Genomic DNA, 142,487 nt, shown 5'->3' on the forward strand with positions numbered 1-142,487 from the left:
ACACAACAGTCTCACTGCTGGGAACTCCAGAAATGGTTCCGAGAGACACTTCCCCTCCGATTACCACCCAGGAGATCCCAGCCGAGCTACACTCCCCTCTGCGGTCCCAGCTGTATACTAGGTCCCAGCAACTGCATCGGGTTCTGGCCAGGGTTCGGTTTCTGTCATCGGTGGCGGGGACTTCATGCTGGAAGGAGGAAGGATGAGAGGCCCAGGAGCCAGCAGTGCCGGGTCCATCTCCAGGGCCCCTCTGGGGAGGGAGCACCGCCCCGCAAGGTCGCTTCGCCGCCGCCTTCGGGAGGGAGGACCACGGGGCCTAGAGTTCCCCCTGACACATATGGTCTGTGGATTTAGGTGTCAAAAACCGGAGAATTAGAAATGGTAATTTTCCGTCATTATGGCTGAAATGCGATCTGTCACAACAACTGGAACATGTCTCCGGCTAGCGAAAATAATGTTCGTGATTAGGAATCATTACACACGTCAAGCCGAGTCCATTAAGTTGTAGGGAGAAATTAGCCTTGACGGGCGGAATCAAACTACAAATATACAGGCCTCGCCTTCAGGAGTCCGAGCCTCAGCCCCAGGGAAGAGGCCAGCCAGAGCCCAGTGTTTTCTTAATACAGAACTGCCCAGAGAATTAAAGCCTCCTTCCTTACCGACCCCCTCCCCCCCCTTCCACCTCCTTTCTCCACGCAGAGCCCCCACCCTAGGAGTGGGAGCAAGGCAGGGAGGTGTCCCAGGCAGTAGCCGGAAGCTTTGAAGTCCTGCAGGCCCAGGGGCGAGATCCCTGCTCAACACTTGCAAGCTGTGTGACCCTGCCCTAGTCACTTGACCCTTCTGAACTCTGCTCCCTCGTCTGCAAAGGAGAGATAATCCCCTCCACTTCACGGGGTTCTCCTGAGGGTTCAATGAGACCCAATGTGACCACATCTAGGGCAGAACACGAGAGGCTTCTGGGCACCTGTGAGACCCCCTTGTCTTTCCTGGAGTGCCCATTTCTGCTCTGGGGACTCCGGTGATGGGCCCGAAGTGTGTGTCTGGGGGACAGGGGGAGGTAGAAAATGGGGTTGAGAGGCTACTGCCAATAAAGCCCTGGGAAAGGAAGTCAGAATCTCTGAGAATCAAGGAAGGGTGAACTCAGAGCAATCATGTGCCTTGGCTAGATCTTGTACCCCCATCAAAATAGACCTTGTACCCCCATTAAAATAGACCTGTACCCCCATCAAAATAGACCTGTACCCCCATCAAAATAGACCTTGTACCCCCATCAAAATAGACCTGTACCCCCATCAAAATAGACCTGTACCCCCATCAAAATAGACCTTCTATTCCCCTATCAAAATAGACCTGTACCCCCATCAAAATAGACCTGTACCCCCATCAAAATAGACCTTGTGCCCCCATCAAAATAGACCTGTACCCCCCCTCAAAATAGACCTGTACCCCCATCAAAATAGACCTTCTATCCCCCCATCAAAATAGACCTGTACCCCCCATCAAAATAGACCTGTACCCCCATCAAAATAGACCTGTACCCCCCTCAAAATAGACCTGTACCCCCATCAAAATAGACCTTCTATCCCCCCATCAAAATAGACCTGTACCCCCATCAAAATAGACCTTGTACCCCCTCCAGCGAAAGGTATGAAAGGGGGCCCTGAGCTCCTCCATCCTGCCTCCCGGGGACCTGGGCCAGCCACCAGCTCAGGAGATCCTGGAACCACAGTTAGTCACCAGGGATAGGCAAATAGTAAGTGAGATCTGGATGTAAAAGTCAGTTCCCCTGAAGATGAAAAGGCAGTTTGCTTTCTCTTGGTGCCTCCCCAATAGGGCATTTTGGGGGGGGGGGGGAATTCTGTCCCTCTTGCAGATGGGATGAATTCATAGGCTGAGAGTCGAGAGGACTGGATCCTGTTCAGCCTCGTACCCTTAGGGCCTCCTAAGAGCTTGCTGGGCGCCCGGCACCCAAGGGCTCCACCTACACCATCTTCTCTTATCCCCATTCTTCCACTGGAGAGACTGAGGGCTAGAGGTGATCGAACTCACCCCAAATCCACGGAGCTGAGAAGAACCTTAAGAGAGACCCGCGCCTTGCCCTGCCTCCAAAGCCTCCACGGCGCGCTGCCATGTCGACCTGCATGGCCACGACCACGGCCGCGCCCCAGCGACCCTCCCGTACCTGGTTCTCTCTCCTCCTCCGCTAGGAGGGTGCGGATTCCGCCTCTCGGAGAGGCTGTGAACTGAAGGGAGCTGAGGAAGCTGAAACGTGGAGCTGGGCGCGCGGCCGAGCTTCCTCGCCGCGGGCCTCGTTCCTCTGCTCCGCGCACGGGCCCTCCCCGCGGGGCGCGGCGGCGGGGAGCCGGGCGGAGAGGCGCGGAGCCGGCCGCAGCCAGGCAGTCTAGTCCGAACCCCAGCTCCGCCAGGAATAGCCGCGGCCCCGGGTCGATCCCCAAAGCAGGAAGGATACTAGTAATTGAGCTGCCGGGAGGAATGAATGAAATAATTCACGGAAAGCACTGAGGGAAACAGATTAAACGCTAAATTAGGAGCTGGTTTACCAGCATGGTGATTGGCCCGCGCAGGCTGGGAGGGCTGCGTGGAGGGGGAACGAGAAGCTGCCCCGGGCCCCCTCCGGAAACTTCTCCGCGTCGCCATCAGCTCCCGGCGCTAGTGGGTGACGACCAGGGCTCCTGGGTCCTGGGGCTGCGCCCCCGAGACGCTGGCGCGGGCCGCCCGGAGACGGAGGGGTCGTTTGAAAGGGCGGAGAGGCCCGCACTCAGGGCCCTGGGCCTGGTCTCGGCCCCCGCGCACCTGCGGCATAGGGAGGGCTCGGAAAGGGACCGAAAGGAAGGGACCGAACGACACAAAGGCCGCCGGGAACAGACGTGATGGAATCAGAGAAGGAGCGACGCGGCCCCAGCTACCAGCGCACCTGGAGGCTCTTACAGACATTCCGCACCCCAGCGACTTTCTGTGACTCTCCTCACGAATAAGGCCCGAACCCCACCCCGCCGCTCCGCAGCCTGCTTTGTTTTCCTCCGGGCGCGTTCTTCCCGATCTTCCTGAGACCGCAGAGTCCGCCAGGGCGGGGCCTTTCTCCGCGCACCCCTGCCGCACAGGTAGCCGTCTACCCAAGATCGCCAAGGGATCGGACAAACAAATGAATGGATCAGGAAAGAAAGCAGAAAAGGGCAGATCAGATAGCGGTTCTACAACAACAACAATAATAACAAAATTTCTCTTAAAAACAAACAAACAAACAAAAAAACTTCTAGGCTTTTAATGAGCATCCAGTTCTCTTGAGGGCTTCCCCTGGTGCACCTGAGAGTCTGGGTCCCCAGTCCACAGCGCACACTGGGGCTGTCCTCTCGGGGCGTCCTGGAGTTGCATCCTCCTCCAGGCTGGACAGGAAGGACCACCGCCCTCCTACGAACAGGGGGACCAGCAGGAGAGGCCCTGTCTCCCCTCCCGCAGCATCCTGCGAACGATTGTAACCCTAGTGAACGGCAGGCACCTTAGGAAAGAATTATTCAAAATCAGTTCTTCTGCAGGTTCTTGTGCGCAAAAGGAATCCACTAGAAAGCAAAGCTCTCGCATATTTCTCTTCTAAACCTTGACAGTCTATATATTGGATTTGTTTTTTTAAACCCCACCTGCCGTTGCAAAGGATCCACAGAACCTGTCACCTCAACAATTTCCAGTGGGGGTTGACTGTTTTCACTATTGTTGTTTTTACAGTTGCTCAACTTTTCCTGTTCACCCCTTACCATCTTTATAGGTTTAAAAAATATATATATATGGTAGAATATTTGTGTATAACTTTGCAAAACGTACCTTCAGTTAGGCTGTGAGCACTGCTGCACAGGAAGCAGGAGGTTTTTGGAAGATCCCATCTTTGTTAAAGGGATAATTACGTATATTTTCAGCACAGCAGTTCCAGCGAAGTCTTCCTGAATGGCCTGGTTTCACACCCCTGCTCTGTTCCCACAGGCTCTTTCAGGATAAAGCTCTTAACGCCTTCCCACCTGGAGAATCAGAAAGACCTCACCTGGGTCCAGCTTTCACAGCTGAGCACCCCAAGGGACACCAGCTTCTGCTCCTGTGGGCTCTCACAGAACCGAGATCTTTGCCAGGAGATTCAACGGCAGCGACCTGAAGAATCCATCCTTGAAACAGGAAACGCCGCACAGTAGGAATCTTTCCTCTTCAAATAGTCGAGTGCTTACTACGTGCCAGTCACGAAACTGAGAACCCAGAGAATTAAGGCGGTGCGGGAAAGCGGCTGACCCGACTAGACTAGCGGCGTTGACTTGAGCTTGCGATCCCAACCCCCACCCTGGCACTCGGGCGGGATCGGAGGGAGGCTCAACCCCAGGCTTTGGGGGAGGCCGCTCTGCGAGGGCAGCGGAAGCACAGGCCTCCTAAGCGCAGTCCCTCCACCGGACCACCTGCCAATACCCCTCCAAGGGCATCCCCACCCTGCCTGCCTGGGTCTCTGAGCTCTGCGGCCACCTGTCCTTCACAGTCTGTCCAGTTTCGAGACTGGACCGTTCAACACCCCCCTACACACACATACATACATACATAAATACATACACACATACATACATACATACATGAACCCAAGACAAAACGTTTGCTCAGAGTCTCGAGCTGGTCAAGTATTATGTGTGTTATAATACTACGATCAAGTATGAGATGGTGCGATGTTTTGTCGAGTTGGCTCGCAGCTAAAGCGCCTTCCACGGCAGGCGCCAGAAAGAAGCCTAAAGCTGAGAACTTGACCCAGGCCCTCCCGGCTCTGCGCTGGGGCTCTTGCCTAAGGGCGCGCGGCCTGGAGAATGAGAACTGCCGCTGGCCCTTCTGCCCTCCGCTGGCTCTGCGCCCAACTGTGGCCAAGAACTCAGAGTCCAGGCTGAGAGTAGGAAAGAAGGTGTGGAGGGGACAGGCAAGGACAGAGATGAAGGATCCTGAGTCCTTCTAATAGTATTGGATGTCGAAAAGTCACAGGCTGGCGCTCGGCACTCGGACCGTTCCTGGGGGCACGCGCTCCGGTCTGGGCCCTGCCTTCCCGGGGCCAGACAGTTCCAGAGTACGGCAAAGCCCAGTGTTACCTATCGTTGTGCCCATTGATAAGGCTCCTGATGGTGGGACTGGCTCTAGAGGGACTTTTAATCAACACTCAGGGGCTGTCAACTCAGAGAAGGCCTGAGACCTGTAGGTGGAGACCTAAAGGACAGGGGGTACTTAGCCAGGCGAGGTCTTCTGGTTAGCTGGTTTCACTAAGTCTCCTTGTCTTTCTCTGTAGCGTGTGTCTCTAGCTTACTTTCCCACAGTCCGCAGGAGCCAAGGACACACCGCTGGACTTCCTTCTTAAAGAGAAGGAGGGCCGGAGTCCTGGGCCTCCTCGGGGAGCAGAAATCCCAGAAGTTAGGGATTTCTGGAAGTCACCAGGGTCCAGGGCCAGCGCTGTCCCAGCTCGGATGCCCGCCCACGCCTGAGGAATGCCAGCGACACCTGCGCAGGAAGGAATGCCAATTCCATTGTCACTCTTTGCAAAAACACAAGCAAAGACATTGTAGAGCAGGACAAACCCTCACACCTGCGATTTATTTTTGTTTTTGTTTTTGTTTTTGTTTTTTTGCCACTTTGGACACAATTTGGAGGCCATATCTAAGGTCGCTCGAGTTCCTCAGCGACCTCTGACCCCCATCCAGCCCTGTGTCCTCCGCTGGCCGCAGCCTCGCGGACCACGCAGGAAGGCATGAACCGGAGGGGACGCCCCGTGGGCGCTGCCCGGCCACCCTGCCCCTCCAGCAACTCCCCTCCCCCCCCACACACACCTGCGGAGAGTAGCAATAATCCTGCTCGTGTGAGCTGGAAGGTGTGTAAAAACCCCCGCCTGCACAGCTCGGAGGTGCACCGAGGGAGGCCTCAGCGGCGCACAAGGGGAGCCATTCAAAAATGTTAATAAGCTTATTAAAATAAGCGTCTTTACTAGCTCTTGTTTTACAGCCTGCTGCCCACCCTCGCTTTGCTTTCTGGTGGACCACGTGAGAGAGAGCACTTATGGCATTAGTTATTTTTCTCTTCTTCATAACACATTTTCCATTCAAAAGACAAGGGACTCTCTGAAACTCAGTGCGTCCACAGAGATGATTAGCTTCAAATCTCCTCCGTCCCAAGTCGGGGAGAAGTCCTCGCGGGGTGGGGGGAAAGGCTGGACTTTCTAAAACAGGCTGACCCCCCAGGAAAGACAGCAGACAGCTGGGAGGTCACCTTGGGGAAGCGTGTGGGCAACACCTTGAAGGACCCAAATTCTTTTTTTTTAATAAAGCAACCCCCCCCCCCAAGAAAACCCTGTTCACAAAGGGCATGGCTCATTATTTAAAGCAGAAAGGCTTTTTCCTGCCCCGCCATACCAAGCCAGAGGCGATGCCTGTGGACTCCAAATATTACCCAGCAGTTAAGAGCTTCCTCGCGGGTTTGTTTTTCTTAAACAGGGATACAGAGAAGAGAAGTTAATTACCTAAGATTTCAACAAGGCAGTGGCAGAGCTGACTCCCGCCTGTGGACTTCAGTCCCAAGGCAGAATCGCTCCCTGCATCTACGAGGCCATTGAACCTGACCTGACCACTTCCCACCCTGGGGGGTTCCAGCAGGAGAGACACTCTCTCATCCCCCCCTCCCCCAACCCCAGGTGCCGGCCCTGGTCTGAGGGAGCGGTAGGGAGGTAGGGAGTCGCAGGGAGGAGCCCTGTTCAGTCCGAAGGCCTGAGTGTGGCCAGGGGAGGAGGCTGGGCTGGGGGCAGAAAGGACTCTCTGAGGAGCTCCCAGGCCTGCACAGCCCCTGCGCTGGATGCTAACGCCAGAAGCTCAAAGTGCGACCACAGAAACAACGGGGTGAGGCAGGCACCCGCTGGAGACCGGGAAGCCAGTGCTGGGACCACACACTCTTCACGAGCCTGCCCGAAGGCTCCAAACAGGGACCGTGGGCGGGGCACCGAGGGAGAAGGCCGGCGTGCTTGCAGGAGAGAGAGTGGGTGAGAGCGCGGGCCTCAGGCTGGGGGAGCGCATCTCTCCTGCACACTCACGAGGGCACGGAGGAAACATTTGAGCCCAGGCGCCAGCCCACCTCAGAGGAGGCTCCAGGGAAGTGATGCCCACGCTCTGGCATATTGAGTATTCCCTTTGAACCGGACACCCCAACAGGAGGTGCATTCACTGGCTTGGTGGATTTTGGTTCAATTCTGGATCTGCCAGAAGCCAAGCTCATGTATTTCCTTGCCCACCCGAGAGCAAAAAGCTGCAATATATAATAGTGCCCCAGGCGGGTATGGGGCTCCAGAGCCGTTTGTCCAGTCCCCACATTCACAAATTGCCCCCAAAATGGACTTCTGTCGTTTTCTTCACAGGAGGCACAGCCTCACATACAGCCTACGAGTTCGAAGGAAGTTCACCGTTCACCATACACTGGATCCCCACCAGACCACCCCTGCTTGTAGAGCCCTGGGAATTAATCTTCTTTTATAAGTGCTTTAATGATTTGAACAACCCAATTTCTGTTGAATAACTTCTATGTATAACTACAGAAAAAAAAACACCTTAATTTATTACATGATGTAACCATTTACAATATAACACTTTTTTTTTTTTTTGCAACCCTGTTTTGGCATTTCTTCATTTTTAAAAACATATTTATCAGGAAAATCAAAAACGGTCTGAGGCCCAGCGTCTCTACACCCAAGGACCCTTCTCTGAGCACACACCACAGGGCACTTGGGGACCTCCGCAGAAGCACGAGTTCAGGGGAGACTGTTGGATGTCAGCTGACTCAGCACCGCCCAGAAGTTAACAATAACATTAATAATAATAATAATAATAGCAACAATAAAGCAAGTCCGTACGGACTGGACAGTGCTCACTGGTTTTAAAAGCACACCCACACTTTGTGACCCAGCCACCCCGGAGCCAGACCTGGGGAGGCCAGCTCTGACAGGCATTCTGCCTTGTCACCTCAGACCCTGGGCTTCCGAGCTCTGGATGACCCTGACTCAAGCCTCTTCGTTGCCTGTGGCCTTCGGGGCAAGTCCTGTCGCCTCTTTGAGATTCGGTCTCCCCATTTCTGAAAGGGAGTCCACCCGCAAAGCGGCCTTCTCGGACTGGTTGGTGTGGGACACAGGCAGGAAACATCTTTTTTCCCTCCATGGGTAACTTCGCACGGGACTGGGGTTATTGTTGTTGCTATTGTCGTTCCGGACTGTTTGGCTGCTCCGCTGGCCCTCCCTCAGATTAGGAACTTCTGTGGCTGCTTCTTTGGCGGCTCAGGGCGCGGCCTTGCCCCGTGGCCCGGCCTCTGCAGCAGCCACGCGCCACCAGCGGTGCGACAACCCGCCCTGACCCGCCTGCAGCGCTTCCCTACCTACAAAGAAAGCGCTTGCAGGTATTCGCTGCGTCCTGCAGTCGCCAGACAGCGCGGCGTGGTGACCAGGCGGTACTGTGAGCAGAGAGGGCGGTGACCTGCGAGGCTGAAGCCCTGCGGGCCGCCTTCCCCTCCTCGGCCCTGGCCCGGGAGCTCCCCCACCGGTGTGCGGGGTTTCGGGGAAACGTCTGGGCCTCCCCGGCTCAGCTCTGTCGGCGACGCCCTTCCTCCAGGCAGGAGTCGTTCTGTGAACTCCGTGGACCGGCGGGCGGCCGGGTTCTCCCTTTTCCTGGTGAACTCCAAAGGGCCGCGGGTGCAGCGCCGGCCTGGCGGGACCAAACTCCGCCGGTGGAGGAGCGCGAGTCCCGTGAGCCCGGCCCCCCGGGCGTCTGCAGGCCTGTGGGGATGTCCTGCCTCGGTGGGACGTTGGCGTGGCGCTGCCATTCCTGCGCCCCCGACGCCACCTCTCCGCAGCCTCCCGGGCTTGGGGCCCCGGCCCCCACAACCCTGCCTGTCAGAGTCCTGGGAAGGGCGCATCTGAGCCCTCCGACTCTCTCAAATAAAGTCAGATTCGCTGTCACCTTTTCCACCTTTGCCAGGGGACCTGGAAGCCGTTTGTTTTTGGAACGGAACCCATCCCGTACTCCTCCTTCTTGACCAAGCTTTTCTGAGATACGTGTGGGGGTCTGAGAGGCTCCAAACCCTTCCCTGGCTGGGAGTGAGACTCCGTGTGGGATCACCAAGGCTAAGACCCAGGGTTCCTGGGGTGGGAAGAGAAGGTTGAGTCTCACACACACACACACACACACACACACACACACACACACACACACACGCACACACGCCCCGGAGACGGGCAGCCAATGGGCCCGTTTTCAGGGCGAGTCACAGCGTGTTCGCTGCATTTCCCAGTCATGACCCCTGCCTTAGTTTACCCATCTCAGGGCGGAAGGTCCTCGGTGATCCCCAAGGCCAGCTGAGACTCGCTAAGGGCGGGAAGGCACTGAGAAGGACGAAGCGTTCAGAAGCCCACCAGCCGCTCGGGGGACCAGGCCCGGAGGAGGAGGCGAGCGCTCAGCTAGCCCGGGACGCAGGGGTCCCCTCGGGCAGCAAGCCAGGCGGGAGGGGAGCAGGGCCGACTGTTCCTTTTAGAAAGGGGGCGGACGTGCGTGCAGAAGGGAAGGAAATGAGAGCAGTTACATGGCCAATGTCCGACAGAAGCCGCGGCGCGGCGCGGGGCCCAGTAAAGATGCGGGTCTGGGTCGCGAAATGCAGCGGGAAGTCTCGGGGGCCCGGCTGGACCTCGGGGCGCCCTCTGGTTCCCGGGCCCGGGGTGCTCGCGCCAACGCCAGACACGAAGCGGTTCGGGGCGAAGCTGCAACCATCCCAGTCAGGACGAGTTCGTTTGAGTCATTTTCCCCGGGTGTCTCCAGCCAGGCCAGCAGACTTAGCCCAGGCAGGGAGCCCGAGTCCCCGCGAGCAGGGGAGGGGTGCCCCGGCCTACTCAGAAGGAGCTCCGCAGCTGTCAGGACTCAAACCCTCAAGGATGGAGCACGAAACGACCCTCTGAGGGCGCAGCTACAACCAAAGGACATTCTCAGCAGAGGAAAAAAAATCCCCCCCCCCCCCCAATCAGTAGCTGCTACCTCTGGAGAGATTCTAACATTATTGGAAATGTTCTTTCTACCTACCAAAAAAAAAAAAATGCATTCATGAGTAGGAAATTAAAGTAGAATTCTTAAACATGCCAAAAAGAAACAACGATGGCAGGATCTGTTTGGAGGGTAGCTGGGTTTGGGGACGAGGACGTGCGCTTCCCCGGGCTTCTGCCTTTCCGCTCCCGAAGCGGGAGTGTTTCAGGACGGCTGTGGAGACTACCCGCTCCGCCGAGGGCCCGGGGGCCGAGGGCCCGGGGGCCGAGGACTTGGGGTTACCCGAACAGGAGTGTTTCAGGACAGCTGTGGAGACTACCCGCTCCGCCGAGGGCCCGGGGGCCGAGGACTTGGGGTTACCAAGACCCGGGGCCACGGCTGGGTGAGGTCGCCCGTGGAAGAGGGCGGGTCAGCCCTTCCGGTCCTGGTTAAATTGAAAGTAGCGGGTCGGGCTCGGGCATTCTGGAGGCCGGGCCGCGCCCCAGGGCCCGTGGGGCCTGCAGTGTGGAGTCAGCCCTTCCTTGCTGGTCTGTGGCAGCGTGAGCAGAGGGCAGCGCTGGACATTTTGTTCTGACGGATCCACGTGGTTCTGGGGACTCTTGGAAGGCGGACAGAGCGTGTCCATCTGTAGAATGGGGTAACAGCTAACCCTCTCCCTGCCCATCTTCTGCCTGCACCCTGGCCTGTGCGGATCACAGGGCGCGGGCCCTGGAGGAGGGGAAGCACCATCTGCAGCGGGCAGAGGTCAAAGCTCAGGTGACCCTCCCAGGGAGGCAGCTTATTGTCACCTCGTTTGAACCAAATCGTGGCAGAATCTCAGCGAGAGTTTTTGCTGGCCTGTTCTCTGAAACAACATAAAACCATAATCCCTTAGAGAAACACTCGGAAAATGGAGAACAGAGCATGTGGGCAGGTGGGGGGATTAGCAGGTTAAATGAGGGATGGGAATTGACTTCGGGTTCAGCTATGGACTCTTCTGGACTCCGAAACCAATGCCCACGCGAAAAGTGCGGATTCTAGGGACCCATTCCTGACTCAGTGGGATTCAGCTTTGGTTCCTGCAAAGTCCGGGAAATCGAAATTCCCTGAGCTGCCAAGGTCTAGACCAGAGTAGGCAGCAGCGCCGCTCCGGGAGGGGACCCAGGACCGAAAAGAAGCCGGGAAATTGAACCCCAGAGATTCCATGTTACTGGTTTCCCCAAAGCCGGGTAGAGAGAGGCTCAGAGAAAACAAGGCGTCCAGTAAGTAGGGCATGGTAAACTAAAAGTTTATAAATTAAAGGAAAAAAATACAGCAAATAGAGCTTCCAAAATTCACAAATCTTTTAAAGTTAATAGTCTAGTTGAGTGCACAGTGCCTTTACGGAGGCAAAAAGCGGCGAGGTTGACATGAGGTTGACAGGAGCACCTGTCTTAGGAGGCGGGGACAGGGATGGGAGAGTCCTGGGTCAGGACGCAGGAGTGGCAGAGACTGGGCAGGAGAGACAAAGAGACCGGCGCCGAACTGCGGAGGACACCACGGAAAGGCTGGTCAGGGATATTCACATTGAATACAAAAATAACCGTCATTTAAGTACAAACAACTGAAAAAGTGCTACAAATTTTAACCTCCTTTTTAAAAAATAAAAAGAAATGAAAAATTTCTGCGAAGGATTGCCAGGTTTGCTCTCACCATGTCCGGGGCCTCGCGGGAGCGTCCCAGGTTCTGAAGGCCCTGGACCTCAGAGGAAAGCTGGGGGCTGTCCTGTGGTCAGAGACTTCCTTCCTGACATTCAGCACCTGGCCAGGTGGGCGCCCTCACCCCAACTCTGACCCCGGGGAGGGGTGGGACGGAGGGCCAGAAATCCAAACCCTGCGCGGTTCAAACCAAGCCCTGGTCTGGGGGCTCCAGGGCTGGCCGGGTGCCACACCCCTTTGTTATGTAGATACACATAGATCGGTAGCATGGATACCATGAACTGGTGTGGCCCAGCGCACCAAGCTCCTGGCGGGCCTGAAATTCAGGGCATTCAGGCTTCGTGGTCTCCAGGAGTTCGCTCCACTCCAGGGAAATGCCATCCCCAGGCAGATTCAATCCAAATCCAAGGCTTTCGTGATAATAAATAATGTCTAAGGGCTTCCAGGCACGTGGGGGAGGAGTCCAGGGCCCCTGGGCCACAGGGTGCCTCTGTTCACACTGGGAAAAGGCGCCCCCTCCGGGCAGACTCCGTCCCGTCACCAAGGCGCGCGTCCCGGATGCCGGAGCCAGGGCTGGATTTCGTCCTCCACCTGCCCCCTCCGCTGGGCACCTCCGGACAAACACAACCTGCACAGCCGTCGGCGGCCCGCTGGCGCTGGGGAGCCAGGACCCTTCGCGGCCTCGCCCGCGCTGGCTCACTGGGTGCCTGCCGCGGCCGCGCACGTGGACAGCGCCCAGCTGGGGAGGCAGTAGTACGGGTAATAGTAGGAGGGCTGCAGCGGCAGCAGCGACGGCGGCCGCAGCACCTCGCCCGGCAGGTACTGTCTCTGGTCGTCGCGCACCAGCACCTTCACCGCAACCTTCTTGGCGGCGGGCGCGGAGGCCAGCAGGTCGGCGGCCATCTGCCGGCGCTTGGTCTTGTAGCGACGGTTCTGGAACCAGATCTTCACCTGCGTCTCCGTGAGCTTCAGTGACGCGGCCAGGTCCGCGCGCTCGGGCCCGGACAGGTAGCGTTGGTGGTTGAAGCGGCGCTCCAGCTCAAAGACCTGCGCGTGGGAGAAGGCGGCCCGCGAGCGCTTCTTGCGTGGCTTGGGGACCACGGGTTCCTCTTCCTCTTCCGCGCCGCCCGCCGGCCCAATGCCGCCGCCGCCGCCGCCGCGCGCTCCACTGCCCAGCGCCGGCACGCGTGCGCCCTCGGGACCAACGCCCTCGTCCTCCGCCCTCGGGCTGCGGTCGCCTGCGGACCCCAGAGGAAACAGAAACAAGAGACTGTCAGCGTCGCAGAGGAGGGAGGTCAGGCCTCAATTGCGGGGGTGGGGCTGGGGAACGGAAATGTCCTTCGAGCTCCCCCCTAGAAGCCCGGTTCCTGGAGACAAGCCTCGAGCTCCCCCCTAGAAGCCCGGTTCCTGGAGACAAGCCTCGGAGCCCCGTCCCACTCATTTCCCGCATCTAGGCCCCTCGGGTGCGGCCCACGAACTCAGCTGCGGTATCAACACAGCGAGGCTCAGACCCAGCCCTCTGCTCTATCTGGGTCCCAGGCTCCCGCCAGTAACGTGGGGCACCGAGCCTGAAATTATCCTTGAAAGCCTTCTTGGCTCTCAGAGATGAGCTCTGAGCCCTCGGGTTCTAGATTGCGTTCTAGTCTCCTTCTTTGGGTTCACCTGCCTCCCCACACACACACGCTCACACATCCACGTACTCATTGCACATTTGCATCGACTGAGCGTAAAGGAAAGGTTGAGGGGGACCGATCTCCCAGACAGGTATTTGGAGTCTTCCACTGCTTAAAACCACCCAGAATTGCTGTGAGGGCTGTGGCAATGAGCTGCCCCTAGGCCTTGAATGGACTTCTCTCTCTCTCTCTCTCTCTCTCTCTCTCTCGCTCTCTCTCTCTCAGCAAGGAAATTAGACAGGGGCTGGAGCTTAGGGGTGACAAGAGCAAGGTACCCCTGCCTCGAGTCCTTCAATCTAAATCTAGCGCTAGCTCCTCGGCTCCTTCCGCGCTCTCGCCCCGGCATCCTAGCAGAGAGGTCCAGCGCGCTGGCCTCTGGCAGACACCATTTGCTTGGGGTTCCGGTGAGGCCTACAGCAGCGTCCACCCGACCGAGGCAGGCACGGGGGTCCTTCTGACCAAATGACTTGCCAGCCTTTGGCTGAGAAGGCCCCTCTCCCTGCTGTGTCTGGGATGACCTAAATCAGCCCCTTGGCCCTCAGCTGGCTGCTAGGTTTGCTTCCAGCTCGGGAGTCCTCAGCCCAGAACTGCTTTCCAGGCCCTGGGGTCTGGGAACGGTAAACAAGCTCTCCTTCCAAAGCCCGGGCTCAGCAGATCTTTGGCTCCGGCCCACCGGGAGGTGTCCCTCACTACCTGTCCTGGAGCTGTGGGGCCCAGGCCGAGGACCTCCAGCCAGGAGCCCAGGACACTGGCTACCCCGGGTCCCTGGGCCCCTCACTCTTCCCCCTTCACTGATTTAGGTGGTTTGGAGACAGACACGGTCTAAGGCATTGGCGATGGACTCAAATCCAGGGTGCAGTGGTTCCCTCCCAGCCCCATCCGCAGGACGTCTCAGGCCTCGCCCCAGGACCCGGGGCTCTGAGGAGTCTGAGGACTCTTTTGGGCTCAGTAACCGTCGGTCAGAGTAGCCCGTGCCAGAGCGCAGAGCTTCGGGTCTGGGTCAGCCCGTGGTCCCCAGGGCGCAGGGTGCTCATGGCAGGCCTACCCTATTCGATGAAGCTGACGTCCTTACCCAGCCCCTCAGCCCGATCCCCTTCCCAGGGAAGCCTCAGCGAACCTGAGACGCTGGCGGACATCTCGCTGTCGCTCCGGCCTGCGGCTTCCTCTTCCAGGTCCTTGGCGGCGGGCAGCTCGCAGACCGGCTGGACGAGGCCCAGGGTCCCTCCCGCACGACTGGCCCGACCGGCCCTCGGCGGGTCGGCGCAGCGCCTCCCGCCCTCGTTCTCCTCGCTCAACGCGGAGTCCGAGTCCCAGGCGCCCGGGCTCTCCGCTGTCCGTCCCGGAGCCGTTCTGGTCCCCGCAGGCGACGCCAGCAGCGAGTCCTCGGCGCCCCCCAGCGCGCCCGCGTCCGTCTCCCCAAAGAGCCGCCAGCAGCACACAGCGGGCGCCCCGGCCACTGCCACTGGCGTGCCCACGGATACCGGGCGCCCCTCGGACACGGGCAGCCCGCCGCGCTCCTCTTTCTTGTTGAGGATCGCCTGGATGGAGAAGGGCGTCAAGGTGCTGGCGCCGCGCACAGCCATCTGCGCCGCGGGCCGGAGGGGCCGGGCGGCTCCGAGCTGGACGGAGCGCGCGGGCCGGCGCAGCGCGAGTGAGCCCCGCGCGCGAGGCCCCTGCAGCCCCCGCCCCGCTCGGGCCCGGGAGCGGCGCCGACCTTCACCCTCACTTCCGAGGCTCCTCCCGCCCGGAGACCCCCGCCCTCCCGCTCCAGCGCCAGATGCGCTCCGCTCGCAGCTCGGCTGAATTATCTCATCGCCTGGCGCCCCGAGGGGCGGGCCGGGGTCGGCCCCTCGGAGGGCGTTGGGGGAGGACCCGCGGGGGCCCCTGCGCGGCTGCAGTCCTCTCCGCGGCGCCGCCGGAGCGCACGGGCGCAGCCACTTTCCCTTCGCTGCTCCGTCTCTTCCCCGCCGGCTGCAGTTCTCTCCCGGCGCGCCCTCCGCCTTCCCCGCTGGGCCCGCTCTCCCGGAGCCCGCCCCCGGCGGCGGCGGCGGCGGCGGCGCTGGCGGCCGCTGGGTTCCGCGAGGCGCGGGGCACCTTCGTCCCCCCTGCCCCGGGTCTCTCTGTTTCTTCTCTCTGCCCTTCCCCGGGCTCCGCCGCACGCCCCTCCCGCTCGGGTGTCATTCCTCAGCGCTGAGTGACAGCTGCAGGCCACGCCCCTTCCCGGGGCCGGCCCGGGCGCTCCGGGCCGCCCATTGGCTGGCTCCGGCGGGGCGACGTTCGCTCGAACAGACAAAACCGGGCACGTTGCGCAGAGCAAGTCAGGGTCTGACTTAACCCCTTTCCTCCCAAGCCCGCTCCTCGAAGCATCCTCCAGCAGCCAGGAGGCCCAGACACACTGCCCGGGAAACCGCGGTTCTTACCTTTGTCGACGTGTCCACCTAGTCCCGCGCTTTTGTAGAACATTATGTTTAGTTGAGTCAAAGTCTGGGGAGAAATCCAAGATAACACAGTTCCATACATCGCACGCGCAGTTTCTGTTCTCTAGAAAGGTTCATAGATACGAAGAACAAAATGTGGGGTTTTTTTGTTTTGTTTTGTTTTGTTTTGTTTGATTTTCGTCCCCTAGAGACTCAGGGCTCTTCATTGCTAATTCTTTTCTCTAAAATCAGTTAATTAAAATGACTCTGTTATTATTCTTTCCTCACTTATTTGATTGGATTTCTGTAAAGGAATTGAAAAGGAAAAAAAAACCGGTACGGTTAGCACTAAAGTCAAACGAGAAATTATAAGGCATCTTTAGGAGAGTTTCTGGAAGTCGCTTGATTATTCCCTGGACTGTCAGTACTGGATTTGACTAGAGTTAGTTAAATTTTACACCAGGAAGGGGAAAAAAAGAAAAAAACCTTTCAATTTTTTTAAAAAATATTCTGTTCCTTGTGAGTTGTATAAGATTAGAGCATATGTGTTTGCTTAAAAGAATTTCTAGGAATTACCATATAATGATCTTGAGCCGACATGAAATGCTCTTTAAAGAAATAGTAAGTAACGCATTGTTTCTTGTGAAAGAAGGAACCAAACTAAGAAACACAAATATTGTGGGTATATCAAAACATTTTTTACTTATGTTGTTTATTTTTTTAAATAAAAAAAATTGCTCCAGTGACATACTTTACTGTCTACGATAAGTTTTACGAGAGGTTTAACTTAACACCAAATACACAAGTTGAATCATTAAATAAGTTTTAAGAACTGTGATTTTAATTTAGTAAATTGCGAGGAGTGATGTTTTTGGTGTCACTAAATAAATACCATGTCCCCTGGTTGCTTTCTTTTTGACGGTACTTGTTCGCACCGCAGGGTGGAATACACCTCCTCTTCCTCGTTCTTCAGGCTCGGTGGGGGCGGGGGTGGGGGGGTGGGGAGGCGGTGGCAGCATCTCTATACATTCCAGCATTTCAACCACATGATGCTTTCTGCATCCCAAATACATTACAGTGCAGGTCCTGTAGCGTATTTGAGGGGTAAAAAAACCCCTCACACTTAAAGAGGTCATTACCCTTTATATCTCTTTACCATGTCATCAGCTGCGTCAGTTTTTCAGAGAAAGGTGTTTAAATTTGGTGTCAGTATCTGGCCTTTGGAAGGAACCGGACGCTCTTCAGGCCGGGAAGGGAACAGAACAGAACTCTTTTAGAAAGTTTCACAAGTAGCCTGTCCTTTCCTTCCTCTCGCTGACTTTTATTTATTCTCTAAATCGCCCCTCCCCCCCCCCATCACCTTAAGCTAGTTGTTGTTACTCTCGGGGGTCAAGTCAAGGAGATTGACCCAGGTCGCCTAGAAGGTGACAGATGGGCAGGTGTGAACTGCGTGTCTCAGCTGTCCCTTTGTGGGGTTAGGACTTGGTGTGGACAAGTAATAGTGTGAGTCCGGACACACAGATACGCAGACATGTTAGAGGGTTGAATAACTAAACATTAGAGTCAGTTTAGGACAAAGACTGACTTAGTTGCCCCTCCATTTTTTAAAGAACCCCCAAAGAAAGTAGGATATGCCCCTCGACACAGACTCGGGCAAAGGTTTTTCAAAGCATGGAAAGACGTGCTCGGTGGTTGGTTTGCGCGGAGCGTACAGAGCAGCGGCGTTCCGAGTCCCCAGGAGGCGCCCAGCCTGGGAGGCTCGTGTCGTCTCGGGCAACTGCGGCGGCCAGGCGATCTCAGGTCTGCTGCACGGCTGCGGGCAGGGCCAGGGGCTGGGTGTTGGCGAAGCGTAAACACAAGGGTCTGGGAGCCGCTCCTGTGCAGGGGTTGGGTGGGGATGAAAAAGGTGTGGGGGACGGAGAGCGAGGGTGGCCGGGTGCGGAGATCTCCCCGGGCACGCGCAGAGTCAAGGCCCGCGAGTGGGGGCGTGGGGGTGTGGCGAGGACTCAGCGGGTCAGTGCGTAACGCAGGGTCGGCGATCGACGGGGACAGGGACGCGGGCCCGCGGGGACACGGATTCCAGCCCACTGAGGGCGATGTGCTCCGGCGTGACCGCGAGCTCCCGGAACCCGCGATGGCGGGACCGCACCTGGAGTTCGGTTGGCGCTGCGCTTCTGCCTGGGCCGGCCGCGGGAATCGGAGGAGCCCGGAGCCCGGAGCCCGGGCCACCCGCCAGTCTGCTAGAGGGCGGCCGGCTCGCTCCCCGCGGTGCCTTCCTCGCCCGGCCCTCGCCCTGCCCTTTCCTAGTCTCCCCCCCACACACCCCTTTCCTTCCTCCTGCGCAGTCTGGCTCCTGCGCGCCGCTCACGCGCCCCCCAAGCGCTGCTGGGCGGTGAGGCTTCCTCCCGCCGCGGAAGGAGCGTGGGACTGGGGTGGGAAAGCGCAGGAGGCGGAGAGGGGGAAACCCCGGCTTTCCGGCGCGCGCCGCACGTTGTCACTTGGCTAGACCCCGCCGTCTTCCACCTGTGCCCTCGCGGGTCCTGGGTCTCCCGAAGAGGAGTTGCCATCTGTGCTTAGGGTGGCCCTAGGGCGCGCGCCAGGGGCTGCTTTGAAATGGGAGGCCATGCAAGACTTGTCTCAGACGCTGATGACATTGACTGAAGATACTTGGGCCTTTTCTGACCCCTAGTTTCCGGTCCTTTAAAAACGAGGGCTCGTACCTGGTGCCTTTCGAGGCCGCTGCTGAACTGTGCGAGGTGGTGGGCGGGGAGGAGGCGCGGGCCTAGGCTCTCGGGAGCCAGGTGTAGGCAGACGCCGCACGGGGACTGAACATCTGTGCCCATGGGCAGGCTCCCGAGGGCGCCCCAAGCATCCTTAGCACCAGGCGACTTGCCACTCGCCCGCCAGCAGACACCAACTGCTGAACTCCTAAGTCACCCGTCTCCAGACGTCAGGGTGTTTTCACGCACGTGGCCCAGGTATACAGGACGGCCCAGAGAAGTGTTTCCATGGGCCAAGGCAGTTTTATATTTGAACACACGCTGCTCACCAGCAATGTTCCAGGAGCCGCAGCCTATTGTTCTATTTAATATACACAACCTTGAGGGTGTGGTGAATAGGAAACATTATTATCCTCACTTTACAGATGAGGAGACCGAGAATCATAGAATTTAAACGACTTGGCCATAAGTAAGGGGCAAAATCAGATTCAAATCTGACTTTGTCTAATGCCAGTCCTGTTGGGCTTTCTATTCTAACCGTTTTTACATTAATCTTCACGTTTATTCTCATTAAATGTTTCTCATCGTCTTCCTGACCCATTTCAATGGATTCATTCATCAGAAAAGGAGCCCAGAAATTCAGGAAGTCAAAGAAGGAATTCAGGCAGGCAAATATTATACAACGATTTTTCTGTTTTGTGCATTTGAAAATAAAGGACGCCGAGGCCTACGGATCTGAACCTAAGGCTTGTTATATAGAAAGAAAGAAACACTATTATTACTATAATCAATAAACTAAATCGTGCGTAGAGGGAGACAGCCAGATGATGGAAGTTGGTTGGGTTTAGAAATATGAAGACCAAGTACTTCGCTTGAGGCGCTACGATGCAGCGATATGACCTCACGGAAGACACTTTCTCTTAGGAGCTCTGTTTTTCGTACCTGTAAAATAAAAATTTAAAAAGCCAGGGTTTAAGATCACTTCTCAGGTTTATAAAGTAAGCTGCGGTCTCGCGAACTCGCCCGGGTACAGTGGAGGACGAGCGCCACCTAGCGGGCACCCCTGCGGGGTCTGTGGCGACCGATGGACTGAAGCACCAGAAAGAAAAGTTGGTTTCACCAAACAGAATGTTCCTGCTGTTGGTTTTATGCCTCCACTGTCTGACGTCATCAGTGACCTAACAGCGGAGGTGTTCCTTTGAAAGGACTCCTGCGGACACAGTCCGGATTCCCACTGAAGACTCACCTCACGGAAGGGCAGGGGGAAAGACGGGGCGGGGCAGGGACAGGTAGGGACCAGTCCCGGAGTGCAGGTGGTTGCGGTGCCCGAGCCCAGAGCGCTCCTGGCCTGACACATCCCCGACTGCTCCCTGCGGGCCTCGAGGCCACCTCCTGTGAGCACTCGACCAGGCTCTCCGCCGCGGGCTGGTTTAGGGCACGTGCACTCTGGATGCCTCCCTGGTCTCCTGGCAGCTGTGTCCGTTCTTCAGAAACTAACTTCTTCATAACTGGGGTATTTCACCCTAACCACCAGAAAGTTCAGGCCTCACAAACAAGCCTGTCACGTCCTTCGGGGATTATCTTCTTTGGGAGGTCTATTACACAGTGGGTGAATGATGGTGCTATTTGTGTGTGTGTGTGTGTGTGTGTGTGTGTGTGTGTGTGTGTGTGTGTGATTTGTGGGGTGAAGGTTGAGTTTGAGATGCTGGTAAAATTCAAAGGAAGTCTTCTGAATGTATTATCTTTCGGAGTCTCCGTAGCTATCCTGAGGGTTCTCAAGGTGTTACGCCAGGTTCTCTCTGCAGAATTTCCCAACTAGTTTCCCTTTCTTGAGTCTCTTCCTTTCATTCATTTAATATTCAACTCATTTTTCCTGAGTACCGATTGTGTCTCGGGTGCTATTCTAGGCTCTGGGGTTCAGGGCTCCCTAAGGCGCCACCTTCCGTGGGCTGAATACCACCCAGTGGCTGAATACCATCACGAAACACACGCTTGCTTACAGCAATGGACAAAACGTGAGATGGTGTAAGTGCTCCGACAGTCACCGAAGCAGCGCGGTGTGGCAGAGGCGATTTGGGGCTCCTTGCGATGCAGTGAGATTCGAAGTAGAAAGAATATAGAGGAAGAGATTTTCAGACGGGGGAACAACTAGTGCAAAGGGCACATGGTGGGTGGGGGAACTATTATAATGTGCTCAAGGGCCCAACAGGACGCCCTGGGACTGGAACCTGGTGGCGGAGGCACAGAGTGGCAAGAATTGGGGTCTGAAAGGCAACCAGCGACCAGACTGCCGGGCTTTGTAAGCCACGGTAAGGAGCGTGGGCTTTGTTCTAAGTCTGATGAGAAGTCGTGGGAAGATTTTAAGCAAAGAGTTAACTCGATATGATTTACATCTGGAATAGATGACTCGGGCTGTTGGCAAAAGAAGACTCATGGAAACCTGTTGGAAGCTCCGCAGTCCAAGCCAGAGAAGACAGCGGCTTCCACTAGGTGGCGCTGGGGGTGGAGGGAACGGCCAGACGCAACACTGATTTTGGTAGAATTTATCACTTGTTTTTTAAAATTGTGGTAAAATATATATTATATGACATTTACCCCTTTAATCATTTTGTGTGCCACTCAGTGGCACTGGGTACATTCTCATTGTTGTGCAACCATCACCATCATCCTCATCAATCTCCAGAACTTGTTTTTTGTGTTTTGTTTTTTTTTGCAAAACTTAAACTCATGAACCTGTACCCATAAAATGTTAGTAGTGTTTGCTGGAGTGTGGGCCTGAGAATTAGGGGTGTTGGCAGAGAAGAGGGGTGGTCACAGACCTGGGCACAGAGTCAAGAGCTCACAGGGGCTGAGGTTGCCAGCGGCACCCAGGGCCAAGGTGACGGTGATGGGTGGAGGCTTCGGTCACTGGAGGTGCTCATCCGCCTTCTCCCCAATTCCTAACACAGCTGAGGTGTTCCTCGGCTACAGTCTACGATGTTCCTGCGAACGTCTTCCCGCCCCAAAGCCCTCGGCCCTGGTTTCTCCTACCTACTCTCCATCTGTTCTGCTCCTTATTGTGGAGAGCCCGCCAACCCACACGTCCTGGCAAAGGCCATGGAAACAAGAAAATGCTGTTCTCTTGTCTGGCCTGTGGTGCTGAAGTGGATAAAGCGTTGACCTGGAACGCTGAGGTCACAGGTCTGAAGCCCTGGGCATGCCCAGTCAAGGCACATATGAGAATCAACTACTACAAGTTGTTGCTTCCTGTTCCTTCCTCTCCCCACCTTCGATCTCTCTTTCTCTCTCTCTCTCTCTCTCTCTCTCTCTCTCTCAAATCAATCAAAAAAAAAAAAAAAAAAAAAAAGAAAGAAAAAAGGTGCTGTTTTCTGTAACCAGCCTCAGCTCATGTATTCCTTTAAGTTTTGAGTCCTTCTAGGACTCTCTCACCCTACCTGGTGTGACCTTACCCCCCCCACCCCCACCCCGGAATCCAGGAAACCCCGGGGGTTTTATCTGCCAATGTGCAGAACTTGAGCTCTTTGTCCTTTGTTAAGCTGACTAACCTGGGCAAGCTGCCACCTGGTGGTGATAAAGACGTATAATCCGGAAGTGTGGCTTCCTTGCAGCAGCGTTTCCTAAATCACAGCCATTCCAGACCCCTCCGCTGTCTGCCACGCCTGTGTGTCCACCCAAATCACTAGTCACGTAATACCATTGTGTAAATGATTATTGTTTGAACTCAAAAAACCATGTTTTTCAAAAGAACCTATGTAAAAACTACATAAAAATAATGGAAGTGCATTTACTTATAAGTATATAAACAAACAGGACGCATCTTACTACATGCAATCTTAAAAATATATACAATGCTGATAAAACAATGTTTGTGAACTAACTAGCTATAGCGGATACTGAGGCCCGGGCCTGAGGTTGGCTCTCTGTTATAAGGACAGAAAGACAAGGCTAGAGAGATACTATGGCATGCTGCACCAACCTGGGGCTCTCTGGCACCATCAAGAAGACCAGAAAGGGGCTGACCCGGCAGAAATTTGCATGCAAGTTCACCAAGACATATGACAGATGTGCATAGCTTCACCTTCTAGTGGCTAAAAACCTGGAACCTACCCAAATGTTCATTAAGAGTAGAGTGGAGCCCTGGCCGGTTGGCTTAGCGGTAGAGCATCAGCCCAGTGTGTGGAAGTCCCAAGTTCGATTCCCGGCCAGGGCACACAGGAGAAGCACCTATTTGCTTCTTCTCTCTTCCCCCTCTCCTTCCTCTCTGTCTCTCTCTTCCCCTCCCTCAGCCAAGGCTCCATTGGAGCAAAGTTAGCCAGAGCCTCAGGGACTAGAATGGCTCTGGTTGCAACAGAGCAAGGGCCCCAGATGGGCAGAGCATTGCCCCCTAGTGGGCTTGCTGGGAGGATCCTGGTTGGGCTGTTTCTCTGACTCCCTGCTTCTCACTTCAGAAAAATACAAGAAACATAAATAAAAAAAAAGAGTAGACTGGATAAATCAGTCTACTGATCTGTTCAGAGACCAGGATGCTATACAGCAATGAGGATGAACAATCCATAGCTACAGGCAGCCATCTGGACGAATCTCATAAACAACGTTCTACACGACTCACCGTGTGTCTCCAGCACCGAGAGTGAGCCCGGCACATGGTATGCTCTTACCAAATATTTATTGAATGGATAGCCTCATTTGACCCTCACACAATCCTCTGAGATCAGTGGGACAGGCGCCGGAGTTTCTGTTCACAGATGAGGAACCTGAGACGTGGAGATCCCAAGCAATTTATGCCAGACCACGCGGAGGAGCACGAGCGCAGCGTTAGGACGCCTGCTAACGCAGCTCGCTCCGTAAACCACGTGAGCTCACCATCGCCCTCAGGCGCCCAGCTAATCCCAACGCCCTTCAGCACAAACGACATAGTTCAGTCTCTTTTGTTGTTGTTAAATCATTTTCCAAGGCCTGACTTGGAGATGTTTGTTTCCATTATGGGATATTTTGGAGCCCATTTTGCAAGAGAAAGGGCCAGAAGGCTGTGCTCTCAGAGAAAGGGTCTTAAGGAGGCGCGGGGGGGGGGGGGGGGGCGGGGGGGGCGGGGGGGGGGCGGGGGGGGGGCGGGGGGGAGCTTCCTGGAGAGATTTATGTCCAGGCAGTACAGAAAACTGTCATTCTGTCTGAGTAAGTGTGGCTCGAAACAGGAAGGGGAGAACAGGATATCGTGGTAGCTCACGGGCTTAATGGAATGTCAAGTGAACAGATGGGACCAAGCTGTCCTGGGATCTGTCAAAGGAAGACGCTTTGAGGAGTGTTTGTGAGGAGTGTTTGGAGAAACCTCTGCACCAGGGCAGGTGAGCCGGGGCTGCGGCATGTGCTTCCCTGTCGATTCACGGAGAAAGAGAGAGGCGCCTTCTGCCCACGGCATGCGGCATGCTTCTCAGTCAATCTCTATCCAGCTCAGAAGGACATCGGGACCTGCGGGTGGAGGGTGGACACAGGTACTGAAACACGGATTTCACGCAAGGGTTAGATTCACTTTTTTAATTTTAAGGATCCAACATGACCAGTTACATCCTTTTAAACTCCAAAAATATTTCCTGGGGGAAAAAATCCTTTTTGAAGGACCAGAGAACCCCAAAGTGACAGAGGTTAAGTTAACAGTGGTGTTTGAGGGTAAACAGACCCAGGAGCCGAAAACAGGAAACGGCAAGTTCTTGTTGAAAGAGTTCCTTTTGGTTGGAAAAAAAAGAAGAATGTGAGTTTGACTGCTTCAAGTGAGAGTTGCTGAATACTAATAATACATTGGTTTCCACGAATAAAAACAACTCTGAGCTTTGATGATAAACTCCTTTTGAAAAGATGACATTAAAAAAAAAGCGTGGACCAGATTCTGCACGTGGTCCTAGAGAACGCATGTTTTAGATGCCAACGGAGAGGTTGATCCTTCAGGAGACGTAAACTGAGGGAATGAAGATGCGATTTCTGCAGAAGACTTGAAAAATGTCTGTGGCGTTTCCGTTTTGGAAAGCATGGCCCCCTGAGCATTTGTCAAAGCCCTGCTGCTGTGGGCTGCACCACACCCCGAATTGTGTACTCAGGGTGCCCTGCTGAGCTGGTAAGGGAACATGGAAAATCCATAATCACTGTTGTTCGTGTCGGAAATTTCAGTTGTACAGGAAAGTGGGATGGAGGGAGGGAGGGAGGGGTAAGTGGGTGGGTGGGTGGATGGATAGATGGATGGATGGAGGGATGGAAGGATGGGTAGATGGGTGGATTGATGGGTGGATGGATGAAGAAATAGAGGGATAGAGGGAGGGAGGGAGGGAGGGAGAGAGGGATGGAGGGATGGAGGGAAGGAGAGAGGGATGGATGGAGTGATGGAGGGATGGAGGGATGGATGGATGGGTGGATGAAGAGATGGAGGGATAGAGGGAGGTAGGGAGGGAAGGAGGGATAGATGGAGGGATAAATGGATGGGTGGATGAAGGGATGGAGGGAGGGAGGGAGGGAAGGAGGGAGGGGTGGAGGGATGAAGGGATGGAGGGAGGGAGAGAGGGATGGATGGATGGATGAAGGGATAGAGGTATAGAGGGAGGGAGGGAGGAATGGAGTGATGGATGGAGGGAGGGATGAATAGATGGATGGATGGATGGATGAAGGGATAGAGGTATAGAGGGAGGGAGGGAGGAATGGAGGGAGGGAGGGAGGGATGGATGGAGGGATGGAGGGAGGGATGGAGGAATGGAGGGAGGGAGGGAAGGAGAGAGGGATGGATGGAGTGATGGAGTGATGGAGGGATGGATGGATGGGTGGATGAAGAGATGGAGGGATAGAGGGAGGTAGGGAGGGAAGGAGGGATAGATGGAGGGATGGATGGATGGGTGGATGAAGGGATGGAGGGAGGGAGGTAGGGAAGGAGGGAGGGGTGGAGGGATGAAGGGATGGAGGGAGGGAGAGAGGGATGGATGGATGGATGGATGAAGGGATAGAGGTATAGAGGGAGGGAGGGAGGGAGGGAGGAATGGAGGGAGGGAGGGAGGGATGGATGGAGGGATGGATGGGTGGGTGGATGAATGGGTGGATTGATGAGTGGATGGATGAACGGATAGAGGGATGGGGGGAAGGACGAAAGGATGGATGGGTGGATTGATGGGTGGATTGATGGGTGGGTGGATGGATGGATAGAGGGAGGGAGAGATGTGGGTGGGCCGACGTGTGTGTCCTGCTGGTTATTTAAGCTGTGGTCCCTTTCCCCTATCCAGCCATCACCATTCTGCTCTGCGGTGCCGACTGGGAACTTGCACACGCAGTTTCTCCTTAGCCAGCTGGCTCTCCACCTTCCATCAGGCAGGGGCCCCGAAAGGAGACCGGAAGGCTCGAGGTCCGGAAGGGGCTTGTTTCCTCATCTTTGGTCCCCGTTCCTTTCGTTAGCACCCCCCAGCCATGTCTCCTCCTCCCGGCAGGGATGGGTGATTGCAGATGCCATCGGGTCCAGATTCCCCACTTTCCCACAACAAGCCTCAGTGTCTCCATTGGGGGGTGTCACCCAATGGGCAGCACCCTTCCTGAGGTCTGTGTCCCAGCTGGGCCTGGCTTCCTCTCCCATCGCCTCCTAACCTCAGTCTTAACGGCTTTGTTCCCCAAGCCCAGGGTGGTGACAGCCGCTTCCTGATGTTACTCCATGTCATACTGTGTTGCTTTGTTGCTTTCTTGGTCCTTCGGTAGGTGTGGAAACCCATTCCCAGGGTAAGATTATTTGTTAAAAACAACTGACGTGGCCTGACCTGTGGTGGTGCAGTGGATAAAGCGTCGACCTGGAAATGCTGAGGTCGCCGGTTCGAAACCCTGGGCTTGCCTGGTCAAGGCACATATGGGAGTTGATGCTTCCAGCTCCTCCCCCCTTCTCTCTCTCTGTCTCTCCTCTCTCTCTCTCTCTGTCTCTTCCTCTCCTCTCTAAAATGAATAAATAAAAAAATAGAAAAAAGTTAAAAAACAAACAAAAAAACAACTGACGTGGCCCTGGCCGGTTGGCTCAGTGGTAGAGCGTTGGCCTGGCGTGCAGAAGTCCCGGGTTCGATTCCTAGCCAGGGCACACAGGAGAAGCACCCATCTGCTTCTCCACCCCTCCCCCTCTCCTTCCTCTCTGTCTCTCTCTTCCCCTCCCGCAGCCGAGGCTCCACTGGAGCAAAGATGGCCCGGGCACTGAGGATGGCTCTATGGCCTCTGCCCCAGGCATTAGAATGGCTCTGGTCGCAACAGGGCAACGCCCCAGATAAGCAGAGCATCGCCCCCTGGTGGACATGCCGGGTGGATCCTGGTCGGGCGCATGTGGGAGTCTATCTGACTGCCTCCCCGATTCTAACTTCAGAAAAATACAACCCCCCCAAAAAAAAAACCCAAAACAACTGACGTGGTCTCTAACGGCTGACCACACCACAACTAAAACAAGGTCTACTCTAGAGTGAACGGCTGTGTTGCGTCAGGAAGAAGATGGCTGGCATCGGGCCTTCAGTCCACAGGGAGGGACGCTGCTGGCAGAGGAAGAAAGTGTCCTGGTGGTAGCGATTCTTGTTGGCGTCTAAGGTTTGGCCTTCAGACAGACAGACAGACAGCCAGGCAGAGGGGGAGTTGGTGCTTAAGGAAAGCCTTTAGCAGGAAGTGCCTGGTCTCCCTGGGACTGCTTGTCACGACGACAAACAAGCAAAGGAAACCCTGGGAATCTTTGATTTGTGGGGCCGGGCTCCCCGGGAAAGGTCGCACAAGCATTGTAACACCCGAGTAGCGATGTCCCATCACTGTAATGGCCTCCATCTGTGTGCAAAACGGCAGGAGTTCTTTAGACTTTGTGCCTCTGCCCGGTCCCGTGTGTCCCGATGAGAAAGACCCAGGGAGGTAGGCCGGCTGTCCCGGAATGCTCTGCTGCCCTTGTGCCCGGTGACTGCTTACCCCCCTGACACATGAGCAGAGCTTGAGGCTGGGTGTGACCTCTCGTGCCTGTGAGTCTTCGTTATGGCAGAGGCCACCTGACACAGCGCTAGAGGCCCTTCATCCAAGTACGGGAGCAGACAGCCCGAAGAAGATGTGGGCGAGAGGTCGTAAGGGACTCGAAAGTAAGGGAAGTACAGGGCATTTCCAGGAGTGGTTAGAGGAGGTCCCACGGCTGCCCATCCTGCCTGGAGCCGTCTGACTGAAGAAACTTTTCAGCCACAGCCTCCTGGCCTTGCCTCCTCCTTTAAACTCGAGTGGTGCCTGGGAGAGTGTCTCCTAGATTCCCTGCATCCTTGGCTTGCTCCGGTCAGGCGCTAACATAGCTTTTGCTTTCTTCTCTATGCTGTAAACACGGGAGGCAAAACAACAGGGCCTTTAGGAGAATATCTATATGATCTTTAGCCAAGACACAAGAACTCACTACAGAATGAAATTTATATTCAATTACATTAACATGAAAAACTGTTCACCAAAAAGTACCATGAACTGAAAAGATAAACTACACATTGTGTAAATGTGTGGACATGTGTGTTGGCAGGGGGTCGTGATGTTCACAGCACATATACGCAATGGACTACTACTATGCTGAATATATAAAGATATATGATTATATCTTTATAGAAGGATATATAGAGAACTCCTAGCCTTATCGGTGGTGGCACAGTGGATAAAGTGTCAACCCAGAATGCTGAGGTCCCAAGTTCGAAACCCTGAGGTCGCCAGCTTGAGCGCAGGCTCACCAGTCTTCAGCATGTGTGCACCAGCTTGAGGGTGGGGGTGCTGGCCTGGCACAAGCCCCCAAGCAAGGCAGGTGTGAGAAAGCCATCAATGAACAACTAGAGGGAAGCAACTGTGAGTAGATGCTTCTCTCTCTCACCTCTCTCTCTCCCTTCCTGTCTCTCTCTTTAAAAAAAGAAAAATAAACTGAGAAAAAAAAAAAAAAAAGGTTGGTTTGATAAATAATTGAGAAACTGACCTGGAGTTAAAAAAAGAACAAAAGAACTCCTATAAGTCAGGAAGAAAAGCACCTTGAACAAAGAGGACAGAAGACAAGAGCCTGGCATTTCACAGAAGAGTCAACAAGGGCGGAGATAAACATATGGAAAGATGATCTGGCTCCTTTCAACTAATGCAAATAAAGACCACGGTCAGTGAGACGTCTCCCACCTACCAGACAGGCAAACCTGATGTACTGTGTTACTCAATGTCATGGAAGAACAGGACACTGCTGGGAGGAATACTATGTGTGCTAACAGTATCTGGAAACAAGTTGGCATTACCCGGCAGAGCTGGAAACATGCTTATCTTAGGAACTGGCAGTTGTACCCTGGAGCTGAAAGCTGGTATGTCTTGGTGTGGGGGGTGGAGGGTGGGGCTGTATTAAAGCCCGAGCCTTCAAAGTGGCTGAGTGGCCTGGTCCTCTGGCTCACCGCCTAACAATCTCCTTAGGTAGCAACCAGCCCTGTCTTCCACTTACCTTAATGTGCCGACAAATATCCTTTTCTATATGTGCAATAATATTAGTAAGTTTGGAAAAGTCTGCCCCCAGAATATTTATGGAATATTCATAGAAGTATTGTTTAACCTGGAAACAACTTCAAGGCCAGGAACAGGCAAATAAATAGCTTAGTATATGGTGATATAGTCTTTAAATGGAATATTATACAGCCGCGGCCAGATAGCTCAGTTGGTTAGAGCATGTCTCAAAGCACAGAGGTTGCCGGTTCGATCCCCCATCAGGGTACATACAGGAATAGATCGATGTTCCTGTCTCTGTCTCTCAAAAGCAATTAATAAAAAAATTTAAACAGAATACAGCAGTGAAAATAAGTGAGAACTTCAAAACACAGCATAGGAGCCCTGACAGCTCAGTTGATTAGAGCACTGTCTCGATGTGCCAGGGTTGCAGGTTCGATCCCCGGTCAGGGCACATACAGGAATCCATCAATGTTTGCATCATCAATAAGTGAAACAACAAATCGATGTTTTTTTCTCTCTCTTTTTCCTCCTCTCTCTAAAATCAATTAAAAAAACTTAAAAACCCAAAACAGAATGTACAAGAAAAAAGCAAGTCAAATGATTTTTAAAATAGGATTCTATTTATATCAAGAACAGAAACATTGAAAACTTAAAATACTGTTTAAGGATGCATTATTTACATATGCAGTAAAATGATAAACCTTTAATTAGAAAGGTGGTAACCTTGGAGGCATGCTGGAAGCTTCCAAGGCATTGTGGGTAAATGGGATTTAAAAAAATAATTCTTTACATCATAATCATGTACGTACATTATATGTTATATACATATGTACATATAATAGCTATTTTTGATTATAAGAAATAGTCTATAAAGTTCTATTTTTTCAAAGTGTATTAAAAGGTAGATATGTGCAACCTCATTTTTGCAAAAAAAGAAATCTATCTACATATTTCATGAGTTCAAAGGCACACTTCCCCTATACACATTTTAACATCTCTGAAATTAGGAAGCATTCTATTGTAAAATTGCTCCTGACCCACAGCAGGCATGCTAGAGTCATTGTCATGCATGAAGTTCTTCATAACCATCCACATTCTTGTCACTTCACTGGGTTATATGCACCATGTAAAATCTCTTTTAAAAAGATTGCATTATGAGTTGATAGCCAAACAGCTACTGTGTACTCAGAAAGTCACAGAAACCTGGCAGAAGAAATAGATTTTGTATAGGTGAGGGTGAGGCAAATATTCAGTGTTGGAGGGAAACCCGTGATATTATTTCTTCTTCTTTTTCTTTTTAACTTAGACATTAAATTTAACGGGGTGACATTGGTCTACAAGAACACAGAGGGTTCAGGTAAACATCTCTATAGCATTGAACTGTTCATTGTGTTGTGTGCCCATCACCCAAAGTCAAATCATTTTCCGTCACCTTGTATTTGGCCCTGTTCACTCACCTCCCCACGGCCCTCTCTTATCTTTTCTTGAGAGTGACACCAAGTGCTTTCTGAGACCTAAAACAGGATGATATTCACAAGTGGGTGGTGCTGCTGTGTTTTGTTCCTGAGACACGTGCGAAGGATTATCTAATCCGGGGGCTTTCAACCTTTTCACACTTGGGTACCAGCGAAAATAGAATCATTTCAGGGACTGCTAAGACAGAAATCACCCTAAGCCTATAAGCAAATTCGACTAAGATCACTGGGTCTATTATCTTCATCTACCCTCAGGGCGGTTAACTCCTTTGCAGGCTGGTACAAAATTTCTGGTGGACCCAACTGCGGACCAGCAGTTGGAAACTACAGATTTAATCCCTTCCCAGTCGCCCAGCTAAAGGTGGGAGGAATTGAGGAAAGATATTCCAAAGCAACAACAAGCAGGTATGATGGAAGGTATTCATTTGTCAGTTTTATTTTTTCTTTCTTAGTAGTAGATCAAGAAATGATGATGCATTTTTATAGCCAATAGCATCTTAGATTTGATGAAATGTAGTATGACTTTTGTGTATATATGAAAATAGAAGGAAGTCCAAAGAAACAACATATATTATCAAGGAGATAATATATCTGACTTGTGGGATTACAAGTGATATCCCCCCACCCCAACCCTATCGTTCGCTGTTACCTTCGACTTTCCACAATTGAGACATTACTTGTAAGACAAAAATATGATTACTTAGAAAACATTGAGATTTTATAGCATTTGTTTAAAAAAAAATCAAGCTTCCTGCTAAGAGAATGTGGAAGGAAACTCACAGGTATAGCCACAGGTTACACGGCTCCCACTGCCGACATCAGCAAGGCCAAGTACAGAAAACCCTCCGAGAAGCATGGGACCGTGGTCAGGCCTAGAAGGGCTAACACGGAAGTTGTTCAGTGAGCCGTATAACCACCCTGAGCTTCCGGTCCCCAAGTATAGAACGGGGAGTCTGACGCACCTTCACGGGGCTGTCAGGCAACTGCGCGGAGGGTTTTCAGTTTTGTGCAACATTCATTTCCAAGGCTGTTAATTTGTGAAGTTCCTGTGTGTGCATCTGTGTATCCTTTATGGGGGAGGAAGCAGGGATTTTAAGATGTGAAAACATGGAAAATTCTGGGTTCAATAAAGTTAGCCAGATTTCTTGGAAATCTGTTCTAGCATGTCTGATGAATTTCCCAGGACTGCAGTGAGAAAGCGCCTCTTACAGCTATTGTCTGAGCTGTACGGCTCCATCAACTGTTACTCCCTGCAGGGCGCTCCCTCAAGGCGTCTCTGGCCAGGCCCATGTGATGGTGAGAATAGAACCCACTGCTCCTCGGCTCCCAAGCTGCCCAAGAGGTGCTCACCTTGCTTGAAATACCCTTTTCCTAAGCAAAAGAGTCTTCCTTCTTTCTGCCTGGAGCTAGTCCTTCGTGGGGCTTCCCAGAAAGGCCACTGGTCCCCGCCTGCCCTGGGGCAGGCCACATCGCAGTGCCTGCAGCTGTTTGCTTTGTGTTGTGACCCCCCAGGAGGACTCGGGCTGATTTCTGCATCAGTGGTGTTGGGCATAAGATAGGAGCCCAACAAACGTGCAGTGGAAATGCTGCCTCTAGTGTTCCACCCGAGGAAAGCGTCTGTCAGTGGATTATGAAAAACTTCCTTGAATCACAAAGACGGCTCAGCAGCAGTTTTAGGCAATGTAAGGTACTATTGCATATAGGATGAACAATTAAAAAAAAAAGTCAAAGTGAAACGAAAAAAGAGAAGGAAGTGAGCTTTTTCAGCATGTGAGTCCCAGTGATCTCCGCACCTTCCAACCAATGTTAGGTTTTATCATTTGCTGAGATGTTTGGGCAAAACCTCTGTGCTGTGGCCCCTCAGGTCAGTGAGCACAACGTACAGCGAGGTACAGGGGTGCCTCCCTGCCGTGGGGTTTAGCAGGAAGAATGAGGGTTGTGGGCTTGAAGACAGTTCAGTCTCAGCTTTGCCAGTTCGCGGTGAGATCTTGCTGGTGGCATCTAACGTGAGGGTGATGTCACTGGCTCTTATTTACACGGGAAAGTGGAGCAACACATCAAAGAGCACTGATTTCAAGAGAAGAAAGGGTTTTCACATGGAGAAATTTTAAAGTTAGAAAAAAAAAATTCTTACCACTAGAGTTTTGGGAAACATTTTATAATTTATATATAAAATCTCAGTAAGAAACCATGTAAAATGACAGAAATATTCACTTTACATTGAGTCAAAAAAAAATTTCACACAAACTGAATGTAAATTTTCATTACAAAACAAGAATATGAATAAAACATTTTAAAATAATCTCAATTATTTGGCAACTTATCACACCATTGCTAGAGACAAATTTGATCTTAAGAAAAGTTTGATCTTATGAAAAACGTAAGTTGGACAGTATGCTCATATGGGAGTTTAAAGATGTTTTAAAAAGGAGCCGGCTTCTCTCCTGAAGTGACCGTGTAGGAAACATGAAGTCCTGAAGCGTGAGAGGAGTGGCCGAGTCCTCAAAGCACTTCTCTTCACTGGAAAGACGATGACGATGATGACGCGGGCTGGCCGCGGAGCAGCAGGGGGCGTGGCGCCCACGGAGGGGATTCCTCCGCGGCAGGGGGCGGGCCCTGACGTCACTGACCCAGACCTCTTAGTCAAGTCACAGATGCGAGTATAATCTAGAAACGAGTTACATTCTTAAAACAGAGTCACAACTGTGAACAGAAAAGCAGTGGGTCCCGTGCGCTAAACTACTTGACTTGAACACATGCGCGAAGGTTCTCTATTTTCCGCCAGGTCCCGTTCAGAGTTACAGGGCAGGCGGTCCTAAAACATTTCTACTAACGAGGCATAGCATTTAAAACCTTTTTATTTTTATTAAAAAAATAGTAAAATAAAATAAACAGATATATAGTAAAGTTCACAGGTAAGTTTTCTCTGTAAAATAAATAAAGTGTTCATTGATTAGCATCATACACAGAGTAAAATACAACCTATTTTTACATGTTTATATGCTGTACACAGATGACCAGTAGGCAGCCCGGTGTCGGATGGGCTGGGAGGGCTTGCGTTTGTGACCTGCCTTGTTGGGAAATCCCAATTTTGAATGTTAAAATATACAACTACTTTGAGTTCAGATACAAAGTAAACTTATTTTCCTTTATCTGAAATAAATGTACATAATATCTTCTATGAACAATAGTTTATAAAGCTGTTTAAAACATGACAAGAGAAAGCTTGCACCTAGGGACTTAGAGCACATGCATGTCCCTTCCCTGGTTAAAACACAGGCCTACGGCCCCGAGGCCGGGGCTCCTCTCTTCGGCGCGCTTGCGCAGGACAGGCCCGGAAGCGCAGGCGGGCCTGCAGGCTGGTGGCCACAGGCCGGTGACCGCAGGCGGGTTACAGGCCGGTTACGCTTCACCGCTTCGCCTTCTTCGCTGGGGCTTCCTCCACCCGCTGCTGGCCCCGTGTGCGCGCGCCGGGGGGGCTGCCCTCCCTCTTGCGCTTGCTGGACGGGGAGAGCTGTGCCTTTGACCTGCGGCAGACAAAAGGCAGGCAGTGGTGAGAGTTAAGAGGAGCTGCTTCAAATGATTTGGGAGTTCTTTAAAAAAGAACAACCCAACCATAACATTTGAACTTGAGAGCCACGCAGAGAAAACCAGGTGAGGTTTCCATAGGGCCAGGAGGCTAAGTGTAGAAGCACTCACGCTGACAGGTTATCTGTGACCGTGTCACACCGGAGCAGTGGGCACTCGTGCTCTGGCCCTGCCCGCCGCCCTGAGGTGCTGTGCTGACCTCGGTCAAGTGGACCTGCTCCTCTGGTCAGACAGGCCCACACCCACTGCCCCAGCAGAAAGGGCTGCACCTCTGTGGTCTGGAGAAGGGAGCGCACAGCCTTCCAGGGCAGTGTTCCAGCCTCCAGCTGGCGCCGCAGGGACTTCAGAGGCGTCTGGACACTCGCCACCCTGCCATCAGGTCCCGGTGAACCTCCACCATCCTGCTCCCTATCTGTACGGACGTCTGCCTCTCCTTCTCTGGCCCTCTGAGGCGCTCCGAGGATCAAGTCGTCCGGAGTGAACTCACACAGTCCTTGACCTCTTCACCCTCGACTTCTGCACCAACCTGGCCTACAGGTCCTGCCAAAGGGTCCCTTTTCCAAACACGTGATATTCTTTTCTATCTTCATGTTTTGGCATGTGATTTCCTTTCCTTTCCTTCCTCCCTCCTCACCCCCCTCCTTTTTTGAGTCACAACATCTCCCGTCTGGCAAACCTCACTTTATGGCCCAGTTCGAAAGCAACTCCTCGGGGAAGCGGCTCTTTGGAAACAACCCTTACCATGGTAATTTATCCACTGTTATTTTTTTTTAACTTTCTTCAAAACTCTAGGTGGCATTATTTTAAAATAAAGTATTACCAGAACACACTAGAAAAAGCCCTGGCATCACATCCGTGAGTCCAGCTCATGACACTTGGGTCTGCTTCCCTTTCTCTACACGGGGATGGCCATGCACACATGTCGCAGGCACGCTGTGAGGAGCAATGTGACCAGAGATGTCAAAACGGGTTTTGTATGCTGTGAAGAATATGGCATATTCTGATGCTACAACATCCAGAGAGCAAGACAAGTCCCCGATCTCTAAGAAGCAGCTTCTAGCTCAGAGCGGAACAAGGCTAATGTGCCTAAAGCCCTGGCCACCCAGCGTCCGTTGCACAGCCCACCAGAAGTCCTGCAGAAGGGAGAGGCGGTGGACAGGCTGGCCGGGCCGAGGGCGGGTGGCCAGCGTCAGGAAAGCCCCCGCACAAGCCCAGGTAAGGGGGCGGGCTCGCACAGCCCGTGGGCGCAGCCAGAGGACGAGGCTGCAGTGGGAGGGCCCGAGGTGCCGCTCTCTGCTACTCCATCGTCTGGCCAGCGCTCCAACTATAACAGCAACGGTTCTGGGCTGGTGCTGCTCGACCACACTGCACTGACTGACAGCTCCCTCAGTGTGGCCACTCAGGGAGAACAGACTTGTGAGCTTGCAGGGGTCAAGCACAGGCCTGCGCGGGAGGGCCAGGAGGCGAGGCCAGACTGGCAAAGCCACCGAGACGCCCTCTGCAGCCTCCCTGCCGTGTCTGGGGTAGGTCTCTGCTTGGGGAACCAGTGGTCCCCAAAGACAGTGTTTAGCAAGACAAGAGTCCCCCAGGAACTCAGAAGAGCACTGTCACACCAAGAAGAGTCTCAGGGGCTCAAGAAGGCAGAAGTGTGAGCAGGGACTCCCCTTCCAGTACTTACTTCTGAAGAGGGAATTTTAAAAAGCAAATATGACAGCACTTTTAGACCGAGAAGGCCCCTGGAACTCTCTGGGATGGGCCCTATGGTACAGGCTGATCTGTCCGTGACGACTGAAGAGGCCGCTGTTCTACACCTGAGTGCCAGGGTGACCTCCGCTGACCTGAGCCGCTGCACCTCACAAGCAGCAGGACTCGCCACGTCTCCTCTAGCACCAGGGCGGCTCCGAGAGCTGAGTCTCCAGGGATGAGACCACGGCACGCGTGGCTAATAAAGCACCCGGCTGGAGGAGTTAGAGACCAGCTGATTTTAAGTCTTTATGTAAACATAAGACAATACCATGACACGTGTTCATAAGTGATACTATTGAAATAAATGTTCCAGAACTTTCTGATTACTCTTAGATAAGGAAGTTCCAGATGATGATACCAAGATTAACAGCTGTGACTCACATTAAAAATGCAAAACATTCTCACTTTAGAAAAGTTATTAAACCATAAAGTGATGTAACATTTCCCAACATGGGCAGTGGGGAGAGGACCCCGCCTGGTGCTGCCAGGCGCAGTGACACGCGTGGGGCGGGGAGTGTGCCAGGCAAACACTGGCTCAGACAAACCGAACAGTTTTCTTCCCTTCAGGGCTACGCCACACCCACGTGACCACGGCCCTCTCTTCCAGAGGTGCTGGCTACACCGGGGTTTGGGAGACACAGAATTGGCAGTTATGCAATTTAAGAATGGTTATGGGCAGTCCCACAGGGCCGCCCCCCCACAGCATTGCTCAGAGGCACCTTCCGACAGTGACGGCTCCCGCCTGGTAGAGGTGTGCTGCTGGGCCGTGCTGTGTGGACCTGTGTCCTCACCCATGCTGACCAGCACGCGAGAGCCACCTGCTCACGTTCGGTAACTGTTTCTACAGGAATCGAATGTGTCCACCGAACAGTGTCTCACCGAGACCCGGCCGAGACGGGGGGTGGTCCTCGGCAATGGTCTAAGATGAAAAACAGGCTCTTCTAGAGAACCCAAGTGTCAGTGGGCTCAGAGCACGTGCTCTCTGGGAGACATGACATGAAAGGAAGCCACCTGTCGTGACAGAGAGCTGGGAAGTGTCTCCGGAAACTCTGCGGTGCCCTGTTACCTCTGAGCCTCTGCTCTGGTGACGGACCTGGTGGTGGCGCCTGGCGGCTCGTCGTCATCCTCCTCTTCCTCCTCCTCCTCAGACTCCTGCTCTTTCCTGTCCTCGGTGGCGTCAGAAACAGGTTTCTGGCGTTTCCTTTCTGGTTCTGAGGATTCTGTCCGAATAGAAAGGTAACACCTGGGTTGTATAATCCCCTAGAGGCTTCCCAAGGCCAGACGGTGGAGCTGAGAACGTGGGGTCTCGGGTTTTCCGTTTCCCGTCCCCGCCCCTGGGCCACACGGCTGTTTAGCTGAGTCTCAAACACAGGGAGAGAGTTCACTTAGGCAGCTCCAGCCGCACGCAGCGGCCCGCACGGGTGCTCAGGAGAGCATCTGGGATGTACCACTCTGACACGGGGTTAGAGCCATTTCACACGTATTTATGTAACATTAGGACTAGCCGGGCCCCACTGAAGGGTTCCTCATCCAGAGGACAACTCTTAAAACAGCGATTCTGGAACGAAAAGACCCGCGATCAAAGGCTGGGCGGCGCGTACCGGCATCGTCGGAGGAGGTGAGCGAGCGCTTCGGCTTCCTGCCTCTCCGACGCCCGCCCGAGGCGGCCTTCTCCTCGCCATCCTCCTGGAAGCAACGGCATTAGAGCTGAAGGTGCAGTCACCGAGCTTATTTCTAAAGGGCGCTACTTGGTAAGAAAATCAGCACTTACATGGCTTACACTTCTTTCTTGCAGGGCGCCTGCTTCTCTGTTGGACTCATCTTTAAGAAAAGGAAATCTCTGCGTTAACATTTACCAGTGTAAAGGGAGACGTCAGCAGTCCGGCGTGTGGGCTGCGGCTAACTGCACCTGTGCTGGTTAGTGCAGCTTACACACTTCTCCACTGCCTGGTCGTGAGCTGAGCGGAGCCCGAGTCGGAACACCTGGCACACGGGAACGCAAGTCAATGCCGCGGAAGACTTGTCACCAGTAAGCTTATATGATCTGGGCGAATTACTTAAATCCCCTGAGTCTCCTTTCTCCATCTGTAGGATAAGGAGTTGGGTTTGACTGCCTTTATGGTCCCCTCTCAGCTCTAACCCTCTGAACCCAGAAAGTGAGGAGGAAGGGGCCATCGAGGGATCCCCCCACGATGCACCGGGAACTGCAGCTCAGGACGGCAGGCGTACCTGAAATCTCAATGTCACTCTGGAAATGCTGCACTCCCATTTTACAGTTAGGAAAAATGAGACTCCAGAGACTTGATTTAAGCAATTTGTTCAAAGACATATAACTGAAAAGTTGGGTGACAGCTAGAATTATCTGGCTCCCAGTATGATAACTAAAAAAATACATATTATAAGATGGTGTTAAGTTGTATATGCCTGTTCCTTACGTATTTGCTTTCTGTAGGTGTTAAAATTTTCTGAGACTATATCTTAGAAAAATGAACTTTAGTTCAATTCACTATCTTCAAATAGCTAAAATTCTGGGATAGGTGTACAACACTCAGCAGCCCAGATTCTTCGTATGGTATCAGTGAAGGGGCAGCAGCTGTCTTTCGGCAAGTTCCATATACGGACTTCCATGGAAGAGCCGAACCAAGGAAAAGGCCAACAAAGGGGAACCCTGTCCTAAACTGGTCATCACCACCAGACTCAGAAAATCACTGCTAAACAACACTGCCACACAAAATCAGACAGCTGAAGTTAGACTCTTCAAAGGGCATTCAAGTCATAGAAATTATGTTATATGGATTTTAAATATTATGAATAAAAATTGGTTGAAAGCTAAACCTAAGCAGAATCTTCTTTTTATAAAACAAGCAAACCTCAATCTTCCAAGAGATAAGGAAAACTCAAGTATCATCACAAATAGTTAAATGTGGAGAAACTGTATCATTCTACATGTGCTTGACCTTGGTGATCAGAATCCATTCTTTCCCGATTTGGCCACGCTATCTTTGACCCAAAATAGCAGTCACCCCCATTTTTTTGCCCATGTCAACCCTTTAAAACCCACTAATGGCTCTTGTTGCTCTTGTGTAAAATTATTAAACCATGAAATAAACATACACAAGTAAAAACAGTCTGGAAAATGCAGGCAACAGTAACAGATTAACATGGATGTTACCCCACCAACCAGAGCTAATCATCAAGATTTGGAGCAAGGACAAAAATATTTGAAACAATTGTATCTCTTGCATCCTGGCTTTGTAAATGGCAAAGACTTTTTCCAAATTCTTCTGAGAACAACAGGCTCTGGAACTGAATTCCTGTCTTCCCGATAAGAGCACCAGGTTCCAGGCTGATCATTTCCCCCTCACGCGTCCAGGACACTATGCTCTGCACAGGCCAAGGGCCTTCCTGAGTTTGCTTTCTCTCGCCTGCACCTGCTCTCTGAAGGCTGCCCAGACTCCATCACCGAGAGTAATTCAGAGCACAGGAAGAGCCGACAGGCACAGCCTCTCCAGCTATCAGGACAACTGTCTTCAGCAAGGAGGCCCCCGACCACAGGGAGGAACAAGGGGTGGGGACAGCTGCCCCACACCGGCCTCCCGCCCCTCCCGCCCCACAGTACAGACCTGTCTGCGTCATCTTCGGCTTGCTGCCAGGCGGAGACTGTTCGGCCTAAATTCAAACAAACAAACAAACAAACATGACAGTGAAGCCAGCTGTGTCATTGTCACGCAGGAAGAAGGTTTGGGACCTCTATTGTATAGCAGGCAGAACAGCGGGGTCCCATTTTCTGTGGGCGATGAGGCACACCAGGCGAACATGGACGCCGTGCCTGTCCGGGCTGCCACGTCCCCGCCCCCCGGCAGTGCGGTCCCCGGCACTGGGGGACAGCAGCACACCCTGCTAGCAACCCCAGCCCCAGCGGACCAGCTCGCCCACTGGGGAGCGCGTTCACGGTGCCTCTTTGGCTCTGTGCTCTCAGTCGTTCTATGACATCCAAGGAAATGGGAGTCTCAACAGGGCCATGTGACCGGTCCAGCACCACAGGCCTGAGAGTGGCAGAGCTGAGACTCCTCGGTCAGCGGACGTGTGTCTGTCCTAGTGATACTGTCACTGAACTCATGCATGGAATCTGGACACAGTGATCTGGCTGGGTATGCACACTAGAGTCAAAGATAAAGACTGCCGAAGTGTATAAACTACCGCTGAGGATTCATTACAAAAGAGACGCCACTGAGAGCAGTGACATAGGTAGACAGACACTGAGCGTTTCCACAGAAGGCACGGACGTTTTTAAGCGTTGCCTAAAAACCACGAACACAGCAGGTTTCTGTACTTTAATCAAGGGTGACCACAACAGGGTGAGTCCCTAGAAAATTTTTACTGTAGCCAAACTCCCAGGTGAGGAAGGGACCAGACTGAAGAACTAATAGTTTATGTAAAAATATTAGTAATCAGGTATTACTTGAGTGGTTATTCAATGGTTTATTTTTAAATAGTCTTTGAAAGCTTTTCAAATACTTTAAAAAAAAATAAGGTTACTTAAAATATTAGAGACGGCGGTATACCCTTTCTAGGTCAAGAGCAAATACTTGAAGAAGTCTCCTTTTGCAATTACTTACAGTGACAATGCCCGTATCTGTTTTGCAGTCTTCTTCTAAAAGAAATGCAGAAATAAATCCCACTTAGGAAACCAGTTTGAAAATGTCTTGTGTTAACTAAAAACCCACCAAAATACCTACTTGTTTTTAATGCTGTTTCCACAGGGTATTTACGAGGTCTTCCCCTCTTTCTTTTAATAACTACTGGCTGATCTCCCTAAGGGGGAAAGGGAAAAAAATGTCATCCTCTATGACACAAATAATCTCATTTTCCTAGAATGAGAATTAGACTTTCTTCCTGTGATGTTTCAAGTCCTGGCTCTGTTACCAAATAAGCAAAGGGCGTGGGCTCAATGCGTCCCTCCCCAGCGCCGCGGACTCGGACGACAGCGGCAGTGTGGACCCAGCCCCGCGGCGCTGCGGTAACCAGGTAACGCGAGTCAGCGCCCCGGTTCGCTGTCCCTTTTGTAACAGACGTGTACCTCCGCTTAAATCCAGCTCTAGTCCATGCCACTTGTGACCAAATGTTACTCCTTATAAAGGACAAAGGAGGCCACCGAGTTTCTCCTACAGGTAAGTATGAGAAAGAGAGAGACCTCTGCGAGGACTGGCAAACTTGGCAATGGTTATCAGGGTCTGGCTGGGGTGCAGGTTGTTCACTTGATTTCTGGGCCGGCCCCAGGCCTCTGCAGCCTCCACAGCCTCCCACGCCCCCTGCGGCCGCTGCTCCCATTCTGTCTCTGCCGGGACTGCCGCCTGACCCGGCAGAGGCCGCCCAGCGCGAGGCTGGCCCCGTGTGGCTGTGACAGAAGTAGGTCTCATATGAATGTTTGGATGAAATGAAGATGAAGAGAACAAAATTAATCAAAATGACACGGATAAATGGCCTGTATGAATGGTGGCCCACTGGAGTTTTCTTTCTGCTCTCTTTTTAAAAGAGAGCTCCTTCAACTCCTTCACAAAGAGTCAAGAACACTTCAGGTGAAGAGCACTGAATGCGTCCCGCTCTGAGGCTCTGAGCAAACCTGCACAGACAGATGGCCTCCCGTACCTCCTGGGACTTGACGCTGTCGTCGTCATTGTGCTCTGTCCTCTCGCCGGTGGCTTCACTGCTGCTGTAGTCATCTGCAGAAATGACAGGGCTTGGTCACCGCCGGCGACCCTGGTCCGCAGACGGCTGTGACACCGCCGTGGCGAGCAACGTGGGCCCGTCACACGCGCACATGCACACACACACTCCACGCCCCGGCCTATGCCACCCAAGGTCCTAAGCAGCCTCTGGTTAACTGGGGAGCATCGCACTTTGGGTAGAACAGGGTGCAAGTTAGAAGCCCTACGCATACGAAGCAGGTGCCACCGGACCGCCCAGGGGAAGCGAAGGAGAGAACGCCGCACCAGCTGGTGAAGCCCGGCCAGAGACGCCGGCCGCTCGAAGGGCGTGCGCGCTCACGACAGCCCGTCTCAGCAGACCCCGGCCGCTCGAAGGGCGTGCGCGCTCACGACAGCACACCTCAGCAGACGCCGGCCGCTCGAAGGGCGTGCGCGCTCACGACAGCCCCTCTCAGCAGACGCCGGCCGCTCGAAGGGCGTGCGCGCCCACGACAGCCCGTCTCAGCAGACGCCCCTCACCTCTGTCTTCCATGGCCCGCAATGCAGCGCTGCTGGCGTGGGGACTTGCATTAAACGATTCCTCCAAGTCGCCAGAGCTCTCCTCCTACAGGGGGTTGGACAAAGCAAGAAGCATCTTTTTCACACTGCCTTCCTACAGCCTCCCCAAGTTTCCTTTCTATTCTGGACACAATTTCCCAATGCTCTTTTATAAGAGTTTGTGGCAAACTGTTTTTAAAAAGCAACTATGGCTGTTGTTTGTATAACATAAAAGATACAAGTTTTGAAGGCAGAAGAACAGGAGGTAAAGTTCAACTATAAAGCACCAAGGCCACTCTCTTTCCTTCCCTGCAAAATGGCACACCCCCCTCCCTCACCCAGCGCCTGCCTGCCAGAGAAACTCCAGAGAGAGACAGGGATGTGCAACGGGGCTTTTTCCCCCGGAGGGGAAGGGAGGAAGCGGCTGCTGAGAAAACGCCAGGGCGGCCGTGTCCCCACGGCGCTGGTGGAGAGCAGCGCTCTCTCCACGGGGGAATTACTCCCTTCGGTTGCAAAGAGTTCTGAGCATGAAACACCACAACGTTTACATTATAATATTAATATGGAAATAAAAATATAAAAGAGTACTGCTCTGCTCTCTAATACTGATAATTTCCTCTAAAAAATTTTATCTATATATGTGACTTCTTTTTTAACTGAAAATGGTGGGAAAATACAAAGATGCCCTTCAATCAGCGTCTCTCCAAATGCAGTGAAGTCCGGGACCCCTGCTCCACGCAGGGCAGGGGTGACGGCCTTAAGGACCCCTTTTTCCTTTGCTACAACCAATGGGCATTCGTGACATGTGACTTTCTCTCTTTAGTTGTTAAAATTCCTTTCCTACTTTTTACTTAGTTCATTAGTTATTGAGAGGAAAAGGGGACTATGACCTAGTTTTAGTGACTAGAAGTCAGCTCCATATATTTCTATAAGCGGACTTAAATCCTTTTGGAATCAGGTAGAAAACAAATTAGGGAAAGGGAGAGAACAAGGAGACGGAGCTCATTTGGAATGAGACACTGAGAAGTGCTATGAGACACTGAGAAGTGCTGTGAGGTGTATCTCAGAATGGAAGGGCGCCCCAAAGAGGTGTCTACCGGCAGGTGGAGAAAGCTGGGCTGAGAGCTAGAGAAGGTGGCGCAGAAGTAAAGACTGCGAGCCACTTCCCTGGACAAAAGGTGATGGGGAGGGCGGTGGGGAGGGCCCGCCCCGCCCCACCCCGCCCCGCTCCGCCCTCGATTGGCAAATGTTTCAGGGGCAGGAGATAGGGCAGTTAGATACTCAAGTTTTGAAATAACACACGACAGTGTACTTCCCTATTTGGTGTAGAAACACCTCATTACACTCAGCAGGAAAGCACCCAGACACCTAAAGAAGTCAACAGTGACTGAATAAAACCCATGCAAGGGTTATATCTAAAGCTGTGATAAAATACAATCACATAGTATAATATTATGTAAGTCTACAATGGAAACCTGTATCATTTTATTACCCAATGTCACTCTAAAAAATTTAGTAAGAAAAAAATGGTACCTGGATTTCTATTAGTGTCTACCTTATAACAAACATATTAAATGAGATTATTTTTCTGTAAAAAATAAAAAAACAATAAAGTGCAACATTTGTTTTTCTTCTGAGTTTTAAACAGACACTTTTTTTTTTATAATATAGCAATTGTGATTAGAACTACATACAGTAAAAGGAAAACTAGAATGAAAAAACTGAGTCAGTAAGCAGTGATACAATCAGGTCACTATCAAGGTTTAACACTAAGACGCAGATGAATACCTTCGCATCCCGCGGCCCGCATTCAGTGCTGTGCCCCAGTGCCGCTGCTATTACGGGATCCAGGGTGTCGGGACTATCATCTATAAATCAGTTTGGACAGAAGCACAGAGGAACAAAAGCTAAATGAAAAACGAAATGCATAGTTTTATTTTAAGACAGTCTGAGACGTCTTTCTTAGTCTCATGATACAGCGAAGCTAGTTATTCTAAATGTGAGTACAAGGTCATGTGAACTGAGCACTGAACACTGGCCCTGGCCAAGCCAAAGCAATAAATAATAATATGAAAGTCCATTTACAAATGCTCAAATGACACCAAAAATATCACAGCTGTTCTATGGAAAGGGCTAGGCACGCAATCCTCAGAGACACCTTCCCTCCCCACCGATGGCCAGAGAGGCAGTTTAGTGATTACGGTCATGGGCTTGGCTGGGACGCTCTGAGAACCTGATTTCCCTTATTAAACGGTGACAATACCTGGCACCTAGTTACTGTCAATGTGTATCAAGTACCATGAATAATACCAAGATATTGTAAAGACTCAGTAATTATAAAAAGCTACCTTTCTCACCAAAAATGTTACGATAAGTATTTATTGAATTTGTACTTGGTGTCAGGGATTCAACTGTTCAAGTCTCTGCACTGTCCAATATGGCAGCAGCCACTAGACACACGTGGCTATTGAAATTTAAACTGCTTTAAGTGGAATGCAATGAACTACTTCAGTTCTTCCTTTACAGTGAGCACAGGAGGCGCTCAGCGCTCACACAGACCAGTGGCTCCTGCACTAGACGGAACAGACAGCACGTCCATCACAGCGCAGGTTCTCCGGGACGGCACGGCTGCTGACCAGCAGGAAGACCCCGGCGCGAGGTGCTTCCTCGGCCTGCAGGGCCTTTGCTTCTGATCTAACGTGAGGAGCTCGGTGCCACCTGGCTGGCTCCGAGGTCTGGGTTAGGGACGGAGCCCACATTATGAGTTCCAGGAGGTGGGTCTTCCGCAGGAAACCACCTCGTTTCCAGATCAAGTCCAGAAAGACCCCCGGAGGTGCCAAGCTAGTCTGGAAACAAACTGGACTCAGGAGCTGGGAAATAAAGATTACAGCTCACCCTTGAACAACGCGGGCTGGGGTTGTTAAAATCCGTGTATACCGGCTAGACCCGTGCAGTTCAAACCCACGTTGCTCGAAGGTCAGCTGCACGCCGATCCTCAGCTGGGAAACCGTGCATGCACAGGGCTGACTTACCGCTGCCCTCGGGTTTCAACTGCGCAGGTGGTCGGGGCCCATGGGTCAACTGTACTACCCTCTAGAATTCTCTGTTACTGACCCACTAGTTTGCATGTGAAAATAGCATGACTGTCAAAGGTGTGTGGAACAGGAAGACCTATATTCTAAGTACCCAGCTCGTCTTCTGAAGAGGGGTAATGCTTCTTCCTCTTCCTCCGAGGCGCATGCCTGTCCTTCTCCACCTGGAATGGAGGACTCTGTTAAAGGCACTGGAGTTGGCATCCTGTCCACCAAAAGGGGCACAGTAGTGTCTAGTCTCTGGAATACATAGCTAAATAATTTTTTTTTTTGTATTTTTCTGAAGTTGGAAATGGGGAGGCAGTCAGACAGACTCCCGCATTCGCCCGACTGGGATCCACCCAGCACGCCTACCAGGGAGGTTGATCTGCCCATCTGGGGTGTTGCTCTGTTGCAACCAGAGCCATTCTAGCACCTGAGGCAGAGGCCACAGAGCCATCCTCAGCGCCCAGGCCAACTTTGCTCCAATGGAGCCTTGGCTGCTGGAGGGGAAGAGAGAGACAGAGAGGAAGGAGAAGGGGAGGGGTGGAGAAGCAAATGGGCGCTTCTCCTGTGTGCCCTGGCCGGAAATCAAACCGGGGACTCCTGCACGCCAGGCCGATGCTCTACCACTGAGCAAACTGGCCAGGGCCTAAAATTTAAAACCTAGAATAACACTTTGGCATCTGGAGGTTTGCATTAGACTAAGCTTAAGTCTTTCCTTTTTTTTTTTTTGGATTTGAATGTAAACCCATAAAAAATACTCAAATCTGTTTCTGGTTACCAATGATCTTTTAACAGTTCAAAATACATTTAAAAAAGTATTTCTCACATTACCATCTCTGAAGTGAAGCTATGTCTTACAAGTGATGGCCTGTCATAAATTAACTGGGAGTTTCTTCCTCTCTCAGTGGCCCATGGAAGGGTGAGGAAAGAAGTATATGAAAAAGATCCTGATTATAAAACATGGACACATCCACATGACCTGGGGCCTGTTAACCCCCCCCCCCCCGAAACCACAGGTAACGTGAGGTGGAGGCCTCTCAGCACCTGTTTCATGTTCCACACACACAGAGAAGGAAAGGCTTTGCGTGCCGCTGAGAGCACGGGACAGAACAAGAAACCCGAGTGTCCCAGGAAAAGCACCTACCTCTCTAGGGTCCGCTTCAACGCTGTGGCCTCCCACGGCGTCTGTGTCATCTTGTCTACCGTCAGGAATCTCTGAGCAACAAATACAAAAAAGAAGAGCACCCTGAAGCATCTACTCATCCTCACACTATTTCAGGAACGTGTCTGGCAGGGGGAGGGAGAGGGAGGGACACACTACAGACGACTGACGGCACCTCACGACAAGGAAGTCGGGGCGTCCTGTGGTTCCCACTTGTGGATGCGAGTGAACGGGTCAGGGCGAAAGAGGGTCTGGACGCTGCTCAGCGGGCGCCCGGCCACCTTCTCCCCACTCGCACAGCAGCACAGCCTGAAGCGTCCCAGGAAGACAGGCAGGGATCGCGTCCCAGTCACCAGGTGAGCAAACGTCCCACACCACACGGCAATACCAGATATGGGAGGAGGTGTGGAGTGACAACTGAAAACCACTGGGGGACAGTTTGGCACATTCAGCAAAGTTGAAGTGGTGTCTACGCACCCAGCAGCTCCACACCTAGAGTGACAGGTGCACTCACGACAGTGCACTGGGAAATACGTACAGGATCGTGCGTGGAGTCCTTTCTGTAACTGGGATAAGTTGCAAAAAACCCTCAAGAAGCAGAAAATAATAGCTGGTCTATTCACAGACGGAATACTGCAGAGCGATGGAAGAGTAACTGGAGGCAGACACATCACCATGACGACAACTCAGAACACAGCGCTGAATGAACGCACGTGCTGCAGATCGCTCTATAGCGTGAAGCCCTCTTCCTAGAGCGCGCACCACTGACTCCGCTTGTATGGGAGCAGGCACAGCAAACGCAGCAGGTCCCCGGAGTACAGGAAACTGGAAGGGTATACTGGGTATTCAACTGTATCTGCAACATTTTTTAAAAGGCGTCTGAAGCAAATATACTAAATTTTAAGCCATGACAAAAGTAGGTGATGAGTACGTGTTTTTCATAACTATTGCTGCTTTACTTCAGTTTGAAACATGGTATCACACATTATAAAAATAACTGTATGGGGGATGAAGACTGCTTTCTCCATTGTTGGAACAGAGAATTAACAAATTGGTAGGAATAAACAGAATTCTATGTTCTGCTTCACAAGAGAATTTTCTCTCTGAATTGGCTGCCTCAGGAAGCGAGGCCGGACCCCTAGGAGAGGACCTTCACAAAGGGGACATCCCTTATCCGTGCCAAACTGAGACAGCCTGTCCAAAGTTACCACAGTTGAGGGTGTGGAGAAAAGGGAACCCCCTGCCCTGACAGTGGGAACGCAGACTGGTGCGGCCCCTGTGGAAAGCAGTACAGCATTTCCTCAAAAAACTAAAAATGCAGCAGCTTATGACCTAGCAATTCCACTTCCAGGAATGTATCCAAAGAAACGCGAGGCTAATTGAAGAATACATGCACCCTGGGCCCACTGGAGCGTTATTTACAACAGCCAGGACCTGGAGGCAGCCCAAGCGTCCTTCAACAGGTCAGCGGGTAAAAGAGCTGTGATACATTTACACAACAGAGTATTACTCAGCTGTATACAAGAAAATTTTACTCTTTGCGACAACATGGATGGACCTAGAGAGCATGCTCAGTGAACTAAGCCAGTCAGAGAGACAAGCAGCACACAATCTCCCTCCCATGTGGAATCTAACGAACAAGATGAAGTCAATGCAGAGCAGAGACAGACTCAGAGGGAGACAGCAGGCTGACCGCTGTGGCAGCTGAGGCGGGGAGGTGACAAGGAGGCGGTGGCAGGAATGAGCAACCCAGGGGAAAAAAGAGAAAGAAAGAACCCAGGGGTCCGACCTCAGGGTGGGGACCGCGCAGGGAGGGGCGAGGGCAGGCGGAGGAGGGAAGGGGGATGAATGGAGATGGGTAGAGGCCTGACTTGGGGAGGTGAGCACACAGCAGTGTACAGATGATGTGTTGTAGAATCGTGCACCTGAAGCGTGTACAATTCTGTTAACCAGTGTCACCCCAATAAATAAATAAAAAAAAAGTCAGCAATTCAAGCCCTTCGCACAGAACCCCTCCTGCAGCCCAGACCACAGGGGACGATGTGTGTCCGCACAATGGACTGAGCCCGCTGCGAGGTGGCTGGCCCAGCTGCGGGCCTGGGGCAAGGCCTCCCCTGGAGGCTGCACGGCCCCGACCCGGTCCTGGGGCCTCATGGCCCAGCTGGGAGCACTCACCTTCCCGGACTGCAGCCACGCGGGAGGACATCCACCAGGTACCCGGCACAGGGCCTGGCACAGGGAAGGCGCTTCCTGAATGGTCACTACAATTACTGCTAGGAAGCTCATTAACTTACCTTCTTGGTTAGATTTGCTGTGAATGCCTTCATCTGTTCTGCAGCCTGAAGTTTTGACCTAAACATACAACAGAAAACGTCAAGGATAGTCTCGGATGTCTGGAAGGCTCAGAGGAAGGTGGCCGGCGCAGCTGGCCGTGTGGGAGCGCTGACGGCGAGTACCGGTGCTTGCTGACGTCACCGAGCGGTCCGAGAGCGCAGGGCACCCTCCTTTGGGAGAGGCTCCCCTGTAACCACTCATCTTCCCACCACGTTTATGCGCCTTGTCTTTAAAACGACTTTGGCAAAGGAGTAAGAAATAAGAGAAAATATTTCTGAAGTCTATGAATAATCTTCCCATCCAATGATCCCTCATGATTTTCCTGTTTCTTTACTTAAAAAGGCTAAAGGATTCTGTCACTCAGTCATAAGATTTCCCTTTGGCAGACTTTGTCAATTGTACTTTTTGTTTCTTTTTTTCTTCATCATCGTGTTTTTTTTGTTTTTGTTTTTTAATTGAGGGGACATCTCAGAATATTCTACAACTTCCCAAACCCAAGTTACAGAATTCCATGCATATCAAGAAGGACAGCTAGGCCTGGATGGGGAAAGGCAGCCGCTGGGCTTCCTAGACTCAGGGAAACTGAGGCAGGGGGCTGCCAGGCGCCTTGCTGGCTCTGCAGGGCAGACGGAACCCAAGCTGGCAGCCTTCTCTTCCTCCTTACTCAGCAGACAGGGTGGGGCTTCCAGCCACAGAAGGGACGGTGGACGGGGCAGGCAGGCCCCAATGCGAGCTGCCCGGGGCCCCGACCCTCAGGGGCCCCGGTGAAAAGGTGGCAGTCTGCAGTGTACGAGCGCCTTACGACATGTTCGCTCTTGGTGTAGTACCAGGTCCCCTCCCTGATCAATGCCTTCAGAAACACAAAATAATCCTCTTTTAAGCCACATGTGAAAAAAAAATGTATATGTGATCTTTATGTTTGACATCTTAAGAAAAGTTTTCCAAAAAGAGTCCACTTTAGTTCTTAAGAATGCCGTCTCCCCGGTCTGCAGCACCACACCCCATCTGGGTCCCAGTGGGTTTGTGATGCCGTTGGAGGAAGAACAGAGAAAGCCCAGCTTGTTGGGGGGCTCCATCGGCCCCTGCAGCACCTGATCTCCTGGCCGAGCGCCTGGGCCTTTCTACACCCTTAGCTTGATTTCACGACATTGCCTAGATTCAGGGCTGTTGAATGAACAGTGACTTTTCTTTCTTTCCTTTTTAAGGAAAACAACTGTATTTCAGGACATCAGTGGATATAGTTGAAGGTAAAAAAGGACAAGTAAAAATTCTGGTCAGTGTGTGTTGAGCTTGAGTGGAGACCATGCCACCAGCGCCTTCTGTCCCCTATGGAAACGCACAGACGGCCCTACTCAAGCTGGCCCCTCCCAGTCCCCTGCAAACACTACACCCAACAACCCGACAGCGGTGACAAAACCCAGCCCCGAGCGGCTCACCTGCAGTGACTCGTTCCCCAGCCAAGGCTCCCTGTGTAGTTCAGCTGTTCAAAAACACAAATGGGAAATAAGACAACTGGAACTGTTTCTGAACCACAAAGAACCTAACTTAGCGACGTCCGGGCAGTCAGGAAGGACACTGCTCAGTGGCCTGGCCGCCTCTGTGAACGACAAAGCTCGGGCCCCTCCCTGTCTCTGGGCCACGTCTGTCCCATGACCAGGAACTCGGACACGGCACCCAGTCTCCTTCCCGTGCTCGCGCTGGTCCCTGTGGCCATCTGTGCCAGTGTCTGAGGCTCAGAAGAAAGACGGAAGGCCTCGGCGGACGCTGGGCCACGGGGTGACCAGGGTGACACTGGCTCATTTAACAATACTGCCATCAACTGAAAAGTCAGGTCTTACCCCTGCAAGCTGCAACAGTCTATTTATAGTCTGTGGAAACTTGAAGTACAAGGTCTGCTGTTTCTACTCAACAGTAACAGCATACATTTTTCTTTTAAACAACTTCCTTTTACGTAAGTAGGTCTCTTATTGAACCGTACCTACACATAGTAATCAGAATGTATCTGTGGGAACAAAGGACTTCGGAACCTCCAAAATATTACCTTTTTGACAAATTAACAAGTGGGATGTTAATGATCTGTACTGGAAGACACAGATACAAGTTTACCTAATGCCTCCGAGTTTTAGGGACACTGACCTCCTTAGGCCTTAAACACGTTAGCAGGAGGAGGTTACCAGGTCTCGGGGCGTCCTCCAGGCCTGCCTGATAGACACTCCTGCCCGGGAGGCCCTCCACGTCACAAACCCTGAGGGCTGCCGGGGAAGGCCCCGCCTGACCGCCCGGACCGTCCTGGTGAGGCCCGACATACTCTCCTCCTTGGACACACCGTCCGCTTGCCTCTTCCGCCTAACGCACACCTACGCATCCTGCAGTATCCGGCTCCCAGAGGGATGAGACCAGTGCTCCTAACCCACACTGATGTCTTCTTGGGCCTCCCAATTCACTTTTATGGAAATAATTAGGGGGAAACACATGGTTACATGCACGTGGAAGCTCACTCAGCTTTATTTATAATAGTAAAAACTGTAAGAACTGGATATTGCTGAAAGATCTAACGATGGGAAATTGTATTATAGATCACTATTCAGCTAAGAGAGGAAGTCAATCTGTAAACAAGGACAACGGAGGCTGCTCACACATACGGCTGAGTAAAAAAAAGGAAACGATATAGCACAGTGTAATATCACGGCTTCACTTTTGTTTACAGAGTTGTATTTAAGGTGGCTCACATGAGGAGACCTTTATTATGCATTTCTATGTATCTTACTTTACAATTAAAGAAGGGGGGAGAGAGAGGTTGGGGCAGCACAAACCCAGGCCTTCCCACGGCCCTCCCCAGCGCAGTCATCTCAGCGAGCCCTGAGGGCAGAGACGGCAGTCGCCACCTTGGGGTCCCTAGCAAGGAGTGGCTGCAGGCTGCAGACGCGCTTTCCTGAATGAGCCAGCCATGACCACAGCAGGCAGCAAGGCAGGCAGGCGCAGGACCCTTCTGGGGCCGGGGCAGGAGTCTGCTCAGAGCAATCTTCTTTTTGCGGCAACGATTTGGGGCTATCGGCTTTAAACAGTTCCCTTGTATCAAACCGCCTGACCGTTCGTTCATAAGAAAAGGTGTGCACTGAAAACGACACAGCAGGGCCCTCTCTCACCTTAAAGAGGGAGAGGCGACGTCACACAGCCTGTCTGCACGTTATTAAGAACTGCTCTTTTAACTGCCATGAAAGGCACAAGCACACCCAGGGGAAAACGACGGGACTCCCCGAGTGAGGAGCTCACCTGTTCCGGGCGGCTTTCTCCCACGAGGACTTTCTGAGGAGGCTGGGCTCCCATGATCACTCTCTTCCTCTGCTGGCACAAACGTCTAAAAAGTCCAAAGTGCCACAGAAAAGTCAACGGAGGTTTTTATAACAAGAATGCAAGACTAACCTCAAGTGAATAAAAAACAAAGACCCAGCATCTTGTAACAACATAGAAGTCTACGCAAAATGAATACGTGTCAGCCTTTACAATGAAACAAATGAATACGTGTCAGCCTTTGAAACGAAGAGACAATAACCAACAACCTGCCCTCCTTATTCCACTCCTCCCTGCTGTCCTGCTGCGTTCCCTTCTCACTCCCTCAGCACAGCGCAGATGCTGTACTTCCCGTCGGCTGCTCTGGCCCCAGGCTCGTGCTCCTCCACAGCTGGCTGTCAGATGCTGAAGCCACCATGGGGGACACTGCTGGCCCTTCCCTCTCGGTGTCTAGAACAAGCCTTTCTTGTCTCTTTCCTCTGGTGAACTCCTCTATTTGCAAAATGCAACTGCAAACTCAAATGTCCTCCTTGCAGGCCTCCTCCTGCCTGCTCCTGCTCCTGCCCGGGGCGCGGAGCCCCCGGGACCTGGTTGGCCCCCCTGCCTACAGCGACCCTGTCAGGCACACCTGGAGGGTGCAGGCCATGGGGCCGGGCTGGGAACCTGGAGACCAAACTACAGAAACCCTCTCGGAGGCCATGATAAACTACATTGTATTCCAATGATGGGAAATCATTGGACATTTTAAGCAGAGTAATGACATGACCTAATTAATTTATAATTTTCCAGACAGCTCTCAGGGCTGTGTTAGTCACGGAGCAGGGGTGGGCTGGAGAGGACGGAAGCCCCACAGGGCCACCACGGAAGCAGGGGCTTGTGCTAGGGCAGTGACTGCAGAAACACAGCCAGGTGGGCTTGTTCAACTTCGGAAATGGGATCTCTGAGCACTGGCCAAGGCCTCAATGTGGGGTGACAGGGAGGGACAGGGTGTGACCCTCGGGTTCCTGGTTTGGGTAAAGGGAATCGGTGATGGGACTATCAAGGGATGACTGAGGTTCTTTGCTCCCCCCCCCATGTAAAAATAGCAACACTTAAGTGACTGAAATACAAGAAGAAAACCAAGAGAGCTACACGCTGCTTATGTGTGCACGTGTACACACATGAAATGCACTCACACCACGCCCCGTAACCAACCGTCAGCCATACCTCCGTTGTCAAGCTGGCTTCCAAGTCCAGTCCTCCCGACAGGCTGGCCGGAGACTCCTTGCCTAAGGAAATTCACAACCATTAAACCAATTCATTAAACCAAAATATATCCTGATCCGAAAGGTAACCAAATGTTCCTACAGAGCAGCCACGCCCCTTTGCTGCTTTGTTCTGCAGCCAGTGGAGAAGAATGAGGTCTGTGTGAGAAAATGATCACAGGAAATACGGGGGGGGGGGGGGGGGGGGGGGGGACGGGGGACACAGGACGGAACACGACGACAAGTCATATTTTCTGCAAGAGGGTGAAAATGTTTCTGCTGGTCAGATGGCTTCCCCAAAAGAATACCCACAATGTTCTCCATGGGGACATCTTATTCCTAAGTGACCTGTATCAAGGTTGCCTCTATAAGATGTCCTGGGCCACTGAGGAAAATTCATGATACAAAAGGTGATTTATGAATAGACTCACTTCACTCGCTCTGTGCTGATGCAGCAAAATTGAACATCAAGTTATAAAAAACTGTGCAGTAGACACAAGAAAATGGAACTTTTCTCTGGTAGAGACTCAAGTCTACCCCCGCTTTGGGCCTTTCTGTCTTTCTCTCCCCTGTCCTTCCTCGAGTTGTGGCTCAGCTTTTCTCACCTGCCCACCCACACACAAGCTTCCAGAGAAACTTCTCCTTGCTCAAGTGCTGCTACTTTCACTGCTTCAGGGAAAAACGGGGGTGGAGGGAGTCATAGACTGTAGCAATGACTATACATCATAAAACCTGCAGAGCGGTTAATTTACCTCGGGCTCAACTCAATGAGAAAATCTTCAAGTTACTACTTCAGCCTCCGGACCATCTGTCTCCTATGGAAGTCCCTACAGGGAACAGGGCTCAGTCCGCTGGCCGCAGCGTCCCGGCTGCACGAGGCGGCACCTGAGGACTGTTCAGTGAGAAAGTCCAGGCTGCTAGTTTATGCAGCCCGAGGGGAAAACACTCAACGCCCCTGACCCTGAAGCCCTCTGAGTCTGCGCAGCGCCCTCTGCTGAGCACCTGTGACATTATCGTGTCCTGCCCACTGACAGGAGGCAGCTGGGTGCCCGCTGTCTGCCCATCTCGACTCCTGACCTTGGCACCGCCAGAGCCTTGCACAGCAGGTGCTGGTAGCAAGTGTCTGAGCGTGGACGGTACACTGAGTGACTGAGCTCAAAGCTTACACCTTGGGAGTTACCAACATTTCTAAGACCAGCACTCTCTGAAATCTGTCAGGAGAGAACACATTTTACTGCTCTTTTAAACAAATTCTAAATCAGAAACTAACTCATATTACCGGAACAATAACCTCAATTTTAAATAAAAAAGTGCTCCCTTGGCCCTGGCCGGTTGGCTCAGTGGTAGAGTGTTGGCCTCAGGAGTCCCGGGTTCGATTCCCGGCCAGGGTACACAGGAGAAGCGCCCATTTGCTTCTCCACCCCTCCCCGCCTCCTTCCTCTGTCTCTCTCTTCCCCTCCCACAGCCAAGGCTCCATTGGAGCAAAGATGGCCCGGGCACTGGGGATGGCTCCTTGGCCTCTGCCCCAGGCGCTAGAGTGGCTCTGGTCGCAACAGAGCGACACCCCGGAGGGGCAGAGCATCGCCCCCTGGTGGGCGTGCCGGGTGGATCCCGGTCGGGCACATGCAGGAGTCTGTCTGACTGTCTCTCCCCGTTTCCAGCTTCAGAAAAATACAAAAAAAAAAAAAAAGTGCTCCCTTGACCGCAGTGGCCAGTTGGACAGAAGCAACACAGTACAAGTCTGTACGTCAGACAAGAGCAGAAGTGACACTTGTTTTGCTGTCATCCCCATTTGAAGCAACAGAAGACTGAGGTTCAGAAAGAATGTTTTCTAAAAGGCACCAAGAACCACGTAAGTTGGTGACATTCTGTGAACTTGTTTGCTCATGTGTAAAATGGGGGTGATAAAAAGTATTAATTTCACAGGGCCGCTGCAGGGAGCTCACAGGGACAGACAGGACCCTGAAGGTCAGGGAGGCGCAGTACCTGCCGCGGCATGCAGACGGCACAGGCTGGCCACTGGTTTCCGGCCGTCAGCCTGCTCCCTCTGCCCTCCTCCACCACAAGAGATGGGTCTGGGGCCTGAAGCTTTTGAATACAAGTTTCTTTCCGAAAAGACTGACCTTCCAGTTTGATGTTATTTTGTGACATTCTGGAATCAAGGTTGTTGTAAATGTACTCACTCTATAATCATTTGTAAAATGCTACAATTTGCAGTTAGAGATTCTCACCTGTGTCACCCAAATTTGCTTCAGAAGAAACAGCGACCGAGACATCCCCTTCCTTCTGGGCTGACTTCACCAGGCCCTCTCCTGTTTTCTCAGCCGACACCGGGACGGTCTGTTGGCCACAGCGCTCGCTCTCTGTGGTCAGGTCTGGCTGGCACGTAGCTGCCGGCCGAGCCCCAGGGCAGGCCGTGGGAAGGGGCGGGCGGGCCGGAGTGGGCTCTGGCTCCCGGCCGGGCGCACACTGGGTGGTGGCGGCTTTCAGGCTGAGCCCAGGCTCCTGTGGGGCAGGAGGGAGAGCGGGCTGCCTTGCCGCGGCGTCTCTGCCACGTGGCACGGCGGCAGCTGTTCCAGCACCTGTGCTCGCTGCTGTCACAGAGCGAGCACTGGCAGAGCAGCCCTCTGCTGCCGGCCCGGACATGGGCTCCGGTCCTCCCGGGTCCACAGGCGAGGCCACACTCCTCCCCAAGTCCCTCCCTGCTGAACCGCTGGCTGGGGTGCTGTCCCCCGCAGTCCCCGGCTCGGGGCTTTCGTCCCGTCTCTGCACTGAGCACAAGGACACACTCCTCTGTTCTGGCTGGCCGCCCTCTGCACAGAGCACGCTGGCCGACGCCCTGGGGCGCCCTTCCCCGGTGCTCACGGCTCCTCCTGGGAGTGGCCCCGGACACAGACAGTTCTCAGCGATGAGGCTGGGCATGGGGACCTCGCCCTTGCTCTGCTTCGCAGCCGACAGGTCCTGCCGCCCGGCTGGATCGCTGTCCAGGCCAGGGGCGGCCAGCACACACTCCGCTGTGCTGGTGGAGATGACGGCTGCGTCACTCGGGTCCTCCGCTCTGGCCACAGAGGGTCGGTCCTCGTCCTGGGGGGTGGCACCCCGCATAGCCGCCTCCCGTCCTTCAGAGGTGCTTGTGGAAATCACCGCAGCGTCGCTGATCTCTTCCACCGATGTGGCCGAGCGGTGGACGTCCTCCCGAGGGACGGCACTGGACACTGGGCCTTCACAGTCCTCTACTGAGCTCGTGGAGATGACGGCGCTCCCGTCCTTTTCTTCCCCGACAGCGACAGACGGCTCCCTGCCGCTCTCCGCGGCGGCCCTGGCAACGGAGGCCTCGCAGCCCTCGGCGATGCTGGTGGAGATGAGCGCGCACTCGTCTTTCTCCTCCTTGCTGGTCGTGCCAAGGGGACTCCCGGCGTCTGTGGGCGCGCTGGGCATGGGTACCTCGAAGTCATCCACGCCGACTGAGACGGGGCCTTTGGCTCCTCCTTCACCTGCCACCACCGGCTGCTGGCCGGCAGCAGAGAGGACGGTGGAGGCACTGGACACGGGCACTTCACACTCCTCCCCGAGGCTGGTGGAGATCATGGCGCACTCGTCCTTCTCATCGCCTCTCGCAGCCGAGGGCTGGCTCCCGTCTCCGGCGGCCGCACTGGGCATGGGGGCCTCGAATCCTTCCGGACTTCCTCTGGGGCCATCCACACCGTCTCCGGCTCTCGCAGCACTCCTGTGACCCTCCGCGTCTGCCCCGGCACGTCCCTGCGAGGTGCCGTCGTGCGGCGTGCTGGTGGAGATCACCAGGCCCGCGCCCTGGCTCTGGCCCCCGCCGGAATGGGTCTGGGGAGTCACACAGTTGCTGGCTGTGGCAGCCGGGAGGCCACCGCATCCCGCGTTTTCCGCAGAGGTGATGGCGCCCTCGTCTTCCTTCTCCCCGGGGGCTGAGTGACGCACTGTGGGCTCTGGGACTGCACCAGACACCAGTCCCTCGTGGCTGTCCCCCACCAGCCCGGTGGAGATAGCAGCGTCTTCAACTCTGTCTCCTCCGCTGAGCTGACTGTCGCTTTGCCCTGAAGCTGCACTGGTCATGGGGTCCTGGCATTCTGTGGGCACGAGGGCTGCCCCATCCGTCCCCAAAGCTGCGCTGGTCACGCTGCTCTCCACGACGCCCTTCGCACTGGAGCAGATGTTGGCGTCTTTCCTGTCCTTCTCGGCCCCGCTTACGCTGTCCACACTGCTCTCCAGGGCATTTCCTGGGGCGGCTCCAGCCTCGGCCACCACGCGCCCTGCCGCGGTCCCAATCAGACCGTCCCCTTCCTCTGCGCTCCCGCAGACGGGCACCTCCTCGCTCTCCTCTGCCGCCCCCGTGCCGGCGGAAGCCTGCCCAACGTCGTTGCCTCGCCCCGTGCTGGTCACAACGCCCTCCCCTTCCTCGTCCTCCTCTTTGGCGCCCGTGCTGGTGACAACGCCTTCGTCATCGCAGAGGCTGGCAGCGACCAGGGGCGCGTTACCGGCCTCTTTGGCGACCGTGCTATCCGTCGCTCTCTGCCCGCTTTCTCCCGACTCCGAGCTGATGGCGAAGCCCTCCGCGCTCTCTTCCGAGCCGGTGCAGCTGGCGGGCCCCTCGGCGTCCTCCTCCGTTATCCCCGTGCTGGTCACGGCGCTCTCCCCCTCCGCGCTGTCGTTCACAGCTCCGGCCCCTTCCCGGGCGGCGCTGGCCGCTGGGGGCGCGTCACTGTCCCCCAGGACCGCAGCGGCGCCCGAGACCAGGCGCTCCTCCTGCGGCCCTGCCCCGGTCACTGGGCACAGCACGAGGCTCTCGCCCCCCCTTTCCGGGCCTGTACATGTCACCGTCCCGTCGGTTTCTTTTTTGGGGCCCACTCTCATCCTAGTTCCCTGGAACCGGTCTACCTCTCCACTGCTTGACGAGCCCTCTCGCAGTTCTGTCCCGGCGCTGGTCACGGCCCCGTCGCTCTCGCCGTCACCAGTGAAAGGGACAGCCCCCGCGACACGCTCCGCGTCTCCACTGGAAGAACCGTCACACTTTCCTTCCGAGCCAGCGCTGGTCACAGCATCGTCCTTCTCCTCTGTCGCAGCACTGTTGATGCCGTCACCGACGGTGGCCCCCTGAGGGGTGACGGGGTCCGCCGCTCGCCCCGCGGACCCGGCCGTGGCACACTCCCCACTCTCCCCCGCCTTGGTGCTCGTGAGGAAGGTTTCCCTCTCCGCGCAGCCCTCCGTGACCACTCCCCCGCCTTCCTCTGCTGCGGCCAGGACTGTGCGCCCGCCGGCTCCCGCCCCAGCCCCGGCGTGGGGAGCACGGCCCCTGGAGCCCCCCGTCAGGCCCTCGTCCGCCTCAATGCTTGTGCAGGGAACGGCCCCCTGCCCCGCTCCCGTCTCTGATGAGGTGGTGGTGGCGTCCCCAGCTTTGACTGGGTTCAGGGGGACGCCATTGCCCCTCCCGTCCGAACTAGTGGCAAGAGACATCTTCTCGGCTCTGCCGGCCCCCGCGGGCACGCCCTCCGTTCTTCTGCTCCTTTGGTGCGGCGCAGAGGGGGCCGTGGGACCTCCCGCACTGGTGCCCACCTCACTGCTTTCCTTCCCCCTGCCAACACGGCTTGACGCGGGCTCTCCTTCACCGGGGCCTCGGCAGTGCCTCTCCCCAGCCTCAGCCTCCTTTTCGGAGCTCACGCTCATGGCACGGTCCACAGGAGGGCCGTCTCTCCTGCCGTCTTCCACAGCGGTTCTCGCCGTCTGCTTGGGAGCGGGCTCTGCACGGAGGTCACCGTCCTTCCCGGCCGCGTCCACCAAGCCTTCTTTGAGAACGTTCTCATTTTCCAGACTCGTGTCTGTTAACTTGTTACCAAGAGGCGGGTTTAGTTTTCCCTGTTTACTGTGCAGTGTGGCGGCCAGGGAACCTTCTGGAATGTGTCTTTTGTTCTCTAGGCTGGCTTTCGCCGGCGTGTCTGCTGTGGACACTGCACCCCCTTCCTTGCTGTGACTTGTCCTCAGGACCTCTGATTCCCTAACAGTCAGACCTGACTTAGGGGGGTCAGAATGCTGGCTGCCCGCGCCGCCCTCCAGAACAGGTCTGCCGGCTACGGTCACGACACCTGCGTCAGGAGGTTGCTTCTGAGGCACAGCAGTCGCTGAACTTAAGGACGGAGGAAGGTCTAAATTCCTGGAATGTTCGAGAACAGCATCTCCTTGGGCAACGCCCTCTTCGGCAGGTCTTGTGTGTTTCAGATTCTTCTGTGCCCTGTCATTTTCTGCCGAGGCACGAGGTGACGTCCTGTGAGCAGCTTCCGAGTCCGCAGCCGTTTCGTGGGCTCCTTGCTGGGTGGGCTCTTTCTCCGGGGGACTCGGTTTGGAAGCAGCACTCTGGACGTGCACTTTCTTGGTCAGGGTGCTTTTATGGTCGGCGTGCTTGTCAGTGTTAGCACCAGCCCCTGTCCCACGCGCCGACTTACAGGCGGGCGCGGCCGGTTTCGCGTCTACCGTGGAAGCTCTCGATTCGTCCCTCAGAACCGTGGCTGTTGTTCTTGGTTTTGTCACATTTTCAGGGTCCGTGTCTTGCTGAGAACTGTTCCTGCTGCTCTCCTGAGTTTTTGAGCCTTCGAGCCCAATTTCGCCAGCAGGCTCAGAATCGGTTTCCATCGGCTCTTGTTCGGGGACCGATGATGTGGCATCACCCCCTCGCTTTGGTCTCTGGAGGGAGGAGGAGGTGCTGGGGGTGCCCGGAGTGTGGGCTGTGAGTTTCTCCTCCCCTCTGGTCACTTCCTGGGAGGAGCTTCCTCTCCGACTTTCACACAGCCTCCTGCTGGCTTTCCTCTCACTGCCCCCTCGGGCCTTCTCATGGCTGCTGTCCACCTCTTTGCCCTCCTTGTCGTCTGCTCTGTTCTCTTCCTTCTTTCTCACGTCCTTACTGCTGTGCCTTAAGCTTCGGCTCCTGTGTGCATCGGACAGCTTCCTCTTGAGTCGGGAGGAGCCGGAATCTCTCTCACCCTTATGTCTGTCCTTTGCTGGCAGTGGCCTAGCCCTGTGACTGGTGTCCTTCTGCGTACTGTGGGCTGAAGGACCTGCACTCTCGACTGCGGGTTCAGAACCAGCTTCCTCGGAAGACTTGTCCTCAGCTTTAGACTTCCGTTGTCTATCTGGGTCATTTTCTTCTGTGCTCTTCTCCTTCTCTGGTTTCGAAATGCTTGTTGGTTTTGTGACACCTTCTTGCAATTCTGTTTCAGTAACTTTTGTCTGCTTGCCTTGACCTTTTGATTTAGACTTGAACACAAGCTTCTCCTCCAACAGGCTCTTGGTCCGCCGCTTCTCCCTGTGCACCCCCTCTTCCGGCTTCGTGTTACTGTCTAAACTCATCGGGTCCGCCTCACACTTCTCCTCCAACAGGCTCTTGGTCCGCCGCTTCTCCCTGTGCACCCCCTCTTCCGGCTTCGCATTGCTGTCTAAACTCATCGGGTCCGCCTCACACTTCTCCTCCGAACAACTCTCACTCCTTCTGTGCACCATGGCTCCATGTTGCTTGGAGCTAAGAGCATCTTTCTGAATTCGAGAATCGCTCGATCTTCTGGATTTGTGCTCCGCCTTCGTCTTTTCAGTCGACAGGTGTCTCTCCTTTTTGTTGTTTTCCTTACGCACATTCTCATCTGTCTTTATGATATACTCAGAAACGGGCTTTCCATCTTTGCCTAAAACAGACAACTTCCGTTCGTTCCTGTGCTTACTCCTCCGGTCGGCCCTCTCGTCCCCGGGAAGCCGGGCGTGCTGGCTCTGCTTCTGGGCGCTGTCGTCCGCCTTCGCGCCCCTCTCGGCCGCGTGAGGCTCGGCCTCGTCGCCGGCCTTGTGCACACTGTCCCCTCTGTGCCTGTGCTTCGTAGGCAGCTTGTCCTCCGACAGAGCTTTCTCTTTCTCGGGCTTCTCCTTGGAGGATTTCGGCTCTTTCTTAGGGAGGGTTTTCGGGTGCGGCGCTTCGGAATCCTCTTTCTTCAGGTGCTTCTCGCTCTTAAGCGCGCTCTTCTGTCTCGGGGGCTCCTCTGCGGCCGCGTCGGCGCGCTCCGCCGGCCTCTTCCCCTCCCGCGCGTCCGCCTCCTCCTGGGCCCCCTCCCCCACCACCGGGGTCGAGGTCCGCCGTCTGTGTTCTCGCTCCGCTTTGGGTTCGGTTTTGTTCTCATCGGCCGGATGTAAACACTCCGAGAGTCTCCGGGCGGGTTTACTTGCTTCACTTTTTGTGTGAACGTGTTTCAGATCCTTGGAAGAAGACACCTTCTCCTTTTCACAATGCTGTAAGAAAACAACGTCAAGTATGAGATATCCAAGTCAGTTTTTATATTCAAATATGACATCTGGGTGCATTTAACGAGTGCTGTGCCATGTCTTACACCCTGCAGGCGGCCTGTGGCTGGAATTCCCAACTTCACTCTGCGCCCCAGGAAACTGAGCTCCCACAGCTCAGGAACCGGACCCCCAGGCAGCGAGTCTGGGCGGTCCTGGTCCACGTCTAGTCCTCTTCCCCCCGACTACGGGCATCTTCAGAGAGAATGGCGACTTGTCCAGACCTGCCCATGCCACTGGGCCTTCTCTCACCCTCCGTTGCTAAAGCCCACAAATACCAGTCGTCACTCGTAACTATGAAGTGAACGAATGACAAGCCAATGCTCTTTTCGGTCCAAAACCATGAAGACAACTAAAATATTTTATATTGAAATAAGGATTTGATTATTTTAATTTAGACACCAGAAGTTTTTAGGGAATCCTTATGAGTTTAGACTACTTGTCCGATGGTCTACTTAGGAAGTTTCAAATATACAGGATAAATCACAGTAATAGTATCCACATCATATCCAAGTTCTGTGTATGTTTCTATGTCCATCGGGAGATACCGGGAAATCATAGCAGCTAAAATTACCCCTTTACCCCATAGCACGGCACAGAGTAGATTGTTAATGTTAGTAAGTGGATCCTGAAGAAACACACTTTATCATAGAGACTCGCTGACTATTAGCTACAATTATTTTTATTCAATAACAGGCTGAAGTCCCCAGAAAGACCTCTGAACCTCTGGGTCAGCTTACCACGTGTCTCCTTACAACCTAACGCACGCACTGATGTACTTCTACTAATATAGGGACCAGGATATAGCAAGATCTTAACACTTTAAAATTAAATTTCTCAACAAATTAAAAGGATTTCTTCAACCTAGTTTTACTGTAAGTTCCAACAAATTAATGTGAATAAAATTTTGAGATCATCTGTCAAAGAAATTTACCACCAAGTAAAGTATTCAGAAATATGACATTAACCCTTTGAGTAGAGTAGTGAGTGTTTTTCATGCTCACTGACCACCCCGGGAGTGAGATGTTTTTCAAAAAATGAAATTAGTTCCAGTTACTCTGAATGGTCAGAGGCAAAAGGACGTACATGAACGTTCACACTGCTCAAAGGGTTAAGATAACGAAATATACTTCAATATGCCCCAAATTTCTGAATAAAGAAATCAAGACTATTTACTGGCTATGAATAAATAATCATTAAATGATTAGTTCTCTCCCTTGGAAGTGTTAAGATAGTTCAGCTACAGAACTACAAATTTGGCATTATAAATTCAGATTTAAAACCGATAAAAGCAAAAGTTTATCCTGAGACAATGATCCAAAAAAAGGAGAAGAAAGGTATCCACTGCCCATATTTTTACTATTAAAAATGACCAAATCTTGGAAACAATGTAAGTGCTCAATTATAAGGAAATGATTATATATTATGGTCTATCCATTCAATATGTAACATTATACAATCATGAAATATAATAATTAGGAAGTTTTATAAGGTAATAGAAAATAAATAAGAATGAATGTTGAAAACATTTTGCAAGAACACATCCACTCTCCAGAACTGTGTGCATCTGTGGCTGAGGAATGAGAATGAAACAGACAGAGGGGTATTTACCCCAAAGAGCAGAGAGGAGGGGGTTCGCTGCCCCTCCCTCCTATGCCACCATTACGGGCAACTTCATTACTGTCAATACAAGAAATGAGGTGGGCGGGGGAGGGGAAGTAGAAAGTAGCTACCCTGTTTCCCCAAAATAAGACCTAGTGTAATTCTTGTCAAACTTAGAAATATAAGGCCTCCCCTGAAAATAAGACCTAGCACATCTTTAGAAGCAAAAATTAATATAAGACACTGTCTTATTTTCGGGAAAACACAGTACTATCTAGATACATGACCACATGAACCAGCTTGCAAAACTAAGGAATTCACACCATAGTAGGATGGGGGTTCAAGAATGGTGAATGTGAGGGACTTATTTAACTCAGAAAAGATTAAATTGCATTTCCAAGTGTTATTCCAAAGGACGGAGGGACCTATATCAAATAAAAAGAGCACTTACAATGGGTTTATTATTAAGACACACCTCATTTATTCGGAGGGTTTCTTTGGAATCTTCTTCAGCTTGCTGCTTCTTTTTAGAATTCTCTTCAACGTTTCTATGTGGGGGAAAAAGTCAAACGTGAACTTTGAATGAAATGTAAGAGATTTTCAGGAACAGAATACAAAAAAGCTCAACTTCCCTTTTAAATAAACACTTGATCCATCCCGGAGACTTGTTATATTTCAACTGAAATCCTGGTCTTAGCCCCCAGAGAACACAGTCCTGAGTGTGACAGGGACTACTATAGGTACTATGGAGAAGTGTAACGGAGACAAAGTTTCCTGAATTGTTGCTCAATATTGAATATTTTATGAACTATAATATACTTTGAAAATCCTATGAAAAAACTGAGAGCTGACTCCTCGCAAGAGGTTTGCAAACTATTGCTTCAAGTGTCTTGCGGTTCTAATAAATTTACACAATTGCATCGTCACAGCCTGGCACAATCGTAGCCCCCGGCTCACCAGACTTCCCAGTCACTCGGTCTCCTCACTTCCTGATTCTTACAGAATTCACTATGATAATGCAGATTTACAAAAGAATCTGGTCAGACACCTGGTTTATGGGGAGAAGCACGGGGTACTGATGAAGAGAACTGCCTGGGAAGACAGGAATACGAACGCCCTCCCTGTAAGGACGTGGTTACTGAATGCAGAGACTAGAGATGCTTCCTGAGTCCACCTAGATGGTCCAGAAACCCTCGGAAACTCTAGGAACAGCTGCTATTTACACTTGTGCATTTTTCTGGAGAGAGGATCCCAAGCTTCTATCACATTAGCAAAAAAGTCCGGGACCGTGACCCCTAAAGATAAGTATTAACACCTTGAAATACTATAGGTATCAACACAACGGATTACGATACTAAAAACAGAATGTCAAGGTCTTTAATCAGCATGCAACAACATCCACATTCCAGGGCTGGCCTTCCAGGTCACTTTCAGGCCTGTTCTGAGGCATGCGGAGAGAATGTTACAATGGGAACACTGCCAGATAAAATACGTACCTTGAATCTTTTTTTCTTTTTTTGCTTAAGGCTACCTTTTTCTCTAAAACTTTCCTTTCTTTAAGGACTTCTTTAATTCTGGGGGCTTTAGGTTCCAGACTCTTTGTTGATGGTTCTTCTGGGTCAACACTATTTTTGCCTAGGAAAGAAAGAAATCGATAAGCTGTTTCACCAGCGGTTCTGCACTCTTAACATTTTTCACTAAGATTTTCTAATCACTGTAAAAAAGTGCAAAATGGCTTTAATATCAAGTTGTGTTGGGATAAAAAATATTTTAGATGGAGAATGCTTGTCTTTTTTATTTCACATGCTGATACGGGGGTGAGCAACAGTAGGTCAATAATGACAACAATAATAAGACAATAATTAATAAATAATAACCCAAGAATAAACTTTCGCATACTCGCAGCTGTAAACTAGTTTTGCCCCACTCCTGTATATGTGATCTGTGTATCACATAGGAACAGCGTCCAGAGGAAGTTCCAATTTGCTCAATGAAATGCTGCAGACACATGTTTGACATGTTAGTTAGTGTAAAGCCTAGATTAATTCCGCTAATATTACCAGTACAGCTTCATTACTCACTTGTTAAGAATCCATTTTCCAGTGATAATTCATTCCATGGTCATTGGAAAATCAATTGCTAACATGTGAGCTGTGTAAGCTAGTACCTGATGGAATATTTCATTTAAACACAGCAATATAATAATAATAATAATAATGTGACTAAACACATCAGATTAAAAAAAGTAAGAAAATCTTCCACTCCCAAAAAGTTTTTAAAAATTATAACAGCTTTACTTAAATATAATTTACACCATCTACTTTATAATCATATCTTGTAAGTAATATGTTTATAGACATGAATGGAGTATATAAGATGCTCTATAGTTGAAAATATTAAAGTTGAAACATCCCCTATACCTTGACTCTTAGCTTTCGAAGACTTTGTCTTTTCTGCTTTCTCTTTTCGTTTTTCTTCAAGTTTTTCTCTATTAATTTGCCTTCTTATAAGCCTCTCTTCTTTTTCTTTAGCCTAAAACCACAAAATACAATTATTCTGATTTATCAGGCAAAAGCAAAACACTCTGAAAAAAAGATGCGTTCCCTTCAAATGTTCTTACAAACTAATGGGCTCCACACGAGTGCACCGCAGTGCCCAGCTGGGGCTCCCGAGTAAGAGACATGTGAGAACGCCCCTCTCCTCTCAGCACGCCACTAGTTTCAGCCACTAGTTTCAAGAACGGGAGCGCTACCATTCGGGAAATGTAGCTCCACTAGACTGGCTGCCTCGATTAGGAGAGCTGCGAATACATCCATGAGTAGGAGGCGCTCACAGCAGGTCTCCACCATCCTTGGATTCTTCTTAAAGGAGAAAATGCAGAGTTAGGCGACAGCCTAGTCCCACAGCGAATGTGACTTGTTGGGTGCACTGTCAGGACCCAGGTTTTGGACGTGGAACTTTCTGCTGTTGAACTTTAAAGCCAGGGAGCCTCCAGCCACGCGCGGCCGCCCGTCTCGGAGTGCCCCGGCCGGGACCCTGACTGAGCACACCTTTCAAGAGCTGCGCCAGCAGGAGCACCGAGTGTGCGTCCCTCAAGTCACTGTTCTATGCAATCAAGTCTCTTCACTCTAAGATGCATAACCTTACACATTTTAATGTTTCTGACATTTTAAGTCACCTTAAAACTGGTGTACACGACTGATAAGGTAGCAGTTATTTTTTTTTTCTAAAAAGCTCTTGTTAATTCAATGACCCATCTTATAATCAGAAGTATTCGCAAATCCAGTAAATACATGGACTGTCCTTCCCTCTCAATACTATGTTCCCGGCTTTGCCCCGTGAGCTTGACTCATCCTGGATTCAAACACGTCCACACCGTGGAACATCCGGGAAGTTACTGCTACCAGTCTGTCACTACTGATAACGATGACACCAACACCTGTCACACGTGTACGTCTACGCTGCCTTGTCAGACGACAAGGTTCCCAAAGGCGGAACCTTTGGGTCACTGCTCCGCAGGCTCCCCGCACCGCACTCGGCCGAGGCGAGCCTGTCGCCCTGCTCAGCAGGTGAAGACAGCCCCAGGCCGTGGACCTGCTCAGCAGGTGGAGACAGCCCCAGGCCGTGGACCTGCTCAGCAGGTGGAGACAGCCCCAGGCCGCGGACCTGCTCAGCAGGTGGAGACACCCCAGGCCGTGGACCTGCTCAGCAGGTGGAGACGGCCCCGGGCCGCGGACTCACGATGGACTGCCGCCGCTGCTCCACCGTGAGCTCGTCATCCGAGTCGCTGTAGTACTTGGAGTACAGGTACGGCTTGTGGACGTACGCGTGCCGCCCGCCTTTTGCTTTTCCTTCACCGGGATCGCAGGTTTGCGCTTTTGTTTTACTCTGTTTGTTCTTCTCTTCATCTGGAAGAAAGCCAATAGAAAGCGGAATGCCCCATGATTCGGCAGCAAAACCAGCACTGTGCTCGATCGACACCAAGCAGCAAAAGCAGTATTAAGGTGGTGCAAGTTATCCGTAGGTCCGACAGCGGAAATATCAGTACGTGAACTCTAAGAAAGGTAGACGTTTGTAAAGGCTAGAATCCACACCTAAATTTATTTCTAAACAATCAGCTTTTCACACGCAAAGGAAGATGGTTAAGAAAAATTAAACCTTAAAGTTATTATATTTTCTTGACAAATAGTTACTTCTTATTCGTACGCAGGGGACTTGACAGGAATGCTTTTCCCTGCCAAGCTGAATGAATGCACTTGAAGCCGTGCCTTAAACTGGAGCACCTGTGCATCTCCCATTCACGGGGGACGTGACCATCCGTGACTGGCCCCACGCTGAGCAGACGCTATTACCCTCTGCCTCAGGCTTCCCCGTACACAGCAAGAACACACGGGAAAATCATCTTTCTTTCTTTCCACTGGGGACTCTCAAAATAGCTATCTTCTTACCTTTTGGATTCCATACGTATAAAATCGAGCCCTGTCCAGAAAAAAGACCCGAAAAAGCATCTAGAATTAGAATCGTAGTTAGGCTAGAAATAGATCTGCAGTACTAAGGGCTTCTACATTTTCTCTCTAGGTATTCTATCCAAAAGCCAGCTTCAAGTTTACAAGATGCTATTGCATTTGTAACAAGACAATTACAAGGCAATTGCAAATAATATTCAGCATTTTTGACTTTTTTTACAAAGTCATCAATGGAATTTAACCATGTGGTAAAGAGCAGCAAAACCGACCACTGAGTCAAGAGAGGTCTACTTCTTGCCCTTGGCTTCTGGGAGGTCATCTTTAAGCCTCTGGAGCACCGGGCCTGACAGCAGCACTTCTGTTCACCTGGGGGTCTGGTGTCAAGCCAGATCCCCTAAGGGTGATATTGAGGGTGGGGACTTTGGGTCGTGGACTATCAGCTTGACCTCCCGAGGGGCCGAAGATTGCCAGCAAACACACGAGCGGTCACTGTAACTCCGGGATGGAACCCCAGTAAAAACACGGACATCAAGACTGGGGCAGCTTCCTGGTTGCCATGTGTCCTGCCCGACAGCGGGCTTGGAAAGGAACGCTGTCCCCCACTCCACAGGGAAGGGACCACTGGAAGCGCCGTGTCTAGAACTTTCCTGGGCTCTGGCCTAGGCCCCTTTCCTTGGCCAAATGTAACTGCTGTCCCCAGCTGTAATAAACTGCAACGGTGAGTGTAACAGAGTTCAGTGAGTACTGGGAGCCCTTTTAAGAAATTATCAAACCAAAGGGTGGTCTTGGAAATCCCCTCAGAAATGAGGGGCTCTTGTGGGCAGTGCTCTCCCAAATGTCACACACACACTGCCTTCAGCTACAGCACCTCGTCTAAGTGGCACACTAACCCTAGGGAACGGAGAAGGGACGGAGAGCCAGGGCCTGCTGAGGTTCCTAACTCGGCAAGCTTGCTCAGACAGAAAACCTCAGCGCTGGGACTCAGGAACAAACCTCCCACTGCACAGTCCCCGCTCTGGCCACCAGGCCGCACTGTCCTTCATGCCCAGCCGTCCGGATACACGAGGTGTGGAGGGAAGCCGCAGAGGCATTACTAAGTAAAACGCTTTACCGTCTGACGTGATCTCGCCTTCCTCCATGCTGTCAGACGTCACCACCTCCTCCTCGGTGTCTTCTTCGAAAGACGAGAGGTCGCTGGTGTGGACAGAGCTCACGGTAATGTCTGTAAGTCCGTCCACATCGGAATCCATCACCGAGCCATCTTCAGGAAGACAATAAAACACACAGATCATCTTGTAACAAGAGCAGACTTGGCACCCAATTCCTCAGTCACAGTTAAGACCTCCTGCTTTAAAGACATTTCAAAGAACGTCAATTTTAGAAATAAAAACCTCACACTAGCAACCAATATCAAATAAGGTAGAATTATTCCCAGAAAATTCAACAGCAAACTATTATCCAGTCAAATGAAAGTATTCACTTATGATATAAATGACTGAAACGAAAGCAAATGTTAAGAGGCTAATATAGTTACTATGGAATATTTTAAAGATTAGGATATATGACTATCAATTAAGTTGCTTGAAAGAACGTATGGCCATAAATCCTGAGTTACATCACAAGGCTCAGAGCTCCTCTGTTCCTTTCCGATGTGAATTCATACACACTAGCATAGAGAATACACAAATGTTTATTGCTCATCTTTTAGCAAAGGGGAGGTAAGTTCTCCAGCTTCTGAAATGGAAGAACCAAATCTATTAAAATTGGAAGGCAAATCTGCTACCCCCCAGCGGACACCCTTAGTTCTTTCAAGGGCCGTAGATTTTTGCAAGTGTTTACCTTCTTTCGTCCCGTCCGTGGCTTTAGCTCTATTACTGTTCTTTTCCGAAGGAACTCTCGTGCCCTCCGACTCTTTATCCTTCGCTTGCTTTTCATCTTTGGCCTTTTGTGTATCTTCACCCCTTTTTGAGTGATCAAATTTCTTTTCAGTCTTTTCCTTCTTTTCTTTCTTTCTTTCCCCTTTTTCGTTGCTGTCTGGTTTCTTTTCACCTTTGTCTGTTGGTTTAGTTTTCTGGTCACTGCTTTCCTGTTGAACATCTTTATTCAGCAGAACTGAACTATTGCTCTCCTTTGTGTGGTTTTTAATGTCTTCCACTGGACAAGAAGCGTCACTGAGCTCGTCCGCCTTGGGGCCCGTCTCCTGCGCCTCCCCCGTGGAGTCAGGGGCCGCCCTGTCCCTCTCAGCCATGTCCTCGGGAACTCTCTCTTTCTCGGCGCCGGCGTCCGTGCTCGGCTGCGACGGGAGTCTCCTGGACACCCGCTCACTGGCCTTGGCGTTGGACGCTTCCGTCGAAGCCCTGGCGGCGGTGGCTTCTTGGTTGAGAGAAGTTATGGTTTCCAAGATCAACATGGCATCATTGGCAACATTAGCACTGGGCCCAGGAGTGGGCACACCTGTGAGGGAAAGGTAAGCTGTAGAATAAATTTGCAGAAGGTAAACCCCCAGGGTTGAGTCAAGGCCACTGGCCACCATCATCCTCTCATGAGGCACACGCTGAGCGGCGCACACTGAGCCCTTAGACTTCCAGGCCCCAGGACCAGCCTCGGCACGCCCCGGTTCTCGGCTCCTCTAACACGGCAGCTTAAGAGAGGCAACACCGAGAACAGCCTCGTTCCCAGAAAAGCAGCATCTTCTCTAATGATTTAAATTATTCTCACTGTTGAAACATACATCATAAAAATGCCTATTTTATGTTAAGGCAAAAAAGTATTATGCCTGTTGAGGAATTTGGTGATATTTGAAATAATATAATTTTACTCCTGCGGCCAAGTAGAGAAAAGCTTCAGAAAACCAAACGCCCTCACTTGAGCCTCAGCTCAAGAGGGAGCGCGGTGGCTGGCCCTAACGGAAAGGCGTCACCTTGCGTCACGACAGAGGGGTCCGGCTTCTCCTCGTCGGGGGCCGCGCTGCCGCACGCCTCCTCCCTGTGATTCAGCGTGGCCAGAAACTCGTGCACAGCCTTCTCCACCTGCGGCCGGAACGTGTGGTTGATCTTTGGGTCCACAACCTGAGAGATGATGCGGTCAATCCCAGACTCCAACATTCCTGATCTGAAACACAGAGTCATTCACAGAAAGGTTAGAATATATATATAATTTTATGTTATTTGCACTAATTACTTTTAGGTCAAACTTATCTCACCAACTTTGACTCTTCCCAACCCATTTATCAGGGCAGAGAAAGAACAGGTGCTGAAAAATGAGCTTTCTCACTCTCCCGACATTTACACATACCTCAGTGCAAAGTCTCTCAACCCCGCACCCCTGCGTCACAAGAGCTTCCACTAAAGCAGACAAAACAGAACAAAACCCCCTGCAAACTAGACACAGGAAACATCTAGGGCCCGGGCTGACAGGCTGCCTGTCTCACCCTGCCCCTGGTGCTCAGGGCACAGCAACACTAAACCTGAGTTCTGGGTATAAAATATATCATGGACTCTGCACCTTTATTTTTAAACAAACAAACAAAAAATGAAAGCCTTTTACAAATATTAGTCTCCAGGAAAACTGAGAAATACACACAAAGTATAATTTTATCAAACTGACAAAAATAAAACTTAAGATTTCTGGCTTTCTTTTTATTATCTTCTTGCTATAACAAAAACCTGGATAATTTATTCATTCAACAATTATGTTACGAATGTCTCCTAAGTTAACAAGCACCATGCTGGCAACTGAGCTGCTACAAATCAGGCCTGGTCCCTGGTCTAGTGAGAAGACTGACATAAACAATTCAAATACAAGATGACAGGCCCTGGGACACACCACATACCGCAGGGGCAGAGTGGAACAGGCAAGTGTTAGATATATGAGATAACTGACTCTTGGTTTCTCCAGAAGAGAAGAAAGAGCTTAAAGAAATGTCAGATAAGGAAATAGAGGAGCAGACAGGGCAGCCGAGTTCAAACGCGCAGATACTCACAAGGAGCTGCGAGCAAACTAAGAAGATGTGAATCTGATTTAAGAAACACACTTGGCCCTGGCTGGTTGGTTCAGTGGTAGAGCATCGGCCCAGCGTGTGGAAGTCCCGGGTTCAATCCCAGTCAGGGCACACAGGAAAAGTGCCCATCTGCTTCTCCACCCTTCCCCCTCTCCTCTCTCTCTTTCTCTCTCTCTCTCTCTCTTTCCTCCTCCTTCAGCCAAGGTTCCATTGGGGCAAAGTTGGCCCTGGGTGCTGAGGATGGCTCCATGGCCTCTGCCTCAGGCGCTAGAATGGCTCCCGCTGCAGTGGAACAACACCCTGGATGGGCAGAGCATCGCTCCCTGGGGGGCGTGTTGGGTGGATCCTGGTCGGGCTTATGCGGGAGTTCTGCCTCCCCGCTTCTCACGTAGGAAAAATACAAAAAGAAAAGAAAAGAAACATACTTAAACTTGTTTCTTCCTAAAGAAAGAGCTTGAGAAGCTCCCTGGATAGTGTAGAAGAGCAGAGTACGGGTCCCTCCCAGCTTCCCGGCCTCAGGCTCTCTGCAGAGAATGGGTGAGGAGTTTCCCCTTATATTTAAATGCTATTTTTGAGTGCAGCTCTGTCCAGACTGAAAGATGAACTTCATTTCATTTCATGAGGCAGCTTGCAGCCGTGTGTTATACTACAGTGCTACGTATGTAGGCCACAAAGAAAAATGAGTCAAATCTGCTCAAAGTAGGTAACCTGCTTTTTGAAATTCTAAGATTAAAAAAAAAAAAAAAAAAGCAAATCCAGCAAACATTGCTACATTGTAGAGGTGTCTTTAAAGTGTAGCAGGTGGGAAAGAAACAAGAACAAGCAATCGCAACCTTTAAACTTTAAAATGTTTAGATTTAAGGCACCAAGTATAAGGGCATAAAATAAAAAATCAAAGCTGCCCACCCAAGATGACTGCTTCAGCCTCTGCCTGTGTTCTGCCCCCAGTCTCCTCAGTCCACTCTCAAGTGGTCGGCTCTGATCATAAACAAAGCTGGAGGCCAGCGCTGAGGCCCCCGCCACTCTCGGGGGGCCCGCTCCAGTGAGGCATGGCCACGGACAGCTGCCTCGCTAGAGAGAAGCTACACTCTGGGTCAAGGACAGCTGGGTCCATAGCTGGTGGAAAGTATTACCTTGTCTTTCGTTTAAATCCCTTTTAGCCCATTCGGTTAGGATATCTCTGAGCTGCCTGACCAGGCAGTGGCGCAGTGGATAGTGTCAAACTGGGCCGCGGAGGGACCAGATTCGAAACCCCAAGGTCACCGGCTTGAGTGTGGGGTCACTCGCTCTGCTGTGCCCCCCCCCCCCGCCGTCAAAGCACATATGAGAAAGCAATTAATGAACAACTAAGATGCCACAAAGAAGGACTGATGCTTCTCATCTCTCTCTCTCATCTCTCTCCCTTTCTGTCTGTCTGTCCCTATCTGTCCCTCTCTGTACCTGTCACACACACACACACACACACACACACACACACACACAAAGATATCTTTGAGCTAGCTAGCATTTTAAAATTCGGTTGTACAAAGGGATACATAGGTAAAATAAGATTTTCCCTGTATTGAGTCTGCAGATTAGTTATTAAGTTGAACCATTCAAAATTGCTGATATAAGACTATTTTTGTCCTACAATGTGGCAAACTGTAGGTGATTCAACACAACAGTCAACTGTGTGTGTCTCTCAAAGACAATGTACAAAATACTCGTTGCAATTGTATTCACGGGGGCCAGTACATCCCTATACCATTAATTAGACCCAACGAAATACTTCTTTTTAAAGGAAGCTTTAAAATGTCATTATCAGTAACACAAACTTTACTAATAGAATTTAAGTAAGAGACTAGTTCATTCAAAATAAATAACATAGCTAGAAGAAAGTTTGGGCGTGTCCCAGGAAGAGCACTGACTGGCTTATCCAGGAGCCGCCTGCTCCCGTCACCTACAGGCGGAGCGCTCCAGCACGCACCTGCCAGTCCCAAGAACCCCTGGCTGACACTCACAGCCAGCCCTCACCTCGCCCGGATGCTGAGAACACACGTCTCACACGGGTCCAGCAGGCATTCTAAGTGCCTGGTTTTAACATGGGCATCGCTGAGCTTAGTTCCCGTAAAAGAACGGAATCAATGGCTGCTCCCTGCTGGCAGGTGCTGGATGCTAAGGAGTAGATGCCATTGCAGGAGACTGTCCCTCACTTAAGTCTCTCTACACAAGGAAAGAGAATGCAAACATGCGCTTACAGCAATGTACTCAGCTGTGAAAGCGAGGCCGCCAGGCAATCAGCAAGGCTCTGCGGAGTGTGGGAGTGACAGCAGGTCGGCTGCCCCCCCCCAGCCCACCCACCCACCCGCCATCTTGGTGACTGTTCTCCTAAACGCCAGCAAATGAGTCAACTTCCAGGCCCGTCAACCCAACAGGCCCCGCCCAGTCTCTGCTTGTCCAGGAAAGACTGACTCCCAGCCTACAGGGATGACTGTGCAGCCCTCTAATGGGACCTTCTGATGTCACCTGAACTCTTTACAGGTTCCCCCAACATCCTGTAAAATGTAGACAACCAAGTCATTGTTAGATCTCCGTCTTTCCTTCTTCACAGGGAGACGGTGTGAGCCCCCGCCCGGTTCTCGCATTACTTGGGCTCAATGGGTCTTTGAGCCGGACTGTGGCGCTGGCTGTGTAGGGCTTCCTGTGTAGGGCCAGCACTCAAGGTTCCCAGGGGACAGAGGGAATTCAGAGGTGGCAGGCTGAAAACCGATCTGTTTCACGGTTTTAAAGCCACACTTCAATCAGAAGGATGTGCTTGGAGGTAAATATTTGTCCAGGCAGGAGGAGTAAGTAGGTAGGTGCTCCTTAGATAACTTGTCACCTTTGCTGGGGGCTGACGCAGGGATAGAAGGCCGAGTCGTCTTGTCCTGGCAAATATTTATACTTAAGAACAAGATGATATTGTAATAATATTGTCTTTCTGCTTTGGGGGGAATAAATATGATATTTTGATTTCTCTAAACATTTCAGCTCTTCTTTTTCTCTTTATTTTATGATGTTCATCGGGAAATGGTCTTAGCAGGTCCAAATGCACCTTTCTCCCTTTATTTTTGGCAACATCATCAGTAAAGAGCGGTTAAACTCACAACAAAATGCAAGAGACAAAACAAGGGGCAGGCTGGGAGAGAAGACAGAAGCCAAAGCCTCGAAAGCCAGGGGAAATTAATTTAATTTCAGTGGCTTTATATGTACAAATAAAAGACCTTTCAGCGGGCTTTATTTGTAAAATAATGGAGCCCTCTCTATTAGGGCCAAGACAATGGCTGTGAATGAAAACTGTATAGGCTAGCCTGGCATTCGCCATCTGCTCACAGTATGCCTGCACTGACATTGCCTTCCTTCAGCGGTTCCAAAGGAGAAGTCAGACTGCTACAATTTACAGGGAAATGTGAAGTGATTAGAGCCTTTATAAAAACCACACTGCATCACAACCCAAAGCAGCCAAACTGCACAAATGATCAGGAGGCGAACACACTTGGGCAGCACGTTCCTGGGGCGTCGGCTGTGAGTTCTCCAGCCCTCGGAACTCGGGATTCCCAGACTTACTTGAGCACTTGCTGTCGGATACTGTTTCTCAGCTGGTTCTTGTTGAGGTGGGGGCTCCATGTATGAGTTGCCAAGTGGTTCGCAACAAAGTTGTCAACACGCTGCCTCAGATTCTGATAAGCAGGCTAGAAAGAAAAGAAAAAAGACAAATGTTGAACATCTCCAATGGTATACAATAACAACATTGACAACTCCCGGTCTTGAGTATCTTTAAGTGTCCAAATTTCTTAGATTAGTGTATCAACATGGCAACATGGCAACAAAGTTTTGCAGCTTATGCTTGGAGAGATAAGAAGTACAAAGAAGAAAGACATACCAGTCATTTGTAGACAAGAAAAAAAGAAAATAGACACCTTCAGTGTTACTGTGATGACAGGGAGCAAAGGAAGGGAGGAGGAGGAGGAGGAGGAGGAGGAGGAGGAGGAGGAGGAGGAGGAGGAGGAGGAGGAGGAGGAGGAGGAAGCCTGTGCTGAGAAGGTGGCATTTGAGCTGGGCCTTCAAGGTTGACAGTGCAGCTGGAAATCGAAGACCACCTTGCAGGTACAGCCAACAATACAAGCGAAGAGCAAGTGGACGAGAAAATGCAGGGATGGGAGCATTTGTCCCACCAACTGTTAAGTCCAATTTGGTTGAAAAAGAGAACGCAGAGCAGTGAGGCTGGAGACATGGCCCGGGACGGGACGGGACCAGGAGGAGCTGGGTACCTGATTAGAAGTGTGGAGTGTGTGTGTGTGTGTGTGTGGGGGGGGGGGGCGTGGCAAGCCACGGCACATACGAGCAGAGCAGAGGGATACGGGATGGCTGAGCTTTCTGATGATTAATCCTCCCACAGTGAAAGATTAATAGACACAACATATACTTAGGAAAGTATGCAATTAATTGGTGATAGGTCTGTACTGGGGTGGTAGAAATGGGTTGCAAGGCATGGATCCAAGAGAAGTTATGGAGGGCCAAGCACAGGAACTAGGCGTTACATTTGATGTTCGGCAGTGGGTCTCAACTGGGAATGGTTACCCCCATCCCTACCCCAGGGGACACTTGGCAATGTCTGAAGACAAATGCGGGGAGCTGCTACTGGCATCTGCGGGTTGAAGCAGGAGTGCTGCTGAACATCTTACAGTGCACAGGGGAACCCCCCACAGCAAAGAACCTTTCAGCCAAAAAGGTCAACACTGCTGAGGCTGACAACCAACCCCTGACGTAAGGAAAGCAGAAGAGAGAACACACATCATGTCTCTACTGAAAAGGCCACTGCCTAGAAAGCATGTCTAGCCACTCAAGCAGGACTGCACACACCGTTCCTAGCTGTCCCCCACCACTCATCTTCCTAGGGCCTCCTTAGGCAGATGGCTTTGAGTGTCTCCAGATGATTTTACACAAGGGTGCAAGCTCACCTTCTGCTATCTGCTCCCCCGCCCTCTGAAGCTTCTGCTCCAGCCCAGAGTTCTCCTGTCCTTGCTCTTCTGTGCCGACATTCCCGCTACTTGTCCGTTTGGCAAGCTGCTCGCCCCCCGAGCACGCCCGAATCTGTGCAGTCATCCTGACTCGCAAGGCGGCTCATGTGGCCCTTCTCTGTGTCTCTCCCGTCTTCCACACACACTATCCTCTCCACAGTTCTTGCACTGCATTGTATTTTGGGGAGGGGGGATATTTATTTCCCCACTGAAGCATAAGCCTGTTCCTTCCACGCGCTCCCTTAATCTCTGTTTGCAGGAAGCTCACCACACTGCTTAGCAGATAAGACCTAAAACACAGTTGCTGGATGAGATGACTGGGTAGCCATCGCCAACAGGGATGATGAAGTTTCCAGCCCTTGGTGATGCCCTGGTGTACCTTCCACTTTCTAGACTTTTGCTAATTCTTGTTTTCAAACCTACAAGAAACAGCCTCATGATCACTACTCATGTTCTTCTCCATTTACCCAAAATTCATGTGAACTAAAACTAATCCTTTCTCTCAGGGATTTTCAGCAAAACTGTAAAATAGAATTCTATTTGCCAGTATCCCCAAAGCTCAGAAATATTAGGCTAAAAACATCGCAGATGCAAGGGGCTGGGCGAGGAGGGTGGAGAGATTGAGCAAGAAAGGGACAAAAATCCCCCCCAAAACTCAGGACATTGGCAAGTGAGGTGATGGGGGGGGTGGGAGAAGGTATAGAGGTGACAAATGGTGCCAGACGAAGGCTTGACCGGGGTGGGTGAACACAGTACAGCCTACAGACGTGTTGTAGAACTGGGCACCTGAAACCTGCAGAGTTATGCTAACCAGTCTCACCCAGTAAATTTAATTTAAAAAATTGAAATATCACAAATGCATTCAGCACTCTAGTCACCCACAGCAAGCTCCAAGCTGAACTGTAACAGGTCATCTTCCTTGTTTTCCATTCTCCTTTCAGGAAAACACCTGGTGACTTTCACTGGAAGAACAAGGACTCCTGCATTCTTCTGGAAATCTTTCTCTCTCTCCTTTCTTTTCCAGTGCTGTCTGGTCCAAAGCCTTGGAATCATTCTTGATTCGCTCCTTCTCTCCCACCGCAAATCCAAAACCATTAGCAAATTCTGTCAGCATGAACATCACAGCACATCCCGAGCTGACCACTTCCCGCATGAGCTGGTCCGCTGCATTCTCATCTCCTGTCCGGGTTACAGTAACCCACCTCTCTGCATCTGCCCCTGCCCACCTGAAGTCTCTTTTCCACATGGCGGCTAGTGCAAATCTTTTAAAATTAGGGCAACCATGTAATTTACTGCCCAAACCAGACCACGACCGAGCGTGAAGGGGACACTTCGTAATGACACATGGCCAACCCATTTCTAAACTGGAAGTCAGAGTATGTCCTTCTTACACAGAACACCTGCCAGTGGCTTCCCAGCCCAGGGAAAAGGCAAACTCTCACAACGGCCAAGGCCAGCCAGAGCGGGAAGACGGGGAGGGGCGCTGGGCCCCAGTGCCTGTCACCATCTCTGCAGTTTCTGCCCGAGGCTCTCTGCACTTGCTGTGGCCTCCACCTGAAAGACCCCGTCCCAGATGGTGCACAGCGCCTTCAGAAGGGGCTCAAGTCGGTTCTTATCTGAAATCTTCCCTGAACTCACTCACAACAGTTCAGTCCTTTCCAGATACATGTTTCCTTATTTCTTCCGTAGGCCCTGTCACCCATCAGTTAGTGTCTGTCTGTCTCTGCTGCGACGGAAGCTCCACACAGCAGGGACATTTTCTATAAATATTTTATTTATTGATTTCAGAGAGAGGAGAAAGAGAAGGGGGGAGGCTGGAGAGTGGGAAGCATCAAGTCATAGTTGTTGCTTCTCATATATATGTGCTTTGACCAGGCAAGCCTGGGGTTTGGAACCAGTGACCTCAGCGTTCCAGGTTGACGCTTTATCCACTGAGCCACCACAGGTCAGGTCAGCAGGGACTTTTTGTTCATTGCTATATCCCTGGTATCTAAAACAGTGCCTGGTACATCGTACCAGGGTGAATAAACTGATGTATTTTTGTCTTTGATATTCCTTTAGAATCTAAAGGGTAAAAAGACAATAATCACAGTGACCAGGAGTCATTTATACCTGAGAAAGTATCTAAAAATTGGCCTTTGTGACCTGGGGAAGAGAGACGCTATATTTACTTGTCTGGCAAGCTCCTTGCCTGGGGCAGAATGATGGACCAGTGGACCTTCCCTCCTCTCACTCTCCAGCTACTCATCAGAGCAAAGGGGTCGGAATGGCTTTGTAACCTCTTAGCTTACTCGAGGGATCTGGGAACTGGAAGTCTGCAACAGAGGAGTCTCAGCATCAGTTGGATGCTGGGATTGCCCAAAGTTTCAAGTCTTTGGGTGGGAGGGCTGATTTGGTCTGCTATTCTCAGATCTCAGACCCCAGGAGAGTTTAGGGGCTCTATGATCCTCTGCAGGGGCAGCAGACTCTCGAACTTCTTATCTTGCTTTGAACACACTAGGCTGGATGATAGGGTTGCTCTCAGAGAACATCTGGTAGGTATCAAATGCCTCGATGCTTAACTGTGCATGTGACCGACAATTCAGTTAACCGCTACAACGCTATATACCATATTACTACAGACCAGAGTTTGGCAAAGTCAGTCTTTAGGGTTCAATGATCAAAAGCACCATACCACAGGTAGTCTAAGAGTTCTGAACAGATGAGAGACCCAAGGATTCCATTACTGATGCTCCTTTGTATGAATAGGGAATCTTATTTCTCCTTTGGCCCCCTTGCCACATTGATAGGAATGTTAAAACCATATAAAGAAAACTTTGACATTTGTATGTTTTTTGAGACTTTCAAACTTACTATTTTTGAGAGGGAGAGAGAGAACCCAAGACCATACTCTGTTGGGAGGGGGCATCATTTCCGTTCTATTCTTTTCTAGCATCAAACATTCAAACAGGGACCTTATTCTGTGGTCCTTGAAACTACACTTTAGATTAAGCCTCAGGAAATCTCCAATAGGGAGCCATTTCTGAATTGTAAAAATAGCATTTTAATATGCATATGTGCATTTTTCTTGAGAGAAGGTCCTTGCTTTCATTTGACTGTCTAAGAAACTGTGCTTCCCTCCAAGAAAGGTTTTTAAGACCTCCCTTTGAGAGGCCCTGCCAGCAAAATTATAGACACAGAGCAATCACACTTATGGGGATAGGGTGAAGAGAAAGATCAGTTTTATATAGGGGACCCCCCACCAGTTTATTTAAATTTTCAATTTACATACACAACGCCACAGAGCTGTAGGTTTCTGTGAACAGAAAAGTGAAATCTCTACTTGCAGGATACAAATAACCAGCTTTATCAGGATAACATTTATCTGGCCATGTCTATCTAATCTTCTCCCCTTAAAAAAAAAAAAAAAAAGAGGCAATAGGCATTATATTTTAAAAGGTGGCTGTGCCTATTCCGTAAAACAAAGTGAGAAGATTTCCCGCAGATAAACACCCCAAGTAAATGGAATTCTCGGTGGTGCAGCAACTCCAATGCCCTTGAAAAATCACATCGTATTCTGGCCTACATGGTGGGTCTGAGATCTTATTAAGGGTTGTCCCGAAGGTTTTCCCAGAGGACAAAGCAGAACTGCGAGCAGTTCACTTTCAAAGGTTGGTGACAACGTCGCAGGGGAAAATTGGTGGACACTGCAAATACCCATTTCTGAAAGAAATGGGCTCCTGAGAACAGCTCAACATGCTATGAGCAAACTTCACCCAATCAAAACTAGTCTTTGGACCCAACGAGATCTAAGCCAAAACCAAAGTCCCCTCTCCCCCTCCAAACAAAACAAAACCCAAAAAAGCAACAACTTTCCAATTGTTTCCAACTGAAGCTTCCTGCCTCGCTTGCTTCCAGAATTCCAGACTCGCTCGGCTTTCCATCGACCTCATTAAGATTGCTCCTCCTTGGTGTCCTCCGCTCGTGCTTGGCGGAACCAGGTGCGATTACTGGGTTCCTGCTAATACCCCTTTCACTCTGACATTTGGTACTAAGTCCCTCCCCCTTTGCAGCACCTAAGTCTTTTTGTACAGGGGAGCCCTTGGCAGACTTCCCCTCTCCTCCTAACTCTCTCGAGCTCTTCTTTCCAGCCCTCCTTCCATTTTATTATCTGCTGTCACCTGTCCTTCCATTCCCCACTGAATGGCTCGGTTCTTCCTCGCCCCAACACCTGCCCCTCCGCCCTGAACCCCCTTCTCACTTTGAAGAAGTGACTTGACCTAAGTTATCTAAATAAATCAGCCCCTGGTCCCGACCTCCCCAACCCACTCCGTCGCTGTCCAGCTCTATCTACCTCCTTATCTTTGCACACCAGCCCCCGGCCCGCCCGCCCCGCCAAGCCAGCAATGCATACTCCGAACAATTGGACTCGATTACCCCTTCACTTCTCCAAAGGACAACGACCTGGCCCTTCTCGCCCAGAAGTCTTCAAGATAAGAGCACTGGATACAAAATAAACCGCGAAAAAAATAAACAACCAACCAGAGGTGAAAGCACCGGTGTTTCCGAACGCGTCTGCAAAGAACAACGCCAGTCTTGCTCGCGGGAGTATTCCCGGCGCCCGAGCAGCCCGGTAGGCGCTCGGCACCTGTCGGGTCGAACCCGGGAGCCCACAGGTGAATGAATGGGCGCCCGCGCCGGCAGGAAGCCGGCAGGAAGCCGGCGCACGCACGCGGGAGACCGGCCGACACGGCGGCCCGGGGGCGCCCCCCTGCCCCGCACACCCGCGCGCCCCTAACCTTAGTGTCCACGTCGGCCAGGCAGTCCCTGCGGAACTGGTCAAAGAGCCCCTGGCTCTTGAGGTGGTTCACGATCATGGCCACGAGCTGCGGGTCGCCCGCGCCGGCCCCCGCGCCGCCCGCCCCGCCTGCGCCCGAGCCAGCCCCGGGGCCGGGCGGCGGCGGCGGCGGCTGCGGCTGCGGCTGCGGCGGGGGAGGCGGCGGCGCAGGAGGCGGAGGCTGCGGCTGCGGGTTGGTGGCCATGGCGGGCGGGCGCTCCCGGGAGGCGGCTGTTGCAGCGGTCCCGCCGCCTGAGGAAGGCCAACGGGATGTTGTTACGGAACCAGCGGATCCAGAGCAACCCCGGAAGTGAAAGGGAACCGGGGGAAGGGAGGAAAAAACTGTGACAATAGCAAAGAAGGTCTGGCGACGGAAGCCGCAAGGGGCCAGTTCCGGGCGCCGTCTGCGCAGGCGCGCTCGCGAGGTTGTTGGGCGGTGTGCCGGGCGGCGGCGAGAAGTGGGGCGGGAGCCAGGAGCCGGAATCCACGGCGGGCCGGCGTTCGAGCTCCGTTACTCTGAGGGTTCGACACCGACTGGGCGCCTGCCCGGAACTGCCCGTTGCTGTCGGTGGCAGTTAGGTCTGACGCTTTGGCTCCTGCAAACAGGGAAACGGAATGGAACTGCTTATTCTAAACTCTCCAACCCCCCCCCCCCCTTGTTCTTTTGATCAAGCCCAGTTTTCCTGCAAGGAGGTGGTAGATCCAGGGGCCTCCTGTCTCGTCCCCACCCCATCATCCCCGTTTTCCGAGGGCCCATCCCTTGTCACTCCCAGTGTGCCAGCCGGCTGGCTAGACCCGAGCCCTCCAGCGCCGTTTTCCTGCGGGCGAAGGCGAAGCCACAGGCTGTTAGTGAAAGGGTTTGCTTTTAATTACAGTGATCATAGCGGGTCACAGTGATCTTGGCGTCCGGAGCTCTTACAGGCATTAGCTCATTCATCCTTTGCAGCGACAAAGTAGGAAGCTGAGGCCCAGAGCGATGCACTACCTTGTGGAAGGTTACATAGAAAGCAAATAGCCTGATTCTGGACTGTTGTCTTTAAAATATTAGTACACGATCAAAGCAAAAACAAATATTACCGACTTTCAAAAGTATAAGTAGAATGTAAAATTTATTGGAAAATGCATCTTGGTGAAGTGAACATCATTGCTTTTTAAAATTCATACGTCTGTGGATGAATACGCCAATGTTAGATCGACAAGGGTTGTGCATCAATTTATTCCTAGTTTTTATCGCTGTATGTTTTCATAAACCTGTTCATATAAACAGGTACTGGACCTGCGGATGGAGTTTTAGCGTAGCAATGTCTCTCAATTTTTTATTTCCAAAAACTGGATTTGATGAGCTGTGAGCTGACTATTCAATTGGGCCCTCCAATTTCGTTTAAAGAAAAGAATTGAGCCCTGCCTGGGTAGCTCAGTTGGTTAGAGCATTCTCCCAATCTACCAAGTTTGTGAGTTGGATTCCTGCTCAGGGCACATACAAGAATCAACCAATGACCTAGTAAATAAGTGGAACAACAAATTGTTTCTTTCAAAAAAGAAAAGCAAAGAATTGAAAACCCACCTGACTGGCCAAAGCATTTGTTTACCTAGTCCTTATTCTTTTATTTTGTTTGTTTTTGTTTTCTCAGTTTCTGGGGAATAGACAGGCTTTTTACCAAGACAGCAAATGGTTTTGGAGTAGACCCCTCTTCCCCCCAATGAGCTGTATTGTATTTAACCTGATATATTCAAACTTTGGGGGAAATCTAAACTTTTTTTTATTTTCATGAAGTTTTAGATAAAATGGTGTGGTTGTTGTTGGGTGGTTCAATTTTGTTTTTGCCAAAACTTTTCAGCTAACGCTGCACAGCTCATTCAGGGTGAAACTGTCAAGTATGCAATGTTTGTCATCTAACCCAATTAATGGAGCCTGTTTTCATCATCAAACTAGCCAAATTGTATTTACTTTCCCGCAGAAACAGTTTGACTTAATTGCTTCAATTCCAATAACACGTCATGCATCTTGAGGGGAATAATGAAGACTGCAGAGAGACAGTCATGCGGTGAATCTTAAAAGATTTATTATGAGAAGCAATCAAGATTAAAAGGGTGGGAGATGTAATTATTTTATCCATTTTCAAAATTAGTTATGAAAACAGGATGAGATTATGACATGTTTCCCTTTACCTAATTACCAACAATGCAATATATGTTGCTAAATGTGTATGCTACTTATTAAGTGTGTAGTATGATGAAAACATAGTCTTTTTTTCCAGATATGTAGCTGTATCAGATTTATTTAGATTTTTTGAAATTGCTAAGTGAGAATAACCCATAAAAATTCAGCAAGACTCCACAAGTTTAATTAGGCATAATAATCAAACTTTTAAAAAACAATGAAACAATAAGGTTATTTGCTGCTAAAAATGAATTGGCTCAGGGGCTAGCAAATAATTTTATGCCTCTGAACAGCATATAGGAAACCTTAAGTATTTTTTAAATTGTAATAAGGCAAGAATTGATTATAATGTAAATAGATAATTCCCAACTGATTTTATAAAATGTATGTTAACTGCCTTATTGAAGAACACACTGAATAAGTTTTTTTAAAAAAGCCCATAATATGTGTATCATGAGTTTAAGTTACACTGGATACACAGGTAGCCTTAGAAAATATTTTAGGTACATTGAAAAGAATCAGGGTCTCTGGCCTGTGCTGCTTGGGCTGTTCCAAGGTGCTTTTCTTCCCAAGGCAGGTCCTACGAATGAGTATTTTGAATACTGGGGTGGGGGGGGGGGTGGTTAGCATATATTGAAATATATTTTTTAAAAGGTTTAAATAGTCATCATTTTCTACCAGTGACATCTTTGCTTTGTTCCCCCCTCTGTTTCTTTAGAAAGAGTAATATCATATTTGACAATAGACAATAGTGAAGGTACGAAAGAGGTGAGGTCTTCAAAACCAATGACCCCCTCTATGTATATCTGATTTGAGAACACCCTAACAAGATCCAGTATCTTCCCGAGCATGACTGAGCTCTTATTTCCTAAGTCTGATGGTCAGGTGACAGTTAAACACACTTGACAAACATTTTTGGGAATAAGGGAACAAAGGTATGGGTACTTTGTGGTAGCCAGCTGTATGTATCCTGGAGCGCGGGACTCCGCCCAGCCCAGGATCTGAGTCCTGAGATTTCTTCCGTTTTCTCCAGTCCAGCCTGCCCTGCCGGCCGCCCACCCCTCTCCAATCCCAGCCCTGTTCCCTGGGGCTAGTCCAGTGAGAGTCAAACATTGGTTTACAATATGATGTTCTCCTAACCCCGGGAAGCCCATCTGCTTATTTGGCTGTTGTTTGTGTCTTTTCTCTCACATCCCCCCAACGGTCTCACTGCAAATCATGCTCTCCCCTGAACCTTTCATAATCAAGAAGATGATGACTATCATTTCCTAAATGGCTCTTCACCAGCCCAAAGCCCAGTTGATACTTTTTTTTTTCTTTTCTGAAGTTGGAAACGGGGAGGCAGTCAGACAGACTCCCGCATGCGCCCGACAGGGATCCACCCTGCACGCCCACCAGGGGGCAATGCTCCGCCCATCTGGGGCGTTGCCCTATTGCGACCAGAGCCATTCTAGCGCCTGAGGCCCAGGCCACAGAGCCATCCTCAGTGCCCGGGGCAACTTTGCCCCAATGGAGCCTTGGCTGTGGGAGTGGAAGAGAGAGAGACAGAGCGGAAGGAGAGGGGGAGGAGTGGAGAAGCAGATGGGTGCCTCTCCTGTGTGCCCTGGCCGGGAATCAAACCCAGGACTTCCACACGCCAGGCCGACGCTCTACCACTGAGCCAACCGGCCAGGGCCCAGTTGAAACTTTTGAAGTTCACTTTTTCCATAATAACAGAACACATTCTTGGATGGGGTTCAACCCATCAATAGTTTCTATAAGAAGGGGAATGAGCGAAAAAGATGTACTATTTGCCTTTGCAAGGCACACTCCATGGTCTCCACTATTCCTTATTACTATTGCAGAATAAAACAGCTGAGAAACGTAGAGATGGTGGTTGGGCTGAGCATTATGCAGTCTTTATGTGGGAAGGGGGACTGCTTTTATCCCTGCAAGAACTTGAAAGAATGGTCACTCCTTCTGGAGTCAGGACATGGAGAGAAGGGTGGCATGGGTTAATGGTGGACAGGGTGAGGGCTGTTTCTGTAACACCTGGCAGACACTGGGAACCCCCTCATTCCCTGCCAGTCGGAGTGCCCAGGAGTAGAGTGCTTTAGGAAATGGTGGTTGCATGAGCGTGTGTTACCTGGAGATGCTGTGGACTTTAAAAGTGTCGGTGAGTCCTAGCTGGTGGAGAATGGAGGATGGATTGGGGATGCCAAGAGACTAGTAATGGCAACAGAGAACCAGGGTGGGGTTTCATAAGCCCCTTGGATAGTGGAGCAGGAGCTCCAGCGGAGGGGAAAATTCATGACATGCGGAGGGGATGGGGGGAGGGAGGCTTTCTGGTGAAGAGGGACATATTAATTCCCGTAGTTACTCATACTTTATGTAATGAGGGAGTCCTGTGTGGGTCATAGGAATGTTTGTCCTTAGCAAGGGGGCATCCCTGAAAGGCGTCCCTCACACACATTGGTGTCTTCCCACAATGCCAGGTTCCTTAGGGGAGAGCTCCCCAATGAACCAATAGAGTCACTCCCAGGCACGAAAAGGGGAGCTTGGGTGCTAGAAGTCGGCAGAGCTAGCATCTGGCAGGAAGTGCTGGTCACATAGCCACACCCTTTGGGCTTAGTTTCCAGTCTATGGCTACTTTCGCTGCAGGACTAAAGCTGAGACAAACTGTATGACTTGCAAAGCTGACAGTATTTACCATGTGGCCCTTCATAGAAAACATTTGCCAACCCTGGACTAAACGGAGGCAGCAAAGGTGTGGCTGTGACTTTGGAGTGGGAACTTCTGTGCTTCCGGAGATAACCACTTGCTTCTCTGAACAGTGGAGAGAATGCCTGGTTCACAGAGTTGTAGGGAGCAAGCCAGGTCATATAAATGACAAGGGTTTGTCATAGGCTGTGCAGATGAAATGAATTATTAAGAACGGGTGGAGTCTGGACAAAGAGTGAGGGGAAGCCCTGCATGTTGAGGAAAGAGCAGGTTAAAGAAAAAGGTCAAAGTCAGAGTTTGCAATTACGGAGTTGTAATAGTCTCTAATTGTGCCATAAATGAGAAGAGAGTCAAGGCAGAAAGCCAGGTCTCCAGTGTGGTCCTGGGTGCATGCAATGTGTTTCATAAATGCTCATTTAGTGCAGTACACGGCGGGCTCAGCAAATGCTCATATGCTTGTTTTATCTCTGTTAGAAACATTCTGTGATGCAGCTCATCAATTCATATTAAACTGTCCATTAACACTCATGCAGATTTGCCACTTTGTGAAGAAATTGCTCTCGGCTTTGGGAGGAGCAGTGGGTATGCTGACATAGAATTTGAAAAAACAATTTTTTTTACTAATGTTTGGAGAACTCTGATGGCCATTTATGGTGTTCCTTAAGTGATTGTCTTTTTCTCATATTCTCATTGCATGTTTTCTTATTTGTTTGTTTGAACACTGTTTCTTTTTTTCTGAAGAGGATACTCCTCTTATGCAAGTAACATTGCTTTTTTCATATTTCTTTGCTGTTGAGTTATTATCTGGTAGCGATAGTGTGGACAAGGCCCACCAGGGGTGAGGACGATGGAGACGCAGAGACCCGACTCCAGAGACCAGGTTCAGTGATGCAGATCCGCTTTATTCAGGAAGTAAGCTAGCTTATATACACAGGTTCAGCCTGTAGGGTGTTACAGCGTGTCTCTCACAGTCAATGGCTGAAAAGATCAGGGAGCTGCCTGGTTAGTGCTGAGTCACTTTCTTATAGCGGGTGAGCTCCCTCCTGGGTGTGCCTAGGAGGGTTTCCGGTGCTGGAGTGTTCTCACAGCATTGCCTCAGCCACAGCTGCTAGGAATGCGCTCTGCGCTCTACCTACACGATAGCATTCAAATTAACAAAAGTAAGGTACATTATGAAGTTAAGTAGCTAGTAGCTATTAACGTTAGTGAGTAGCTGGCTATGTTGGTCATTGAGATGGCAATCTAGAAGATGGCTTTAAATAAAAGATATTCCTTTTTATGTTAAGAACATTGCTTTTATTTTTTTTAAAAATAGCCTTGTGAGGCTCTAGCCAATTGGCTCAGTAGATAGAGCATTGGCCCAGCATGCAGATGTCCAGGTTTGATACCTGGTCAGGGCACACATGAGAAGCAACTATCTTCTTCTCTTCCCTTCCCCTCTCCCTTCTGTCTCTCTTCTCCTCTCTCAACCAGTGGCTCTGTTGGTTTGAGTATCAGCCCTGGGAGCTGAGGATAGCTCAGCAGGTCTGAGCATTGGCCTCAGGCACTGAGGATGGCTCCATTGATCTGAGCATCAGCCCCAGATGGGGTTTGCTGGATGTATCCCAGTTGGGGCATATGTGGGAGTCTGTCTTTTTATCTCCCCTCCGCTCATTTAAAAAATAGCTTTGTAGTGAAAAAGGGGCCACTTGCTGACCCTGACAAGCTCAGGGGAAGCTTGCATGGTGGCCTTGCAAACTCAGAGACCTAAAGTAACCCCACAGGAGGGTCTGAAATGAACACTTTCTAACTAAAAGCAGTTCATGGTGGGGAGTCATGTCCTGGGGAGGGATTTTTCTCTAACAAAGGTCTTCTGCATGTACAGTAACATATGGTACCTGATAACATGCCTATGATATGTAAGGGGAATCTTTTCCTGCCCCCTCAGAACAGGCATCCCACCAGAGCAGAAACCAACCCCCATTGTTATTATCATGTTAATTAACTTAAATCTCTAATTCCTGCTTATGTAAAAGAAGTTTCAGGTATATACATTTTTACTTTTTATCCAATCCCAGAGATTGCTGATACATTTTTACTTTTTATCCAATCTCAGAGACTGCCGCCCCTTGCCTTCTCCCGCCTCCCAATCAGTAACCCCTTACACGTTCCCCTCCGATTCTGAGATATACAATAAGTGGTAGAACCCGCATTTTCCAGAGTAGTTTCCCATCCCCTTGGGACTTTGCCTCCTGGCAACTGTCGACAATTTGGCTTGACTAAACTCAAAAAATTCTTACAGGCTTGGATGTTTCTTACGTTGCAGCCTTAATGTCTGTGTGTTTCCTGAATATTCTAAACGGCACATGGTGCCCTGAGAACTAAATGTCACTCCTCCCAGAATGCAATTAGGCAGAGTAGAAATGAAAGCAAGAGCTGTGGGAATGATGTGATTCTCAGAATATCCTAAATCCAGTCCAGGCCATCTAGGTAGGGCTTCTGAGGGGATGAGGAAAGAGTGATTTATACCTAAGTCATGAGGATAGTGTACCTCAGAAAAAGGAATCTTTCTGCAGGGGAGATGGCGGGCACAACAGCCAGAATGGAAGGGGTCCAAGGTGTCTGGAGTTGGTGTTGTCTCGGTGGGGAGCACGCCTTTGCTATTAGGGGGAAGCTGTTGGGATCATCTAATTCACTCCTCTTCAGACTCTGGTCATTAGGCAACATTTGGGTCATATTTGCATTTACCTATAGGAAAGAAAAGTACTGTCCAGCCAATACAGGAAGCGCTGTGTACAGTAACCCCTCGATGGTTTTCTCTCTCCCTGAGAATGCCTCCTCCTGAGAATGGTTTTTACATACAAGGTTCAAAGAGCTGGGTTTAATGGAAACTACTTGGGGTTCAATTTTATTCTTCTTTTTTAAAAATTAAAAGAAAAAGTATTGATTTTAGAGAGACAGACAGACAGACAGAAATAGCGATCTGTTCCTATATGTGCCCTGACTGGGGATTGAATGCACAACCTTCGTGTATCAGGACGACGCTCTAACCTACCGAACTCTCTGGCCAGGGCAGATTCATTCTTCCTGGACTGGCGAGGCTGGAGGCTGGGCCCACACTGTGGGAACAACAGAGGCAGAGCTGTGGGGACTAGTCCAGGTGGCTGGTTGGCCTGTCTCCAGTACCATCTAACTTTATTGACTTAAATGGCATTATTTCAAATTTTTAAAGATTTTACAATTTTTAAAATTTTATTTATTCATTTTAGAGAGAGAGGAAGGGGGAAAGAGAGAGAAAGAGAGAGAGAGAGAGAGAGAGAGAGAAACATAGATCTGTTCCTGTATGTGCCCTGACTGGGGATCAAACCAGCAACTTCGGCTCTTCGGGATGATGCTCTAACCAATAGAGCTATTCGGCTAAGGGTGCATTATTTAAAATTTTATTGCTTTAAATTCAAATGGCAATGATTACACTGGTAACTAACTTCCTTGTAGAAAACTAGGAAAAGACAGACGTCAGAGACTTCCTTATTTGCATATGGCTATATAATAAAGCAAACCGGGGGCTGTTTTGCTCTGTGTTGGCATCAGCTTGCAGAGGCCTCCTTGATTCCCATCCTATTTCTCTTTAAGTCTATTTTCCTCAATCTGCATCGTTCTCCCTCAGGGATGTGGAATTACTAGCGGCGCTGGATGGCGGTAATTTCAGGTTATTATAAGCACGTACTTTGAAGTGGTAAATATGTCGAACAACTTACTGTGGTGGTCCAACAGTGAGTTTGCTATAAAGAGAACATTTGTGTTGTTCCCCAAACTCAGAACTTTCAACAGGAAATGAAGAGAGAAGAACATGTGCGTTTGTTCCTATGTTCCCATTCCCTGCGGTTGGGCAGCTGGGGTCCCCGTGTCTGTGCCATCTCCTTGGTCCTGTGCAGATTGGCACAGAAACGGGAGCCCAGTGGGCCCAGGCCTCCAGTCTCAGAGAGCCAACGTGCTACTCGTAAAGACAAAACATACTTGTTAAGTAAGTACCTATAGTGCATATGAGATAAAGGAAGAGCAGCTGGATAATGTAGAAAGGAGGGTGAGGTGGAAGAGAATGCGCATGCGCATGTGCGGAAGGGTGCGGGGCGGGCTGAGTCATCCGTGAGGCGCCCTGTGGGGAAGCGGCCTTGGAGTTGATTTTGAAAAAGATAATGGATGCTGGACGGGCCGCGGGAAAGGAAGGAATGAGTAAGTGGTTAAGTCGCTTACGATTCAAGGTCAGTCGTAGAAAAGATCTATGCCTACAATTATAGGCATATTCGCTCCTGAAGTGGACATTTTTTTTCCTTCATTTTGATTTACATAGAACAGGGGAGAGTCCTTTGACTAATGAATGTCAGAAGAACTAATTTAAATTTAAGTCTCAAGCAAGGGCAGATTTATTTGCATTTCCGAGGCTAAATGTGTAATATATAGAAGGAGGAGGGTGGGCGGAGATGCTGGCTCTTGTCATGGTGATGAGGTGGGGCCCCAACTGAGTTTGAGCTTCAGCTGGATGACTGTGGGCCAATGGCTCAACCTCTCTGTGCCTTGTCTTCTTATTTGTGAAATGGAAAGAATAAGAGACCGACCACGGGGTGTGCAGGAGGCCCGATTGAGATAATTTATTCACTCATTCCACAAATACATTCTAGGCTCCTCACAGGCACCCAAAACAAGTGGGAGAGAAAGCGGGTGAGCAAAACACGCAAACCCTTGGCCTGTGGGTGCCTTCATTGTCGCGGAGTTAGCTGGTCACCAAACACAGGCATGGATAAAACAGAAGGCAGAGGTAAGTGCTGTGCAGACAAAGGGTGACTGGATAGCAACTTGCATGTTAGGGGAGGTCTTTCTCAGATCTGAATGTCCCGATGAAGCCAGCCGTGAGGGATGAAGAGGCAGGGAGGACAGCTAGTGCAAAAGTCCTGGGGTAGAAATCGGCTTGATGCGTGTGAGGAGCCGGTACGAAGCTGTTACAGATGAAGAATACTGGGCAAGGGGCAGGGGAGTAGCAGGTGGAATCAGATCACATAGGGCTTTGACAACAAGGACTGGGGTATGTGTTTTGTTCAAGGGCGACAAACAGCCCCTAGAGATCTCTAAAGTGGTGGGTGACGTGATTTCATAAGGGACGTCAAATGCTTGCCACCGGTTCTGGCTCGGGATAAACGCTCAGTCTACGTTCACTGCTGTTCCCATGTCACTGCACCCTCACACCTGCCCCCTGTGGTGGCTACTCCGAGAGGAAATCATTCCAAACCTGATCTGCCCCAGGTCTTTGTGGGCTGATGTGATTTTTTCAGCCCCTTTGGGAAGGATCCAGCATTTTGGATAAAGCGGTAGAGTAGTTTTCTGAGGGACTTGAATGCAATCGAGAGTCCTTCTGGGAAGGTGGATCAACCCGCTCCGCTACCTCCTGTTCATTAGATGGGCCCAATAACCGTTAACCAGATTTCAAAGATGCAATGAGCGCTCAGTAAGCCTGCTGTTATCCTAAGAACCAGGCATTCCTCTTTTAAAAGTCTAGCCAAGAAGTGTTTATTAAGTCACATTTGTTTTCCTCCCTGAAGAACACCTTTGAACTAGTTTTTTTTTTTAATTATTGTAGTCTTTTCCCTTGCCAACAAGCTTGAATTAAAATGTGGATACACATTCACGCTCACTTCATCTCAGCTCCCGTTTGACCGCGTCATTACGTCGCCATTCTACAGACAAGGGAACGGAGGCGTAGCCATGTTCCACACCTTGATCAGTTCTACAGATTTCCACCTAAAAGCCCATGCATTTAAGCACACCACTCTACTTCCTTCCGGGAAGACCAAACTCCACTTAGAACTTACTGTTCTAAGAAGGAGCAAAGAAAATCTGACCCCGAAGGAAGGCATCGGTCCTGGTGATCACACCCTTCTTTCTTTCATTGCAATTCCACTGTTAATTATTTCATTTTATAGTGCTATTTAAAGACTGTTATTTTGTGATTCATTGTGACCCACCCTCAAGATTGATGCAGGTGGGCAAAAGTAGGTTTACAGTTGCTCGTATGGAAAAGGACCTGCAGGTTATGGTGATCACAATCGCTTTATCAACCCCAGAGAAGAATGTCACCCACAGTGCTAAACCTACTCTTGCCACACACTCCCTGCCCCATAGGGTGGCTCGTCTTCACTGTCACTCTGCTTTTTGATTTTTTTAAGAGTTCTAGTTTGTTCTTCCACTAAGTGAACTCAGTCTTTCGCTAGGATGGAGCTTTCCTCCAGTTTGTCAGCAGCCACGAAATGACTTCTTCTGGCCTAGGATGACACACGTCTGAAGAACTGTCAGTCCTTCATGCTCTGAGCTTTCCTTTAAGAGTGGATGCGACTCATGCCAATTACACAACCCCGCCGAGCTGAAGGGAATTACTCCTGTCAGAAAACACCCTAGGTGAGATTCTTAAGGGATGCTAAAACACCCCGGATTACTTGGCACCGGAGAATGGCAGAAGTCCCCACTTCTAACTCACAAGTGCTGTTTCCTTAGAACAGACCCGACCCCGGGAGTGTACCGACGTCGGCTCACTCACGCGCAGGGTGAATCGTCAGGGAATTGCTGGAGCAGCTGAGGCCAAGTTGGTGGCTTGGAATTGGCCACAACGGGAGCACCGACACCACAAGAGTTGGCAGGTGCCGCAGACCAGGGCTCTCTGTGCCCCATGAAGCCCATGGTACACACGGATGGGCACAGCACTCTCAGTGTCCATGTGGTTCACCCATTGTTCATCCTACTCACGGGACGAGTCGATGACCTGGAGACACAGTGGGACGGGGCCCAGGGCAGGTGCTGCAGACCAGGGCTCTCTGTGCCCCATGAAGCCCGTTGTACACACGGATGGGCACAGCACTCTCAGTGTCCATGTGGTTCACCCATTGTTCATCCTACTCACGGGACGAGTCGATGACCTGGAGACACAGTGGGACGGGGCCCAGGGCAGGTGCTGCAGACCAGGGCTCTCTGTGCCCCATGAAGCCCGTTGTACACACGGATGGGCACAGCACTCTCAGTGTCCATGTGGTTCACCCATTGTTCATCCTACTCACGGGACGAGTCGATGACCCGGAGACACAGTGGGACGGGGCCAGGGCAGGTTTCTGGCGGGCATTCAGGTCCCTGCCTGCATTTTCCCGTGTCATATACTCTGCCAGGAGTTCTGTAGTCAGATGGGTCCCTTGTCCCTAGTAGCGAATGAGGATGGCTCTAATCCCCCCTAGGGCTGAACCCCAACTCCATCATTACTTGCTGTGACCAGGGCTGGTGAGTTACCCAACACGCTAGGCCGGATTCCTCATCACCACGACAAGAAAAATAGTGCCAGTCTCATAGTTGTGTGTGTGTGTGTGTGTGTGTGTGTGTGGGTGGGTGTGTGTGGTAGTGGTGGGGTTGCCCACCAAAGGCTTTGCTGAGGACCCGATGCAGTGTAAACTTTCAATAAACCATAGCAGCTCTAATTGAAATTGCATTACTTGCTGGATATTCACAGACACTCAGAAGCCTCCTGCCTCGGTTCCTAAGACCTCACATCTCTGGTCTGGTTGGAAGCTCTGGAACCAGCCTGTCTTGCACGATCTCCGCAGCAAGGTGGCGCAGTCTCTCTCTCTCTCTCTCTCTCTCTCTCTCTCTCTCTCTCTCTCTCTCCCCCCCACCTCTCCCTCTTTCTCTCTCTCTCTCTCCCTCTTTCTCTTTCCCTCTTTCTCTCTCCCTCTTTCTCTCTCTCTCCCTCTCTCCCTCTCTCTCTCTTTCTCTCTCTCTGTCTTTCTCTCTCTCTCTCTCTCCCTGTGCTCGGGCAGCTGGGAGCCCTGCCTGGCACAGGTGTGGCTCCCTCCTATGCCCAGCTACACCAGCCACACACTTTCTCCCTTTAATGCAGGGCATGCCTGCCACTAACACTTCGGGTGCTTTGAGCTTGACAACATTTGCATACAGAAAGAAGTGAGGAGGGGGGACTCTTTCTTGAAATATGTTGATTTGACCTGGGTGGCTCTTCATTAACAGGCAGGAGGTGTATTTGGTGTCTCCCTGCAAAATGTCCCCTTCATTCAATGCAAGAATGATTTTAAGGAGCAGGAAGCTAAAAGTCTTTGGGGATGGGTAGGAATCGTCTATTGTCTGTCTTGGTTTCTTTTCCTTCATCTTCCGGAATCCTCAAGGCAACAGATAAAATGAATATGAGGTCAGCAGTCAGAACTAGATTTGACATATGATTCTGCCACTTATTTGCTGAATGACCTTGGGCTACTCACTTGAACTTCTAACCCTCAGCTTCCTAATCCATAAAATGTGGGCATCTATCTATCTATCTATCTATCTTGGGTTAGTCCTGTACTTCAAAGCCTGGCTACACATTAGTTTCACTTAAGAAGCTTTTATTATTTGTTTATTTATTGAGAGAGAGGGAGAGAGAAAGAGAGAGAGAAACATTGATCAGTTGTCCCACTCACTGGGAGTGGAACCCACAACCTTAGCATGTCAGGATGATGCTCTAACCAATGGAACTACCAGTCCGGGGCACTCAGGGAGCTTTTAAAAAATAGTTTATTGCTTGGCTGCACTCACAAAGACTGATTCCGTTGCCCTGGATTTCAGCTGTAGCGTCTGTCTGTTGTAGAAGTTCTCTGGTCAGTCCTTTATGCGCAGGGAGGGTAAGAACTGCTGGGAGCCTCTTCCTCAGTCTCTCTGAGCCTCTAGTGGTCCATGTGCTCACAACCTGGAAGTCCTGAGACCGAAGGACTCATACAAATACAACATGAGTCCCCTCCGCTAGCAGCCACTTTGTGCCAGCAGCCCTCCCCCTACTCAGCTCAGCAGGCGGTGCCCTCTCCCCCACCCCAACCCTTGTTTTGGGAGCTCTTTCATGAGATGCCCAAGAACTCCCGGAGCCCCTGTCCCCTGCTGACGCTGAGGTCAGGACAAACGCCAGCCCCAGCCCGTGCACTGGCTCCTTGGAACAGTGAGTGATGGTCCTTCTCATGGGTTACCCTTGGTATTCCTCTCCAAGGGGCCTCAGTTCCCCATCAGATGCCAGCTCCTCTACTTGATACCACAGCAACTGTGTTTCCTAAGGCCCAGCCCAGCCCCCAGCGAAGCCTCGTGAGTTACAGTATCATTTCCTAGCTGCCCAGAGCCCCGGTCCACATGCCCCCAGCCCCCACCCCCGGAGGAATCCCCTCAGGAAGATTCTTCTTTCTTTCCTAACCCTGGCCTAAGATTATCACCGCAAAGAGTTAGTTTTTTTTTTTTTTTTCTGGTGATGAGAACAAGTAAGGTCTAATCTCTTAGCAACATTCAAATGCACAATACACCATGATTAACTGGTGTCCCTGTGTGGTACCTCACACCCCCAGGACTTGTTTCTTTTGTGGCTGTAAGTTTATCCCTTTTCAGCACATTCACACAGAGCATTTATCTTTCTTTGTCTGACTCATTTCACTCGGGGTACCGCCCTTAGGGTTCATCAATGTTATTGCTGCAAATAGCAAGGTTTCGTTCTTTTTTTTAGGGCTGATTAATATTCCATTTTGTATAGATAGGATTTTCTTCATCTATTTATTTATTGGTAGACAGTTTATTTCCATGTCTTGGCCAGTGAACGTGGGGGTGCAGGTATCTTTTTAGAATTAGTGTTTTTGTTTCATTCCGATAAATACCCCAAAGTGGAATCTCTGGACCAAAAGACAGTTCTATTTTCCGGGTTTTTTTTTTTGAGTAGCCTCTATATTGTTTTCCACAGGGGCTGCACCAATTTACATTCCCACCAGCTATGCCCAGGGGCTCCCTTTTCTCTGCATCTTTGCCAGCACTTTTTTTTTTCTTGTCCTTTGATCCTAGCCATTCTGACAGGCATGAGGTGATATCTCATTGTGGTTTTGGATGAACATTTTCAGTTTTTATAGTTAATGTGTTTGTTTTAATGTCTATGTAGAAAAACATAACTAGCTCATTAAGTGTATGATTTTATTGACTTATTGCAGAGAATGAGGCTACATGTAACCACGTGAGCGGGCTGGCAGAAAGAGGACGAGTGAGCAATAGTGCAGGTGGTACAGGCATATGGGAACGATCGGCATTCGGGAAAACGGGGCCCAGTGGTCTCGGCGGGCCCTGCTGGCGCCGGCATTGAGCATTCTGCCTTCCTCGCCGCCTTCCCTCCTGCTTTCCTGCGTTCCCAGAAGAGGGGCCATCACAACGTCCACTTTCAGGTTCAAACCAGCGGCCCTGACATGCACGGGTCAGGGCTCGCTGCGTCCTCTGGGCCCTCCCCGGCAAAGGGCCGAGTGTATCCGGGGGCAGCTCTGCCTTCCCACCCTGGTCCCTGATGAGATACGTGTCACCCGCAGGGGAGCAGGACGCACTGAAAGTCAAAGAGGTGGGCGGGGCCCCGCAGCGCATGCGTAACTGCCCCTCACTTGGGATTAGCCAAGGTGCTCTCGGCTCCATTAGCAGAATAGCTAATGTGACCGCGTTTGAAAAAACAAATCTGCAGAACTAGCAGCCAATACGTTGGTAGTCTGGCAGGCTGTTGATTCTGTTTTGCTCCTTTTTAACTCACCAGACTTATTTTTATTTACTTCTTGGCATAAAATCATTTCCCCTGGCCTCTTTTTAGCTCATGCTTAATGGGATAATACATGTCCATTTCCCTTGCCCTGGATTCTGAATAATTCATCCATAATTATCCATCGTCCTAATGCTAGACATGCATTGGGTGTCCATAGTCGATGAAGCGTGGCATGTCATGGCGGACAGACCCTGGGTGCTGGGGCAGACAGGCCTGGATATGAACCTGGCTTAGCCACTTACGACCAGTGGACTGGTGTTCCTAACTTGAATAAGCTCTGGTATCATTCACTTCCTTTGACGACTCAGAAAGAATGGTGCTTCTTTGATGGAATTTTTGTAGGGATTTTAGAGGTAATACACACACACACACACACACACACACACACACACTCACACCCTGGCCAGAATATGCTGAGTATTAGATGCTAAATAGAAGTCCTTTTGTCATTTTCCACAGGCTCAGCAAATCTTTGTGCTAGGTGCTGCAGACAAGGTGAGGATGAACATGACCTAGGTCAGGATGGCACGGAGGTTGTTCCTCACATGCCCGCTCTCCTGGAGCGTGGGAGAGTGTGTCACAGTAGATTAGCCAGTCCTCGGGCTCAGGAGGAGCAGGGTGGGGGGACGCTGTCCCACATTTGACATCCCTTGACACAAGCCCGGATTCAGGGAGGTGGCAGCCCCTGGAGCAGGGGTCCCCAAACTACGGCCCACGGGCCACATGCGGCCCCCTGAGGCCATTTATCCGGCCTCCGCCGCACTTCCGGAAGGGGCACCTCTTTCATTGGTGGTCAGTGAGAGGAGCACATTGACCATCTCATTAGCCAAAAGCAGGTCCATTGTTCCCATTGAAATACTGGTCAGTTTGTTGATTTAAATTTATTTGTTTTTTATTTTAAATATTGTATTTGTTCCTTCTTCTTCTTTTTTTTTTTTTTTTACTTTAAAATAAGATATGTGCAGTATGCATAGGGATTTGTTCATAGTTTTTTTTATAGTCCGGCCCTCCAACGGTCTGAGGGACAGTGAACTGGCCCCCTGTGTAAAAAGTTTGGGGACCCCTGCCCTGGAGTGTGGAGTTCTTGGAGAAGGAAGGAAGAGCCATTGAGCATAAGGACAGTGGTGGGCACTTTTACATGTATATCTCCTCTCAGCAAACTGGAGACGAAGGGATCATCTCTCTCACTTTGTAAATGAGGACAGGGAGACTCGGACAGGCTAAGTAAATCCCTCAAGGTCTTACAGAGTAGGAATTGGTGGCAATGAGTTTGGAACCCAGATTGGTCTGATTCCAGAGGTCTTCTGTTTGCAATGACTAAGTTTTTAAATGGGGGAGTTCAAATAGAGTCCTTGCAAAAAAAAAAAAAACAAGTGAGGTCTACTTAAGTACGTTAAGGCTTGTCAAAGCACACTACTCTTAAGTGTTCAGCTTGATGAACTTCTAATTATACCCGGGTAATTTAAATACACCTGCATACCCATCAGTCAGAGTAAGAGACAGAATTCTCTCAGCTTTGCAGAAGGTTCCCTTGAGCGCTTTCCTCGTTAATAACCTCTCCACCAAGAGACAGCTACTCTTCTGATATACATCATCACTGATTAACTTTGACTGTTCTTGAACTTCATGTAAATGGAATTCTACAGTAATTTCACTCTTGTGTCCTGCTTTCTTGTTCAACATAATGTCTGTGAAATTCATTCATCTTGTTGTATTAGCAAATTGTCCTTTTTTTTTTTTTTCCAAACCCATTGTGTGAATACATGACAATTTATCTATTCTCTTTGCAGACTTTTGGGTTGTTTTCAGTTCTTGTCTGCTGTGAATAAAGTGGCTTTCCACACTCTTGTAATGCCTTTGGGTGGACACATGAGCGTATTCTCTTGAGTACATGCCCGGTAGCGGAATGACTGGGCCAAAGTTTAGGCGAATATTTAACTTTCGTAGACAAGGACCTTTGCTCTTCCAGTGAAAGTGCCACAAGTCAGGGGCTCAGGCCTTCCTTGTCTCTGGGGCACCCCACACCCACAGCAGTCCCTGCCTCAGAGTCAGGACTAATGAGCCGCTTTGGGGGAGGTGGAAATACTTGCATGTTGTGCATCTTGGTTCCCGGCTTTGGATTGGGGCTGTCATGTTTCATGTACAGGGAGCACAGCACCTCTCTCCCTGTGCCCAGTGACTCTTTTAATTTTTTTTTTTTCTTTCTGAAGCTGGAAACGGGGAGAGACAGTCAGACAGACTCCCGCATGCGCCCGACCGGGATTCACCCGGCACGCCCACCAGGGGCGAGGCTCTGCCCACCAGGGAGCGATGCTCTGCCCCTCCGGGGCATCGATCTGCCTCGACAAGAGCCACTCTAGCGCCTGGGGCAGAGGCCAAGGAGCCATCCCCAGCGCCCGGGCCATCTTTGCTCCAATGGTGCCTTGGCTGCAGGAGGGGAAGAGAGAGACAGAGAGGAAGGAGGGGGGGGAGTGGAGAAGCAAATGGGCGCGTCTGCTATGTGCCCTGGCCGGGAATCGAACCCGGGTCCCCCGCATGCCAGGCCGACGCTCTACCGCTGAGCCAACCGGCCAGGGCAATTTTTTTTTTTAATTATTGATTTTTTTAGAGAGACAAAGGAAGGGAGTGAGAGAAAGAGAGACAGGAACATTGATCTCTTCCTGTATGTGACCTGACTGAGGATCAAACTGGCAACCTCTGTGCTTCAGGACAATGATCTGACCAACTGAGCTATCCAGCCAGGGCTTAAAACAAGTATTTTATAATGTCTCTTGAAATATCTTGAAATTCACAGATAATACAACCAGTGTACACAGGTGTTTTCTTTTCAGCCAACATGGCACCCACAAGTATGGTTCTGCAAGGAAAACATGAAAAATAATTTATAGTAAGGTAAAGAGCACTTCAGTATAGAACTGTGTGGGGACCACTCCAGTAGAAGATACAATGAAACACACAGACACTTATAACTGCACACGCCATCAGGCCATATGCAGCTGCGGAGAGAAGGGTGTGACGGTCTGCCAACTCCTGTCCTGAGTTGCATTGCCTGTCTGCACCGATTCAACCTTCGTTCTAGGCTCTGTGATGAAGGAATTCCTTCAAGTATTTCTTTCAGTATGAGCACAATGTTAAGCTTTCTCAGCAGAGGGCGCTGGAGGGATATTGCTGCAGAAGGAAGGGCTCCTGCCATTCTTGTGCCAGATGGGGCTCAATGGTGGGTGTGAGGACATCTCGTGGAGCCGGCCCCAGCCACGGGCCAAAGCGAGGTCCTTCTGCGACTTTGTAGCCTCGGCGTGGCGCTGACCTCTGCGCTGTCCCCTCAACGTGGAAAGCAGAGTTGGCAGCGCCAGCCGCACTCCTCAGAGGATTCCTCCCCTGGCGACCCTGGACTGCACACCCCAGACATGTTGCTAGTTGCCTGCTCTCGTACATGCACTCTGGAGGGCGGGGTGTCTTGCAGTTGCGACACCCGCAGACCAGCTCCAGCCTGGCCGAGCAGAGGATTTCTCTGCTAGTCAGTGGGCAGGACCCCATCTTGCCCAGAGATGCTGCACCCTCCCAGGAGTCTCCGTGCACGGGCGCTCACCCTAAGCTGTCGGGGGCCTGACACAGCTCCCTTGTACCGTACAGGTACTCTCTAGCATAGTGGTTCTCGGCATTAAGACTTTATTTATTCATTTTAGAGAGGAGAGAGAGAGAGAGAGAGAAGAGGGGAGGAGCAGGAAGCATCAACTCCCATATATGCCTTGACTAGGGAAACCAGGGTTTTGAACCAGCGACCTCAGTGTTCCAGGTCGATGCTTTATCTACTGCGCCACTACAGGTCAGGCTTAACCTTTTTTTTTTGTTTGAATTATTGTGTGGTTTCTGTCTCCGGGATAAACCTAGATTGTCATAGGAGGTCATTCTAGGAAGAGACCAAGACAGTGGAGAAGGGAAGAAAGGAGGGGGTTCATCAATCGGTCATTACGACCGCCACTCTGGGAACCTGGGGCCCAGTCATGCTGGTGTCCGTCTGGAAGTCTGGATGCCACAGGCTTCAGCATTGTCCCGGCACGAGGACATGGGCTGGAGGCTGCTCTTTTGGGACCTTAACTTCTTAACACTTCTGTCCTGTGAGCCTGAACTGTTCAGGGTGTAGTTTTGGAGCCAGCAAAAGCCCTCAGGTAGAGAGAAGCAGGCCCCTTGGTGGGCAGATATCTGCGTGCCTGGGAGCTCCTATCAAAGCTGTAGGGAGCAGGGCCTGGTGGGTGTGGGTGGGCACGTGTGTTTATCGCAGACAAGACGTCGGTGCCCAACGACAGAAGGAATCCGGTCAGCTGGACGCTGTTGAATAGCTGCATTTGAGGGTGGGTTTTCTGGAAAAGTCAGCTGCGGATCAAATGTTTTCCTAACTGGTATAATTTAATTGTACAGTCAGTGTTTACAGCGGATAATTGGATTTTTCTTTGACCTTGGCAGCCTCACCGGCTTGCTGTCTGCATGAGAAGGTGCTGTTTTATTTTATTTTATTTTTTTAAACTTTTTCAAATACAGTAGGCCCGACCCGCCTTGCATATTTGCAGGAGGTGCCAATGGCTGGGGGCGTCCAACCAGACAAAGGCAGCCGCGTCTGTATTTTTCGTTTTGCCCTTTACAAGAACATTGCAGCTGAAGCCAAAGGCTTTTCCGTCACACTGGGTGTTTCAATAGAAATCTTGGTGGCATTAAAGCCCTTGTAATTCTGAGCAGCAGCTCTTCCAGAGTTCAGTGACGGCAGACCCGTGTTTGGGCACCAAACCCAGTGGCTCGAAAGAGGAGAGATTTCAAGCAGCAGGAGCACCAGGGGGGAGATGTGAGCAGGAGGCAAGTTCATCACCGAGGGACAGGGACAGCGTCGGACTGTGGGGAACGTGGGCTGAGGAAGGTTGTTTCTACATTAAAAAAAAAAAATTAAGTCACTCACACCTTGCGATCACGTTACCAGCTTATGTGGCTTCCCATTGAGTGACGTGTTCTTTCCACGCTAAACTGCTCCATGAAGAAAGCTTAGCCTGTCCTGAACTGGAGAGATCTCTGGGACACGGGGTTAAGTGACAAAAGCCGTTTGCACCAACAGGGCGGAGTAGCCAACTATTGTATGAGAAAGAAAGAAAAATAAAATTACATAGTGATATTTGCACAAAATCCTAATAACGGTGTCTGGGTGCAAAAGGCAGAACCAGAAACAAGGGGTGATTTTTTTTCCTCTCAATCTACAATGTTTTCCTCGTTTTGATTTTGAACTCATGTCCACTGTATTTCCTGCTCAATTAAAAGAAGGCATCGCCCCGGGGTAAAACACTCGCTGGCCAGCTAGCCTCTGTTCTCTGATCATTATTTATGACCCGTGAAGGTAACTTCAGAGGGAAGATGCATGCCACCAAGTGAAAGCATGTACACACAGTGACTCCTTGCCCATGGTCAGTTCAGCGTTTGAGTGTCGATTGGACCGGGGACATTTTTTGCGTCTCTGCTGCTATTTGCCATCCAGGCAGCAGGGGGAAGTGTTTCTCTGCCTTTTTCTTCCCTTTGTGTCTCCCCTCGCCTCCCTAACTGTATCTGCAAAACCACTCAAGAATTCCCTGATTCAAATCTATGCACAAAAATACGCCACGTTTTCCAGATTTATGTTGTATCTCTTGCATTCCCCCAAATTTTCAGGGGAACTCGAAGCTTCCAGCAGGCTAACTGAATGATTATTCAAAAGGGGCTGATTGCTGGGTTTGCTGGTGTGAAGTCTTTCTTTGCTCTCCTCTCTGTCCCCTTCTTGGCATTCCACTCACTCCCCAGAATGATTTTCCATAATCAAGTCACAGAAAAAGCCCCTCACATTATGAAAATTTACAGCTCTGTCTCTTTTTCTCTCTCTTACTTTGCAGAGGAGACTCAGGTTTGAAAAGGCAAAACAAACAAACAACAAGTGAAAAGAGGGTGGATTTGGGGAAGAAAAGCTATAAGAGGGAGAGAACAATTGTTGGGTGTTATTCTGTGTACCTGGCTGGCCCCGTACCTGCCATAACTCCTTACATCTTCCCAACACATGACGCAATGTGTCATCAGAGCCGTTCTGTGGAGGAGGGGGGGGGGGGGACGAAAGCTCACTGGGGTGAGCAACTCGCCCAAGTTCATGTTGCTGCAAAGTGATGGGATTGGAATCGGAAGCCAGACTGCATCTAAAGCTGAAAACGTTCAGATATTTTTCCTACAGCATGCTCAATAAACAGAAGGCGTGCCTTCCCTACGGCTCTTTCTTGTCCCCTTAACCCCCTGAGTCCTTGTGTCTGCTCTCTCACACGTGTGCACCATCCTGTCCCTGCTCCACACAGTGTCTATGAAGACAGAAAAGAGAAAACGGGAAACCACTTTAAGAACTCCCTAACCTGACCAGGCAGTGGTGCAGCGGACACAGTGTCAGACTGGGACACTGAAGACCCAGGTTCAAAACCACGAGGTCACTGGCTTGGGCGGGAGCTCACCAGCTTGAGTGCAGGATCATCCAGCTTGAGCAGGGGATCATAAACAGGACCCCATGGTCTCTGGCTTGAGCTCAAGGTCGCTGGCTTGAACAAGGAGTCAATGGCCTAGCTGGGGCCCCCCAGTCAAGGAAAGTATGAGAAAGCAATCAATGAACAACTAAGGTGCCGCAACAATGAGTTGATGCTTCTCATCTCTCTCCCTTCCTGTCTGTCTATTCCTGTTTATTCCTCTCTCTCTCTCTCTCTCTCTCTCTCTCTCTCTCTCTCTCTCTCTCGTGCTAAAGAACTCTCTCTTACATGTTCAGTGGAAGCTGGTCTTTGTTGCACATGGGCAGTGATTTCCTTTAGAAAAGGCAGCCATATTGAACATGCCCAAAGTCAAAGACTCCTAGAGCTGTGAGCTTGGGAAGTGCCCGGGAAGGCACTGAGCTGTCTGCAGGAGTCTTCTGGAGCACTTTGGGCGTGTGTGCATGGGGGTGAGTGTTTCTGGGTGCCTCTGATGTTCTCATCCCAGCTCTCTGGCAATGCTCGTGGGGGAAGCTGATGGTGAAGATGCTGACACGAACAGTAGTGAACAGAAAACAGTAGTGAAGACGTTTTACCCAAAGTGAAGGTTTTGGGAGTGATCTTGGGTGGCATCCAGCCTCTCTGTGTTAAATAACATCAACACCCTTTGGGAGAGAGATGTGGCCCTTCCAATGCCGAGAAGAGCAAGGAGAAAGTCTCCTTCGGGGAGAGCATGCCTTCAGCATATTTTAACACTTGCTACGCTGCCATTTCAACAAAGAGGGCCAGCAGCAGACCGGGTGCTGGGGCGGGCAACAGCACCCAGCCGGTGTTTCTTTAGTGGTTTTATTTCCCTTTAGTAACACTTCTATTTGTGGCAAAGGATTATGGTTTGCTGTTCACGGTCCTGACGAGGTGGCCCCCTTTGAAAATACATGCATTAAAGTATTAAAAAAAAAATAGAAAAGTCATTAGAGAAAAACAGTTGAGTGAGTGATGGGATACGTGGTAGGTAGCCGCAGAGAAAGGGAGGTGGCGCTGAAGACGCATGTGTGTTGTTGTGAATGACTTCTAACGTGTCTCCCCTCTCAGGCAGTTTATGACTCAAACTCCATAATCGTGGGACATTAGAATTGTGACGTGTCACAACAGACAGGGATAATCTAGTCCATGCTCTCCATTTTATAGTTGACGAAATGGATGGAGGCTTAGAGGGATGTGCCTGGCTCAAGGTCACAAAGTGGTCTCTTGGCCAATAATCCATGAATGCACATGCGCGAGCGGCCTGCTGGGGTGAGTGGGCCAAGCAGGACAGTAGCCTAGGCATGGAGCTGGAGGCCGAGCTGCCTCAAGTCATTTGGGTTATCCTGGCACCATGAAAGGACAGAGAGAGAAAGGCAGGGACAATTTTTGAACATCGTGTAAACTCCCAGATAATAACGGCGGGAGGGGGGAATCCTTAAACTCTAAGTTAGTTTTGCTTGCCGCAGCAGCAGGGACACACAGCGGGAGCTTCTTGCAGGGACGGTGGCGTTAAATACAATAGGTCAGTGTTGCGCTGGAACAAAATGTGATGACTGATTAGGAAATGAATGGAAGTCACGGCCGGCCAGTCCCGATCACGGTGATGCTTATCAACGCGCTCGCCCCACGAGCGGACAGAGCGGCGGAGCTGTGCTTGCAGGCTGATGACACAACCCAGATGTCCTTGCTCTGAGGACGGTTTAATTCTGGCTACGACAGTCATCTGGGAGGAAATCAGGTGTTACAAAACTCAACAGTGCTGCAGGCGTTTCGGGACCTGCTCTGGGGGTTGGGGGGAGTGGGGTGAAGGAGCACGTGGTCCTCTGCCCCCCCTTCATTGTGAGGTCGGCTCTGGTCGCCTCTGAATCTTGGTCTTTTAAGGGCATGTTGAGGCTATGAAGTGGGATGCAGTCCAGGACTAAACACAGCGCCCCCTTGTGGATGGGGCTGGGGCACCCAGTGCAAGGTCCAGAGCAGGAACTTGTATTGTTTGTGGAAGGAAGGTATAACACGAGGGTGAAGAAATCTACCCGCGTGCCTTGCATGTCTCTACACAGAGACAGCCCACTGCTCACCCACATTCTGGTGTGGGCAACTACCTTTTTCGGTGTCACAATTTCTTCATGCCTAATACTTAGATAAGAAACTGTGTCCTACAAATATGCCGTTGGGACACAAGGGATGACTCGAATGAGTCTGGTGGCTGTCTTCTCACTCATTTACTAATTAAATCACCCATCCATTCATTCAAGCAGCTGACAGTGGGGGGCTAGCCCAGACCTCTCCTCCTCGACCTGAAGAACTGGTAGGGAAGGAAGATAACGACTTTGTAAATAAGTAGATAACCGAGATAATGCTTTCAGAATATCACACATGCTAGAATGAAATAGGGAGGAGATAAAAATAGTCAGGATAATATCAATAAAAGCTAACGTTTATTAAATGCCTCCTGTGTGTCACAATTGCTGTAAACTGTTGCTTGTAGGATGCATGTAATTCTTCTCACCACCATCCTAAAAGACATATAATCATTATAACTTCATTTTCTAAGGGAAACTGAGGCACAGAGCTAGGCAGTAATGGGGAGAGGTGAGATATTTTAGACAACACGGTCAAAGAGTTTATGGGAGATGGCATTTAAGCAGGGTGCAGGCGTCCCCAAACTATGGCCCGTGGGCCGCAATGCGGCCCCCTGAGGCCATTTATCCAGCCCCCACTGCACTTCTGGAAGGGGCACCTCTTTCATTGGTGGTCAGTGAGAGGACCACTGTATTTGGCAGCCCTCCAATGGTTTGAGGGACAGTGAACTGGCCCCCTGTGTAAAAAGTTTGGAGACCCCTGGAGTGTGTATTTCTAGTTTATCTCTGAAACCCACGATTCCCTTTCTACTCACTCCACTCCTGCCCCACCATTGTTTGCTGAAGCCCACCATGTCATTCACTGTCATTGCAGCTACCTCCTAACTAGACTGGCCTCCTCTGCAGCCACAATGGTGTGACAATGACTGGCGGGTGCAGACAGACTGCTAAATGCATTGGGGCCCACTGAAGACTGCTCCGCTGACCCTTCTAGTATGTGACTTACTGGTGTCTTCTGAACTTGAAGTTTACAAGGCTTAGCGCTCTTGGCTTACGTAGGTAGTGTAGAGTAACGGCTTGTCACCATGTGCTTACCCCTGGGGAGGCTGTGTGCTTTCCTTCTCCTCCCTGAAACATTAAGTCCTGGCAAGTTACTGTGGGAATGGGGGCAGAAGCCCACCCCAGTGGTGGGGGCAGCGATCAGAATAATGTCATCCACACACATGGTGCAGTAAGGTTCACGGCCTTTCACCTCCCTGGAGCCACGTGGGCCTCTCAACAACCTTGGGAAACAGAGGTTGTTCTGCATGTTTGGAAGATCAGAGAAGTGAAGGCTGAGATGCTTCAGAAGTGTAGCCAAGGCCATGTAGTGGCTGGGGAACAAAGCTGGTGCTTGACCTTTCTGATCAATAAAAAAAATCTGTTAATCCGTCTGATCACAGGCTTCAGGGATGACATCTTTCTCAACAACAACCAGCATTTGTTGTTGGAAACGCTTACCCTGTGCTGGATTCTGAACCAAGGGCTTTATGTACGTGAATCTATTTAGTCCTTTGCCCAGGGTAGGGCACAGCATCTAGCACATGGTAAGAACTCAATTAATGTGAATTGATCTGACTCTATTTGGAGGTAAAAGGAAACTGAGGCCCAGAAAGGTTCATTGCAGCAATAATGGGGCTGAGACTTAAATGCAGGCCATGTAGTGATGGGTTTGTCTCTTTGTCCGTGATGCACGTGGCTTGGCTCACATCTGGGTCCCCAGTACCACAGTGTGGCGGGGGCAGGACACACTGAACTTCATAGACTTTTGCAACTTGCCTCCGGTGACACCTGGAGTTTCTGCAGTTCCTCCTTTGAACTATATAGCTCAAAACCATGTCAGCTATGGGTCTTCAGCCCCACAGAGATGACTGGGCTGTGCCCCTGGGCTTCCCCGCTGGAGCCCCTCATTTTCTCTTCACTCGCGAGGGGCGGATAGGCTGAGGTCCCGGAGGAGGAGGCGGAGGGTTTCCCCCTTCGTGCCGGAGAGAGCCACGCTTGTTGGAGGGGTCGGTAGAATTCCACCCCCGGGAATGGACTGAGCTTTGGAATGTGAGCTGTAAGGGTTTCCTGCTTTGCATTTTGCCACATTTTCAAACATCAGTAGATGACATCCTGGAGTTCCCTCCTCTCTGCTCCAGGCAGCCGCATGGTGTTCGCTTCGCTTCACTGGGAAAGGGATGGACGTGGGGCGCCCTGAGCTCAGCCTCACAGAGAAGGCAGTGTGGGCGGGACCCAGCCTCTGTTTCCAGATCGCTGGGAGAAGACAGGGACAGGGAGGTGACACAGAAAGGGCAGGTGACTTCCGTGGGAGTTTTCACCCAGGAGGTAGAATTTTAGTCAAGATTTGGAGTGCATTTGAGTTAAAAAAAAAAAAACAAAAAAAATTTTTATTTATTCGTTTTAGAGAGAAGAGAGAGAGAAAGAGAGAAGGGGGAGGAGCAGGAAGCATCCACTCCCATATGTGCCTTGACCAGGCAAGCCCGGGGTTCTGAACGGGCGACTTCAGCACTCCAGGTCAACGCTTTATCCACTGTGCCACCACAGGTCAGGCCTGCGTTTGGATATCGATAGATGTGGGAGAAAGGCAAGCACACCTGATAAGGGGTTAATATAAAAAAAATATATAAGAAAATCAACTCAATAGCAAAATCTTCCCCAAATGACCTCATTAAATAAACAGAGGCAGAATCTAATAGATGTTTCTCCAAAGAAAACATACAAACGGTCAACAGGCATGGGAGAAGGTGGTCAATGTCTCTAGTCATCAGGGGAATGTAAATCAAAGCCTCTGTGAGACATTGCTTCACACGTGTGACAGCGGCCATTATGAGAAAGAAGATAATAAACGCTGGCGAGGCTGTGGAGAAACTGGAGCCGTGCACGTTGTTGCTGGGAATGTAAATTGTGCAGCCATAATGCAAAAATAGTATGCAGGGTTCTCAAGGCATAAGCAGCCACACAATCTCAGGTCTAACGGCATGTCTCCAAAGGGAATGAAATCAGCATCCTGAGGAGGTATGTCCACCTCCATGTTCACTGCCGCATTCCCTCCAGTAGCCAAGATATGAAAACAGTCTGTGCGTGGAGGGATGAATGAACGAAGAGAAGGCAGTGTATGTGTACAATGGAACATTCGTCAGCCTTGAAAAAGAAGGAAGCCTCACCATTAGGGACGGTCTGGATGAACCTGGAGGGTAGTATTATGCTAAGAGAAATAAAGCCAGACACAGCAGAATGATCCTATGTGATCTCACGGACACGTGGAATCTAAAAACGTCAGACGTATAGAAGCAAGAGTAGAATGGTGGGTGTCAGAGTGGAGGAAAGGGGGAGGAGACGTCAGTCGAAGGGTATGGAGTTTCATTTCTGTAGAATGAATAAATTCTGGCCACCTTTAATGTACAGTATGGTGGCTACAGTTAATAATACTGTATTATATACATGAAATTTGCTAAGACAATCAACCTTAAATAGTCTGATCTCTCTCACACACACACACACAGGTAACTAAGTGAGGTGACACATATGTTAATTAACTTGATTGTGGTGATCATTTTATAATGTATACATATAACAAAATCTCATGTTGTACACTTTATACTTGTACAAAAATTTTAATTTGTTAATCTTACGTCAGTAAAGCTGGGAGAAAAAAAAATCTAAAACCACCCCAAATCTCAGTGGCTTAAACAACAGAGATTAATTTTCTGACAGTTCTGGAGGTGGGGTGTCCAAGATCGAGGTGTCGGCAGGCTTGATGCTGGTTTGTAAATGCCCGCCTTGTCGCTGTGTTCTCACACGGTCCCGTCTGTGGGCGCACGCACCCTTGGTGTCTGTCCGTGCCTCTGACTTTCCTCTTCTCACAAGGAAGAACTTATTAGTCAAATCAGATTAGGATCCACCCTAAAAACCCCGTTTTAACTTAATCGCTTCGTGAAAGGCCCTATTTTCAAATATGACCACATTCTGAGGTGCTGGGGTTTAGTGTTTCAACATATGAATTTTGGAGGGACACAATTCAGCCCATAACAGATATCAGACTAAATATTTTCTGTAGTTATTATAATATTTGTAATAATCCTATGACTACCATTATTAGTAACTTCATTTATTAAGTGTCTCACTTATGGTCACACAGTGGCAAATGGCAGAGCCAGGATCTATCATAGCCAGGTCTGTCTGCTAAGAGTCTTCCCTCTTACCACCCAATCTGGCTAAATGGAACATGGCTGTCGTTCTGACGGGCATACTTGGGGTGTGAGCAGGGCTGCTGCATCCTATTATGCTCGGGTGGGGAGCAGCAGCACCGTCAGGGAAAGGTCTCCAAAAAGGCAGGGAACTTGAGAGCACAGGTGACTTTCCCTGTTTCTTCACAGATTCACTTTGAGCTTAGAATGGAAGGCAAGGCCGGCTGTGGAGATGGGGTTGAATAATGGGATTGGCATCCGAGTTAAGGAGGAAATGATGACGTCTTCTTGAGCTGGCTCCATCCCTAAGATTGAAGAACAGGTTGTTCGTGCTACAGTCCTGCTGACTGAACACAAGGATCCAAAGGAAATAGTACTGGTATCTTGGGTTAAATTTTGTCTCTTCAAAAAGGTATGCTGACATCTTAACTCTGGTACCTGTGAACGTGATTTTATTTGGAAAGAGGCTCTTTGCAGATGTTAGTTAAGACGAGGCCATATTGAGTTATGGTAGCTCTAAGTCCAGTGACTGGTGTCCTCACAAGAAGGTCATGTGAAGACAAAGATAGACACATAGGGAAAGGGTGGGCATGTGAAGACGGAGACAGAGGTAGGCATCCAAGGTACACTAAGGACTGCTGGCCACCTCCGGAGGCTGGAGAGAGGCATGGGACCAGTGGTCCCTCAGAGCCCACAGAAGGAACCGACACTGTATACAGATGGATTTTGTACTCCTAGAACTGTGTGACAATATATTTCTGTCTTTTAAAACCACCAGGTTTGTGGAAGTTGGTTCAGGCAGCCCTGGGACACTAATACAGATAAGAAAGGAGAAACACTCATGAAAATAATTGCTTTGGATGACAGATAATAAGTATGACTCAGGGAAAAGAAGAGACGTGCAGAGAGTGTCTGGGGACTTATAGGAAAGAACAATTTCCTGAGAAGGATAGGAATTATGGTCTCAGAATCTCCATACAAATGAGCAGATTATGAGAAATAAAGGAAACCAATGACAAAGGTGGTAGATGGGATATTTTTAGAATCACTGAAATTTAGGGTGGAACTTAATAGTGGTACATGCTAACACGAAGGGAATATACCTATTGTGAGTAGAGGTAATCCGTAGTAAAAAAAAATAAAAAAAAAAGTTAGACAAGCTGCTTATGGAAATCGGAGGGCTTGAGAGAGGAAACAGGTCAGCAGAGCATAGGGTGAAGATCTCTCTCTCTCTCTTTCTCTCTCTCTCTCTCACACACACACACACACACACACACACACGGCAGTGTTGTCCTAAAAGGTATAATAAAAGCCATCTGGGCCCAGGCTGATTGGCTCAGCGGTAGAGCAATGGCCCAGTGTGTTGAGGTCCTGGGTTTGATTCCTGGTCAGGGCACACAGGAGAAGTGAGCATCTGCTTCTCCACCCCCTCCCCCCTTCTTTCTCTCTCTCATCTCCTCCCATGGCCATGGCTCTATTAATTTGAGCACATCAGCCCAGGTGCTGAGGATGGCTCCATGGAGCCTTCCCCTCAGGTGCTAAAAATGGCTTGGTTGTGAGCATGGCCCCAGATGGACAGAGCAGCAGTCCCAGAGGGGGTTGCTGGGTGGATCCTGGTCAGGTGCATGCAGGAGTCTGTCTCTTTCTCTCCCGTCCTCTCACTTGGAAAAAAAGAAGAAAAAAGCCATGTGGATCCCTGAAGAAGGTGACCTGCTGTCTTTCTTGCACAGGTCACAGCGTGGCTCAGAGGTGGGATGTTTTAGTAATGGGAGCTCGGGTCACCACTCCAGGTATTTGTCCCAGGCTTTATCCAGCTGGAAGCGGGACAGCTTGACAGGCCTTTGCCGTGCTTTATGGATAATTTCATGTCACAGTGGGCAATCACTAAGGAATTCCCACTCTGGGCTTAATGAGGAGTTGCTCATCGGTCAGTGTAGTGGAAGAGATGGAATCCTAAGAGAGAGCCAGCTGAGGTTTCTCCTTTTGGGGTGACCATGGCCTCAGAGAATTTATGAGCTCCAGTGAGAAGAAAAGACAAACATTGTCAGAATTGTACCCTAGACTTTGAAAGATGAAAAGAATTCGGAGGCCCTGGCTGGTAGCTCCCTTGGTTGGAGCATCGTCACAATGTGCCAAGTGTGTGGGTTCAATCTCTGGTCAGGGTGCATACAAGAACCAGTGAATGTATGAACAAGTGGGATAACAGTGTTTCTCTCTCTCTCTCTCTCTCTTTCCCTTCCTCTCTCTCAAAAATTAATAAATTAAAAAAATTAAGGAATATCTTGTCTTGATTACTTTTTGGTGGATAATGCAACATTCCATAGTGTTTCCCTCCCTCCCTTCATTTCTACCTCCTTTCCTTCCTCCCTTTCTCCTTCCTTCCCTCTTTTCCTTTCCACAACCAAATGCCAGTATCTCTTATCTTTTAAGTGAGTCATGAAGGGATACTAAATTTTGGCCTTTAGAAATTGAAATTAGCCTGTACCAGAGTTTGTGGAAGGCTGGACTTGTTCAGGAGAAAGCCCGGGGTGGAGGCACTCCCACTATATTCTGAAGGAAGATTAGTTATTAGGTCTCCTCATATTCTTGAAATATAAACAACAGCTGGCTGTGTTTCACCATTGCAAATTCAGATGGTTCCTTATTATTAGATGAATCTTCCAGTTTTTGTTGGCCCTCTTGTGGTAAATGAAAATATTTGCAACACTTGTACTTTGAAACTATAGTTCTCTATTCACTCTATCTTAAGATGCATATTCCCGTGGATTCTAATGTGAAATAGCAACCCCTTATGTGTTAAAGCAGGGGTATACATCATCTTCATCACTCTCAGCATTATACATTTTGATGTTCACACCACTAGGGTCAGATTGGCAAGTTTGAATCATAGTCTCACCTAAGCTGTTTAAGCCTCACTTTCCTGATAAAATAGGAATAACAGGACCTACTTCAGTGAGGACTACGTGACATTATGCATGGATGCTATCTAGACAATGCTCAATAAAATGGAAATAATAATTACCAATAGTTAGAGTGCTTACAATTTGCTAGGCACTGTATGAAGTCCTCAGAAAACTCCATGAGGCAGGTATTACTATAATCTCTGCTTTACATATGGGAAAAAAACAACTCACGGCCCAGGACATTTAGATGCTCCAGATCACAGAATTAGTAAGTGACAGAGTGGGGATCTGAATCCTGACGGTGTCGTTCTAGACTAATTGCTGGTGACTATGATACTACTGATGATAATAACAAGAATGCACCATTTCTAGCCCTGGCTGGTTGGCTCAGTGGTAGAGCATTGGCCCAGCATGTGGAAGTCCCTGGTTCAATTCCCAGCCAGGGCACACAGGAGAAGCGCTCACCTGCTTCTCCACCCTTCCCCCTCTCCTTTCTCTCTATCTCTCTCTTCCCCTCCCTCAGCTCCATTGGAGCAAAGTTGGTGCTGGCACTGAGGACGGCTCCATGTCCTCTGCCTTAGGTGCTAGAATGGCTCTGCTGCAATGGAGCAATGCACCATATGGGCAGAGCATTGCCCCCTCGTGGGCATGCCAGGTGGATCCCAGTCAGATGCATGCAGGAGTCTGTCTGACTGCCTCCCCAATTCTAACTTCCGAGGGGAAAATAAAGAATGCACCATTTCTTTTCCAAGTTTGGGTCATAGGATGAGATCAAGGTCTAGTGAATGGTTTCTATTAACCTGCAAACTGCTTCTCCGTGGAAATCTGGAGGGGCTGTGTCTTACTCACCCTTACATGCCCAGAAGTCCCTTACATGCCCAGAAGTTAGCTCAGCCCTTGCTCTACTGAGTCGCTGTCCTCTCTTGACCTTTTTTTAAATTTTTAATTTTTTGTATTTTTCTGAAGCTGGAAACGGGGAGAGACAGTCAGACAGACTCCCGCATGCGCCTGACCACCTGGCACGCCCACCAGGGGGCGACGCTCTGCCCACCAGGGGGCGAGCTCTGCCGCGACAAGAGCCACTCTAGTGCCTGGGGCAGAGGCCAAGGAGCCATCCCCAGCGCCCGGGCCATCTTTGCTCCAATGGAGCCTTGGCTGCGGGAGGGGAAGAGAGAGAAAGAGAGGAAGGAGGGGGTGGGGGTGGAGAAGCAAATGGGCGCTTCTCTTATGTGCCCTGGCCGGGAATCGAACCCGGGTCCCCCGCACGCCAGGCCGAGGCTCTACCGCTGAGCCAACCGGCCAGGGCCTCTCTTGACCTTTTTAATCATCCTAAGTCTTTGCCGAGGATGCCAACACAGGCTCGCTAAACAACACTGACGAAGAACACCGCCTGGGTGGGAGTCTTCCAGGATTCCACTTTGAATCCAACGCTCCTCGAGTGCAGCTTGTTGAAATGTCAGGAGCTTAGGCTTCCTCCAGGCTGGAAGCCGTCCAGTTGAGAATCTGGCAAATGTCACTTTTCCACTCAAACTTTTCAGCATTCACGGAGCTCCCTAATGATAGCTTTTTAGTCTTGGAAGGAGCCTTACTGACAGCCTACAAAAGGAGAAGCAGGTATCCAGCGCCGTGTTACTTTCTGAGGCGTACACACACAGCGAGGGGTAGGTTCCAGGCAGGAAACCGGGACTCCTGACACTGTCCAGTGTACCTTTCAACTTGAATTTAACAGGAGAATCTGGAATAGTATGGATTTTGCAATATGAGCTTTGCTTATATGTCACACAGCATTTGGCTTAAAGCTAAAAAAAAATTCAAACAAATATATGTTTGAATTTTTTAATTAACTGAGACAGTCGCTTAAAAGCTATTTTAACAATGAACAGGTTTGGGACCAACTTAAAGACAATTGGCAGAATGCTCATGGACAATAAAAACTATGATAATATTACTTAAGGCACTCAGTGAAGATTTCGTACCATTAGGGTTTTGTTTTGCACATCATAAATCAAGTAAGTATACTACAAAAGATGAAAGACATTTGAACCATTCAAAATGGTATCATTTGTGGAAATTGCTAAACACTCACGAAGCAAACTAGACAGTGGTTCAGAAAAACTCTAACGATGCCACTATTGGAAACTTCAGAAAAGAGGGTTTGAATCAAGATCCATTAAAACATTACCTTAACAAATGAGCCATTTGTGAAATTGGATTTTCAAACAAATAACTCTTCCACATTTTGAAGTGAGTAGTTTATGGTTTGATGTGGAAGGAAGAAATTTGTGAGTTTATAGGAAACATTTTTTCCGTAGTGACTGTATTAATAGTGGTCAAAGATAACGGTGATGATCAATTAATCAATGCCGGGAAGGTTCTAGATGTATGACCCAATTCAAGCTGTCACTCCTTCCTCAGAGCTGCCTCTGTCATTCGCACCTACTTCTCGCACGACAATAACACGTTAATAACCTTAACGTGTATGCTGCCTGTGTGTTCTTGTGGGTAGGAACCTGCCTCTTTAATATATCTATTTTAAACTGATGAGTTGAGTTATTTAATGTCACATATGGAATGAATGGCAGACTCAGGATTAGGGCTCAGATCTTTTGATTCCAAATTCCGTGGAAATAAATGGAGATCAATCAAAATGAGATAAGCAAAAGCTATTTTTTTTCTGAACGTGGCCTAGCCAGGGAGTCTTCCGCCACCAGCTGTGTTTTGACAGAGACCCGGCGGCAGGCAGAAGAGTGGGGAAGCTTTTCCGTGGGAAAAGGGAAGGCTGCCAGTGAGCCCTGATTGGAGGAGGCTGCGGGCCGGGGGAACACGGGGGTGGGACAACTAAAAGCGGGGCATCCTGATTGGCTAAGATGCAGATGTGACTAATTTGTGGGGCCTGATTTGGGAATGGGGACAAAAATGAGGAAAGCTGTCAGTTATTAATCAGGTCCTGCCTGTTTTGGACTGACTGTTACAGGAGTTAACATTTGGCTCTTTGGATCTGTTGTTAGACGGTGGTCTGACTTCCTACAGGTTTGACGTACGGGGAGCAGGTTGGTTTTCTGAGCAGGTCACTGTAGGTAGTGGGTTAGCTACACGGGCCTGTAGCTGTAGATGGTGGGTCAGAACGCAAATGGGTTCCGGTGGCTCCTTTTTGTGTGTGGTGTGGCCAGTGGTCATGAGTACACTCCCTCTGCCGGCTTGGCTCTCTTCCTTCTAAATCAGGGGGAGCAAACTCTCTGTAAAGGGCCAGGCAGAGCATGCTTTCAGCTTCGTGAGCCCCGAAGCTTCTGCAGCCATTACTCAACTCTGACATTTTAGCAACTAGGCAGCCAGGATATATGTAAACAAGTGGCGCTGGCTGGATTCCAACAAAACTTTATTTGCAAAAACAGGCAGCAGGCTCGCTGTCGCCCTAGGGCTGTAGTCTGCAGAGCCCTGTTATACAGGGAAGCGTCTGCACAGAACCAACAAATACGCGAACAGCAGCTGTCTCTGCGTCGTGACCCGTTTTCTCTAGACCCCTTTCTGTGCCGTTGAAACGGCGTTCGTTGTAGTCTAGTTTCTGAGTGGTGCTGTATTTCAGAAGCATAGTCCAACAATCATAAACATATTTTCTTTAATTTTATTATTTTATCCTTCCTCTCAAAGGATATTATATGGCACCCACTTAATAACTAAAGCGATCCTTCTTCCAGTGTTGTTTGCCTGCCGTCCTGCTCCCCCAGGGTCCATAGTTCATTTTCAGAACCTCTCATTTGTCACTCCCGCAGAGAATCCCTCCGTCATGCGCAGCCAATCAGCCCGGTGAGCCATCTTCCTCTCAGTTGTCACAGGTCAGCCAACAGTAGACAGAGCCACGCTGTTCAGTTGGTAAAGGTGATCTTTCCCTAGCCTGGTTGCTGCATGTTTGCAACATGGCTGATGCAATTCTAGGCATCAGGGAGTTAAAGTTGGACGCAGGGAAGTAGAGACCATTTCTTTCTTCTATCATCTTAAGAGTGAAGACGCTTCTTCCAGAAGCTTCCTCACAGACTCACCCTCATGTCACACGGGCCCAGTGGTACTGCATGCTCATGTCTATGTCCGTGTTGGGGAAGGGGGCCACTCTGACCGGCTCGGAAGAGGCGGTAGTCACCTGCCGAGGTTGGAGATGCATCTTGCTTCCTCCGATGCCCCTGACAGAGGCCGGTGGGTGTGACTAAATGAAGGTGAAGTTCTGCAGCAGGGATGAGGGGAGGGGACCGATACTGAGACGCCAACCAGCTGTATCTTCAGCGGGAGGCAAAGGGGCAGGAGGAGAAATGGCCACAGAGAAAAGGCAGCAGGCAAAAACAGATGACTCACGACGAATTCATCTCTAGGTTTTTAATATTCCTCAAAGTAAAAATAGTCTGGGATTCCTTTTTGTGGAAGACAAAATGCTTGAATTTGTCAATTAAGAGTTGTCTCCCATCTTTCCCAAACACATCACGTATCAGGCAGAAACAGATGGCAACAACCTTTTCAAACAGGCGAAGACAGTCTTTTCTGCTCTCTGCCCCATTTTGATGCCTGCTTCCCTTGTGTCTCCAAGTCTCCCCCTTTGGTGTGTTGACTACCTTGCACACTTCACCGTGAATGCTTTCAGCAGGGGGAGGTCTGGCTGCGGAGATGGAAACACTGGTATGGATCCTGGCTCGGGCACTTACTAGTCCGTGGCCTTGGGCAAGTCACTCAACAGCAACGGGTATCATTTACCCTACCTATAACCAGGGAAGAGGTCTGTCTTCCTTGTTTGTGTAGTTGTGAAAAATAAAATAATTTTTTAGTGCCTATGGCACACAGACACTAACTAAATATCAATATTTTGTTTTTCCTTCAGTTGAACGGGCCTATCTACTCACTGTTCCCTGAAGTCACTTATGCATGTTTTGATTTTCTTCCATCACATGCAGCTCATGGCAGTCCCCCCCCCCCCCCCCCCCCCGCCAATGCCTTTCCCATCCTCTCCGCCTTGGACTTTATATTCTGTCTGAAGTCTGGCTTGGCTCCACATTGCTTGTGAAGCCCTCTTCTCCATTCCAGACCCCGGGTACCATTTTCTGGAGGAGCCACCAAGGGCTGGTGAGACTGTGGGCATCACCGGGGAAGCCCGTGTGGCATCGATGGGCCTGCAGTGGACCCTCATTGCCCAGGAGATACGTGGTCCCCAGCCTCATCAGAGCATCGGAACCAGGAGGCTGCCTGCCCTGGGATCAGGGCTGACATGAAAACAGGAGCTCAGGACAAAACCTAGAGAGAAATGATATTGGCAGTCTTTGGCTAAAGTCCTTTTCCCCTCCTATGTCAATGTTTTCATAGATGACTTATATATGTTATTTAAGCATTGTTTTTCCCAGGCTCAAATTGAAGTTCATACATACCTCTTCTTCCCTCCTATTCTCCATGGGAGTGTAAATTCCAAAGAGGCAGGGGCTATATTTAATTTTTATTTGTTATTTATTTACTTACTTACTTAAAGACACAGGAAGGGAGAAGGAGAGAGGGAAGAGAGAGATGAGAAGCATCAACTCACAGTTGCTTCACTTTAGTTGTTCATTGATTGTTTCTTATAAGTGCCTTGACTGGGGTGGGAGCTCAAACTGAGCCAGTGACCCTCTTGCTCAAGCCAGCAAACTTGGGCTCAAACCAGCAACCTTGGACTTCATGTTTCAACCTTGGAATCCTGTTGTTGATCCCATGCTCAAGCCAGCTGCCCTGCACTCAAGCCAACAAGTTCATGTTCAAGCACGTGACCTTGGGGTTTTGAACCAGGGACCTCAGCAACCCAGGTCAATGTTCTATCTACTGTGCAACCACTAGTCAAACTTAATTTACCAGTTACACCTAGCTCATAGTATACTATCTGGTCCCCAGTAGACACAATACATATTTGTTGAAAATAAAATGAATGTAAAATAAGAAAGCATAGATGTAAATTCTTATGAACTTAAGTTACGATACAAATGTAATCTACGTTATCACCACCTCCAAGAGCCTATCACGCATCTCTACACATTGTAGTCATGCTGTTTATATCAGTGGACAGGCCACCTGTCCCTTATGGGATGTGGAATATACTGTGAGGTTGTTTTAATAAAAATCTGAGATCTTTTAGAGAAGAACTCCTGTCTTGTGTCAGCTCATCACCCACAAGTCTTGCCTTCAGATTGTCTAATGACTAATGGCAGACAGGTAACAGGCAAGCCTACCTCCTCCACACCCAGGGAAGACATAGCTTATTGGTCACAATACTTCTCCACTGGACATGACCTCTACATTCTTTTAAAACCATCGTTACAGGCAGCCACTATCAATAGATCAGAATTGATCAGAATTCTATCTAACTCGCAGCCTATTTGTTCCCACTGGTCTTCATTCCAGAGCAGTCCCCTTTTGCTCGTTCGCTTGTTCTCCTGAATGTCTCCATCGATGGGATCACTAGTCTCCTTTTGTGGGTCATTTCTTTGTCTTCTGCATTAGCCTTCGCAGGTTCTCATATCCACATACAGTCTCCTATGGTAAGAAGAAGGCTGTCCTTATTCTTCAACCCAAACGAATATCTCAAAGAAATATGATTTGGTTTTGCTTCAAAGAAATAAGAGAAATATCAAAGGGGAAAATAAATCAATCCACCTCATGGAGATCCCTGTGAAATTTATTAGAAACAAAACCCCCTGCATGCAAGGGTCACACCTAGAACACCAGCTTCCCTTTGAAGTGCACTGCCCTGTTTCTGTAATGGGCTGCACTTGCCCACACTTTTTATTTTTTAAAGCACTTTACTGGCACCTCCTAATTGATTGATGGCCCAGGAACCCGTTCAGAGCATGGCAACAAGAGTGATTAAAAGGCCGGAAGCACTGATTTATGATGAAAGATTAAGAACGGAATATAATCTGATACTTGAGCAAACAAAGACCCACGGGCTGGCATCTCAGCCACTGTAATTACCTGGCCGAGTGTGAGCTCCAAAGTGAACGACAAATTATTTCACTCAGCCATTAGAGATTTCAAAAAAAGAAAGTTGATTCTTTTTTTAATGAAGAAAAACTCAGAGAGGCAGATTGATTCTTTAGGGCTTCGGGCTGTCCCAGAATGCTGCAGACTCAAGGTTGTTAGAGGATCAAGGTTGAGAACAGAGAATGACGTTCTACTATTAATATATTCTGAAAATGTGACGTAAACCATTCCCACCTTCCCCTCTCCCATCTACTTTGCATGTATGATTTTAGGAGACTTGACTCCCTTTGTGTCTCTTGGAAGAAACTGAGAATCTATAACACTCAACCAAAGGACAATGGCAATCTGATCCTCTAGGGGAGATGCGCCCTGGTGGTAAAGATGGTCTATCGGTTATCAGAGCCCAGACAGGTATCTATGTAACTCATTGTTCCAGGTGTTTGGTTAGCAAGTCTTCTCAGATTTACAGAAAAAAATAATATAATCAAGGCTGGCCAGTGATGGCGCAGTGGATAGAGCATTGACCCAGGATGTTAGGGTCCCCAGTTTGAAACCCGAGGTCACTGGCATAAACACGAGTGACTGGCTTGATTGCAGGATTATCAACATGATGCCAAGGTCACTGGCTTGAGCCTAAAGGTTGCTGGCTTGAAGCCCAAGGTTGCTGGTTTGAGCAAGCGGTCACTGACTCAACTTGAGCTCCCGGTCAAGGCACGCATGAGAACTAATCAATGAATAACTAGTAAAGCAACTACGAGTTAATATTTCTCATCTCTCCTTCTCCCTCTCTAATCAATTTAAACAAATCAACAATATCGCTCACAGATTATGTTTCCAAAAAGTTTTGGGTTAAATTTTTATTACAATAAGCATACATGTCCCTCAGCTAAAGATAAATAATGCTTCTTAGCTCCAAACTATTTATTAATTTATAAATACATTCCCTGAAATACATTAAGTGGGTTATTTTACTTTGTATACCTTGTGATTTAGCCATTTGGGGGGGATGGAAATAATTTAAAATTAAAGTGAAAGTGTGACCCTCGACTGCAAGAAATTGACGTGGATACTAAAAAAAGTAGGGGTTCTCAAACTCCTATTCTGGCTGAATTCCTCTGGTCAGTGAGCTGAGGCCTGGGACCCTGGCCAGGGTGGCGTTTTGGGAATTGGTGCTGCGTGGGGAATGGTGTGGCTTGTCCTGGTCAGATATGCCCCCAGTGGAAATCAGTGCTCGTGACCCGGGCGAAGCCGAGTATGAGAACCACTGGAAAAACAAACACTTTCAACTCCCAAAGCATAGGGTCTGCAAAAGGGGCGGCTAGTTTTCTGGAGTAAGTAGGTTCGAAAGGGTGGGCAGCTCCGGAAGAGGATCCGAGGGCTCACAGGCAGAAGAAGGAGGCTCTGGAAAAGAGCTGCGGTCGGTCGCGGCTTTAAGTGGGTTTGCTACGGGGGATGCAGGGGTTGGGGTGGGAGATGGACGGGCCAGCGAGTGACCTTGGGGCAAAGTGCTGCCGTGTGGCCCAGCTCCCTGCAGGCAGTGCGAACCGGGCGCTGGAGCTGGTGGACGCGGACGCTTGAAGAGGCAGGGGTTCCGGGGTGCAGCGGGAAGGCATGAGCTATTTAGCAGTGTTCGGGAAGAGTTTCAGAGGAAATGACATCTAAGCTAATTTATGATGATGCAGAATTAACTAGACAGAGAGAGAGAGAGAGAGGAGGAGGAGGAAGCAGCTATAAATATAAGGGGGAATGGCGACCACGAGCTGTTCCAGGCATGGCCTGCAGATGGCAGAAGGGAGCACGTGGGTACAGATGGAGAGGAGGAGCCTGAAAAGGAGGCGGGGAGATCTGAACTCCCCTCCCGAGATTGGTGCTCAGCACGTGGGAGTGCGGGCCTCACGGGGACTGGAGGAGCCACTGCAGAATTACCCAGGAAGCCTTTTGCTATGATGGAGAAAGATCCCATTGTCAGTACAGAGGATGAAGGCGGGGCCAGTTAAGATGCTGTTGAAGTAATCCAGGCGAGAAGCCATGAGGGTCTGAGAAACAGCGCTGCAGGGACCCCTGGCTCTGTCCTTCACGCTTTAGCCCGCGTGTGCCTCTTGTTAGATGTCCGGTTGGATTGTCTTTGGCTGTCACGCCACTGCTGGAAATACCCGAAACACCCAAAAAATGTTTTCTTTTTAACCAGCTTGGGCACAGAGATTGACAAATATCTAGAACAACAGAGCCTGGCACGTCCTTCATCATTTGGCGAAATGACTCTGGCTTATTAATAGTGGGAGCCAGTTCATAAGTCTTTGTCACATTTTATAACAAACATTTCTCCTTTCTCTGGGATTGGTGAATTTGATAAAAATATGGAGGAGGATGGAAGGGTTATGTGGAGCATATCACACATCCCACAGGTGGAGAAGCAGATGGATTTTAAGTCATAGGCTCTAATAATGTGTGATATTACAGGGAGCGAGAGACAAAAAATATGACAGCAGGTCTCACGCACGATAACTACCACAGTCTCCTGAGTTGACAGTGCTCCCGCCAGACTCCCAATACAGAAGATTGCTGCCCAGTGCTACAAAAGGAATCTAAACAGTCTTCTGAAAATCTGGTACTTCAATAAATAAGTGGTGGAACCAGGATATAAGGAAACATATAAAACACCTTTAGGAGGTCAACAAAGCCTCAGGAAATAAAACTCAATAGTTTTAGGGACAGGAATGGAATGGAGTTTTCTTTGTTTTAGACAAAAAATTACAAGGTGCTGTTTGAGGTTACAGCTGGAGGTGGAAGAGTCTCTTGCAAGAATGCAGTTTAATAAGCCAGCTAGGTGTCTGACCCTGTCTGCAAAAGGAAACATTTCTTTTTGCTGGCTTTTCACCACGATGAGAAATATTCCACTAGAAAGGTAACTTCAAAGGGGATGAAAAATGTTTGTGCCTTGTGTTGAGTGGTGGTTACATGGGGTTGTACCATTGGCAAATCTCATCATAATGAACACCCAGGATGGGTACACTTTCCTGATTCCAGTACATTAATAAAAAGAATATGAATCATTTTTAAAAAGCAAAAAAGAAAAATAAATATTCTGACACTTGTCTGGGTGGCAAATTAACATAAACTGGGCAGGGGGGCAGCTTGGACCTCAGGGTCACAAAACACATCTTTTGCTTGGAGGCGGGGGCCAGATTCACTCCTGCAGTGGGAAGTCCAGGCCATCTCCAAGTAGCAGGCAGACGGGCCAGAGGACAGGCACCATCTATGCCCCTAGCTTCTCTGTAACCTCCACCTATGGGGCAATCACTGTGGTGATCAAGTGTCACAGTTTGCTCAGACTGAGGAGTTCCTTGGATATGGCACTTGCAATGCTTAAACTGGGAAAGTCCTGTCTAACTGAGATGGTTGGTCAAACCAGTCCTCACAATCTGACTTCAGTTACCATTGGTTCATTTTACCCAGTTTTGAACTTCATTTAATGGTGTCTGACCTATGTACTCTTGTATCTGGCTTCCTTCAGGCAATGCCATATCTGTGTGAGGTCAGTCCTGTATTTCACATAGGTAGTTAGCTGATGCTGAGTAGTATCTCATGGTATGACTATCCCGCAATTTGTCCATTCTGTTTAAACGTATTTGGGCTCAGATATTTCCTTCCCTCCCTAGCTTCCTCCCTCCTTTCCTTCTTTCCCTTCCCTTCCCCTTCCTTTTTTCCTTCTTTTTTTCCTTCCTTCCTTCCTTCCTTCCTTCCCTCCCTCCCTCCCTCCCTCCCCCCTTCCTTCCTTCCTTCCTTCCTTCCTTCCTTCCTTCCTTCCTTCCTTCCTTCCTCCCTCCCTCCCTCTGTTCTTCCTCCCTCCCTCCCTCCCTCCCTCCCTCCCTCCCTCCCTCCCTTCTTCCTTCCTTCCTTCCTTCCTACCCTCCCTCCCTCCCTCCCTCCCTCCCTCCCTCCCTCCCTCCCTCCCTCCTTCCTTCCTTCCTCCCTCCCTTCCTTCCTTCCTTCTCTTCTCTCCCTCTTTCCAATTGAGATTTCTTTGACACATACATTGTCCTAGTTTCAGGTATATAACATATCAGATCCTTTCTAATGTGATTAACCAAGAAACTGATTAGCCTGCAAGGTATACTTGTCTTTACTGTGGGCTTCTTCAAACTTATAGGAATTAGGTAGTGGGGTAAATTATAAGCACATCTATAATCAAATAAGGGTTGATGATTCCTTCATTTCCTTAAAACAACTTCATTTTCCTGATGACCCTAAGTGGTACCACAATCCATCCACCGCTTGCCTGGTGAGAAGACTAAGGCAAAGAGAGGTTCAGTAACTCGCATATGTCGGTGTCAGAAGTTGAATCCAAACTGTCTGGCCCCAGAGCTTGCTTTCTCAACTTCACTCAACGCCTCTCACAGAAATGAGCAAAATCTTATCGGGAGGGGATTCCACTGTACGTCTCCTTGATTATAATATTGAAATCTGCATGGCCCCCATAAATTTGGAAAAGGCATGCTTTCCTGCCCACCCCAGGGCTGTGAATGACTGTAGACCCTAACTTGTGTGTACTTGGAAGGCATCGAAATGTTTCTTCTGATAGCACAGTGGTCGATCCGTTTTGTGGCTTCTCACTGCAGATCTGCCACGCTTTGTTCCCTGGCTTTCATGGCCTCGGATTTTCCACGGAGTTCTGTGTGCACATTCCCAGAGGAGGATATTCCCTGGGGTGAAGGCACTTGTGTTCTGTGCTGGCAACAGCTGGAAGCTCTGAAGGACACACAGACAGGAAATGGAGATCGCAATTTTAGTAGCAGAGTGAAAAAGACCGTTTCTAACATTGTCCTCCTGAGAACATTGGGACCCTGGGTAGCCCTCAGACAGGAAGAAGTTTTGTACCCAAGTCACTAGTGCCCAGGGGTCTGGAGAGAAAGGACCTGTGAGTGGTTTGGTGGAATGGAGTTAATCAGTACCATCTTTAACAGAATCGTTTTCCACCGAAACCCAAGGTTAAAGGAAAAGTGGGCAGGTAATTGCTTTATTTCAGGGGTGACTCATTTCCAGCCCGAGGCTCTGGGTCCACGCTTCAGTTTGAGTTCATCACATCCCTCCAGTTACTCCTGCCTTCGTGCGGAGATTAAGTTCTATCCTGGTGGGCTTGTGCAGTGAAATCATGAGGCAAGATGTTGAGAAATTTAATAATTAAAGCGGGTGAAGATCTGTGAATAATGAGAGGGCCAAACAACTGTGACTTTCAAACGCAGGGCTTGAAGAACAGTAGGCGGTGACTTAGAAACAGCAGGCATCTAAAAAATCTGCCGGGCGGGGGGGGGGGGGTCACATGCCTGCTTTGTCTGAACCCCTCACGTCCAAGCTCTTCCTTTCTTCTCCCTCTTCCTTCCTTCTCCTCCGACTCCTCTGTGTCCCCTCCTCCCTTCAGTTGCCTCCACACAGTCTCCCACTCGCCTACCCTCACCGATTGCCCACCATGTATAACGGCAACGCTGGACCCTCGGCATTATGAGCAACCTCTGTGCTTTGTAGATGGGGAAACTGAGGCATAGGTTAGGGCAGGGGTTTGAAGTAGAGTTAGAGCAGGAGCTTGTCTCTTGTGACTTACCATTCAACACTCTTATGTAGTGTTTGCCAAATGCACTTAAAAATACTGATTACTTTTCTCCTGCTGCAAAATATTATATAGCCCTTGTAAAATACATTAAAAAAAAACCATAGAAAACAGTAAAGAAAAAAACAGAAATCAACTACCACTCGCCCAGAGATAACCACTCTTAGCAATTTGGGAGTGCATTTCTTCCCAATCTCTTTTGCATTTAAATAAACGGAAATTTATCTATTTCAAAGATTCTGTTTTAGAGGCACATTGAAATTCTTTTTTTTTTTTCTTCCATGCTTAACCTTCTCTTGGTAGCATTCTCTCATTAAATTTTTATCCTATTTCAACTAAACATTCTTGAAAACGACGTGTAGTGAGTAGACTGTTCCCGTCTATGCTGTTCTATAATTTGTTGGAACATTTGGAATGAAGTTTCCCATTTTTGATTTAAAAACAGGCCAGTGAGATTTTATTTGTCTGGGGTGGGGAAGAGAGATCTCCAACAATTCCAAATGAGTTGTGTTTTTGTTCAAAACAGTCAGTTAATTCCCTCCCTTCCCCTCTGTGGGTCGGAGACTGTCACGGGAGAGAAAGATGGTTCGGTGCTGTGATTGGGTTGCGTTAACGACCACGTTGGCCTAGAGGCTTTCTCTGCTCTCTCTTCCTACCCCGGCCACAGGGTCCACTTCACTCCCCAGCTGCTGCTACCAACCTGGTGCTAAAACCCATTGCCGCTCACGTGACCAGCGCTGGGTGCATCACCTGCCCCGGGAATGTTCAAACTCCCCCTACAGCAGGAGAACCGCGTGCGGGGTGCATGCTGAGCATAGCCACAAGGCAAAGGAGACAGTGCCCGTTGTTCGAGGATGGCACTTCACTGTTCACAAATCCTACCTGCCCTGGGGAAGGAGGAGCATCACCTGCCCCGTGATTGTTCAAACTCCTCCTGCAGCAGGAGAACTGCGTGCGGGGTGCATGCTGAGCATAGCCACAAGGCAAAGGAGACAGTGCCTGTTGTCGAGGATGGCACTTCACTGTTCACAGATCCTACCTGCCCTGGGGAAGGAGGAGAGAGCATACCCTGAGGTCCATGGAGACTCACGCATAGACCTGGCTTTTGGATTTTTTCTTTTCCTTGTTGCAAAGATGAGACAGTCTGTGGTAGCACAGACATTGATGGGAAACAGACCTCGAATGACTTGCCCCTCTGATCTATCTTGCCGTGGGACTTTAGGGAGATGATTTGGATAAGTCCCCTGAGCCTCAGTTCCCTCAGCTGGAACTCAGGACTAACCACAGGCCCTGACTTATGGCCTGGGACAAGGATTAAAACACATAATCAGGCCTGACTGGGCAGTGGCGCAGTGGATAGAGCGTTGGACTGGGATGCAAAGGGCCCAAGTTCAAAACAGTGAGGCCGTCTGCCTGAGCCTGGGATCATAGACATGACCCCCTGATCGCTGGCTTGAGCCGAAAGGTCACTGACTTGAAGCTCAAGGTTGCTGGCTTGAGGCCAAGGTCCCTGGCTTGAGCAAGGGGTCAGTCTGCTGTACCCCCCGACCCCAAGTCAAGGCACATATTAGGAAGCAATCAACGAACAACTAAGGTGCCGCTATTGATGTTTCTCATCTCTCTCTCCCTTCCTGTCTGTCCCTATCTGTAACCCCCCTCTCTTGCTAAAAAACAAAACAAAACAAAACAAAACAAAACAAACAAACAAAACAAAACCAGAAAACCACATAATCATGCTGAAGAGTGTAGTGTGATGTCTGGAAAGTCAAAGGAATAAAAAGAAAGAAATGGTGGCGAAGACCATCATTTACCCTGCCGGTCCCGGTGTTTCCAAGTTCAAGGTCAACATTGATCTTTTCAATGAATAATAGAAAGCAAAAATTCAAGTGCTGTCCTTGAGACGGCCCTTTTCATGTGTGCGTACAGTGACGCATTCCCGGGGTTCAGTTAAGGAACGAGGGCCATTGATTACTGGATCTTGAGGAGGCATCTTACCGCACATCTTAGAGGAAGACACTTAACTTTCCGTCTCCTAGGTGCTCACAGGCCTGTGAAGCCCCACAGTCGTGACTCTGAAGGCCTCGGTCCTGCCCGCTGCACTTCCAGGACAATAGCCCCCTTTCAGGGAGCTGTCTCCTGGTCCCAGGCTGTCCCCTCCAGCTGCCCTTTGGCTTTGGAACTGGACTGGAGCTGTCACATGCGCTTACTCAGACCGGTGTGACCCTTGTCCCACACCTGAGGGTGTTCTCTTTGAGCCAAGTGTGGATGTACCTGGGGCAGAAAAGATGTTGTGTGCCGGGGAGATGGATTTAGAGTCGTATCTGCTAGTAACCAGCCGTGCGCACAGAACATGATGCCTCCGCCGCTGGCCGGTCTGGGCTGCTCCCCGAGGCTGAACCGCAGGGAGCCGGAATCACCTTCCGGAAGCACCTTGGGAGCAATCTGCTGATTCTGTTTATGATGTCAAGTCAGCAATACAGGCGGCCTTCCTGCTCCGCTTTGGTCCAGAGCCGCAGGACCGGAGATGCCCTTTTCCAAAGCCGAGCTCCAGCGCCCAGCCCGCGGGGAGGGCGGCCCTGAGGGGGGTGCGCGGAGGGCTCTCGGCTCCTTGTCCTCGTCCACCCTGGTCCCTGGTCCCAGGCCTGGGAGTCTGAAGGTGTGCTTGTTTTCCAGGGCGACCCTGACAATGCACGGCACGCTGAGTTGCCTAAAACCCTGTGTGTGGTTCTGGGGGGTGGACGTCCCAGATCAGGTGTCAGTCAGCAGGGCTGTGCTCTCCCTGCAGGCTGGGGGGTGGGGGTGGGGGGAGGGGTGGGGTGGGGGTGGGGGTGGGGGGGTGGGTGGGGGGGGTGTTCCACGCCTTTTATCCTAGCTGCTGGTGCTGCCCGCAGTCCCACCTCCTCCTCCTCTGGAGCGCAGTGGTACCAGTCCCATCATGGCCTCTGCTGTCACATGTCGTTTTCTCTGTATGACTACGTCCGTGTCTTTCTTCACGTCTTATGTTGAATTGAGGACCTACTTTACAAGTTATCTCTGCAAAGGCCCTATGTCCCAATAAAGTGACATTATAAGGTGCTAGGGCTTTGGGGACCACAATGGAAACTATAACAGAAGATGTCTAAGGACAACTCATGTATAAAAGCTTGGGGCATTATCTCCAACTATTTACCAGTCCCAAGACTGGTAAGGGGCTGCTTTAAGTGTTTGCTTTGCAGGTAGAAAGAGGGGATTCATCTCCAAGCTGACACTTGTGTGCACCTGTATCTGTGAGCGTGGCCCTTGTGAGCTAGATATGGTTGTATGGGTGAAGACAATTCTCTCTCTCTCTTTTTACTGTTCTTTTATTGATTTTAAGGAGAGAGGAAGAGAACAAGTTGAGAGAGAGACAAGAATATTTATCTATTCCTGTATGTGTCCTGATGGGGGATCGAACCGGCAACCTCTGTGCCTTTGGGACGATGTTCTAATCAACTGAGCTATCTGGCCAGAGCAAAGAAGGCAATTCTCTTAATGTTCTAACAGGATCAACGGAAAAAGAAAAAGAGGGCTCCCACCTCTTAGTCCCAGGACCCATGTGCTCAACACTCCCTCCTTCTCCGCGCACTTCCTACGTGAGGAAACCCTATTTTCAACCTGGAGGAAAAAATTTACAGGGTCATATTAAAATTACCCCAGAAAAGTGAAAACTCTAGAATGCGTCATTTCAGAAAAGCCCAAATTCTGTAGGGTAACTTCAACATTTAATGGAAACCTTGCCAACTGTTATGTAATGGGAAACTATTCCTTTTAGTTACTTCACGAGAAAATGAACACATCTGAGGTGATGTTTATTGGAAGAGTCTCAAACATCGTACTCGTTTTACAAATTATGCTGTCCATGGGGCTTCCGTAACCTGCCCCCATTTTTCCCCTCAGTGTTCAAATCCTGCGGCGGTTCAACCCCTACTGGGGTCCCCATTGAAGGGTTCTGTGCTGTAACAACTCTACTTAAATTGAAGTGCTTGAGCCTTTGGGGAATTCCTCACTCCTAAGTTATATTGCAAAAAAACCCCCCCAAAACCCCCAAAACAAACAAACCCAAAACAAAATACTTGGCAGAATAGAAGGAAATGTGGATTTGAAATTAGCTAAGTGTCTGGCCTCAGTTTCCTTGGCTGGAAAATGAAGTGTTTGTGCTGAAGCCTTGTGAGACGCTCTACTGAAGTCTAGACATCCAGCAGTCGAGGGCCAGTGATGACTTCTCTAGATGGCTTCAAAATGTGGGCCAGGAACTTAACTATGTTTCCCGGGAGCCATCTGTGACTTGGCATGCTGCTCGGCTCTGCTGACAGAATGGTTCTGCTGCATGAAGGATTCTCCTGGTACCTGACCTCCGTGTTCTTCAGGCCCGTCAACGCCCGCAGCCGAGCGGTGACCTTGCGAAGGAAACAACCACTTTGCATTCTTTCCGCCTGTAGGTTTGCTCCTTAACGGCTGTCCCAGAGATTATTGATGAGGGTTTGTGGCTCGCTGTGATCCCTAATATTTGGGTAGCTCTTTGTACTTTTCACAATGAATTCATGAACACTCATTTATCTAATCCCTGCAATAGCCTGGAAGTGAGCAAGACTGGCATTATTCTCATTTGAAGAATGAGGAAAACAAGGATCACTGAGCCTACGTCACCTTAACAAGGTCACAGAGGAAATTAGTGGCAGTGAGACGGCTGGAATACAAATATTCCAGCCCTGAACGGCTTCTCGTTCCAGATTTCTTCCATCATGTTTAAATCAAACTGTCCAGATGAGGAAAGGGAAAAACTTAACGTGTATCCCTACTATGTGCTGGAAACTCAATTAGACAGGATTCAAACCACCATCTATCTGATTCCAAAGACTAAATTCTTTCTATTGCTCAGTATTCTCCTTTGGTAGTGGCTGGAGCATGCTTTGGAGTGGACAGACCCGAGTTCATATCCCGGTCTTGCCACAGATCTGGACATCTTTGGGAAAGTTATTCATATTATGCTTAGAAGTCACATGTGGGCAAAACAAACTTTGAAAGTGGCTTTGCTTGAATACCCTTTAACCACGAGACCATCTCCCTGTCTTTTCTTGTACACAGTCAGCCTCAGAAGACCGTGCAGCTTTGCAAGCTGTCAGGACCTGGGCTTCCCTGGCAGGGGCCAGTCACTCTTGATGACCATAAAGATATATATGGATATCTGCCTGGCTGTCCTCCCTGGCACAAAGAAAAGATATTTATTTTGTAGATATAATTGACATGTTGTTTCTCAACTGCCTTCTAGTCTGTGGTCACCTGTAATAAAACCAGGAGACCCTGAGGAAGGTCATCGTATCTTCCTTCTCCTGCTGATACAGCTGCCCTTCAATACAACCTCCTGTTCACTAGAAGTTTCAGCCCTCTGGGGAGGCAAATGGTTTTAACTTAGAAGCCAACCTGATCACCTGGCAGTGGGTACCTTTAGGCTTCATTGAGAAGGTCACTGAACTCCCATCTGCACGTGAGAAAGAACCATGATTAAGTTATGGTGGGCATGGACGGAGACGTGGTACGCCATGTTTCCCATATCTTATCCATCCTTCGACATTCTGTCACGGTGCCCGGGCCCTCTCTTTGTCTTTTACCTTCTTATCAGACATTGGCAGGACACAGGAAGGACATGCGAGACAGTGAGATCCATGAGAGAAGAAATCCATCAGTGAGTTTGTGAGAAACCATAGCTAGTTTTTATATGGATCCTAATCATACACAGGTAAACAAACAGTAGTCAGGGTGTTTCTGGATCTGAGATAAACTGCCCAAAGGCACAGATCTAATACCTTAGGCTTTTTTTTTTATATAACAAGTATTTCATAACATGTTTTTCACTGTACTGAAAAGGTATTACAACTCATCCACAATATAATTTCAAAAACAAATCAGTATGATACTTTAATCATTTGTGATTAGTCAAAATAAATTCTTCCATTCAATGAAAGAAAAGGGAGAAGCTTTTCTTGTTTCAGACAGAGGAGTCAGAAAATAGAGGTCCTCATTGGCTTTTCCACCGAGGCTCCTTTTGGTTGGGCAGGAGCTTGACAGTTGGCCGAGTGTAGAGAGCGTGAGGTGGAGAGAGGGTGTCGGGAGGACCTGGCGTGAAGAGAAGTATGGCGCTGTGATCAGTTCAAGATTAGAAGAGGCATCATGAATTTTTTTCTTTGACATCGAAACTGCGTATAAATATCACTTAGTAAAACTCAAGGACAAAAATCAAGTTTGACATGTGAGAAGACACTATGAATGTCGCATGAGACATTAGTCTGAGGGACTTAATTTCATCAGAATGAAATGCAAGAGGAAATAAAAAGAAATGTATTCTCGAGTAATTGGCCTGAGACTGATAGGAATACTGAGGAAAAGATGGATCGAGGAATAAATGTCCCATAAGACAGATATTTAAGTGACGTCCTGAATGGTAAAAAAGCACTCATTCTTTCAGTCGGTTTCATTAGGACGTTCTCTCTTCAACAATTTGATTCAAAAGAGAAGCTATGTATGAAAATGTTATTAACTCTGTGCTTAGGAGCCTTGCAGTCTGTGTGCAAACATTTGAGAGGCGCTGGGGAATTGATCGGCTTTCAGACATCTAGCTATCCGAGTGATGCAGCGAAAAGAAATGGGCTTTTTAGCTGCACAGACAGGGTTCAAGTCCAGACCTTGCCTTTATTAGCCGCGTGCAGGGAAGGCAGTTTGTGAAAAGTTACAGGTAGCCCTCGAGGAGAAGTGGCCGTGGTCATGGGCTGTGTGTGTCTATCTAAAAATGAGGTGACTGATGACCCTTTGGGAGAAGAAATACCCGTTTATGAAATACGTCCTTGCAACATAGAAGGGTTTAGGGGTTAATATGCTGTTTTAATCAAATGCTGACATCACATGCTCCTGGGGTTTGAGAGCACTGTAATGTTTTGTTGAGAGTGTATGTGGTGCATATGCACACGTATGCATTGCTCCTGTGTGACTGTTTGTGACTTGTCTGTGAGCGAACATGAATATTGAACTCCTTTGCCTTCTGATTAATACCCAAGTTGCCTGTGAAATTTTACAGTCATCTCTCAGTTCTTTTTTTTTTTAATTGCATGTATTGGGTGACACTGGTGAACATAATGTTACAGGTTTCAGGTGCCCAATTTTACAACACATCTTGGTACACTCTGTTTTTGGTAGATAAAAATAATCAAGGCTTAAAATTTAAGTGATTTACCTAAACATTATTATACGTGAGGCTTGAACCTAGCTCTTCTGACCCCAAATTTGTTGGCATTTCTGCTACATCATGCTGATCCTGTTTGGGGACTTAAGCATTAAACATGGCACAGGGAAATTCCGTTGGCTGTGGGGAATAGTATCCCTTTTCAAATTCCATTTTTGTTATAAATGAGAGCGTACAGATATCATTCTCTCCTAATTGTCACCCACTGGAACTGTTAACAATCGGAAATACCCATCTCGCTTTTTGAAGATAAAGACTGTATTTCCCCATTTTATTTTATTTTATTTTTTTTAATTATTTTTATTTATTCATTTTAGAGATGAGAGAGAGAGAGAGAGAGAGAGAGAGAGAGAGAGAGAGAGAAGAGGGAGTGGAGCAGGAAGCATCAACTTTCATATGTGCCTTGACCAGGCAAGCCCAGGGTTTTGAACCAGTGACCTCAGCGTTCCAGGTCGGTGCTTGATCCACTGTGCCACCACCAGTCAGGCTCATATTTCCCCATAGATGCCCATATGAGAATTTGAAATATCAGTCAATAGTCCTTATGATATCTGGAGATTGAGACCATGTGTCCTGAGGGCAGAGAGGGACCCGATCTTTACCTGGGTGCTTTTGTTTTTCACGAGACACTTGAGCATCACGGGGATGTGTCTAAAAGTTCTCATGTTTCATTCTGTGGGTTCCCAGCAGTCTGGCTCAGGACCAATGCTTCTCGCAGACACCGTTTATCTGTCAAGGTCAGTGGCTGCCGCTTACTTGATTCTGTGTTTTGAGTTGGAACTTCAGGGCTCATTTGCCCGGACGTGCTCACCTTGCTCAGCTGCAAGATCTATTTCCCAATTGTGTCTATCACTTCAAACTAGTTTGGATTTCTTTTTCTTTTCTTCTAAAAACATACATTTTTCTATCATTGAAAAAATAACCTAGTAAATAGGATAAAACACTAAAACAGTGCAAATGGTATAAAATTCGAAGAGTGAGAATATGAGTTTTCTTCCCATGAGAAATGTGCAGTGCCCCCTCCATTGGAGAAGAGGTTAGCATTAACATATGCATTAATTTATTTTTTTAGTCCAGAGACTTTCTATGTAAATTTATGCAAAAACATGTATATACATAACTTGAAACAAAATGGAGACAGAAAGGTACACAGATCTGCCTGCCCCACCTTTTCTTTTTCCAGTGAAAACTATGTCTTGGCCCTTCTGCACAATCAACGACCTATCTCAATAACGCACACTTTAAAGGGATGGTTGACTAACATTTCTTCATTTTTCTGTGGCATACTTTATTGAATTAGCCCCATAGATTAACGTTGTTTCCCTTCCCCCTCCAGCCAATGCACACAATAGGCTGGGGATCTTCCTTGTGGGAACATGTTTGCACACACAGGCATAGGGATCTGTAAGACCTTTGTGGGTTACATTTTTTCAGAAGTGGAATTGCTGGGTCAAAATATCTGTTCAACTTGCTTCACTTTGCAATCTTTACTTCTGTGTCTGTCCAATAGCATCTTTAATTAATCAACTAGTTCACTAATTGCCTTCTAACTTCTTTACATAGCTATAAACATACAAATTAGGTCAAAGGTTAAAAGAAAAAACAAACAATTAAAGTTTCCTGGTCTGTCCTAGCCCAGTAGCTCAGTTGATTGGAGTGTTGTCCTGACACATCAAGGTTGCAGGTTCAATGCCTGGTCACGGCACATACAAGAATCTACTAATGAATGCATCAATAAGTGGCACAATGAACTGATCTTTCTCTCTCAAAATTAATTGAAAAAATTTAAAACACCCAAATAACAAAGCTTCTGGTCATTAACTTGACTTCTTTTAAATGTCAGATAAAGACATTTTCTTTCACCTTTAGAACTCCCCCTGGGACTTTTTCTGCTCCTGATTGTTATTTTCTGCTCTAACCTGAACTTGACTGATAAGCGCCTAAGAATCAGATTGCTTCTTTAAAATATCTGACAACCCCATGTCCATTGGATGGTTTAAGTCTTCTCTAGGTTGATTTCTTAGTCTATCCCTGGTCTCACTACCATACAGCCATTTGGATGTCCTGTTAATATATCTAGACACGTGGCATCTTAGTTTATAGGCCACATCTCCACTATTAAGTCAACACTTTGAAAAGACGCAATAACTTTCATCCTCTCCTCAGTTACATTTGCATGAGTATGCTCACAGAGGAAGCTGTTAGTCTACCCTGGGCATTGAGATTTGCCCCAATCTTGGCAAAATCCTGCATTACAAAGCAGGTTCCCATAGGAACAGAATCTCCTTTATCTACCTTTATGTTTCACCCACACTCACCTTGATCTAGTGCCCTCAGGATCCAATCCTGTACACCCTCCCCCCCAAAACTGTTGGTTTATGTTACTCATGCCATGAGGCTCCTTTGGAGTGTAGCCCTTTTATTCCCCCTGCAGCCCAAACACTGCCCTGGCTGTGACACTGTGATCTGACCCTAGGAACCCGTCCAGCGGCCAGGCAGTGAGATGCATACACATCTGGGAGTGTGGTTGGGCTCATGGTATCTTGCAAGATGGAGACCTTTGCCTCATTTTTTTTTTTTTTTTGTATTTTTCCGAAGCTAGAAACTGGGAGAGACAGTCAGACAGACTCCTGCATGTGCCCCACCGGGATCCACCCGGCACGCCCACCAGGGGGCGATGCTCTGCCCACCAGGGGGCAATGCTCTGCCCCTCCGGGGCGTTGCTCTGCCGCGACCAGAGCCACTCCAGCGCCTAGGGCAGAGGCCAAGGAGCCATCCCCAGCGCCCGGGCCATCTTTGCTCCAATGGAGCCTTGGCTGCGGGAGGGGAAGAGAGAGACAGAGAGGAAGGAGAGGGGGAGGGGTGGAGAAGCAGATGGGCGCTTCTCCTGTGTGCCCTGGCCGGGAATCGAACCCGGGACTTCTGCACGCCAGGCTGATGCTCTACCACTGAGCCAACCGGCCAGGGCCCTTTGCCTCATTTTCATGCAAGTGGAGGAGAATGAGGCTTTCACCTGGAGGAATGGGTTGCTCCTCCAGGTCCACAGAAGTCAGAAGGATCTGCATATTGAAGTTTTCTGAAGACTTTGACACCAAAGTCTCCACCCACTTCTAATCAGGACTCTAATCAGGACAGAGCAGACTTGCCAGGATGGAGAATTCAGTCTTCTCTGAATTCTTTATCCCTGCATCCCCGTTATCTCCATACTTAAATCCGGGGACCGGTTCTCAGAGTTTCGTTCTGTCCCCTGACTGCTGATTCCTGGTCCTGCCAGGAGGCCCTCTGGGTTTCGCGCTCTGCCCGAAATCTGTGGCTGAACATGTTCAGCTTTTCATTGTAGTTCTCTAATGTGTCCCCTGGCGGAAGCCATCCACGTCCATAATACTCGTCATTATTGCTCTTTCTAAATATCTGCAGCACTTGGTATTTATTGCCTCTGCTAGCTCATTCCCATCTACAGATACGTCTCTGATCACCCCCGTTGAAAACTGTAACAACTGCAGCTGCAATATGCCCATGGTCATTAGTCCTTCATCTCCGCTGGCGACGACGGAGTCTTCACGGCCAACCAGCTGGCCACCGTCCAGCTCTGAAATCTGTCTGTAGAATCTGCTCCCCGGACCACTTCCAGCACCGACTGTCTCCGGCTGTGCTCCCTGGGAGATATTCCGAGGTGGAGATCTATAGAGAGGGAGTTTATCTGAGGGGTATTTCAGGGGACAACACTCAACAGTGAGGTCAGAAGGAAAAGTTAGCTCATGCGCAGTAGAGCTCTCAGAGGGTGTCAGGGGGGATTTTCTCCCAAACCTAGATGGCAGCTGGGTGTGTATCCCCTGCTTCTCCCACCCATCGAATGCAGCTGTCCCTGAGAAAGTAGTGTGAGACGGGGCGCGGCAGCTCTCTTATGCTGAGGGTCGTTGGGCAAACACTCGGCTGCGGACTTTCCGCGGGCAGCCCTCCCAGCTCCTGGGGCGTTGGGCGTTGTGAGCACCGGATGAGAAGCTGCGTAGGGAAATGTTTACGAACAGCTTCACTTCGCAAAAGCCCAATCACACAGTAGCCGATGTAAGGCAAAGAGCAAGGGTTGAATCAGACTCCTATCAGCTCAGTTATTTTCACTTTATTTATTATGCTTTTTTTTTTCAGAGACAGAGAGAGAGAGAGTCAGAGAGAGGGATAGATAGGGACAGTTAGGAATGGAGAGAGATGAGAAGCATCAATCATTAGTTTTCCGTTGCACGTTGCAACATCTTAGTTGTTCATTGATTGCTTTCTCATATGTGCCTTGACCACGGCGGGCCTTCAGCAGACAGAGTAACCCCTTGCTCCAGCCAGCAACGTTGGGCTCAAGCTGGTGAGCTTTTGATCAAACCAGATGAGCCCGCGCTCAAGCTGGCGACCTCGGGGTCTCGAACCTGGGTCTTAGGCATTCCAGTCCGATGTTCTATCCACTGCGCCACTGCCTGGTAAGGCTGTTTTCTGAGCCTTGGTTTTCTTTTCTGTAAAATGGGGATAGATATATTTATATTATATATAAATATTAATATTATATAATATTATATAATATATCAATATATTAATATTCCTTTACTCGCTGTTCCAATTCGTGTTTGTACAACATTCTTTTGGAAGTGACAGGCAAGAGCCCAACCCACCAGCTGAGGAGGTTTAGCCCTGCTGAGATCTCAGCTCACTGGACTGGCTGCGTGGGAATACCGAGTCCTGACTTCTCCAATGTGCCCCATCATCATTATCTGCCTTCCAAGTCAAAGTCAATGACAACTCGCTTGCCAGGGGAAGATCCAAATGCATCTCAAGAATTTAGGTGATACAATCACTGCAAGCAAACCGTGTCTGACCTGATCCTTTGTAAGGAAAAAAAGGGCTCCGCAGGGTGTGAGAAGTGTCAGCGTTTCCAGTTTTGAGAGGCAAGAAAGGGGGAATGGTTTTCACAGCACCCATCCATCACCGGACTCCAGTGAGACCATTAATGTTCAGGCTACAGATAAGGAGGGAGTGGTGCATTCTTTTCTGCTGCTGAAAAACCTCGACACCATTCAGTTCAATTCAATTCAATTCAATTCAATTCAATTCAATTCAATCCATTCTTCAAATTCAACTCAATTCAATTCACACTCATTAAGTGCCATCATTGCACATGACTTTACGTTAGTGGCCCAAACACCCAGTCTGTGACTGTTTATTCGGTTTCTCTCATGCCAGACTCTGCTGGTTGCTGGGCAGAAACATGTAGAGAAAGAAAAAGAGACAGACATGGTAAACACATTGTGATCAATACTAAAGGGCATGGCTGAGATGTCCTAGAGTTAATTTGGGTGGAAGCACGAACTATGCCTTTGTAGAAAAGGAAGGTGATTTTTGAATTGGAACTTCCAGGATGGGTAGGACCTGATGCATGAGTGGGGAAGGGTTCCCTGTGTTGCAGTTCAAGGGTTACTTGTGGAGGTGTACTCTGTGCCAGACCCTGCAAGGGGCACCAGCGTGGAAGAGGCCCATGGGGCACCGTCACAGCCCTCAGGGAGCTGCCCAGTGTGATATAGCAAGTGTCGGCAGCAGTCTGACAGAGGTTGTAGCCTGGTAGAAAAGACAAGAGAGTTTAGAAGGAAAGGTTTCATTTGCAACTTTGTTCCCCATATTTGCTGTCTAAGACAATCTTTGGTCTGGTTGTGCTGTCCTGTTTTGCCCTCATCATGGCAACAACGTTCCCTGAAAAATGCCAGAGGGCTGGAAACAAGTCAGGACAGGTGCAAATATATGACGTCAACATGTCTATGGATTATGGCGCATAGATGCAGAGGGATACAGCACGGTTGTTCAAAATGTGCAATTAAATACATATAACATGGGACATTATTTACAATGCAGAGTTGAGTTAAAAATGTAGCTAACAATATACTATGTACAATGTGATTCCACTCCTGTACGTTTTTATGGTATAGTCACAGGAAAAAATATAAAAAAGATGCCATAAAATGTTAATAAAAGTTCTCTTTGGATGGAGGGATTATGAATGCTTTTTCTCTCTTCTCTCCTCCTCTTCCCTTCCCTTCCCCTTCCTTCCTCTTCTCCTTCCTTCCCCTTCCCTCCCCTCTTCTTCCTTCCCCTCCCCTCTCCTCCCCACCTCTCCCCTCCTTTCTCTCTCCTTCCCTCCCCTCCCTTCCCTTTCCTTCCTCTCCCATATTCTCTTCTCGCCCTCCCTCTTTCCCTTTCTTCTCCTCCTTCTCCTTCTTATATTCTTATTCTTCCTCCTCTTCTTCTATTTTGCTCACGTGCATTTTTTTCCCCAACAAATCTCAGTTACCTTAGGAATAAAATATAAAACAAAGGAAAAAGTTAATTTTAAAAGCCTTTAAGGCAGGTAAACATTTCTATAGTTATGACAATCCTCCTTGTATGACCTTTGATTCTCAGAGACTCTGACATCGTTCAAAGGACTGATATCATTACTATTACTGTTATTTTTTTTCTATTTCCATGGACTGATAGTATTTTGTGGTTTTAACTGGTGTGCTTCCCTCATTCCCAGATTATGCAACGAGACACAAATCATGTTCTGGAGAACTAGAAACAAAGGCTGCAAACACTTGCCACCAGATTTGGGTTCAGTTTTTCAGAACAAATTTTCTTATTGGCACAGATCATGAAAATAAAAAAAAAGGTCACTGGCTGGGAATGGAACATGTGGGCAGGAAGGGATAACAGAGAGGAATGGAGAGCCTCAGTCTAGAACCAGGGGGGGCATGGAAGCTGAGGGGGCACAGTTTTAGGTTCCTGTCACCATCTATGAAGGATCACCAAGAGATAGTGACCCACCGACCATCCACCAATCTCCCAGTCTTGAGTGATGCTCAACCAAGCTTGGGGGTCCAGCTTCATTCCCACGCATCTGGGTGGCAACTAGGGCAGCCCACTGTCACGTTCCCGTTTTACTGATGGAGGAGGGGAGCTTTGAGGAGGCTGAGCAATGTGCCAACGAGTGACCAGCAGGAGCAGAGATGGAACTTGGGCCTCATGAATCCCTGTCCAGCCCTCTTTTCAGTGCTGCATAAGAAGACTGCCTACCACTTGATTTGTGGATTGCAGTTATTCACAGCCGACAGTTCTGCACCTCATTGCTCCTTGGGCAGTTACTCCTTCTTGAGACAAGACATCAACACGACGGTGACAGGTCCCCAAAGTTGTTATGTCATCTCTAACTGGGTGCTTCACTCCTGCAGCTAGAGACGGGGTTATTTCTGATGGAATCCTTGCTGCAAAGTACCCCAATCAATTTCCTTACAAATGATTTCTAATATGTAATTATGTAATCAAGCGCTCCCATAAACAAGCCGGCCCTTGACATAGAGTGATGGGGTGCAGTAATATTTTAAATAAAAGATGATTGCAGAGCTATTTATTCTGAAGTCCAATTTTCAGGGCTGGGAACTATACGTTAATGGCAGTTTAGAGATTAACAGCAAGCTGGATGTGAAACTCGATGAGGCAATGCCTTCGACACAAACAAAGGCACAGAAATAGTCTCCTGCAACTGTCTGCAGAGTCTAGCAGAGTTACAGGGCTCTCTGCAGAGCAGAGGGTGCAGAGAGGGCCTGATTCATCACATTCCGGCAGCCGTCCTTTCAAAAATAATGGGTTTGTCTGCAAATGGAAATGCTAACAGCTTTCCTCGTCCACTCCAATCGTCTTTCCATCTGCTTGGGTTTTATAATCACGTCGCCTTTGGAAAATTACAGCACAGAGCATATTCTCCTGGTGGTCTGTTGTTGAGCTGAATATCCTGGGCCACGAAATGGTGACAACAGTTGACATTTCCCTGCAAAGGCGTCACCACTAGCGCATGCCAACGAGCCGCCCTGATGCCGCAGGGCTCTGGCAGGAAGGGAGCATCGCGCTGCTCCGAGTGGAGCGCGATTTAAAAAACCGGCACGTACACCGGAACAGCCACACTCGAACGCTTGCAGTGCGTTGGAATAAATGGCTGCGTCTTTCCCATCTCCTTTCTTCATTTTTCCTTCTTATTCTTTTTTTTTTTTTTTTTTTCCATTTTCTCTACCAATCATGTGTTATTATCTGAGTGCCAAGTCAGGAGGGGTCTGGACAGGTCTGCCAGCCTGCAGTCTGCTCAAGAAAGAACGCTATGCATTCGTGTCTTCTGATCCTCTGCTCAGACCTCGGCACATGGGAGATGGGAAGTACCTAACCGCTCCATAAAAGAATGAAGAATGCTCTCTTTCCTCTGATGCTTTATACCTCATAAAACCTCAGACACCGTGTAAGACATTTTCACTGCCACCACACTCACAACACCACACGAGGCGGCCGCTGTCTCAGTGTGTTAGTTCAGGTCCTTAAAGAGGCAGGTGCTGAGATGGGATGAAATTCGAAGAGACTGACCATGGAAACCATCTTGCAGGGAAGACGAAGGAGGGGCAGTGAAGAATGGAGGAGCCATCAGACCATGATGCAGGTTTCACTCTGGTGAAGGAGAGAGAGGAAGGAAGGTTGAGCAGTAGAAGTCTTTGATTGATGTGCCGTTCGAAGGAAGTTTTTAGCCAAAAGCTGGTGGAGAGCCTTTGGGCCAAAGTCACTGGGCAGGGGGATCCTACATCTCGGAGAAATGCACTTGCCTCTTCCGGAAGGGGCCTGGCCACACGGAGTCTTTGGTGGTTGGTGCCACTGTGGTGATGGATTTCGGGCAGCGTGACCGGGCCCATGCTGCATGGCCAGTTCAACTCCATGCAGTGGGAGATGTGAGAGGCACATTCTCATGGCCACCATGTCCTATTACAGATGGGAACACTGAGAGCCCGTGGGGGTGAAGAGACATTTTCAAGGTCTCACGCCCAGTGAGTGGAGATTCTTGCTGGGCTCCTGAGCCCTCGTCCCTGTGTGTTCCTCACAGACACACCGCAGCCCACTTTCCCTGCTCACTCCCGTTGCATTTGATTGGGGTGTTCGACGGGGAGGGAGGAGCATGGGGCAGACCAAACACTTGGGGGAACAGGAGAAGATTCAGGGAGGGGGAGGGTTCTGTCATTCCTAGCAGACAGCGGGATAGAAGCTTCCAGAGCTGAAGTCTAGGAGTCCCACCCTCCGGTGGAAGTGTGTAAGCCATTCACTCTGTTGTCATTAAAATATGCCAGAGGTGAAGTCAAAGCATTTGCTAATTCAATAGCCGGAGATGCTCTGGGGACCCCCATAGCTCCCGAGGGTGAAGATGCTCTCAGTCACCGCGTCCAAGGCGGCTTTCCCAGCGCCTCCACGGTGCTTGGCACAGAGGCGGAGTGTAAACACTTGTCTTTGTTGAGCGAACGAGTGTGTCTTCAGACTTGAGAGGGATCTTAGAGAGCATGCAATGTACTCCAGGAGTTACTGAGACACGGAAGAATTGTTAAATCGCTTCTCAGAGGGAACGAGACACTGAGACCGACCTGTGGTTCTCTGCACTGGGGTCTGTCCCCCGTCCAGAGGGGGTCACCTGCGATCAGGGCTCTACTTTGCCAAGCCAAGAGAAAGAATGCACTCTAATATTAGGATCTCTACTGCCTCTGGCCAAAAGAAAGGCTCACATGTCCATTTTTGGAACTTAAAATCTCAATGTGGTGAGCAGTTTGAAACCAAATTCTCAGACAAGAATGAGTGGGCAGAAGGACAGGGTATTTGGAGAAAAGCGATACATGAACCCTGTGCGATGAGACCAATATTTGGGGAGTATCGTGGGAAACCCCAGCTGACAGACAGAAGACAGCAGAAGACTGGAGGGGAACTGACATGCATGTTAATCGCCACTGCGGATCTCTTTTGAAAATACTGGCTTTGAGGGCTGCTCTTCAGGATTGGCTGCTGTTACACTTACCCTCTCAGTGAATATTTATGGGGCACCTACTCTGCTTCCCCCATTGTGCCAGGCTCTGAGGATTACTGGGAACAAGACCGCATCCCTTCCTCAGGGGAAGAGACAGGCAGTAAATACACAGGCACAATGATA

The 142,487-nt window shown here is 49.8% G+C and overlaps 2 protein-coding genes across 4 annotated transcripts; both read right to left on the reverse strand.

Moving 5' to 3' along the window:
* Positions 1-12,406: 12,406 nt before the first annotated feature.
* Positions 12,407-15,556, reverse strand: NKX3-2 (NK3 homeobox 2). The gene is made up of 2 exons (XM_066384995.1): positions 14,543-15,556; positions 12,407-12,990 (listed from the first exon to the last, which is right to left on the reverse strand). Exons 1-2 carry the CDS (start codon positions 15,006-15,008, stop codon positions 12,449-12,451), a joined length of 1,008 nt encoding a protein of 335 aa, XP_066241092.1. The 5' UTR covers positions 15,009-15,556; the 3' UTR covers positions 12,407-12,448.
* Positions 15,557-32,646: 17,090 nt separating this feature from the next.
* On the reverse strand, positions 32,647-81,744 carry BOD1L1 (biorientation of chromosomes in cell division 1 like 1). Of its 3 annotated transcripts, none has more exons than XM_066386236.1 (26): positions 81,408-81,744; positions 75,176-75,300; positions 70,511-70,701; positions 69,430-70,044; positions 68,702-68,851; positions 66,866-67,032; positions 65,545-65,656; positions 64,621-64,759; positions 63,600-63,672; positions 55,414-61,471; positions 53,145-53,206; positions 51,921-52,005; positions 50,084-50,127; positions 48,608-48,665; positions 46,296-46,366; positions 45,261-45,330; positions 43,863-43,942; positions 42,057-42,141; positions 41,479-41,552; positions 40,569-40,644; positions 40,449-40,483; positions 39,453-39,498; positions 37,601-37,650; positions 37,431-37,515; positions 36,923-37,049; positions 32,647-34,022 (listed from the first exon to the last, which is right to left on the reverse strand). In XM_066386236.1, the coding sequence occupies exons 1-26, from the start codon at positions 81,648-81,650 to the stop codon at positions 33,905-33,907; spliced, it is 9,039 nt and encodes a 3,012-aa protein (XP_066242333.1). In that variant the 5' UTR covers positions 81,651-81,744; the 3' UTR covers positions 32,647-33,904. The 3 variants fall into 3 exon arrangements, with proteins under 3 accessions (XP_066242333.1, XP_066242332.1, XP_066242334.1); XM_066386235.1 differs by having other exon boundaries at positions 36,896-37,049; XM_066386237.1 differs by lacking the exons at positions 32,647-34,022; positions 36,923-37,049; positions 37,431-37,515; ... (7 more) ...; positions 45,261-45,330; positions 46,296-46,366 and adding an exon at positions 46,416-47,138.
* Positions 81,745-142,487: the final 60,743 nt, after the last annotated feature.

The sequence above is a fragment of the Saccopteryx leptura genome, chromosome 5 (assembly GCF_036850995.1).
Source record: "Saccopteryx leptura isolate mSacLep1 chromosome 5, mSacLep1_pri_phased_curated, whole genome shotgun sequence".
Lineage (NCBI taxonomy): Eukaryota > Metazoa > Chordata > Mammalia > Chiroptera > Emballonuridae > Saccopteryx > Saccopteryx leptura.

Coding starts and splice junctions, on each gene's coding strand:
- NKX3-2 (XM_066384995.1), bottom strand. CDS start 15,008: ATGGCTGTGCGCGGCGCCAGCACCTTGACGCCCTTCTCCATCCAGGCG. Junction 12,991..14,542: donor GATGTCCGCCAGCGTCTCAG/GTTCGCTGAGGC, acceptor TGGGGTCCGCAG/GCGACCGCAGCCCGAGGGCG.
- BOD1L1 (XM_066386235.1), bottom strand. CDS start 81,650: ATGGCCACCAACCCGCAGCCGCAGCCTCCGCCTCCTGCGCCGCCGCCT. Junction 70,045..70,510: donor CCCCTCTGTCGTGACGCAAG/GTGACGCCTTTC, acceptor TTTCCCTCACAG/GTGTGCCCACTCCTGGGCCC. Junction 40,645..41,478: donor ACAGCGTCAAGTCCCAGGAG/GTACGGGAGGCC, acceptor TTTCCCCCTTAG/GGAGATCAGCCAGTAGTTAT.